The sequence below is a fragment of the Camellia sinensis genome, chromosome 5 (assembly GCF_055761805.1).
Source record: "Camellia sinensis isolate YWXY chromosome 5, ASM5576180v1, whole genome shotgun sequence".
Lineage (NCBI taxonomy): Eukaryota > Viridiplantae > Streptophyta > Magnoliopsida > Ericales > Theaceae > Camellia > Camellia sinensis.
The window spans coordinates 10,605,580-10,749,758 of NC_138965.1; the positions used below are offsets into that span (position 1 = coordinate 10,605,580).

A 144,179-nucleotide genomic window follows, 5' to 3' on the forward strand; every position below is an offset into this window, starting at 1 on the left:
TGCATATTAATTTCATGGTCTCAATTCAACATAATAATAAAGCTTATGATCAAAATGATAATGTAACACTCTTACCTCCATGCATGTAAGAATTATAAGCAAATTCTTCATCCTCTTGACAAACTCATGTGAAATACATGCAAATGATTATGACAACTCCATGAATGCATCTCTACAACACACAATCTTCATGAGTTATGGATTAGATGCTCACCAAAACCTTTCAAATACACAATATTCTTGCCAAACTTGAGCTACTCTAGCAAAATCCTCAACTTCTACCTTGAATCTACACTTTCTCTCTCTAAAATGGAGTCTCTCTCTCTCTCTCTAAAATGTTGATTTAGATTTGGGAGCTCAAAGTGTTGAAGAAATGGTCAAGTGAACTTAACATGTTATATATACAGTTATAATGCCATAATACATTAATTCGAACATAAGGCTTGCCAAACGCAACTTAATTAATCAAACTGAATCAATTTTTAATTAAACTTACCATAACATTCTAAAAATTTTGAATAACATATTGATGTAACCAATTTCAGTTTCGGATATCGATAAGGCTTCTAATTTTCAGATCAAAACAGAATTCCTGATAGATATTACTACAAGTAACAGATAGAAAGCCAAATAACATACAAAACACATAATAACGCATAATTTATTTTAATCCCTTCATTAGCATCCTTAATTACAAATTAGTACTTAATTACGGATCGGGGTTATTACAGGTAGTGGTAGAACTAGCAACAATAGTTGATTCCGCAGTTAGTATAAGAGGGTTTCCACCAGCAAAGCAGCCATTATTTGTATTTCCCTCGTCATCCATTCTCTATTACAAAATAAAAAATTTACATGAATGATCAGTAAATAAATAAAAATTATCAATATGACTTTACATACAAATAAAAATCATCAATGATGATAAGTATATATAAATAAAAATTATCAGTGAGTTACTTATATATATATATATATATATCAATGATATAGGAATCCAAAATAAAATATATCAATGGTGTTATATATATAGAGGCTAACAGTGCGGGAGTAAAGAAAAAAGAGAGTAGAGGGAGTAAAGAACACAGAGAGAGAGATCAGCGAGAGAAAAGAAAAAAGCAGAAAGAGAGAGAGAAAAGAGTAGAGAGCAGCAAGAAAGAATAGAGACAGAGAGCCACGTACCGACGCGACGAGTAGGCGCCGACAAGTAGGCATCGATCAGCAAGGGAATGAGACAGCGGCGGCGGCGGCGGTGAGGAGAGGCTACAACACGGTGACAGAAAACCAATTGGCGAGGTAAAGAATAAGACCAAATGTTTGTGAGACAGCGGCGATGAATCGATATGAATGAATGAGATGAAATGTAGGTGTTAATTAGGTTTAATTGAGGGATTGTTGTGTGTGTGTGTGTGTGATTATATGTGTGATAAATATATGTGCGTGTAATCTATGGCTGGAATTTCTTGCTCTCTGTATGTGTGTAACAGAGGATTTATTTTTTATTTTTTTTGTATCAGGAGGTGGGTCGAGTCGGTTAGAAATGTAGGTTGGCAAAATTCAACTTGATAGTCGCGCTGACCCGCCAAGTCAAGGACCCTAACCCGCCCCGCCAGAGTTAAAAAATTAGGCGGTTCGGAGTGGTTTTGACAGTTTTGGCAGTATTATGCACAACCCTACATAGAATCAATCTTTAAGGCGTACAACCCTGAATCAAAAGATCATAACTGCTCGCAACTGCATTCACCATCATTGTTTTATCTTGCAACAGGCTCTTTTCTGCCAAATGGAGGTAGCACAACCAAGTTAATAGTTGACGAAAAAAGATAGACCGATCAAACAAATGAACAGAACGGTTAAGTTGGAGACGGTTATGACCGAACTTTAGGATAAAGTTGCCTACGTATCCCAATGGCGAGAATCAGGCCTTACATAGTTCGGTTCAGGTTCACTCGAGTATTAACTCTCTCATTTTGCGCTTTAACTTTTGCCAAAGTTGCCCTTTTGGGTTTTTAACCTTACAAGCTCTATTTTTATTCATTTCCAAGTTTTCAGGCTCTAACTTTTCCCTAAGTCGCCCTTTCGGGTTTTTGGCCTAGGGAGCCTCTTAGGGATAGTGTTTCTTTAACTTGTCCATATTGATCGGTTACGAGAACTTCAGGTCATCTAAATCCATAAGGATAATCGCCCTTCCTGACCAGATAGATTTGATGATGTAAGAGCCAGTTCAATTGGGTTTGAACTTGCCCCTAGGGTCATGAATGGGAGTTCGGTTGTCTTTCAGCACCATATCTCTTTCTTTGAGGTTTCTGAATTTGAATTTCTTGTTGAAGGCCCTGGCGATTCTGCGCTAATATTTTTTGGATGTGACATAATGCCTTTAACCTTCTCTCGTTAAACAACATCAATTCTTCGAACCTGTTTTGCTGCCAATCCACCTCTGTTATCTAACACTCGGCCATAATTCTCAACAATGGTACTTCAATCTCAATTGGCAAAACAGTTTCTATCCCATATACCAGAGAATAAGGGGTGGCCCCCGTAGATTTTCGAATTGACGTTCAGTCATTATAGGTCTCTACCATCTTCCGCATGATGTTCTTGATATTTTTGTTTGTGTCTTCAATGGCTCCGTTGGTCTGTGGTCTATGTGTTGATGACTTATGAAAAGCCAGGTTGTATTTCTCTAGCAAATCCACCACCTCTTTCTTTATGTGTGAGCCGTTATCTGAGATGATCTCATTTGGTACCCCATACCTGCAGATGATGTTGTTCCTGATGAACTTAACCACACGTAGCGCCTTTAACACAGAGTATGGCTGAGCTTCCACCCATTTGGTAAAATAGTTGATCGCCCCTAGAATGAACTCATGTCCATTTGAGCCCTTTGGCGAGACTACCCCAATGATGTTGATTCCCTAGACTGAGAAAAGCCATGGCAAAGTCATGTTGTAAAGTTTTGATGGCGAGATGTTCATACAATTGGCATGGATTTGACATTTATGGCATCGCCACACAAAGCTAATACAATCCTCCTCCATAGTTGACCAATAATAACCTTGCTAGAGGATCTTCCTAGCCAACATCACACCATTCATGTGTGCTCCACACTTTCCACCATGAATGGCTTCCATGAGACGCTTTGACTCCTCTTCTTCAATGCAGAGCTTATATATTTTCAGATGGCCTCTCTTGTACAACTTATTTCCGCAGATGATGAACTGGACGGCTAGATGCTATATTTCCCGTTTATCTTTAGTATTTGCCCCTGGTGGATACACATCATTCTCCAAAAAATTCCAAATGTCATAATACCAAGGGTGTTTGTCTTGAACTTCATCTATTGTGGCTATCATCTCATAAGTAGGCATATACTTCTGTTCAATGATGATCAGATGCATCTTAACTCTTAGCAGTATGTCTACCATAGAGGATAGAGTTGCCAGTGCATCAGTGAACCAGTTGTTCTCTCTCAGTAGATGTGTGTATGTCAATTTTTCAAACCTTAGGATCAGAATATCCAGGGTCTGATGATAAACCTTCCAGTCTCTGTTGGCTTGAGAAACAATCAAGTTTAAGTCTCCAATGACATCCAACGTTATTGCTTCTAGTTCCAGGGCACTTCCAATCCAGCGATACACGCCTCGTATTTTGCTTCATTGTTAAACACTTTGAACAGGAGTTTGAAAGTTAGGGGTATATGAGAATCATCAGGTGCTATTAGTAACACGCATATTCGTAAGCATACTAATTAGCTGCTCCATCAAAGTACATTGTCCATGTCTGCTCTTCTACTTGTAGAATTTCCTCATCCAAGAATAGGTACTCTACTGCTTCATCTCTTTCCATAGGGTGGTCTGCAAAAATTTCGCTACTGCTATCCTTTTGACGGACTTGCGAGTGACGTACTTGAGGTCAAACTCAGAGAGAAGAAACAACCAACGAGCTAGCCTACTCGTAAGTGTCGATTTCTCAAAGAGATATTTGATGAAATCTAATCTCAAAACTAGAATTACAGAGTAAGCTAATAGGTAGTGTCTCAACTTCCTAGTTGCCCAAACTAAAGCTGAGCAAGCTTTCTCTAGATGAGTGTAGCGGGTCTCGTAATCTAGCATCTTTTTGCTCAAATAATAGATGGCTTTCTCCACTTTAGCTTCTGATTCTTGAGCTAGCATGCACTCCATGGTTGAATCTATTATAAACAAATACATGATCAGCGGCTTCCCCAGTTCTGGCGGTGACAACACATGTGGAATTTGAAGGTACTGCTTGACCTGTTCGAAAGCGAACTGACATCGATCATTCCATGGGAACTTCTTTCCCTTTTCTAAAAGACCAAACAGTGGTTCACAAGTCAAGGTTAATTTTGAGATAAACCATTTTATGAATTGCGCTTTTCCTAGAAAGTCGCACACCTCCTTTTCAGTGCTTGGTGGTAGTATTTCTAAGTTGGCCTTGATCTTAGACGGATCTACTTCAATTCCCCTCTGTGTGATCAGAAATCCTAGCATTTTCCTTGCAGTCACCCTAAAGGTGCATTTATGTGGGTTTAACCTCAGTCTATACTCCTTGATTCGTTCAAAGAATTTTTTCAGCGCAGTGTAATGGCCTTCTTGCTCTTTGAACTTTACAATCATATCGTCCACATACACCTCAACTTCCTTATGGATTATGTCGTGCAAAATGATGGTTGCAGCCCTTTAATATGTAGCCCTGGTGTTTTTTAACCCGAAAGGCATGACTTTGTAGCAGTACGTACTCCACGGCACGGTGAATAGAGTCTGCTCTCTATCATTAGGCGCCATCAAAATCTGATTATACCAAGAAAACCCATCCATAAATGATAGTAATGCATTGCCAACAGTGAAATCTACCAATTCGTCAATGTGCGGTAGTGGAAAGTCGTCTTTTGGACTAACTCTATTAAGATCCCGGAAGTCGATGCAGACTCTAATTCTACTATCCTTCTTCGGAACCAGAACAATATTGGCCAACCAACATGGATATTCAGATACCAGCAAAAACCTTATATCGATCTTCTTGGTGACCTCTAGATGGATTCTGTGAAGCTTCTGCTTGACAGGTCAGGCCTTGGGGTCAAAAGGTATTTGGTGCTGTACAATCTCAGGATCGATTCCAAACATGTCTTGGTAGGATCATGCGAAAACATCTTTGAAACCTTTTAGTAAAGAGATTAAACGCTCATGTTCCTCTGAAGACAACATGGACCCAATATGAACCAAGCAGGGATCCTTTTCAGTACCCACATTAATTGCAATGATTTCATCTATGCATGGCTTAGCACGCCTCTCATCTTCTTCGTCAATCAAGTTTTTTAAAGCCTGAGGAATTTCTTCCTCTTCGTTTTCATGAAAATTTTGAAAATCTTGGTCAATGCAATAAATCAATGGCACAGAGAAGTAAACAGAATCTGCAGCGTTCTCATTTATAAGTTCTGGCTCTTTGGTTAGAACGGATTTAAAAAAGAAAGCAAAAGAGGACCTAGACTGGACCTTGGCATCTGGGTTACCATCCTCGAAAATTCTAGACTCAGACTCCCCAGACTGACTCGAATCCGATTCTGACTCAACTAACTAGGTAAAATCATATTCTGGCTCATCATCCGATTCAGAATTGGAAATAAGGCCTTTCTACAACTGCCAAGTGAGGCATGACGCCCTTAATGCATCCAGAATGTAATTGGTGGAATCCACAACCGGTTCCTCTCTGGTCATAGAAATAGTAAAGGTATCCCCCAAGTTCTCTATGTTAGTCGTGGGATCTATCAGGCGATCAACCAATACTGCCCTTACTCCAGCCTCACTGTTGTCTGAATCATACTCTTTGCTCTGGCCAGTGTTGATGCTTAGTTTAACCCTTTCTTCATCACTATCTTGTAGCTGATGGTCAAAGAACATCTCAAATCCAGGGAAACGCTTCTTCGTTAAGGAATCCACCCAAGGCCTGTAGACCGGCTCATAGTGCTTCCCGGCTCTTTTGGCTTTGGCTCTGTCTCTCATTTCTTTCCTTTTTCTTCTCCAGTCCTCTTTGGTAGGTACATAGCCTAACCTAAAGACATGTGGATTATGTGGCACCTCAGCTAGTGCCGCCACACCTTTTTGCCCGCTTCTTCCGAGCCTCATTCCTAGAATATGCCACAACTTATTCATGAAATAGATTAACTGAGCACTGACATATATGCCTTCGTTCGCAGCTAAGATTGTCTGCACCACTCAAGCTTCTGTTAGAGTGAATCCCAAGAAAAATACATCCTCATCGCGGTGATTGATTTTGAATAATGGTGTAGTTACCTCTAGCGGTGGATGAATGGATGAGTTTCCAAGAACGGTTGCCACTTCTCCCTCATGAGGGTACTTCAACATTTGATGGAGGATGAAGGACACAACCTTCATGTGATGTAACCAAGGCCTCCCTAGGAGTAGGTTAAAGGTAGTTGGCACATCAAGTACATGGAACTCGATCTCATGCTCGGAAAGGCCCGCTTGGACTTGCACTTTCACTGTGCCTATAACTTCTCTGCTTGTGTTGTCATATGCCCGTATCACTTGGGCTGTGGGGACGAAATCTGTCGATTTAGGCTTATCGCATAGACAGTGCGAGAAGGACAGACGTTGATAACAGAGCTTGTGTCCATTAAAACCACTGGCACTCACTTCTCGCTACACTCAACGGATATGTACAATGGCTTGTTGTGAGCCGATCCTTTCAGCGACAGCTCTTTATTGGAGAAAGTGAGCAGTGGCTTAGTGCTACTTTGGAAGATTAGGCCCACAAGCTGCTCTGGCGTAGTATCAATGCACAATGTAGCCTTATCTATTGCCAACAAAATTGCATGTTAGTGTACCTACGAAGCCACGAGGAGGCCGCAGATGGAGATATCAGCGTGGATCTTTCGAAGTTGTTTCAAAACCAGCTTCTCTTCTAGCTTTTTTTCCTTCTCCTTCTCAACCTCCAAGCCCTTTCTTGATGGTTCCGCCTAATCCAAGTGTGGAGGTTTGAAATACCGTCCACTTCTAGTGAGATGGTCTATTTCTTCAGAATACCATGTACTGTTCAAGATGTGATCTCCTCGGTCTTCGTTGGTATGGGCAAGATGCAGATCGTTATCTTTTTACCACTCACCATCAGTTGCCAACAAATAGTTGTCCGGCGCAACTCGGATCACTCCTACAGGACAAGTAGCCTCTTTCGGGTGACAAAATGTCATGGCTTTCTGGCTATCCTCGATCTTTGCTTGGTCAAACTGCGCCAGCATAGCTTCCTGTTCAGCATCTGTAGTCTCTACAACACCCAAATCTTGGTTTTGTTTTCCCGTATTACTGTTATTTGGCACTTTCTCTTTCCCTTCAACTTTTTCAACTACCACAACTACCTTGACTTGCTTTTCCTCCAGTTTAACTCCGATTTCTTCTTTTTTTCTGATTTCTCACTCAACCACCCCCAGTTGTCAGTTGACGGACTCAGATCAAACCAACCGATCTGTACATTGCCTTGGTCTCATTCTTCAAAGAATTGTAGGTTGTCCAAATCTTCTTTAAGATCCACAAGATCATCTAGCCCTTGGCTTGGTCCGTCTTCCGTAACCACATTAATGTCCACTGAGGTTGGCAGTACTACCTCAGGCCTAGTTTGAGTAGCAGGAACAATGTAACGGCTCGAGTCATAATCCCTCTCAGATGATTTCCCAAGAATTCCCAATGACAAACTGGCACCTCCCTCCGAGGTCAAAACCTCATCTTCTTTAGATGTTGTCACCACAGATTTGTGAGGCTCGGGTTTTGGGTTAGATGTGTTCATCATGCACAAGTTTGAGCCATCAAGGATGAACAATACAAGCTTTGGTAGATGAGAGGAGGTAATATAGACGCTCGGGTCGAAAGTGGGTAGTAGTGTATGGATGACGTGGATATTTCTGGATGGAGAGACTTGGTTGTGGACATGGAGTGGGTTGGTGATCACATTAGGCTTTTAGAGTGGAGCTATGACTTTGTTGTCGATGAGATCTTGAATCTCATGACGTAGGCGAAAGCACCGGTCGGTTTCATGGTCGTGCTATTGATGAAAAGCATAGTATTTTGTGGGATTGTGCTTCGGTAGAAGATGGTTGGGAGGTAGAAGAGGTTTTAGGGGCTTCAAATGCCCCTTTTTGATTAGCACCTACATGGCTCAAGATAGAGTCATGTAGAGCTGGTTGAAAGTTCTACTCAGAGGTCGGGTAGAGTTGGAAGTTTGCAGGCTCATGTTGGCGAAGGGGTCAGCAGTTTTGGTTGTGGTGACAACACTCACTTCTAACGCCTCGTAGATATTCTACCCCCGGCAGCATTGGAACTATGAACAGAAAGCCTCTTGGCTGGTTCTTTTTCATCAGTGATGATCCCTTACTTCATGGCGTCTTCAATTTGAACCCCTATTTCATGAAGTTCCTTGAATGTGAATAAGGCGAGGACGATCATTTTCTGTAGTAGCTTGCTATGTAGGTTCCAGACAACTATTTTCATTTGGCCTTTCTCTGAGGATCGAGTGGTCATTATGGACACCTTGGCCCTCCACCTAGTTACAAACTTAGAGAAGCCCTCATTTGGCTCTTGACGTGTCGCTTCAATATCACGAGTTATGACCTCGATCTACGTGTTGTAGGAGTATTGAGCAATGAAGGACTCGACCAATTCTTCCCAATTCTGTTTTACAGAATCCTCCAACTTAGCGTACCAGATAGCAGCTATACCCGACATAGTTCAGCTGAAGAGCAATAGCTTTTGCAGCCTAGTCAAACCCATTGGTAGTAAGATATCTAAAAATAGCAGTAAATGTGCCATTGGGTCCCCAGCACCATCAAAGCAGTCGATATGTGGCATTTTGAACCGTTCCGATAGAGTAACTACAGATTCAGTGTATCCATCCTCTATATCTAGAATGAAGTTAACCCTCTATGCTTTATTGAACAGTTTCTCCAACTTGTTAACTTTGAGCGCAATCGGGTCAACCTCGAATTCGAATAGTGCCTCAGCTTGGTAAACTAGGGCTCTAGATGTCTGTATTGGAATGGGATCTACTTGGATGGGAGAGCCAGAACACCCTCAGCTTGTGGATCCTAAGCTGTGGCAGCACTGGCAACAGTACCGAGTATGGGGATGGTCACATTAGGTGCATGTGAAGCAGAAGCCACAGCTGGCTACTGTTGTTGTTGTTGCAACCAAGTCATGACTTCAGTTTGACGGGCTACGTCGTATTGAAGTGAGGCAACTGACTGTTGAAGACTAATTAACAAGTCTTCCAAATTTGATAATGGATACTGAGCCATTCCAGGAATAGATGGTTGTACTTAAGGCAAACTGAATGCAGATGAGTTGAGGGGTGATTGTTGAAAAAGCTGAACTGGTGAACTTTGTCTAAATCTTTTTCGCCGTGCAACTGGTGACAATGAAGCAAACACTGGCTGTCCCCGAACAAGATCTCTGACCTTACACAATCTTTCGACACGGGTCCAAAGTACTTAGGGGATATCGAAACTTTCTGAAGCTATGGTTTTAAACTACCTAGCAAAAGAAATAAAGAAAAAGCTACAAAATCAAAAATCGGACAACACGTCAACTAAGATTTCATCAAAACAGATGTCATCAAAGCTACAGAACTGTACTCCCCGCTAAATTCTGCCCCAAAATAGATATCAACTGTGCCACTGATATGAGCATTCCTGTACAGTTTCACTGTAAAGCACATACCAGTTAAAAAGAACCAAAACATCCCTATGAGTGGGGTAGGGTTACCCTATCCTAGTTTTGACATGAACTAAGGCTTCACTATTTCACACAAGTAGTTTGACAACAAACCTACATACGAATGAGCATCCTGCCCTAGTTTGGAACAGTCACTATAACTTTATTATATGCAGTTAGGCCGATTGGTCAAAAGGATACCTCGGCAAGACTACATAATATACCTCTCACACCTAACACCAAGAAGTGAAGGAGGATCGAACGGTACGATGGTAATCCAGATACGAGGGTTGTGTTTCTAACATGGCAGAGCCTACGACCGGTCAGCCTTTTGGCAAGCTTTTTAGGCAAGCCTTCGGCAAACCATCCAGGAATAACAGATGGAAAACACAGTGACTTAAAACACCAATGCAAATGCAATACAAAGAACATATATCTATTCATAAATTTTCATATCATGAAGTCCAAGTTAAGTTCTCTAGTTTTCGCAACAGAGTTGCCAGAAACTATAGCTCGATTTTCGTGCTCCTTAGAGGGGTTAGTTTCTTCGGATATGATAGCCTTACAGTTCGGACTCCTGTGGTTCTGAATCTGGTTTCACAAGTGCAATGTGAAACAAAAAAACACAAACGAGTCCAAATACGACAAATCTTTGGAAAATCAATTTATAAATGCCAAAAGTGGACTGCATTGCCAAATTTCAGAGTTGCCACCTAAATATTTTTTTAGAAAATTTAGGAAACCCGTGACTCGTGCCAAAGGCCACTTGTCCGTCATAACCAAAGTATCTTGGCTCGAGAACTTAAGTATGAGAGGAGAAGGTTATGAATTGAGCACCCCACTCACCTGATCAAAGATCGGCCTCTACTAATCATGATATGATTTTTATGTACATTTTATGCTCTTGTTCCGATTATTATACTAATTTTATTATGTGAAGCACACAAGTATAGACTAAATCACTCACTTTGGAATGCTTTGATTTCATGTTTATTTGAAAATTGTTTTGAATATGCGCCACTTGAAAAAGCAAATTCATATGTACATTAATCAAATCATTCCAATTTTAGCGAAAAAGCCTTCATCTACAGTTATTCAAGAGGTATATCAAATAAGCACTTAGCCTCATGATAAACATGCTTGATATGATAACACCAACACACATGTAATATGCTAAAGTAGAAATGGTCACCTAGTACTCAACAGAGGCAAGCCAAAAGAAATGAAATCGTTAGAAAAATGCAAGCTCTATTATGCAAGTGACTAATGCAACACATACAAAATGCAACTACGAGGTTCGGTCTATTAACATGGCATGCAGCTCAACTCAAAGCATGCAATAGCACACGTATTCAAGTAATTAGGAAATAACAACAACAATAGAATAATGAATCAAACCTAATACATGCAAAAAATGGACACAATACATGGTAATGATATGAAAAAAAAATATGATGTTACCACAATAAACATGTAAATAAAAAGGAGAAAGAAATGGGGGTTGGAAGACATACATAATATTACAATTTTGCCCTCATGCAAGAGGGTCCAAATATATGTCCTAATTAGCTAAATATTACAAATACCAAATGAATGAATAAGCTAAATTTAACCAATTATACAAATTTGAAGGAATTTAATTAACTAGTTAAAACACACTAATTAATCTAAGAGCTACAAGCTAATAAATTCGAATGAGAGTCGAAGAACCACACGTACAACCGAGAACGTCCTCCTAGAAACTCCTCTACTTTGCTGCCAGATTTTGTTCTGTTTGTAGTCAAAAAATAATTCTTTTTTTTTTGTCTCAGCTTCTGCTCTATTTTGTGATGAAAATGACACTGTTTGTCCAAAATAGGGTGGCCGGCCGACCATGAAAAGTGGTCGGCCGGATAGAAGGGTTACCGGCTGGCCACTATTTTTAGGTACTGCCCTGCTGCCACAGAATTAAAATAAAGCAAAAATAGAGGTAGCGTTTGGTAGAGCTTTAGACTTATGATTTGAGAATAGAATTGTATTTTGAGTTTGTGAGTTTTGGAATTATGATTTAAGTGTGAAACATTTGTTTGGTTGTGAGTTTTGAAAAGAGTATGAAATGAATGATGTGACATATGATATTTGATTCAAAAACTTATAACTCATAACCAAACACAAAACCCAAAATTCTATTCAAAGCTCATAAAAAATTTTCAAAAATATTTTTTATTTAAAATTTATATTAAAAAAAAACTAAACACTGTTTCGGTCAACTAGCCGGACAGCCGGTCAGACATCCAGAGGGACATCCGGAAGAATGACTGGGTAGACATGTTTTCAAAAGTGATATGGAATCAATGTTTGAAAATTCTAACCAAACAATGTACTTAAACCAAAGTGTGAAAATAAGTTTCCAAACTCCACCAAACATAGCCAGAATGTTTCCGGGTGATGTTTATACTCTCTGTCTCTCCCTATCATGAAACTGATCAAGGAAGGAGTAGAATCGGTCCACAAATCATCAATTGTCGCAAAATTGTTACGTAACGATCTATAAACCAATGGACAAAAAGATCAATGAAACAAAATGAAAGACGAACAACACCTCTTTCTATCATGCAGTTACCTCAAGGAAAGGGGTGGACACTATTTCTTGAACCATTAAACATCACTAAAGAGTACGCAATGAGTCAAGACGCAATAGGTTCAATATAACGTCTGATTGAACCCGATTTGATTTTATTACATATTTCGCCACTTTTAGTCCCATTTTATTATCCCTTTTATTACCTTTCTATTCTTTATTCATTTTTGTCCAAAAGTGATAGTTACGTCCACTAATGAAGAGAAGTGTCAAACAACAAGTTGTCCTTAGCATGAGAGAGATGTAATGCCCTGGTAATGAACCTCTGAAAAGATTAAACCCTTAAGCATGAAAGGTCTCTTTCTCATGCCTTAAACAACGATCCATTGTTTGAAACAACTCTTAAACAAAAAAAGCCAAGAAATGAGGGAGGTTGCAGAGATGATTATTACAAATGTGAGTATATATATGAAAACTATAGAATAAAAAAAGCTATCAACTCAAATAGATTAGTGTCTAAGGCCAAAACCACCAAATCTATAAAGACCTATGTCACAACCCAAGTTCGCCCCTATAGATTTAGTATCGTAACCGACCAGTAATCATTGGATTACCAAAGGCCTCTTAACAAAATGACATATAATAAGGGGCTGCAAAAGCAATTATAGAAACATACATTGTCCATAGAGCTGTGAAAACGTATATGAGACAGAAATTTTCAAATATATATATATGTCATAACACAATAGTCTTACATCACCCACATACACAGATGTAATCAAAAAGGGAAACTTGTCCTTATATACAGATAAGCAAAACAAACAGCGAGAACATTCTTATCAGGTTTACAAAAGTTGACTAATTCAAAAAAGAACCTCCTCGGGAGGCACAGTGGTTGGCTGACTCAAACACTCTAGGCAGTAGCTTAAGCCTGGTCACGCGCTTGCTTACCTACATACATAAAATAAATAGTGAGCGGGAGCTCGGTGAATAATAATAGAGTAAAGGGTTCAAATGAACGATGTCCACATCAGGTTCATAAATCAGAGTTCATTTCAGATATAGATTTACAATCATGTTCTTGTTCACATTTCATACAGAAATCAGAGTTCATGCTTAATCATACATGGTACATCTACATGGTACATCCATTAGTGTTATCATGCTTGTTAGTTCGTTAAAAGGAACCTCTGGTACCGAAAAACTTGTAACTTGCTTGAACCATGGTATTATTACCCTCGGGCAAGGCCCTTGTGCTAAGGATGCCATGATTACATTTTAGAAACTTGGACCAACATTCATTGTACAGAATATAACATTGCATAAAACAGATCTTAATACATATCATTCAGAAAATAAATAAAGTTAAACATAGCTATACTAAGTTATTACTCATAGATGGCTCCACTTGTAGAACAAACAAATCAGATAACTTCGGGCACGTGACCTGCATACATACAGCAGAAATATATAATGAAACACACAAACACTCGGTCGATACTTAATCTCTTTCGTTTCATTCTTAGTGTGCTTCTAGGTCTTAACTTCTTATTGAGTCTTATTCATGGCCTAAGAATGCCTAGGATGCATTGTGGATGCTAAAATGCACTTTAACACGTTTAACAAAACTTGCTGAAAACAGGGGTCACGCTCAAGCGCAACTTCTCTTGCTCGAGCAGACATGCAAACATGTGAGGGGCCGCTCGAGCGCGACTTCCTTTGCTGAAGCGCTCTGTAAACTTTGCAAAAAGTACTGGTTAGGTGGAATCTTGGCTCGATGGCCGCTCGACTCTCTCTTACTCGAGCGTGAGACTCATGCAATCGCTCGAGCGCGACTCTTGTCGCTCGAGTGGTCTGCAAAACATGTAACTTCTGGGAGCATGCATTTCACGCTCAAGCAGACTTCAGGTAGCTCGAGCGGAAATGCAAGATCACAGAGTGTCCGCTCGAGCGCAGATTCTGATGCTCAAGCGGAAGTGCAGAATCTGGAATTTCTAGATTGCACTCCCAAGCTCCAAACTTAAATTTAAAGCCATTAAACTCATCCTTTGGGCCGCAAAACTTGAGAAAACAAGGCTAAACTTGGAAAACATAAAGAATTAAAGATCATTCCATTAAATCAGGGTCTAAAAGTATACCCATTATCCAAAACGAAACCCAAGTCTTTGAAAACATAACATTATAAATCATGCATGTAAAGGTGTGAGTTTAAAGCCTTCAAAACATGATCAAATGAGACAAATTGATGGAAAATGAGATGAATTCTCAAAACTAAGGTAGAATGATAACATGCATATGAGAATTCTTTGAAAACTTCCTCAAGATGCCATGATATAGACATGCATGCATGGTATGGCCTATGTTCTTTCATTTTAGCTCAATTCTAGTATTACATAACTTAATCCTTTTAATTATGTGCTAAGTACCCTAAGTACACAACTAAAGGCTTGATTTCTTACCTTAGGTTCTCAATTCCTTGAATTCTAGTGAGTTCTTGTTCAAATTCTTTGATTCCCGTAAATTCTCTAGCAAGTTCCTTGTTTGAAGCCTTCTCCCTAGTCTCTCTCTCTCTCTCTCTATACATTTGTTGCCCAAGATGATGGTAGAAAATGTGCCTACTCATCTATTAGTGTCCTAATTATATGTTTGATTAGTTTAGGCTAGTTATTTGTAATTAAGCTAAGCAATTGACTTCAATTATTCTAATTTAATTCGTCCCAAATCGAATTTCAATTGAACCTACCATAATGTTCTAAAAATTCCAAATTACACGTATACCAAGTCAATTTCTGAATCAGATGTCAATAAGGCCTTCAATTTACAGAATAAAACAAAATCAGAGATAGATACTCCTACACACGCGATTTTGGAAACTCATATAACAGAATATATGGAAACTCATATAACATCTAACACACGCGTAATGAATGCAAAATTTCACCTTAATTACTTATTAAGCATTCTTAATTATGAATTTATGTAAATTAGAGGTTAGAGTTGTTACAACCTACAACAATACAAGCATGATATTCAAAGTATAAACTAAGTAAACAATTAAAACTGTCCCAAAAACAGCAAAAACAATGCTGAAGTTACTTTGAAAAAGCTAAAAAAAGTAAGCAAAATGGAATAGAACAAAACCTAGTAAGCAAGCTTAAGGAGGGGTGGCTAACCCCTCCACTTTTTGGACCTTAAAACCACATGTTTTAGTCTCTGAAAACTCTAAAAATCAATAGCTAAAAGTTGAGAAACAAGTGGGAAACACAAGGATAAAAGCTATGTAATGAGGTTTAAGAAAGGGTGGTTAATCCCTCCACCTTGAGTAGCTTTTAAATCACAAGTTTCAGCCCACAAAAATAGTCCAAAACAGAGTATAAATACCAAAAAAAAAGAGGAGTGAAGAGTAGGCAAAAGATGGCAAGAGTTATATATTTAAAGAAAAGGCACTCTTTTGTTCATAAACCACAAGGTGCTCACTATTAAGGGCTGAAATTTTAGCTTAATAATCTTAGCAATAAGCCTCAATATATTGGTTTAGGATGTGTGTGTGTCAATTTCTGACCACACTGCCAATCAAGCACTCAGCTGGAGAACACTGGCATAATAGATTAAGCCTGAACGACCTACAACAGAAAGAAGAGATTCCGGCGGCGGTTCGTCCACCCGAGAGCAGTCCGACGATTAAGTCAGTTATCTCTCAAAGATAGCAAAAATTCTTAACTCACTATTCAAAATATAAATTGCATACCTTAGACCCATTGGGGGTGCCTCTCTTTTATAGCCAACTTAATCCTAGTCCCAATAGAAGCCTAGCTTCAATGGACTTCAGCTCAGTGCTTATCTTGGACTCTCCAATAGATAAAGATAAACTCCTTAAAAGCTTTATCCTTATTCAGGCTGAGGTCCTTCCTCATTCTAGGACTCTTGTCCCTTTTCCGCTTATCCCGGACTCTGATATGTTCAGAGATAACTTCGGCCTAACCGAGATCACCTCGGCGTCATGACCAGGACACGTGGCACCTCGGCTGACACTTCGGCATCACCTTGGCCACGTGTTGGCACTCAGAAAATATGTCCCCACAACTGCCTCCTAGGTTCTGTTACCTCGGCATCCTGAGGTGATGGAACCTATATCGTCATATCATATAGCATGTCGGCTATCTTGCACTATCATCCATTTACCGAGGTCATCATACGTCGGCTTCATACGACCAGGTCCTGTAGTCTGTCTCATCAAGGCTTTTAGAACCAATAACCTAGTTTATTTGTGTTATTTAGCCGAGATCTTCCTACCAGCCGAGGTCATTGCTTCATTAAACCAAGAACTCCAAGAGTTTTATCACGCGTATAAGCTGTCCCGCATAATATTTCAACCGTTTCTACCACGCGTCTGTCCCTCATTGGACCGTGTCCGATACGCGCCATTAAGTCGCCTTGCCCCTACGTGCGCCATCTGACAAATGCGTCGTTCTAGACTCATCAATTTCATTTTGCCGCCTTTTCGCGTTTTTGACAAAACTAGCACCCTCTCTCTTCGTCTTTTCACTTTACATCATTGTCTTCGTGAAAAAACTCTCTCTCTTTACTCTCTTAAATCCTCCATTGCTGTTTTCGCGAAGCTTTCTGCAACCAGTCTAACTATCTCCTCCGGCGAGGCTTCTGCTGCACTTCCTTGCTTCCGGCTACCGTCTGATCTCGGCAAACTTTACTTCGGCTTCATTTTTCTTGGGTGAGTCACTGTTTCTTTTTATTTCAATTCCTTGTTTCTCTTCAAAAAAGCTTTACTTTATTATTCGTTGTCATTGTTGTGTTGCTCAAGTTCTTGATTTATGAATCACGTATCTGAGCACGTTTATTTTACGATTTTGCTTTTGCCCAATTCATGTCTTGAATACACACACACTGCTCACAAATTTGTTCACTTTTGCCACTGTTCTTGGCTTCGCACCCTTGTGCACACTTTGTCACAGTGTTCTTGATAGTTCATCACTATTCTTGATTCTGAAACACGTTCTTGTTTTCTGTTTGCCGTGTTTCTTTTCCAGATTCTTGCCTTCAATCTTCATTTGCCTGAACTTAGGTTTTGGGATTTGTCTATAGAACTTACGAACCCTAGGAAGAACTGACACAAATTCCCCTTAGATCCATACAAATTCCTACCATAGTTTGAACTTTATGTTTTTCGCCGAGTTCTCTTAAACCCTTCCAAAACACTTCTTTTTGAAATCCAACTCCTCCAATTAAGCCGACGCCATGGGTATGTGGAAGCATAGGGTAGACACCCCGACCAAGTTAGAGTACTTTAGGCAGGAGTTTTCTATCCCTACCGACGCCCACCTCAGGTTGGCAGGGGAGGAGGATTCTATTTTGCCCGATGTGGACCTCATGCCTTTTCTAGTAGTGGCCTTTATCGAGTGTGGACTTAGGTTTCCACTTGATCCCCTTTTCCGAGAAGCCCTCCACTACTACAAGTTGAACCCAATACAACTTACCATCAACTCTTACCAAGTTGTCAATGGTATAATCGCCCTACCCAAGAAAGAAAATGCTAGGGTTACCCTTCCCGATATCCAGTACTGCTACACCATATGTCGCCTAAAGTCGGAAAAAGGCCACATCTACTACCTCAAGCCGAGGTCCACTGAGTACAAGCTCATTGCCGACCTCCCAAACTCAAACAAGGGTGCTGGAGACGATCACTTCATCGTCTTGGGTAACTGGGAGTGTCAACCAAACGATGACCTCCACCTTTATCCCCTAAGCCGAACAGTTTTCAGGGAAGGAGATGGTGAGAGCCAAGTGTCACTTTTCCTTGCTCTCTTTTTTAAAGTTTTCAATACTTTGTTCTAATCATCTGTGCTCTTCTTTTTGCAGTTCTTCCCCAGCCACCAAAGGGCTTTCACAAGTCTTTCTTCCCCAGTAAGGACTTAAAGAAGCTATTGGATTTTCCAGTCCATAAGCGGAGAGCCCCTCTGCTACTCAACTTCATTTCTACTTACAAGTCGGTTCTTCCCGACGTTCCAAAGAAGAAGAGTCAGCCTCCTCCGTTCGCCACTACTCCTCCTACAGCTTCATCATCTCGGCCAGATCAAGGGTCAACCTTTGATCCAGTAGAGCAGCCATCTACTTCAGCTCCACAACTGATCCCACCGTCTCAACACCGTCGACGACGCCGAACTATTTTCGCTGGTTAGATGGGCCGCAAGAAAGCAGTCGCTGAAGATCTCTTGGCCGACATCCCATCCACTGTCGACGCCCAACCAGCGCAGTCCCAACCTCCACTAAAGTCAAAGCCAAAAAGATTGAAGAAGGCTCAACCAAAGGCAACGGTGACTCAGATTGATACTAAGGACACCTTGCCAATTTCAAAATTGGCTGTCAGTGAAAAGACCCTTTCCGCCGTAGAGAAGAGGCCCGCCGAGGCCGAACCATCTCAATCCACTCGGTCAAAAAGGCTGGGGTCTAAATCGGCCACAACATCGGGGCCAATGAAATCAGATGCCCCATGGGCTCCCTCAATCACCATCGAAGACAAGCCGATGAGAATGGGCGATAGCACGACTGACCTTGAAGTCGGTGTCACCCTCTCAACGGCTTTGCTCCTTCCAAACAATCTCAACCGAAACGCCGAGATGAGCGAGTTCGAAAACTTCGCTCTGATGCTCCAGCATTCTGTTCAAGTAAGTTTTTCACACTTGGTATTTTTCTTTCCCTATTCCTTCATACTCAGAGAATTTTACTAACTTTTGTTTTGTTCATTTTCTTTCAGGCGATCCAGCACGCCCACTCCTTCTCAATACAAGCTTTTGAGATGTGGAAGGAGTTGGCTGACAAAATCAGGGAGGTCGCCGCTTTATGAAAGTCCTCCAGCAGGGCCAAGGACAAGATGAAGACCTTGGCAGATCAAGCCGAGGCAGCTGTAAAAGCTCAAGACGCGGCTAAGGAGAAAGCTGATGCTGCAGAGGCCATTAAGAATTTCTTCGAAGCCGAGAAGAACGAGGCCTTCATAAAAACTGTTAAGGCTCAAGCTGAGCTCCGGGCTACCCTGGCCACAAAAGATGCCGAGATCAAGGCCGCCAATGGAAAGGCGTACGCTGAGGGGGTGGTCGATGTCACGGCGGACTACAAGAGCCAGGTGAAGTAGGCATGCAACAAGGGTTTCACCCTTGGTTGAATGGCTGCCCTGAAAAAGCTTGATGTCCCCGAGGACTCCCCCCTCAAGAACGCCGATGTCCTCGCCCTGCCATTCCCCCCTACTCCAAGCCAATCCGAAGACGATTCTGAGTCTGAGGAGGAAGCTTTGGTGAGGAAATCGAAAGAAGCTGCTGGGGCCAAGTCACCTACTCCAAATGAGCAAGTCCTGGACTTAACTCAGGATGAGGAGGGTGAAGAGGTCTCCAAAGACGCTACTCCTGAGAAGGCAACATCAGACGCACTTATTGCCGACAAGAGCCTCGACCAAACCCTTCAAGAAATAGATGTCGAGCTCGCGGCTGAGAAGGCCGACGAGATGTCTTCTCAGCAATCTTTCGAACTCCAGACCCAACCAGCCAAAGGTGCCGAAGAGTCTTAGTTTGATGTTTTTCTCCTTTTTTCTGTTCCTTGTACTTTTTTCTTTCTTTGAAACAATGTAAGCTCTCCATGTGGCCGATGTTCCTTCTTTTGAATGTAAATAAAACTTCCTCTTTTAAATGCTTGTATGTTTGTCTTCTTTATATGACTCTATACTTGAAATAATTTTGCATGCTTTCAAGCATACACCTTATCTATGTAATTTCATCGGGGTGATATACCTCGGTTATACAAACCAATGGTTTACCTCGGCAAGTACATAAGTACTTCTTTTGGTACAACTTTGGTCTTAACTTGCAAATTTTTCACAAAATTTCAACGAGTGTTAAACATGACCTCGGTTTAACTTCAACTTGTAAATTTTTTACCAAATTTCAACAAGTGTTAAGCGTGACCACAATTTAACTTCAACTTGTAAATTTTTCACCAAATTTCAACAAGTGTTAAACGTGACCTCAGTTTAACTTTAACTTGTAAACTTAAGTTTCAACAAATGTTAAACATGGCCTCGGTTTAACTTCAACTTGTAAATTTTTCACAAATTTCAACAAGCGTTAAACGTAACCTCAGTTTAACTTCAACTTGTAAATTTTTCACCAAATTTCAACAAGTGTTAAACGTAACCTCGGTTTAGCTTCAACTTGTAAATTTTTCACAAATTTCAACAAGTGTTAAACATGACATCAGTTTAACTTCAACTTGTAAACTTAAAATTTCAACAAGTGTATAACCTCGGTTTAACTTCAACTTGTAAACTTAAGTTTCAACAAGCGTTAAACATAACCTCGGTTTAACTTCAACTTGTAAACTTAAATTTCAACAAGTGTATAACCTTGGTTTAACTCCAACTTGTAAACTTAAGTTTCAACAAGCGTTAAACATGACATCGGTTTAACTTCAACTTATAAACTTAAATTTCAACAAGCGTTAAACCAATTTTAGCTTGTAAATTCTATCTTTCCAGGAACCATTTTCCAACTCTCTGCCCCCTAATGTAGACTTAAGTTCCACTTGGGTTCTCATTATGCATGTATTCCAAAAACATCGTTAAGAATCTTATCAGTCACAAGTGTAAAAAATCAAGCTAAAACTTTATTTATTACTTCGGCTAATAACAAAGAACAAGAAAGTCTAATGATAAAAAAAATTTCAGATTGCAAGTATTCCAGGGCCTTGGCAACTCTTTGCCTTCATTATCTTCAAGCCGATATGCCGCATTGCCCAATACTGAGATGATTCTATAGGGTCCCTCCTAATTCGGGCCAAGCTTGCCCTCTCTGGGATCCTTCTTGTTGCCGACGACTTTTCTCAAGATGAGGTCACCGACTTGAAACTCCCTTAGGTTGACCTCCTTATTATAAGCCCTGGCAAGCTACTACTGGTATGCCGTCAGCTGAATTGCAGCTCTCTCCGTTCTTTCTTATAGCAGATCCAGATTTCGGGCTAATAATACATCATTGGTCCCATTCTCTACTGCCTGGGTTCTGATCCCTGGGATGCCGACCTCCAATGGGATTACTGCATCTGTGCCATAAGCCATGGCAAATGGGGATTCCCCTGTTGATCTTCTCGGCGTAGTCCGATATGCCCAGAGTACACTGGGCAACTCGTTCACCCATTTTCCCTTTGCTGCTTGCAGCCTTTTCTTGATCCCATCCAAGATGACTTTGTTGGATGCTTCTGCTTATCCATTGCTTTAGGGGAAACTCGGGGTTGAAAAATAATTCTTGATTTTGAATTTTGCACAGAAGCTCTTGATTAGCTTACTGTCAAATTGTGTTCCATTGTCTGCAATTATTGCTCTTGGGATCCCAAACCTGGTGATGATGTTCTTCCATATGAAGCTCTTCACATGCACGTCTCGAATCTTGGCAAGGGGTTCAGTTTCTATCTACTTGGTGAAGTAATCCGTTGCTACAAGTAGGTACTTCCTTTGCCCAGTTGCTTGGGGCAGTTTTCCAACAAGATCCATGCCCCATTGGGCAAACGGCCAAGGATTGGATACTGGGTTCAGGTTTGTTGCTGGTTGGTGTATTAGAGGTGCAAACCTTTGGCACTTTTCACACTTCTTGACATAGGGTTCTGCATCTTTTTGTATGTAGGACCACCAATACCCCCGGATAGTGGCCCTATGAGCAAGTGATCTGTCCCTAGCGTGGCTTCCGCGTACTCCTTCATGTATTTCGTACAGAAAATCTTCAACTTGTGAAGGATGTGCGCACCTCAAAAGGGGTCCAGTGAAGGATCTTCTGTAGAGATGTCCCCCTGCTGTCAGGCTGAATCTTGCCGACTTCAGTCTGATCTTGTGTGCCTTTTTGTGATCACCTGACAGTTTTCCTTCTTTCAGGAATGCTATTATTGCATCCATCCAGCTTGGTCCCATGTCCACACACATTGTTTCACGCTCTGTGATCAGTGGTTCGATGCTCGGGCCCGACAAGTGGTCAACCATTATCGTCGTTGCCTTTCTAGGTTGTATTGCACTAGTCAGGTTAGCCAGGGCATCAGCGTGACTATTATCATCTCGGCTAATCTACTGTAGTCGGCAATTTTGAAACAGGGCCACTAATCTGCCGACCTCCTTTACATAGGCTGACATCCTTTCGCCTCGGGCTGCGAACTCGCCTGTTGTTTGGTTGACTATCAGTTGAGAGTCACAGAAGACTATCACCTCATCTGCTTCTACTGCTACACCTAGTTTCAGTCCTGCAATTAGTGCTTCATACTCTGCTTCATTGTTTGAGGCCTTGAACCCCAAACGAATGGATTATTTTAGTATCTATCCATCTGGAGATACCAGTACTGCTCTTGCCCCCGCTCCTTGTCTGTTTGAACTCCCATCAACAAATAGTCGAAACGAGTCGCCGATGTAAATGCTACAGGGTCTGAGTTTTTCTTCCTTCCTTTGTTCCATTGCCTTCAGCTGGGCTCCTCTTTGCTTGCTTGGACATCGTTCACCTCGGGCTACGGAGCCCGATGTACGATGGATCCTAGCGTGAACTCGGCCATGAAGTCGGCCAAAACTTGGCCTTTGATTGCTGTTCTGGGTCTGAATTCCAGGTCATAATAGCCCAAGGCCACTGCTCATTTGGCTATTCTGCTTGTCAGATCTCCCTACTGCAACAAGGACTTCAGAGGATGTTCCGTTAGCACCACAATTTTGTGGGCTTGAAAGTAATGGTTCAGCTTCTTTGAAGCCATTACTAAAGCCAGCGCTAACTTCTCTAAGGGTAAATACCTGGTTTCTGCATCAGCCAGGGTTTTGCTTACATAGTAAACAGCCCTTTATTCCCCTTTTTCTTCTCGGATTACCACTACACTTACCGCATGTTTTGAAACTGCTAAGTACAGGAACAACTCTTCTCCAGGTTCTGGATTTGAGAGAACTAGAGCCGTGGTCAAATACTTCTTCAAGTCGACCAAGGCGACTTCGCATTTTTCTGTTCATAAGAAGTCTGTGGCCTTCTTCACTAAGCTGAAGAAGGGTTTGCATTTGTTAGAATTTCTGCTTATGAACCTATTCAGGGCTGCAGCCCTTCCAGTCAACATCTGTACTTGCTTCACCGATGTTGGGCTTTTCAGTTCTAGGATGGCCTTGATCTGATCTGGGCTGGCCTCAATGCCCCTTCTGGTCACCAAGTATCCCAAGAACTTACCAGATCCAACCCCAAATGCACACTTCGATGCATTGAGTCGGAGCCGATATGTTTTTAGGATGTCAAAGACTGTTTTTAAGTCTTCTAGATGGTCCTTAGGTTCCCTGGTCTTCACGACCATGTCATCGATGTATACCTCCACTGTTCAGCCAATTAAGTGTCTGAACATCTTGGTTACCAATCTCTAGTAAGCTGCTCCTGCATTTTTCAACCCAGAAGGCATCACTCTGTAGCAATACAGCCCCTTTGGGGTGATAAACGTAGTCTTCTTCTCGTCTGGGGGGTACATAGCTATCTGATGGTACCTCCTGTAGACATCCAGGAAGCTCATCCTTCCATGTCCTGAAGTGGCATCCACCAGTTGGTCAATCTTGGGTAAAGGAAAACTGTCATCGGGACAGGTCTTGTTTAGGTTGGTAAAGTCCACGCAGACCCTCCATTTACCATTCTTTTTCTTTACCACCACTGTGTTCGATAGCCATGTCGGGTAATTTACTTCTCGAATAGCTCTGGCCTCCAGGAGTCTGTCTGCTTCCTTTTCCACTGCCTCAACATGCATCAACGTTGGTCTTCTTGCTCGTTGGATTACAGGTTTAGCTGACCTGTCTACGTTCAGTTTATGGCAAGTGACCTCGGGGTCAATGCCAGGCATCTCATAAGGCGTCCTGGCAAACACCTCAATGTTTGCTCTCAAGAAAGCCTCTAGTTCTTTTTCCTCTTCCTCGGCTAAGCCCGAGCCGAGAAGGAAGAAGCGTTCTTCATCCCCTTGCTGGACAAGGATTTTTTTTAGGGCTTCTTCACTCTTCTCGGCTGGCTCTTTGCCGACATCCTCTAGGACTTCCACGTCCTCGTCTTCGATCTCTACTGTCTCTGATTCTCGTATGTTGCAGGTGGATTTCATTGCTGCCATGGAACAGTTTTTTGCCTGTAGTTGGTCCCCTCTGACCTCCTCTATCCCATGCTCTGTTGGGAACCGCAATAACTGATGCAACGTTAAGGGAACAGCCCCCCATTGCATGCAACCATGGCTTTCCCAAGATAGCGTTGTAAGGGGAGGGTGTGTCGAATATGGTGAGCTCTGTCTTTATCTTCTTGGTGCCAACCTGCACCTCCAAGCTTGCTGCTCCCAGTGGCCACATCGGCGTTCCATTGAACCCGACCATTGGGCCATTGGATTGCTCCATATTGTCTAGATGAAGGCCAAGCTCCTTGTAACACCTGACATACATGATGTCACAAGAGCTACCTTGGTCAATTAGGATGCGTTTTACTTAGTACTCCCCAACCTAGAGGGATACTACCAAGGCATCGTTGTGCGGATGTTGTACTATCTCCAGGTCGGCTTCAATAAATGACACTACTGGTCCCTAGCACTCCTCGGCCCGAGGTCTTTTCTGCCAGACCTAGTACACATGCTGCAAGTGCTTTACCTTCTGGGTCTCCCCCTGTATTTCGTTTTCGTTGACCTTCGAGTGAATTACATTAATTACCCGAGATCCCCCTGCCTGCGGTTGCTGTGCTGGGGGAGGTGGAGCCACTGGTGCCTGAGGCAGTCTTGCCTGCTCTTCCCTTGTCCTGTCCTCATCTACAAAGTCCCTCAAATGGCCATGCCTTACCAGGTCTTCCAGGTGTGCCTTCAGGGCTCTGCAACCCTGAGTCAGATGCCCGTTTTCATTGTGGTAAGCACAATTCTTACCAAGGCTTCTTCCCATAAACTCTCCTAGTACCCTTACTAGTGCTCTGAAATAGGGCTAGGTTCGAATTTTATCCAAGACTTTGTGAATCAGGATTCGAAATATAGTTGTGACTGCCTGTGTAGCCCTCAATCCTATCTCTTGTTTGTTGGATCCGTTGTTACCTCGGCCTCGCTTCGGCGAGCTGTTTCCTTTCTCTTGCTTTGTCGCCTTAGTCCCTAGCATGTCTTCCTCAGCTCTGGCATATTTCTCAATTCTGGCCATAAGTTCCTCCATGCTTTTTGGCAATGTCGTTGCCAGTGATTTTTTGAGTAGGCAATCATCTTTCAGGCCATTTTTAAATGATACAACGGCCACTTCTTGGTTGCATTCTAGTATTCGGTTGAATAGCTCATAATACCTCTTAGCGAAGGCCCTCATGCTTTCGTCCTTGTCAATTTTCAGAGCCATCAGGGCGTCTATCCTCAAGGGCTGTAGTTTGTTTGTCACGAACCTGGCCACAAACATCTCAGCCAGGCCTTCCCAGGTTTTCACAATTCCTTTCGGCAACTTGTGAAACCAATCCGATACGATTTTTCCGAAGGATAAGGGGAACACTTTGCAAAGCAATGGCTCGTTCCCAGTGTACACGACCATCGAGTTCAGGTATAAACCGACGTGAAAGTTGGGGTCCGACTTACTGTCGTATATTTGTAACTTCGGCATACTGAATCTTTTCGGAGCCTTAAATTTGTCCAACTCTACCGAGAATGGAGTTCTCGCCTTCACCAGGGAAGTTACCTCGGCATTTTGTTGCTTCCTCTTGAGGTAATCTCTCAAGTCCTCTTTGGTCCACCCAAAAGATCGGCTATTTCCTGATTTCAGTCTTTTTGGTGCACTACTGTCAGTGTCATTGTGAGTTCTCTTGGTCATTTCTCCATTGGTTGCGTCGAAGCACAACTCCTGCCCTTGGACATGTTGTTTGGGGTCGGTTCCCTGGTGCGATGCGTCCTCCTTGATTCTTCCATTCTTGACTCCCCTCGCCCGACCTCCCTTGAAGGCCGGTAAGAGTGTTTCTCAGCCCTAGTGTACTGGGGGACTGTAGGGACTGTTTTTTGCCCCTCTTTTTGGGCATCTTTCTTTGCCGCTGGAATCGGTGTATCTTGCAGTGGATATGGTGGCTGCATAACGTTATTCTACATCATGAAATTGACTACTGTTTGCAGGTCCGCCAATTTGTTTACCATGGCCTTTACCTCATCGTCCCTCCGTAGGCATCTTTCTTTTCATACCTAGAGGTCATCCTCGTTGTAGTACATACTTCAGTCCGTTTTCTTTTGTACATCGCCTTCCTGGCCGACTTCCTTTCCTTCGTGATTCTTATCATGAGTCTCTCTGTTGTAGTTGTCTCCTTCGATGTCAAGGTCTACAGGTTTCCCACTCCTAGTAAGGGTGTTGTTCTCAACCTTCTCTTTCTGTCCGTCGCTAGCCATCTATTTTTCTTTCTTTTCGACAAATGGCGCCAAATTGTGTGTGTCAATTTCTGACCACACTACCAATTAAGTACTCAGCTAGAGAACACTGGCATAATAGATTAAGCCCGAACGACCAGCAACAGAAAGAAGAGCTTCCGACGACGACTCGTCCACCCGGGGGCGCTCCGACGATCAAGTCAGTTATCTCTCAAAGACAGACAAAATGCTTAACTCACTATTCAGAATATAAATTGTGTACCTTAGACCCATTGGGGGTGCCTCTCTTTTATAGCCAACTTAATCCTAGTCCCAATAGAAGCCTAGCTTCAATGGACTTCAGCTTAGTGCTTATCTTGGACCCTCCAATAGATAAAGATAAACTCCCTAAGAGCTTTATCCTTATCCAGGCTGAGGTCCTTCCTCATTCTAGGACTCTTGTCCCTTTTTCGCTTATCCCGGACTCCGATATCTTCGGAGATAACCTCGGCCTAGCCGAAATCACCTCGGCGTCACGACCAGGACACATGGCACCTCGGCTGACACTTCGGCATCACCTTGGCCACGTGTTGGCACTCAGAAAATATGTCCCCACAGGAAGTGTATGTATATTGCAAGATAGAGAGGGAGAGTGTTTAGCAAGGTTTTCGCTTTTGAGAATTTTTTCTAACCTAAAACCGTGAAAGGTGGTCACCTATTTATAGAAAAACAGGTTCCTCAGTCGGAAATATTTGTTTTGAGGCAGCTGGTGTAAGGCATGCACATGGGGGGGACAGTTGGCAACAAATATCTGTCTGCTGGGAAACCTGGTCGGCCGGCCATGTAGGGGGACGGCCGGCTACTAAAAATTGGCATGTTGGCCAGCAGGCCTCAGAGTGGTCAGGCTGAAAAAATTAGGTTTTGGTCCCAAGGGGTTACAAGGTTTTAGGCTCTGAAACTCAAAATCGAAGCTTCTTGCTGAAGAAATTGAATGGTTGTACAGCGTAACTTAAGTGCGGTAAAAAATTGGGTGTCTACAATATCATATACATAGACATGTTTGATAGTTGAAACTGAAAATGAAATCCCACTAATGGTGCTTTTTTTTCTCTGGTCTGTAAAAACGATTTATATAGCAATTGATAACTGTATTATTGATTGATTAGTTTGGTTTTATATTATATAAAATGGAAGAGACAAAAGTATTTCTTGGATTCAATCGCTAATGAATCTGTATGACCTGTCACCTATACTTTCCATCATGGAATAACTTAATCACCATTTTTTTTTTTTTTTAAATATGTTTTTGAGATTTTTAATTTTCATATTTAAAGAAAAAAAAAACTCTTTAGATGTATTTCCTATAATGTAAAATATTTATGAAATTTTTTAAAAAGCATTAATTAAAGACAAAGGGATATCAAAAGCAAAAAAACTACTTTCAAAAACTAAGATAAATTATTTTTTAGCTGTGTTATTCAAGTTGATTCAACTATTCATTAATACATTGGAAATTATGTTTGTTTACTTAATATATATATATATATATATATCTTTAAAAGGTCAGTTACGTTAGATAACAAAGAATTTGAATTGATTTATGGAGAAATTTATAATGTGCACCATTTCAAATGATGTACATTGTAAAAAGTTATAATTTTTTATGATGAATGTTATGCATGTTTGTGATGTGTGTTATGACATTTTGTGGTAAAGTTATAAATAGCGAATTTATGATGTGCACCCTAAAGTTAGGAATAATAATGTTATGACATTTTGTGATTTTTGTTATGGCAATTTGAGATTTTGTTATGACATTTTTCAGTGAAAAAAAGTTATGACTTCTGTAGTGAAAAAGTTATGAAAGGCATATCATTTACATTTTTTTGAGGGTGCACATTGTAACATCTCCCTTGATTTATACACTTTGATTTGAGTTTGGAAATCAGTCATTGTTAAAGATAAATATTAGTTATTTTTGTTCCACTAACATTATTCTTTGTTGTATTGAGTGTTTATGGTCCATTTTTGAATAATTTAGAGGGAAAAAAGTGAAGAAAAAGATGGAGAAATCAATTTTTCTTAGTCGTAATCACGTGTTTAGATTACTAGCAAGAGGAAAAATATGGAGAAAGTGGTTTATTTTAAAACTCATTTTTTGAATCTCTCCAAAAATGTAGAAATCGGAAGAAAAAATTGTTAGAAATGGTTTGAAAATTGGTTTGGGAAAAAAAAAATTCCAAACTTTGGTCTCATTTTTAGGTGGAACCTATGTGCCAAAGTTGGCGGGTTTAAATGGTAACGCATTCTATACCGCGTTGTGATTCACATAGTATATTTGGTTGCTCAAAACCATTATCGGGTGAATAGAAAATTGAAGCCAAAATGAGCTCCATGGAAATGGTGTTCTTGGTGAAATTTCCATAAAGATTGAATTAAAGCCTCTCCCACATTGGTTTGGTGGACAAACTTTGAGTGAGTTTATAAGGTTTGGGTTTGGAACTTGGGTAGGCCCCAAGGGGCACTCAAGTTTTTTAGAGAGGGAGGTTATGCATAAAGTGGGCTAGACCTATTGAACCCAAAATAAACACGCGTGCGCGCGGTCTGTTTGTCCGTCCGTCCGTCCATTCAATCGGTTGCGCAGGCTAGGCTGGGCTGGGCTTGGGTATGGGTGCGTGGTGTGAGGTTAGGTTGGGCTTATCCGACCCAATGCTTATCTTTTTGGGTCAAAAACATTTTGGATTTTTATTTTTCTAAAATTAAATTCTTACCTTTTTTGAATTTAAATTTTGAAATCAATTCCAAATAATGTCCAAATTATTCCTCCACCCAAACAGGTCTATATCTGTCCAATTAAACCAAACAAATTCAGTATCAGTTTAAAATTTAAACCCAACAGGTTTGTAGCTGTTCATTCAAACTGAACAGGTCTTGTACATGTTCAAACAGATTTGCTACCTGTTCATTCAAATCTGAAAAGCCACTTTTGCACCTATAAATAAAAAAGTCCCTCATTTGGATTTTCACTTAATTTTTGTCATCAATTCTGCTGTTGCTCTCTTTGCATTTTGCTATATTATTTTCCTGTGAGAAAGAGTGTAAAAAAAAAGTGTGTTCGTTGTGCGAATAGTTTATAGTACTGCTACTATCCGTTGTTCATCATTTTATCCTGAGAGATAAACGTCCACAATCTGAAAGTGCCATGGAGAGGACGAATCTGTCTTAAAGACACAGTGTTAAACACTAGACTTGATCAAAATTTGTTCCAGAAAATAATAAGGTAAGTAATTAATTTACTTTCTATTTTATTATTTTTTCCTTTTTCAGATTTTGATTTTATTTTATATACTGTTTTGTTTTTTGTAATCAAACTGTCTCTCTCTCTCTCTCTCTCTCTCTCTCTCTCTTTAATCCATTCTTCGAGTACAGTGAAGATTATCTAACAATTTTAAGACAGACTATTTTTTGTCTTCATTGTATTTATTTTTTGTGCTTTTTCAAAGTGATATTCTGGTTAAAAATACAAATAGTAGTCATATACTATTTGATAAATAGTAGTAATATACTGTTTATTTTCTTTAACAAATAGTAGTAATATGCTGTTTGTCATTAACAATTTCAGAATATTAATTTGTGTAATAGTGTTACAGAAAATTATTACATGGTATTTTATTTTTCTGGTTTAGTAACTATAAAAGTAAAATTATTTTGTATTATAACTTATTTTCTGTTTTGAGTAACTAGAAAATTAATTTGTGTTTTGGTTTTGGGTTTTTTCTGATTTTTTGTAATCAAATATTATGGTTGCTAAAAGTAGTACTCTCAATCCGATTGTTACAATGACTCCGGTCCCTATCCAGAACCATGTTCAAGTTCCAATAAATCATGGAGAAAAACGAAAAAAATTAATGGCACCAAGTTTAAGAGATGGCAACAGAAAATACTATTCTATCTTAAAACTCTAAATCTGGCTCGGTTTCTTCGTGAAGAGGTTCGAGTCCTTAAATAGGATAAAAGTGATCGGCAAGTTGTTGTCGTTGTAGACGTCTGGAAACATTCTGTTTTTTTGTGCAAAAACTACATCCTCAATGGCTTAGACAGCATGTTGTATAATGTTTACAGCTCTTTGAAAACAACAAAAGAATTGTGGGATTCTTTGGAGAAAAAATACAAGACAGAGGATGCCGGCACAAAAAAAAAATGTTATCGGTAAATTTCTGGACTTTGTTACGGTAGACTCCCAAATGGTAATTTCTCAAGTTCAAAGTTTTCAATTAATTTTGCATGATATACATGCTAAAGATGTGTCTCTTAGTGAGTCTTTCCAAATCGCTCCTTTAGTGAAAAAATTACTAACGGCTTAAAAAGATTTCAAAAATTATTTAAAATATAAACGCAAAGAGATGACCATGTATGAACTTATTGTAAGACTGGGAATTGAGGAAGATAACCGTAAGGCTGAAAAGAGGAATGGTAAAAATCTCATTGAGTCCAAAGCTAATGTGGTTGAACATGTACCCAAACCACATAACAAGAAGAAGAAGTTTGCTGGAGATGGTCCTAAACAAGGCGACAACAATGGCAGTAAAAAGTTCAAAGGTAAATATTATAACTGTGGCAAGACTGGACATCATGCCTCTAATTGTTGTCGCCCAAAGAAAGATTGCGGAAGTACAAGCAAGAAGACCATTAATCAAGCCAATAGAACAGAGTTAGATTACATCTCTGACAAGGTAAATGACATCAATCTCTCTGTTGTGGTGTCTGAGGCTAATTTGGTTGGAAATCCCAAGAAATAATAGGTTGACACTGGGGCAACTTGACACATTTGCGGGGACAAAAAGATGTTCACTACTTATAATGAGGTTGCAATGCTAAACAACTACTCATAGGAAATTCATCTACTTTCTACTGTGGCTGGACAAGGGAAAGTAATCTTGAAGATGACATAGGAAAAGGAATTGACCCTCAACAACGTGCTGCATGTACCAGACATTCGGAAGAATTTAGTTTCTGGTTATTTGTTAAGTCAGAATGGTTTTAGGCTTGTATTTGAGTATGATAAATTTGCATTAACAAAGAGTGGTATGTACATAGGTAAGGGATACATGAACGATGGTCTCTTTAAGTTAAATGTAACAACTGTTGTACCAAAATATATTGTTAAGAAGAATAACACATCTTTTGCTTATATTCTTGAGTCAAATTTATGGCATAGTAGATTAAGACATGTGAATTTTGATGCTTTGTATTGACTAATTGGTTTACATTATATACCAAAGTTTGAAATAGATCCTAATCACAAATGTGAAATTTGTGTAGAAGCGAAATTAACTAAGGCTCCATTTAAATTGGTTGAAACAAAAATCGAACCTCTAGAATTAATTCATATTGATGTATATGATCATAAATTTGTTCAAACTAAAGGAGGCAAAAATTATTTCATAACATTTATCGACGATTGCACAAGATATTGTTATGTATATTTACTTAGAAGTAAAGATGCAGCCTTGGAAATGTTTAAACTCCACAAAACTGAAGTTGAAAATCAGCTTAGTAAAACCATTAAAATGGTTAGAAGTGATAGGGGCGGTGAATATGATGCACCTTTAAATAAATTTTATGCACAACATGGCATTATTCACCAAACTATAGCACCTTATTCTCCACAACAAAATGGAATTGCTGAAAGGAAGAATAAAACCTTAAATAAATAATGAATGTCATGTTATTAAGTTCAGACTTACCATAGAACTTGTGGGGGGAAACAATATTATTTGCTAATCATGTTCTTAACAGAATACCCCACAAGAAAACTAACAGCACTCCTTATGAGTTGTGGAAAGGTTAACCACCTTCCTATAAATACTTAAAAGTGTGGGGGTGTTTGGCAAAGGTAGAAGTTCTTGTTTCGAAAAAGACTAAAATATGACAAAAAATAGTGGATTGTGTGTTTACTGATTATGCTCAAAATAGTAGTGCATATCGATTTTTGACTTATAAATTAGAAATACATGATATACATATGAACACTATTATAGAATCAATGAATACTGTGTTTTTTGAACATGTTTTTCCTTACAAGAAAGGACAAGAATTAAGTTCATAGCAAAGAACTTATGATTGTATACAAAGTCAATAGACTAATGAAAATTAAACGCAAGAGACTAGTAATGATCTTGACTAACAGGATTTAACTGATGATGAACCAAGACGAAGTAAAAGAGCGAGAACATCAAAATCCTTTTTGTCCAAATTTTCTAACATACCTGTTAGAAAATAAACCTCAAAGCTTTAAGGAAGTAATGAGAGGTCCTGAAGGACCTTTGTGGAAAGAGGCTGTTAATAATGAAATTGAATCCATTATGCAAAATCATACTTAGAAATTGATGGATCTTCCACCTGGTTCTAAACCTCTTGAATATAAATGTATATTCAAGAAAAAAATGAAAGCTGGTGGTTCAATAGACAAGTATAAAGCAAGACTTGTGGTAAAATGTTATAAACAAAAGGAAGGTTTGGACTATTTTGACACATATTCCCCTGTGACAAGAATAACATCCATTCGCATGCTTATTGCTACTGCAGCATTGTATAATTTTGAAAATACATCAAATAGATGTTAAGACAACTTTCTTAAATGGTGATCTAAATGAAGAGATATATATGGAGCAACCCGAAGGGGTTGTAGTACTAGAACAAGAAAAGAAAGTTTGTCTGCTTGTAAAATTCCTCTATGAATTAAAACAAGCTCCTAAGCAATGGTATGAGAAATTTAATCATTCTATCCTATCTAATGGTTTCAAAATAAACAAATGTGACAAGTGTGTCTATGTTAAAAACACTGACAATGGTTATGTCATCGTTTGTCTTTATGTGGATGACATGCTTATCATTGGAAGTAGTCATTAAAACAAATAAGCAAATTGTGAACAAAAGATTTGATATGAAAGATATGGAGGTCACAGATGTTATATAGGAATGAAAATTACTAAAATATCTGATGGATATGCATTATCTCTATCTCATTATATTGAGAAAATTCTTGGTAAATATATCAAGGATGATATGAATATAGCAAGAATATCTATAGACATTAGTCTTTATTTATCAAAAAATAAAGGTGATGCGGTGTCTCAGCTAAAATACTCCCAAATCATTGGAAGCCTAATATACCTAATGAATTGCACTCGTCCTGATATAGCTTATGCTGTCAGTAAATTAAATAAGTACATTAGTAACCTCAGAGAAGGCCATTGGAAGCGATCATTCGGATTCTTAGATATCTAAGATTTACTCGTGATCATGGTTTGAACTTTACTCGATATCCAGCAGTACTCGAAGGCTATTGTAATGTAAATTGGATATTGGATACTTAAGATTCAAAATTCACTTGTGGATATGTCTTTACTTTGGGTGACGCTGTTGTTTCTTGGAAATCCACGAAACAAACATACGTTGCACGATCCACAATGGAATATGAGTTTATTGCTTTAGACAAAGCATGAGAAGAAGCAGGATGGCTTCGCCACTTCTTAGAAGACATTCTAATGTGGCTAAAACTTGTGCTAGCTATTTGCATTCATTGTGATAGTCAATCTGCAATAGGCAAGGCACAGAGTCATATGTATAATGGTAAGTCACGACATATTCGTCGCCGACATAATACTGTAAGGCAATTGCTCTCAAATGGAATAATCTCAATAGATTATATAAAATCTAAAGAGAATATTGCTGATCCGTTAACAAAAGGTTTGATAAAAGAGCAAGTGTATAGTTCATCGAAGGGGATAGGGTTAAAGCCTATTACATAAGAGTCATCATAATGGTAACCCTACTTAGATGATTGGAAATCCCAAGAACTAAGTTCAAAGGGACACCTAAGTTATGTATGGCTCTTTAGAAATCACCAAGGGATTAAAATTTCGTACCCATTCCTATGGTGAGAGTGATATCTACAACATGTGTTGTATGCAGGGGTTTAAGGAAAAACTTTGCTTTTAATGATCACTTATATCTTGATTTAGGCATAAAAATCAAGACAGTATAAGAGATACTCCCAATAAGAATCACCTATATAAGTGTTGAACTGGGGCCGGTTTTATAAGAATAAAAAGGTTAAATTCTCTAGAAGCACTCATAAACAATCAAGAGCGTTCAAGGCCAAAATAAACACAACCATGAGAACCACGATGTGTCAGAAGATATTTTGTGTGAATTCTATTGTCTTAGCTTACACAAACGGCTGAACAATTCAAGGCATCGCGTCCATTGGTTAGCTAGTAAGTCCGATAGGTTATCACTAAGAAAGGTTCAAAGCCGAAAGCTACCTATTCTGATGCAAGATATTTTCGATTTATACTCTTTCAACAAATTCTGCATATTTTTGCATTTCCATTGTCATCAAATTCCATTCATGTAGGGAATTATTAGAAATGGTTTGAAAATTGGTTTGGGAAAAAATAACTTTAATCTAATTTTTAGGTGGGATCCATGCGACAAAGTTGGCGGATCTAAGTGGTAACGCGATTTATGTCGCGTTGTGATTTACGTAGTATATTTGGTTGCTCAAAACCATTATCGGGTAAATGAAAAATTAAAGCCAAAGTGAGCTCTATGGAAATGGTGTTCTTGGTGAAATTTCCATAAAGGTTGAATCAAAGCTTCTCCCACATTGGTTTGATGGGCAAACTTTGAGTGGGTTTATAAGGTTTAGGTTTGGAACTTGGGGTAGGCCCCAAGGGACACTCAAGTTTTGTAGAGAGTGAGGTTATGGATAAAGTGAGCTAAACCCATTGGACCTAAAATGAACACACACATTAACGTCACTGCCGCCCGTCCATTCAGTTTATTAGGCGGGCTGGGCTAGGCTTGGGCGTAGGTGCGTGGTATGAGGTTGGGTTGAACTTGTCCGGCCCAATATTTATCTTTTTGGGCCAAAAACGTATTGGATTTTTATTTTTCTAAAATTAAATTCTTACTTTTTTTTAATTTAAATTTTGAAATCAATTCCAAATAATGTCCAGATTATTCCTCTACCCAAACAGGTCCATATCTGTCCAATTAAACCGAACAGATTCAATATCTGTTCAAAATTTAAACCCAACAGGTTTGTATCTATTCATTCAAACCGAACAGGTCTTGTACCTGTTCAAACAGATTTGCTACATGCTCATTCAAATCCTGTTCATTCAAATCCTGTTCATTCAAATCTGAAAAGCCACATTTGCACCTATAAATAAACAGGACCCTCATTTGGATTTTCACTTAATTTTCGTCATCAATTCTGCTGTTGCTCTCTCTGCATTTTGCTGCATTATTTTCCTGTAAGAAATAGTGTAAACACAGAGTGCGTTCGTTGTGCGAATAGTTTGTAGTGCTGCTACTATTCGTTGTTGATCATTTTATCTTGGGAGATAGACGTCCACAATCTGAAAGCATTGTGGAGATGACGAATTCGTCTTAAGGACACAATGTTAAACACTGGACCTGATCAAAATTTGTTCCAGAAAATAATAAGGTAAGTAATTAATTTAATTTTTGTTTTATTATTTTTTCTTTTTTCATATTTTGATTTTGTTTTTGCAACAAAATAAGAATCTACTGTTTTATTTTATTTTATATATTGTTTTGATTTTTGTAATCAAATAGTCTCGCTCTCTCTCTCTTTAATCTATTCTTCAAATACAATGAAGATTGTCCAACAAAAATAAATAAAGTAATTATAAAAATTTTATAATACAAAAAGTGTCTATTCAGATGCTACATAAATAAAAACAAAAAATGCTATTTAGTAATATAACCCATAATAAAAGGAAGAATGACAAATATATATATATATATATAGTCTATATATATATATATATTCCTATCTTAACAAATCATCATAGTTTTATTTTTTGGATAAATTACAAATACACTCACTGAGATTTGCTTAAAATATGAATTATTCCCTGTGGTTTGGAAAATCACAAATACCTCCCTGTCAGAATTTTTTATTTGACAAGATTAATTGAAAAAGTAAAATTTCTAACTGTTCACCTATATAATAATAAAATCATCTGAATTATTAATTGAAATAAAATTTTAACATTATTAAAAACTATTAATTAACTTGATGATTTATTAATAAAATGACCTATTTGTTATGAAATTATAAACCTTAGAGGGCATAATGTAATTTCTAGAACCAAAGGAGGTGATTTGCAATTTAAGTAAACCTCAAGAGGTGTGTTTGTAATTTACCCTTATTTTTTTGTCCTACAATCCCAAGCATAATGTTAGTTCTCCCTTATGTATTGTTGCATTATATTATAAGAGTAGTACTACATTTTCTAATATATTACTCTTATTTTAATCTTTAATGAGGTGGAAGAGAGAGAGAATAGCGAGAAGAAGGATGAGGAGTGATGAGTGGGGTCTATTTCACATCATTAAGGGTGAATTAAGGGTGCTTAATTAGAGCTCTCAAGTATTTTTCATATTATAATTGTCTAGTTTGATATAGGTTTCTCATATTTGCAATTAATCTCCAAACTTGAAGAGAAAAAAAAAATCAAGGAAAATAAAGGTTAGAAGATATTGTACGGGGAGCAAATATTCTGGCAAGCCCGTACTCCTTTCTTTCGAGCTCCTTCTCTGTCCGATTACCTGCGTACACAACGGCGGTGAGCTACCCGGCGGTGTGTGGCCGGAAAACCCCTCCGACGATCGAGTTAGCACACACCTTGGGATAGAGAGAGAGGAGAGAGTTGAGTGTCAGTATTTTTCTTACCAAATGTTCATCTGCCTCCGTATGAGGGGGTGCAGACGTGCTTATATACCTTCTGCGCCCCAAATCTACTCCTAGTGACCTCTCAACACGTGGCACTGCTATCCCATCTGTCAGCATAAACCTTGCTGAGCACCACCTAACCCAACTGCCTGTCCATTCTCCTGGGAGCTCGGCAGCCGGGCAGTACCATCTCGGCCATCGTCTGCCATGCTGTGCTTCATGCCCAAGTACTCCAACAGCTAAGCTCAGATGAGGACCGGACTCGGCTGCATCTCGGCAAACCCGAGCTCGGGACAACTCACGCTTGTTTGCGGTCGACCTACCTGCCGAGCAAACAGGTACCTCGGTCCAACCTTGCCTTTCCTGGCGCTGGACTTTTCACCTGACCGACTTCATAACCACGGATCCTTGCAACTCGGTCAATCCACGCGCTGCCTTAACCGAGCAGCTTCCTTCAAGGCCGGGCCACACAACTTGGCCCAACACCTGTTCGGCCCAAATCTATCTGGCATAACTCTGTCCGGCCCAATTCCATATCATTAATCTCCCTCTCAATTGCCCCTTAATTCCGTCCGCTGAAGCGTGACTGGGATTACCTATCCTGACCGGGGTAATACTTCATCGGTCCTTAGTATGCAAAATGGCGACCGAGCTAGTTGACATTCCTGTCTTCAAAACTTGCCCGGTTCAACTCCTTGGTTGACATTCCTGTCTCCAAAAATTGCCCGGTTGACCCCTCGACTCTTCATCCTGTCTCTTCAGTTCTGATGTTGTCATAAATGGGGACACGTGTCAATCCTCTATTGGTTCTCGAGCAGCCAACCCAGTCATCCCCTCAATTTTGAATTTGGGCGGCCTCACCACCCCTATAAACATGCATCTTCCTTCTTCCTTTGATTCTTACTGACTCTCTGGCATTCCAAGCACTTCGAAGCTGTTGTGCCCTCGCCAAGCTTCTATTCTCGTTCTTGCTCTGTGTTTGCGTTGGAAGGAACTGCATTTGCACCAAATCTTGGTAAGTCTCTTCGAGCTTTTGCTATTACATTTGTTATTCTACACTTTAGGGCACCTATTCTTTAGGTTTTAGGATTTAGGCATACAGAATCGTCCCAAACCCTTTACTGTTCATGGTGTTCTTCATTTTCCTTGATGAACTTTGAAGATCTGGAGACGACCGGGCTCCAGGTCCTCCTTAGATCCAAAAAACCGCTTAGACCAAGCAAAGAACCTATTCGCCCCAACCTTAGTAAAAACCGGGATAGCCAAAGGACTTGGTCGCTCGACCGGGCTAACATCTGGTCCGCTTGGGCGACCAAGCTCCTTGGTTAGCCTTTACAACCGAGGTGGTTTGGCACTCTTCATGACCGAGCTAAAGTCAAGCTCGCTTTGCGCGACCGCGCTTCCTCTTACACTTGCCATCCTTTTCCTGCAGAGTCCAAGTGGACCACTGACCATTACCAAGGTTAACAAAGCCGAGGGGAATCTCTCCAAGTGGACTTAATGGTATTTAAGTAACTTACTAGGATTAATGTGGGCCGGGGCTAGTGGAATTTGGCATTATCCTCTAAAGTTGTGTTTAGTTGAGAGGTTTGGAAAATGAGTTAAAAAGAAAAAGAGTAAAGGTAGGTGAAATGTAAATAAAATATACTTATATTTTATTTCATTTCACACACTTTTTCTTTTTCTTTTTTTTCAAAATTCTTTCATAAATCTCCCAACTAAACACAGCTTGAGAGGATGCCAGAGTCACCTTTGGGAGGAATTTGGCATTATATTTTTGTCTTTTTTTTTGTATTTATTAAATATTATTTAAATTCCTTAACAAAATATTTTAAATTTTAAAAAGATTTAGATTAGGTCCATTGAAAATTATAAAAACATTGACTAAAATATAATTAAAAAAAAATAACAAAAGGCGACTAAGCATGAAAGACAAAAAAATTTAAAAATTGTTTTTAAAAACTCAAAACTAAACAAAGTGATTGATTTTTGGATAAATTACAAATAAACTTATGAGATTTACTTAAAATACGGATTGCCCCTACAATGTAAAAAATTACAACTATCTTATTGTCAAAAAATTTTATTTAACAGAATTAACTAAAAAATTGAAATTTTCAACTGCTCTCTTATATAATAATAAAATTACTTAAATTATATTTTTGACATTATTAAAAACTATTAATTGACTTGATGATTTATTAATAAAAGAGGCTATTTTTTTATAAAATTAGAAACCTTATGAGTTGTGTAATTTTCAGAATCATAAGGGTCATTCGTATTTTAACAAATCTCAGAAGGTGTATTTATAATTTATCCTTAATTTTTTCTATCTCATATTTTAATTTAAAAAAAAAATCAAAAAGCACTTAAAAAGTAATTTCCCAAATAGATAATGAATGTTCAAACAAAAAAAACAAAAACCCTTTAGTGCTGCTTTTAGGGGTTGTTTGTGATGTTCTAAATAAGTGCACTTTTTGACTTTTTAGACGAAAAAGTTGAGGAAGAAAATATGGTTATTTGGGTTAACTTTTTGACTTTTTATGGAAAAATGTGTATTAAAAAATTGTATAAATTAGTGTATAGGAAAAAATTAGGATTGAAAGTTGTGCAGCCATATTTTTTGACTTTTGATGAATAGTGATAACTTTTAAAATTTTTGAGTAACTTTTTGAATTTTTGACTTTTTAGCCACATACCAAACTTGACCTTAATATGCAGTTGGTAAAAAATCCCCCCCTTAATTAAATTTAGAACAAATTACAAAATAAAAAATAAATAAGGATTTGACCTAAGAATGGCCAAATACATCGATTTATCGAATATTCAACCCTAACCCTAATGAAATGGGTTTGGGGGTGGTTGAATAAGGTATGATCAAATTTAGAGGAACTTTTGAACAACTAGATTGGATTTAGATTGGAATAAAATATTTTTTTATCCGTACTTGTGGGGATGTATTTTCTGAGTACCGACACGTGGCAAGGTGACGCCGACGTGTCAACCGAGGTGCCACGTGTCCAGATTGTTACGCCGAGGTTATCTCGGCAAGGCCGAGGTTATCTCCGAAGATATCGGAATCCGCGATAAATGAATAAAAGATAAGGGACAGGAGTCCTAGAGTAAAGAGAAGACTTTGTTAAGATAAGGATAAAACTCTTAGGGAGTTTATCTTTATCTCTTCAGGAGTCCAAAGTAAGCACTGAATTGGAGTCCATAGAAGTCAGGCTTCTAGTGGGACTTGGATTGAGTAAACTATAAAAGAGAGGCAACCTCGTGGGTCTAAGGGACACAGTTTTATGCTTAAGCTTGTGAGTTTAGCACTTGATTATCTTTGAGAGATATACTGACTTGATTGTCGGAGTGCCCCCGGGTGGAAGAGCCACCGCCGGAGCCTTTTCTTTCTGTTACAGGTTTGCTGAAGCCATCTATTCTGCCGGTGCTCTCCAGCTGATTACTAGGCGGGCAGTGTGGTCAAAAAATTACCCACACAATTTGGCGCCATCTGTGGGAATCTTAGAAGAATAGATGGCCAGTAACGGACAGAGGGAAAACATTGGGGGCGACACTCCTACTGGGAGTGGCAGACCAATTGACCTTGACGTTGAAGGAGACAACCACAGTACAGAAAATCATGACCAGGGCCACGGAGAGAAAGACATCGGCCAGGAGGGCGACGCTTCGAAGAGGACAGACCAAAGCAATTATTAAAATGAAGATAACCTTCAGGTATGGAGGGATAGGTGCCTACGGAGGGATGAGGAAGTAAAAGACTTGGCAAACAAGTTAGCAGACCTACAGTCAGTGGTCAACTTTATGATGCAAAACAATGTTATGCAGCCCCCATACCCGCTGCAAGATACGCCAATGCCAGCAATTAATACCCAGAAGGGAGGAAGGAAAGCAATCCCCGAAGCCCCTCAGCACACCAGGAGTGGAAGGCACTCTCACCGACCTTCCAGGGAAGTCGGACGAGAGGAGCCGAGGCAAGAAGAGTCCCGAAGGACACATCACATGAAGGATCCTGGGCCCAAAGAACATCGGCATGTTCAAGGGTAAGCACTCTGCTTTGACACAACCCATGGAGAAAGATCAAAACGGGCCCATCACGAGGCCGAAAGTAGTGTGCCAAAAAAATTGAAGTCCAGAGATAGCCGAGCTCCAGGTAGGAGTAAAGAAGACTTGAGGGATTACCTCAAAAGGAGGCAGCAAAATGTTGAAGCCGATGTGACTTCCCCAGTTAAGCCGAGAACTCCATTCTCGGTGGAACTGGACAAATTCGAAGCACCAAAGAGATTCAATATGCCGAGGTTCTAAATTTATGATGGTAAGTCAGATCCCAACTTTCATGTTGGACTATACCTGAATTCAATGGCATTATATAGTGGGAACGAGCCGTTGCTCTGTAAAGTATTCCCCTCATCCTTCAGGGAGATCGCATCCAATTGGTTCCATAAACTACCGAAGGGAAGCGTAAAGACGTGGGAAGGCCTGGCCAAAATGTTTGTGGCCAGGTTTGTGACGAACAAACTACAGCCCTTGAGGGTCGACGCCCTGATGGCTTTAAGAATCACCAAGGAAGAAGGCCTTAGGGCCTACGTGAAGAGGTACTACGAGGTATTCAATCGAATGCCCGAATGCAACCAAGAAGTGGCGGTCGTGTCTTTTAAGAACGGCCTGAAAGATGACTGTCCACTGCGGAAGTCTTTGGCAAAAACACTGCCAAAAAGCATGGAAGAACTCATGGCAAGAATCGAGAAGTACGTCAGAGCCGAGGAAGATACATCGGGAAACAAAAAAATAAAGCAGGAGAAATGAAACGGCTTGCCGAAGCGAGGCCGAGGTAACAATGGGCCAACCAAACAAGAAACGGAATTGAAGGGTAAACAAGCAGTGACGACGGTGTTCCGAATCCCTATCCACAAAGTCCTAGATCAAATACGAAACCAACCCTATTTCAGGACACCAGCAAGAGCACCAGGGGATTTTATGGGAAGAAACGTTAGTAGGCGCTATGCTTACCACAATGAAGAAGGACACCCAACTCAGGGCTGCAGAGCCTTAAAAGCACACTTAGAAGATCTGGTAAGGCAAGGCCATCTGAGGGACCTTGTTGATGAGGCCAGGACAAGAGAAGAACAGGCAAGATTGCCTCAAGCACCTGCAGCTCCGCCTCCCCCAGCACAACAACCACAGGCAGGAGGACCACGGGTGGTTAATGTCATTCACTCAAGAGTAAGCGAAAACGACATTTGGGGAGAAACCCAAAGAGTAAAACACCTGTAGCACGTGAACCAGGTCGGACACAAAAGACCTCGGCCTGAAGAATGCCAAGGACCGATGATAACCTTCACTGAAGCCGACCTAGAGATGGTCCAGCATCCGCATAATGATGCCTTGGTAGTATCCCTCCAGGTTGGGGAGTGCCAAGTAAAACGCATCCTAATAGATCAAGGCAGCTCTTGTGACATCATGTACGTCAGATGTTACAAGGAGCTGGGCCTTTATCCTGACGACCTGGAACAATCCAGCAACCCTATGGTCGGCTTCAATGGAATGCCGACATGGCCACTGGACGCAACAAGCGTGGAAGTACAAGCAGGTACTAAGAAGATTAAGACAGAATTTATGGTGATTGACAAACCCTCGCCATATAACATCATCTTGGGAAGACCATGGTTGCATGCAATGGGGGCAGTTCCCTCAACATTGGATCAACTACTATGGTTCCCAACAAAGCATGGGATCGAAGAAGTCAGAGGAGATCAACTGCAGGCAAAAAATTGCTCCATGGCAGCAATGAAGTCTACTTGCTGCGTATGAGAGCCAAAGAAGGCAGAAATTGAAGATGAGGACGTGGAAGTCCTAGAAGATGTCGGCAAAGAACCAGCCGAGAAGAGCGAAGAGGCGCTAAAGAAAATCCTCGTCCAGGATGGAGATGAAGAACGCTTCTTTCTTCTCGGTTCAGGCTTAACCAAAGAAGAGGAGAAAGAGTTGGAAACTTTTCTAAGAGCCAGCATTGAGGTGTTCGCCTGGACACCTTACGAAATGCCTGGCATTGACCCCGAGGTCACTTGCCACAGACTGAATGTCGACAGGTCGGCAAAACCTGTGATTCAACGAGCCAGAAGACCGACGTTGATGCACGTCGAAGCAGTAGAAGAAGAAGTAGACAGACTTCTAGAGGCCAGGGCCATCCGAGAAGTTCACTACCCGACATGGCTATCCAACACAGTAGTGGTGAAGAAGAAGAATGGCAAATGGAGGGTCTGTGTAGACTTTACCAGCCTCAATAAAGCCTGCCCCAAAGACAGCTTTCCTCTGCCCAAGATTGACCAGCTAGTAGATGCTACTTCAGGGCATGAAAGAATGAGTTTTCTGGTTGCATACAGGGGATACCACCAGATTGCCATGTACCCTCCAGACGAAGAGACGACCGCGTTCATCACCCCTAAAGGCATGTACTATTACAAGGTAATGCCTTTTGAGTTGAAAAACACAGGAGCAACTTACCAAAGGTTAGTAACAAAGATGTTCAAGCACCTGATTAGCAAAATGGTAGAAGTCTACATCGATGATATGGTCGTGAAGACCAAGGAATCTAAGGGTCATCTTGCCGACCTAAAAGAGGTCTTTAATATACTCAAAACATACCGGCTCCGACTCAACGCATCAAAGTGCGCGTTTGGAGTTGGATCAGGTAAGTTTTAGGGTATCTGGTAACAAGAAAGGGCATTAAAGCCAGCCCAGACCAAATCAAGGCCATCCTAGAGCTGAAGAGCCCGACGTCGGCAAAACAAGTTCAGATGCTTACTGGAAGGGCCGCAGCCCTAAACAGATTCATCAGCAGAAGCTTAGATAAATGTAGACCCTTCTTCAACTTGGTGAAAAAAGCCACAGACTTTCTGTGGACAGAAGAATGCGAAGCCGCTTTAACCAACCTGAAGAAGTACTTGACCACAACTTCGGTTCTTTCCAATCCAGAATCAGGGGAAGAACTGTTTTTGAACTTGGCAGTTTTAGAACACGCAGTCAGTGCAGTACTAATCCGAGAAGAAAAATGGGAGCAAAAGGCTGTTTACTATGTAAGCAAAACCTTGGCCGACACAGAAACAAGGTATCTACCACTGGAGAAATTAATGCTAGCCTTAGTAATGGCTTCAAAGAAGTTGAACCATTACTTTCAGGCGCATAAAATTGTGGTCCTAACAGAGCACCCACTGAAGTCCTTGTTGCAACAAGGAGACTTAACAGGAAGGATAACAAGATGGACAGTAGCCCTGGGCCAGTATGACCTGGAGTTCAGGCCGAGAACAGCAATAAAAGGCCAGGTTTTAGCCGATTTCGTGGCAAAATTCATGCCTGACACCATCGAACATCGAGCTCCATTGAGCCAGGATGAGCATTGTCCCAGCAAGCAAGGAAAATCCCAGCCTAGGGCAAAAGAGCAAAGGAAGGAAAAACTTAGACCTTGCAGCATCTACATCGGCGACTCATTCAGACTGTTCGTCGATGGAAGTTCAAACCGACAAGGAGCGGGGGCAGGAGTACTACTAATATCTCCAGATGGAGAAATAATAGAACAGTCCATCAGTTTGGGGTTCAAGGCCTCAAACAATGAAGCGGAATACGAAGCATTAATTGCAGGGCTAAAACTGGTAGCAGCAACAGAAGCAGATGAGGTAACTGTTTTTTGTGATTCACAACTTATTGTTAACCAGTCAACAGGAGAATTTGCAGCCAGAGACGAAAGGATGTCGGCATACGCAAAAGAGGTCATCAGATTAGCAGCCCTATTTTAGAACTGCCGACTACTCCAAGTTAGCCAAGATGACAACACCCACGTCGACGCGTTGGCTAACCTGGCAAGTTCAATGCAGACTGGAAAAACAAGAACAATTATGATCGACTATATGTCGGGTCTGAGCATAGAACCAGAGAGCACAGAGCAGGAAGCAATGTGTGTGGACATGGGGCCAAGCTGGATGGATGCAATTGTTGCATTCCTGAAAGAAGAAAAGCTGCCAGAAGATCATAATGAGGCACACAAAGTCAGATTGAAATCGGCAAGATTCTGTCTGACAGCAGATGGACACCTCTACAGAAGGTCCTTCACTAGACCCCTTTTAAGGTGCGTACACCCTTTGCAGGTTGAAGATTTCCTATATGAAATTCATGAAGGAGTTTGTGGAAGCCATGCTGGGGGCAAATCATTAGCTCACAGGGCCATTACCTAGGGGTATTGGTGGCCTTACATACAAAGGGATGCTGAAGCCTACGTGAAGAAGTGTGAACAATGCCAAAAGTTTGCACCTTTGATACATTAGCCAGCTGCTGACCTAAACCCAGTGTCCAGCCCTTGGCCGTTTGCCCAATGGGGCATGGATCTTGTTGGGCAACTTCCCCAGGCAACTGGGCAGAGAAAATACTTGCTGGTGGCAACAGATTACTTTACGAAGTGGATAGAGGCAGAAGCTCTTGCCAAAATCCGAGATGTGAACGTCAAGAACTTTATATGGAAAAATATCATCACCAGATTTGGCATTCCAAGAGCAATAGTTGCCGACAACAGAACACAGTTTGACAGCAAACTCATTAAGAACTTTTGTGCGAAATTCAAGATTAAGAATTACTTTTCAACACCAAGTTTTTCCCAAAGCAATGGGCAAGCAGAAGCATCAAACAAAGTAATTTTGGATGGAATAAAGAAGAGGCTGCAGGCAGCAAAGGAAAAGTGGGTAGACGAGTTGCCCAACGTACTTTGGGCATATCGGACTACGCCGAGAAGATCAACAGGGGAATCCCTCTTTGCTATGACTTATGGCACAGAAGCAGTCATCCCATTGGAGATCGGCATCCCAGGGATCAGAACCCAGAGGGTAGAGAATGGCACCAATGACATACTCTTAGCCCGAGATCTGGATCTTTTAGAAGAACGAAGAGAGAAAGCTGCAATTCAGCTCGCAGTATACCAGCAACAGCTTGCCAGAGCTTACAACAAGAAATTCAATCCAAGAGATTTTCAAGTCGGCGACCTAGTCTTGAGAAAAGTCGTCGGCAACAAGAAGGATCCCAGAGAGGGCAAGCTTGGCCTAAACTGGGAAGGACCCTACAGAATTACTTCGGTATTAGGCAATGGAGCTTATCGGCTTGAAGATAACGAGGGCAAAGCACTGCCAAGACCTTGGAACACTTGTAATTTGAAATTCTTCTATCATTAGATGTGCAGTATTTTTGGCCGATGTCATCAATAAAATCTTTCCCTTTTTCTTTAAAACACATATAATTGATAAAGTTACATATTGGTGTTTTTGACATGAATAATGAGAACCCAAGTAGAACTCAGGTTCACATTGGGGGCAGAGAGAAGACAGAGACACTTAATTCACTTGTTGAAATTTGTAGCAATTTACAAGTCGAAGTTAAGCTGAGATGATTCTTTATCTTCACTTGTTGAAATTTGTAGCAATTTACAAGTCGAAGTTAAGCCGAGATTATTCCTTAATTCACTTGTTGAAATTTGTAGCAATTTACAAGTTGAAGTTAAGCCGAGATTATTCCTTATCTTCACTTGTTGAAATTTGTAACAATTTACAAGTCGAAGTTAAGCCGAGATTATTCCTTAATTCACTTGTTGAAATTTGTAGCAATTTGCAAGTTGGAGTTAAGCTGATTCCTTATCTTCACTTGTTGAAATTTGTAGAAATTTACAAGTTGGAGTTAAGCTGATTCCTTATCTTCACTTGTTGAAATTTGTAGCAATTTACAAGTCGAAGTTAAGCCAAGATTATTCCTTAATTCACTTGTTGAAATTTGTAGCAATTTACAAGTTGGAGTTAAGCTGATTCCTTATCTTCACTTGTTGAAATTCGTAGCAATTTACAAGTTGAAGTTAAGCCGAGATTATTCCTTATCTTCACTTGTTGAAATTTGTAGCAATTTACAAGTCGAAGTGAAGCCGAGGTTATAGTTTGCACACTTTTAGCAATCTACAGGTTGGTCCAACCAAAGAAGATGCTTAACACTTGTTGAAATTTGTAGCAATTTACAAGATAATGTTAAGCCGACATGTGATCATCTGTTGAAATTTGCAGCAATTTACAGGTTGAGGTAAAAGCTAAGTATGTTGTTTAAACACTTGTTGAAATTTGTAGCAATTTACAAGTAGATCATTGCTTAAACACTTGTTATAACTTGAGTAAAGTTTACAGTATATGATAACACTTGTTAAAATTGGTAGCAATTTACAAGTAGGATAGACTAGGATCACTGTCTAAACACTTGATTGAAACATTAAGAAACATTCGCAAAGTTGACATTGAATAAGTATATGTTTTACACTTGTTGAAATTTATGAAAAGTTTGCAGGTCAGTATCTTGCCGAAGTAAAACTTGTAGTTATTATGCCCGAGATATGTGACCCCGAGAAGATTGCACAAAGGTAGCAAGATATGAGAGGCATACAAAATATTCTAAGTATAGAACCATGCAGAAGCCAATCAAGAGAAATTAAAAGATTGAAGCATCCATAGAAAAACAGTTGCAGTTGTATACAAAAGAAGGCACTGCGGCCCACCAGAAGTAAATTGTTTCGAAGTAACAAAGAAAGGCACATCGGCCATAAAAGGAAGATTACATTGTCCAGAAAACAAAACAAAGTACAAGGGTGCAAAAGAAAAGACATGAAAGTTAAGACTTTTTAACATCAGCATCTGGCTGGATCTGAACCTCAGAAGTCTCCTGAAGAGATACCTCGGCTTCCTCATCTGCAGCAATCTCGGCGTCGATCTCGGTAAGGGTTTCATCAACGCTCTTGCCGATTTGAGGAACATCAGATGATGCTTGCTCAGGGGTGGTCTCCTTGATAACCTCCTCATCCTCCTCATGAGTCAAGTCTAGGACTTGATCATCCTGAGGAGGGGACTTGGTCTCACTAGTATCCTTGGGCTTCCTTACCAAAGCTTCATCGTCATCCTTATCCTCATCCTCAGATTCAGACTCAGATTCGTCTTTAGCTTGGCTTGGACGTGGAGGTGGAGGAAATGACAGAGGAATATCATCAGCCTTGCGCAATGGCGAGTCATCTGGGATGTTGAGCTTTTTGGCACGGGCCATCCAACCAAGGGAGAAGCCCCTGTTGCATGCCTGCCTAACTTGCAGTTTGTACTCCTCAGTGACGTCGGCTATTCCTTGAGCATAAGCCTTTTCGTCAGCCTCCTTAATCTCAGCATCTTTGGTAATTAAGGCCTGCTGAAGCTCTTTTTCCGCTTGGGCCTTTTTTACCTCGACCTCTCTCTTCTCGACCTTAGCAACCTTCTTAATGGCCTCGGCAAACTCCGTTTTTTCTTCGGCCATCTGTTGGGCCTTGGTGGCGGCCTCAGCTTGGTCCTCCAGTTTTTTCATCTTTGATTCGAGAGTTTTGTTCTCCTTTTTCAGGGCAGAAACCTCCCTCTTCATGTCGGCCAATCTTTGCCGATTTTCAAAAGACTGCATTGAAAACGAATGGGCATGCTGGATGGCCTGAAAGAAAACAGAAGTGTTAGAAAATATTTTAAGTATGAAATAGAAAGAAAGTAGAAAATTCCAAGGAGGAACACTTACTTGAACGGAGTGCTGGAGCATTAGAGCGTAATTCTCGCACTCACTATACTCAGCATTTCGCTCGAGGTCGCCCGGAAGAAGCAACGCCGTGCTGAGGGCAACGCTGACATTTATGTCGTCTGCGCTTTCACTGGACATAATTGGCCTGTCTTCCAAAGTAATTTTGGGAGCCCAAGGGACATCCGGTTTCTTGGACCCCGAGGTAGTAGCTGAGGCCGACCTTGGCTTCTTTGACTGTGTGGACTCAGAGTGTGGGGTTTCAGCAGACCTTTTTGCAGGAGCAGAAGAAGTCTTCTTACTCTTAGCCAGTTTGGAAATAGGCAAAGTGTCCTCAGATTCAACCTGAGTCACTTTGGCCTTTGGCTGAGCCCTTTTTGTTCTTTTTGGCTTTGGTGGGGGTATGGATTGAGTCGGAACAACATCAACGTCGGCAGGTAGGTCGGCTAAGAGATCTACAGCAACAAGCTTCGGGAGACCCATCTCAGCAGTTTTGACAAGACGTCGCCGACGTTTTCTTTCTGGTATTAGGATTAAGTATGGGGCAGAAGTTGATGGTTGATCGGCTGGATCAGTGGTTGACCCTTAGTCAGCCCGAGATGTTGATGCGGTTTGTAGAGTGGTAGCAGAGGGAGGAGATAAGCTCTTCTTTTTTCGTTTCGGGACGTCGGGCAGTGTAGACTTGTACTTCGGAATAAAATTCAGTACCAGTGGAGCCTTGCGCTTTTGGATTGGCAGATCTAGGAGCCTCTTTAAGTTTTTGCTGGGGACGTAGGACTGGCGAAAATCCTTTGGTGGCTTGCGAACATCTGCAAGAAGGACAAAACATTAGAAACAGACAAAGTTTTGAAGACTCGAACAGAAACAACTAAGTATTGACACTGGGCTCTTACCCTTACCCTCTTTAACTGATCGGGGAAGAGGGTAAAGATGGACGTCCTCGTCTGCGCCAAACTCCTAGTTTCCCGAAGCGATAACATAGTCATCTCCAGCTCCCTTGTTGGAGTCTGGGAGGTCGGCTACGATTTTGAATTCAGTGGACCTCGGTTTAAGATAATAGACGAAGCTTTTTTCCTTCAGGTTAAGGGGGCACATGGTATAACAGTACTGGATGTCGGCAAAAGTGATCTTGTCATTCTCCTGTCTAGCTAAAACTATGATGCCATTGATCACTCGATAAGAGTTTATGGCAAGTTACATAGGGTTCAACTTGTAAAAGTGAAGAATTTCACAAAAGAGAATGTTAAGTGGGAGCTAGAGTCCACACTCGGTAAAAGCTACTATGGGAAAAGGCATTGAATCATCTGTGGGCATAATAGAGTCATCATCCCCAGCAAGTCTCAGGTGGACATCAGTAGGAATAGAGAACTCCCGCCTAAAGTACTCAAGTTTGGTCGGGGTGTCTACCCTGTGCCTCCACATACCCATAACGTCGGCCTAAAGACAGAGGGCTTGGTTTCGGAAAGAAGATGCTTTTAAGGGTTTATCGGGACCTCGGCGAAACCCTAGGTATATGTTGGTAAGGATTGTTTCAGCTTTTTCCTAAGAATTGATAGGTTCTATAGGCAAATCCCAAACCTAAATCTATGAAGGCAAAAATTGAAGGAAGAGATCTGGCAAAGACACAAAAAACAGAAAACAAAGGCGAAATTTCAGAAACAAGAACAGGGATAGGCTATCAAGAAAATGAAGAATACGAGAAATAGAGGACCATGATCAATGGCAAAAATATAGTAAAGTGGTGCAACGGTGCGTGTGTTCAAGGTATGGGCAAGGGCTAAATCAAAGAATAAACACATTCAGATGAATGATTCACAAGATAGATATTTGAGTAAGACAGTAATAACAGAAGATTCCAAAAAAGGTCAAGAATTGAAATCGGAAGAAAAAGTTGCGTACCAGAAGAAAATGAAGCCGATGTGAGGACTGCCGAAGTTAGTTGGTAGATACGGATGTGGCAGAACGACGAAAGATCCACCAGGAAGACGAATACAGAGCTTGGAAGCTTCAGCAATGGCAGATTCGACAAAACGAGTTTAGAAAGAGAAATAGCAAAAGCAATAGTGAAAAAATGAAAGAAGAAGGAAGTGTTTTTGTCAAAAACCAAAAACGGCGGCAAAAGATAATTAATGCGCCTGGAGCAGCGCATACGTCAGGCGGCGTATGCAGGAAAAACGTGGCTTACAGGCGCGTTACAAACACGGACCACTAAAGAAAAGACGCGTAAGAGAAATGGTTGAGTAAAAGATGCGTGACAGCTCACACATATGAAAATGATCACTGGAATTCTTGTTCTCTGAAGGGAACATGTCGGCTTGACATGAATGATCTCGGTCAAAGAGTTCTTACGCTGAGGTACTAGAAGACAATACAGAGATTGGTTCCATCACCTCAGAATGCCGAGGTAATAGAACCTAGGGGGCAGTTGTGGGGATGTATTTTCTGAGTACCGACACGTGGCAAGGTGACGCCGACGTGTCAGCCGAGGTGCCATGTGTCCAGATTGTTACGCCGAGGTTATCTCGGCAAGGCCGATGTTATCTCCGAAGATATCGGAATCCGCGATAAATGGATAAAAGATAAGGGACAAGAGTCCTAGAGTAAAGAGAAGACTTTGCTAAGATAATGATAAAGCTCTTAGAGAGTTTATCTTTATCTCTTCAGGAGTCCAAAGTAAGCACTGAATTGGAGTCCATAGAAGTCAGGCTTCTAGTGGGACTTGGATTGAGTAAACTATAAAAGAGAGGCACCCCCGTGGGTCTAAGGGACACAATTTTATGCTTAAGCTTGTGAGTTTAGCACTTGATTATCTTTGAGAGATATACTGACTTGATCGTCGGAATGCCCCCGGGTGGAAGAGCCACCGCCGGAGCCTTTTCTTTTTGTTACAGGTTTGCTGAAGCCATCTATTCTGCCGGTGCTCTCCAGCTGATTACTAAGCGGGCAGTGTGGTCAGAAAATTACCCACACAGTACCCTACCCAAGTTGCATATAAAGTAATTAAAAAATAATATTATGGGGTGTTTTGAAAACACAATTATAAGCTATTTTTTTACTTTTAACCTATTTTTGGTCATATCAACTCTCACATTTTTTATAGTTTTTTTTTGTCAAAAAAAAAATAAATTAAAAAGACAGTTTTTAACCATTTTCCCAAAACATTCCTATACATAATATGTGCATAAGATGTTGCCGAATTTTTATAGAATATATAATTTTTATACAATGTATTGTTGAATTTTTATTATGTTAATATATAATATAATTTTAATATATGTACAATATATAATATATTTTTTAATTATAAATATTATTCTATAGTTTTAATTATTGAGTTTTAATATTATTATTAAATTTCTTATTGTATTGCTAATCGAATAGGGTCTGAGTGGGGATTATGTTTGCGAGTTTGAGGTGCAAACGGAGAGAGTTTCATGAGGGTCGGGCGTTGGGGTTGGGGTTGGGGTTGAGGACCTGACCAATACCCTGCCATTGTGATCCTTAGTTTGACTCTTGTAACAAAACAAATGTTTTTAATTTTGTTAATTTAAATACTAATCTTTTGATTTATTTTCAATATAAATTATCTGTCTATTTTCGTTAGATAAAAATAATAGAAAAAGGATATTTTGAAATCATCAAACTCAACAAAAAAGATTATTTTAAAAATTTGATGTACACCTACATAATGATTAAAATATTATTTTTGTTCATTAATTTTACTTAATAAAAATAAATAATAATTTAAATTTAAAATTTTAAAAAGTTAAATTTTAAATTGATAAAATTAAAATTTTACTTTATTATAAAACTCAAAATCTCAAATTTGTTTTGCAATTTAACATTAAATTTATTTAAATTATTAAAAAAGATAAATTATAAATACACTCTTTGAAATTTACTTAACTCTGGTTTGGCAATTGTTTCCAGGCTACAAAATCACAAACTGCCAAAAATGATAAACGTGAGTTGTGAAGCACGTGAGATGGATGGACAATTACTAAACTACCCCATATATACCAATACACATCTTTGCGTGGATATATGGATTTGACCGCGTGAGGGTAATTTTGTCATTTCACTTTTGGAAACATTATTTCCAATGCCAAAAAGCCAAAAAATCAAATAAGAAAATCAAACAAACAAAAAAGTTCAGGTTAAAAAAATTAAAAAGCCAACTAAAAAAGTCATTGCCAAACGAAGCCGTAAAATACTAATTCTCCCTTGTAATTTGAAAAATTACAAGTACTTCTTGGTCATAATTTTTTATTTAACAAAATTAATTAAAAAAATAAAATTCTCAACAACTCCCATATAAAATAACAAAATTACTCAAATTATTAATTGAAATAATTACTCAATTAAAAAAAATTAATTATCAAATTAAAAAATAAAACAAATTAATTATTACTCAAATTATTGATTGAAATAAATTTACAACATTATTAAAAATAATTAATTAATTTAATAATTTACTAATAAAAAGATTATTTGTTATAAAATTACATGATAATTTACTAATAAAAAGATTATTTGTTATAAAATTTCAGCAAACGAGGGATGTATTTGTAATTAAAAACAAAAAAAAAAACAAAAAACCAAACACATGGGCTGCCCCAAACGGGCAAACTAACCTACACAGAGTTCACTCGACAGGTTCGGAGACGCACTCTTCTTCGTAGTTTGCCCGTTTGACGCTTTTCTTCTCTTTCTGTGTCGCTGTTAAACCCTTAGAGGTAAATCTCATAGACTCTTTTCATTGGTTTTTTTTCAATCTCATCTTCCAAAGTTTTCCATGTAAATCTCCCAAATTTTGGGATGCTTTTGGTCGGTTGTTGAAATTAGGGTTTGCAAAAAACCCAAACTATTGATTCCTTCATTGTTGCAGGAGCAATATTGTCTCGTTGTTTGTAAATTACTGTTCTTTATACATTTTTGTCAGTGCTGTTAGTTTGATATTTCCATTGAAGTTGGTTCTGTTTACTCTACGGACTCAAATTCAAATTCTTTCCTTGTGAACTTTGTTGGCTACAAAATATTGGTTTATTAACATGTTATTGTGTATGTATCCATGTGAATTTGTGCCTAACATATGGGACACGATAAGGTTTTGCCTGGATTCCAGGACCATTTGAATCAATATTTGATTATACTGATGAAAGGCTTCCCTGGAATTGTTTCAAGTGAAAAGGGTGCATCAGGGTTTCAAATATGCGTGTCTATAACTTATTTATTATTGAATTTCGTCTGTCTATTTCAATGTTTTACTTGTTGGTATTTGTTTTCAGATCCCATTGGCAATAAGTGTCGTTTCAGAATCCATCCGAGTTGTTTGATTTAGAGATTGTTCAATGGAGTTTGATGAATATGATTATTTAGAGAAGATGGTGGAAAATACGGACCCTCAGAAATTGAAGGAAGCAGCAAATGGTGGGGAAGAAACACTTAAATCCGAAAAGAAAGAACGGACCCGTAGTTCAAAGCACAAAATTGATGAGAACGATAATGATTTGGATCACCGGGCAAAGCGATCGAAGTCCAGAGGTGAGTCTCGTGACCGTGACCTAGAGAGGGCCTCGTCACGACATCGATCGTCTCCAAGAGATGGAGAAAAGATTGACAGGGACCGACATAGAAGTCGTCGAGATCATAGAGACAAGGACAGGGATAGGGACCGGGAAGAGAGGAATGGAAAGGACAAAGACCGAGAGCGGGATCGGGAAGAGAGGAATGTAAAGGATAGAACCCGAGAGAGGGATCGGGAAGAGAGGAATGGAAAGGACAGAACCCGAGAGCGAGACCGGGAAGAGAGGAATGGAAAGGACAAAGACCGAGAGCGGGATAGAGCTAGAGACAAAGACAAAGGAAAGGACCAGGATCGAGACATAGATAGAGACAAAGAGAGGGACTGTGATAGGGATAAGAGAGAGCATAAACCTGACAATGAAAGGGAGAAGGATAAAGAGCAAGAGCGGTCACGTAGAAGTATAAGCCGTCCAGAAATGCATCGGGATGAGCAAGTTAGAGAGAAGAGTTGGGACGGGGAGTTCAAAGAAAGGGAAAGGGAGAAGGAATTTAGAGAACGGGATCGAGAAAACAGGTAATTTTGCAAACTTCAAACTGAACTATTGACTTATATTGCATGCTGTACGTGTGAAACTAGTATAAAATTTCGTGTCTTTCATATAGATTTTATTCTGGATAAAATTCTCTGGTTAATTATTAGTTGAATGAGGCACTCATTCCATAATTTTATGTTTGTTATGTCACAAATTACGACATGAGTTAGTTGTTGCTTACAAGCTTATTTTTGAGTTTCATAATTAGTTTACAGTAGCCCTAGAATAACTATATTAGAAGCAAATTGGGCAAAAGTTTTCTATTGTATGGAATATCTTATGTAATTTGTTCATACGACCTCCTGGAATTATGGTAGGCCCGACAGTTGTCAAATTGAGAATATATCGCTAATCAAAAGCCTAATATTGTAAATCATGAATCAAATTGAGAATCTTTAAGATTTAGCATAAAATGATTTTAAATAATCATATATATGAAATAAATTGACTTTGATTTGTGTTATAAAATAATTCTTAAATAAGGACGTAATTACATTGTCTAATTTGGAGAATGTTGCCTTCGTAGCAAGAGATGTGTATCCAAATCCCACCAACTGTAAAATTATTCAAAAATCATATAATATGATCTCTCGAGTCTTGACATTAAAAAAATAGGCTTAGAAACCCTTCATAGAATATAATATTTAGGATAGAATTAAGTAGAATCCTTTAATTTATAACTTAGAACATTTCAAAGAGTGTGTATGTTTATTGTTTAAAAAATGAGAAAAAAAAAATGTTATAGAACCATGGTCCATGTAATATTGAATTATATTTATTTCATTAAAACAACAAAAGACAATTCATGGTGCAAGTTTCTTTAACCTTAAACATTCTTAGAAGATGTAATATATATATATAATACTTTTTTGAGGAAAAAAATAAGGAAAAAAGTTAAGAATATGTCAAGTCTGACTGGATCTGATTGGACCCTATTAAGACCTTATAATCATCAAAATAATAATAAATCATACATAGCTATTGGTTATTTTCGTACTCAACACTCTTAAAAGTTGTATTATGTCATTTTCAGTAAAAAAATAGAAAAAAGGGTTGGATTAGTCAGACACAATAGTTTCAAGAGTTGTATGAATCATGAAAAGTGAATCGAATTGTGAATCGTGTGATTTACCATAGATTCTATCCCATAATAAATTCACCCATAGATTTATATTGATTTATGAATGAATTGCGAATCATAAGATTCTGATAATAGAGGTAGGCACTTAGATGGCACAGGACCGCCGGAGATGGATGGGAAGAGCATTGAGGTAGCCTTAGAGTAGAGAGGGAGAATGACTAAGAGAGAGAAGCCTATGAGCTTGCTGTAAGTGGAGGCTTCCATTTATAGGAGGTGGGTCATTGGGGTAAGCTTGCCCTCCTCTCCCAAAAGTAACATGTTTTAAAGTTGTGAGGCCCTAGCCCAAAGCATATAATATTATTAAGGTTTGGGATGGGATGTCAAACAATTGGGGATAATATTAAAGTGATCCCCAACTTTAGCCCCCATTTCACAAGGACCTGGTGATCCTGCACAGGGTCATAGATTCCTCGAGCATCCCATGATTGAGACACCAACCTGAGGGGGTTCATAGGCCCTACTCTTGACCTAGATTGGCTTGGCAACATGGCGCCCTTCTAATCATAGCTTGCAATGGTAGGCGAGGCAATGAGGTAGGCTAGCGAGTGGAGTTGAGTGATTCGAGTGGAGCGAGGTGTGCGAAATTGGTTGAGCAAAGCACTAAGCCAAGATTAAAATCATGCCTTATCATGTAAAGGAGCGGTTTGAGGCCACTACCTAGCGATGACGTGGCTTGCCACGTATGAAACTCAAATACATGTACTACACAAATTAATGATTCTATATTGGCAGATGAAAGCATATTGTTAATAACCTTACATACATTGTAAGTTTGTAACTAAATATATCTAAGATATTTATGCATGAATACATATACAAGGTCCATGCAGGCATATTCCAAAACATCCCTGGACCCTCCTTGGTCTTCTACTACCATTGTCCTTCTTTATTGGGAACAGTATGGTTACTTAGGGAGTATATCATCTTACAACATATACATATCTCATTCACTATAGCTTTACGTTTGCTACTAATCTAGTGGTCTATATAATTGGTTCCTACTTGCATGAGTATCTCATAGATATGGGATATCCATGTCAAGGAATGTTGTCTGAATGTCTCACCAATATGGGATATCCATGTCGTGGTATGTTGTCTGTGGCATTTTGTTAATAAGCAGCATAATAAGGGAGCAAGAATAACAGGAGTAGTTTGCACCAATAACTCAAGGAACAACTTTCTTATGCATTGATAGATTATTGTTCCAACTCCCAGACACTTAATTGTAGTTATACTTGAACATCTAAAGGCATGGGGCTTCCATATAAGTTTTTCTCTAGCAACATAGTTGTGCTGCATTTGCCACTACCACCACCCATCGAATTTTTTTCCATGCCCATTGCTAAAATATAAGTTAATTGAAGTTTAACTGGTTTTCAGGTTTAGTAGCCTTATCCTCTCTTTTACTTTCCTATGTGGAAGTAATCATTGGATATTTATCAGTTGAGCTTTTTAATTGAAAATCTATTTTTGTTTCCAATAATTGTTTTGGACTTTTGGTAAGTGTGGCCCCTAACAAGACTTCTAGAATAATTTTTGCAAGTGTACGGCTATGTTTGGTTTGGTTTTTAAAATCGATTTTTTGAACTAATACTTTTATATGGTTTTATCTTTTTTGGGGCTGAAATAATTTTTAAAAATTTAAAATATTTTTTTGCTGTTTATTTTTGTCAAACTAGTTTTGATTTTAAAAAAAAAATTCAGGCAAAAAATTTGGAAAATGAACCCAAACAGAGCCGTCTTTGGAATTGTAGATGGATTTGACAGTACATGTATGATTCTGTGGAGTAAACTTTTTTGGTTTTTGTTTTTGACTAGTATTTTATGAAGTAAAACTTCACTTCTCTTTGTCTGCTTTGACTTCTCTGGACAAATTACTTGCATTTTTCCTTTGGTGAATTGCTTAATAGATGTTAAAAAATTTCTCACTTAGAGTCCATTTGACCTAAATTGCTTTGTTTAGTTTGATTGACACGGATCTTCCATTTCTACATGGAAGGACATTTGGTTTAGGAAGATGATATTCACCTTGCCTCATGCCGAAGTTTTTTTTTTTTTTTTAGGTTCACTTCTTTTCCAGGTGTTTTGGTTAAGATTTCTATTAATGCCACTGCCAAATATGCCAGAGCAATTCTCTAGAAAGGGTAAAGCAAATTACCGCATAAAAACCCACTTACTAAAAAATAATATTTGCGATGAAACTCTATTACAGAGAATTGTGAGCAAAATTACTTGCCGAATGGCACACCACCTTATTTTTTTCATGTCCACGCCATATTTTAATTTGTCGGGAGCGTGTGAATAACCTCCTTCATAGCATAATGCAGCCAGGTTAGCGTCCCAAGTAACACCAAAATATGTCCTCATAGGAGAGTATCTTAATGTGAAATGTATTTTATTGCTAAAATTCAGGTTGAAAACACAATTTGAAAACTATGTTACATGCACTCGGGTATATATGTCGGGTATATATGTCTAAGGTCCGATTCTTCTAATTCTCATAGCTTGTTTAACAGGTTTTTGCACTATTTTCCAAGTGATTTTCTCACTGGTAGTTTTCAAGCTCTACATAGTAACTCGTACTATTTAAGTTTTAAAATTCTGGATATTGAACGTTAGATTTTTTGGAGACTAGCAGATATGCTAGAGCAATCTTCGAATGGTCATTCTGGTAACTGAGCCAGACTCAGAAACTCTGATCATGGGTTTAAATGTTCTTTCTAGACACTGGAATCGTTAGAAGCTTACATTGCAAGATTGGGGGTTTCTATCTTGGAGATCTTAACTCAAGTGGTGATATCATTTTATAATTTTCGTTATCCTCCACCTCTGAACTTAGTTTCTTAATTATACTTATTCTGTTGCAGAAATGCTGGTGAGGGAGTGATGGGCTTTGCTTAACAGAAGCACTTCATCTTCCGATGCTTGTGGAAAATCATTGTTCAGTTGCCAGATTGGCCATAATTCTTTTGCAGGATATGTAAAAATATCATAAATATGTTCTCTGATTGCATGTCATGAAGTTACAGGTTTCTTTGATACAAATAGTTGCCTGCAAGGAAGGTCTTGTTGCACTGTTCAAGTTGCACCACTTCGATGGTTCTTTTTTATTCTGCAGCGCAAATCTTTTGAGTTGTGCTGCAATTAAGTACAAATCTTTTCAAGAATCTTTTTGGGCTTTTTTTCTTCTTCTTTCACAGCCCAGAATTCATGGCATTTTCGTTCTCCATAGAAATCTTTGTTTGCCTGGTGTAACCTTCTTCCTTCAATAGGTATCTCTGAGAAGAAATTTGTATAGTTTGCCTGATGTCTGACTTTTAAACAAAACGTCTTTGATTTCTAACTATTTATCTACATCTCATACTCTAATTGCTATATGACCCTAGAGTTCTAAAGTTGAATGAATTTGTTTTGATCATCAATTACTTTGGAAAATGTTGTTTCTTTTGTTAATTTCTTGATTTAATATTAAATCATACATTACAAAGTCAATTTTTATACATCTGTCTGAATTTTTAGTGGTTGCATTTGTGATAGTTTCTTTAGATGATTTTTTTTTTTTTAATTACTGCAGTCCTTTTGCGATCCTTAAATCTTTATCACAATTTTTTTGCTACTCAACACCAATTCTAGCTTGTGCTAAGTATCTTATTGCATTTTGTGATCGTCAATCATGTCAGTGGATGTTTGTCATTTTAGTTTTATTTATATATGTACAATTTTAAGCCTTTTTATCGCTTGCTGAGAATGTAACTCTTTTTATAGAATATAAACTTTTAGCAGGTTCCACACTGATGTACATGTTCTTTCAAATAATAACATCCTCCAACACTGCCTTTTGTTTGACCCCATGATATTGTTTCTGATGAAGATTAGGTTGTTTGTAGAAGGGGACAAAATCTGTTATTAATTCATTGCTTGATGTTGGATTACATAGTTCACTACTTGGTCCTACTGTCCCTATTTCTTTTAGTTGCTACTTCATTCCCAGGTTGGTTCTCATTAAATTTTAAAAATAAATTTTTTTTTTTTTTGCAATTTTGCAACCGTTACATTGGTCCCATCATTTTAATTTGGTGCACGTCACTGCAGGGTGTGTTAGATGGGTTCAGCCACATACTGGAGAAAATTTGCTGCCCTTTTGGGATTGTTCTTTTCTTGCTTTCTCTTCACATTATTGCTTACATTTTTCCTAGTAGCAAGCGCATTTTCCATAGTTATGTGTTCACTCGTTTGACTCACCCTTCATTAACTACAGCGGAATTGTTGTTACTTATAAATTGACCAAGTAACGATAATATTTGAAAATTTTATTCTCTTTCAGGCGATATAAAGAGAAAAAGGAAGAAGTGGCAGAGCCAGAGGTTGATCCTGAACGGGATCAGCGAACTGTTTTTGCTTATCAGGTAAATGGTAATTGAAATGCTACAGAATGGCTTTTGTGGTGTTTTGTTTGGTTTGTTACTTGCACTTTGCTGACATATATTTTCTCTACAATTCTGTCAGATATCTTTGAAGGCAGATGAAAGAGATGTGTATGATTTCTTCTCACGGGCTGGCAAGGTTATTGCTTGCTCTTTCTTAGTCGTATATAAGTCATATGGCCTGTTGTTTGAGATGAAGTCTGCTATCAGAGTTATTATTGTTTGTAAATAGTTCCATGTTCATTTTATATAGCATGTTCTGCCTCTTGAGGTGCAGTAACAGAATGATGGTATGTACCTTTGAAGGAGAATTTGATTGTTTTGTCTCTAGTTTTTCTAATACCTTTGAAATTTGAATTGCCATTCCAGGTGCGAGATGTACGCCTTATAATGGACCGCAATTCAAGACGTTCCAGGGGAGTTGGGTAAATTGCGTTCTTCCTGCCGTGTATCTACCTAAGAATTAGCTTGATTGAATTTTCTTCTACTCTACTATTTGTAATTTTAATCATCAAGTGGAGGATTGTCATCTTGCAAATTCATTCCAAGATTAGACCTCTACACCTCTTTTTCAAACTAAAGCTGTTTCATTAAAGAGGGAAAATCAAAACCTACATTAATCACATGGGGTCTATATGCTAAGCCAAAAACTAATCATGGGATTTGGCTTGAAAAAAGTTGCCGCTAGGCCAAGCCCAAAGCTTTGCAAGATAGATAATGACCCTTATCATTGTTATCACCCTCCACCCATCACCTGACTTGAAGGCCCATTTTATTATTTTATTTTATGACAAGGGTTAGGTATGTACCCAATCTAACCCCTCACAAACACTCATTAATGGGTATTAATTGGGCATTGTTTGTTTGTTGTTGTTGTTATTATTATTATTATTATTTTTGTATGCTTGTGATTTTGAATTCTGGAGTGTTTACAGAGGATGGGATTTATTTACTTCAATATCCTCAATAATATTTCTCTTTTGAAAGTGGAGGTTGTTCCCATATGTTTATTGATATTTCAGCAATGCCAACTAGATTTGATTGTTGCCTTTGGCTTCATGAAGCTATAATACCAGTATGCTTTGAAGTGACAGTGGGCCATTCTGCTTATTGCTTCTTGTATCCCATGCAAGTTAGTGAATTCAAGGTCATAGTTATATTATAGTCAATAAAAAAAGAGGAAAAAACATGAAAAAAAGAAAAAATTATGTGTGGACTGGGCAGTAAATTTGCTAGATTATGGTTTATCTTCACTTTCTCCAATTTTTATCTTTTTACCCTTATTGGTACAATCCAGACTAATGCAGCTTCTTTGCAGGTATATTGAATTTTTTGATTCAATGTCAGTCCCCATGGCAATAGCACTCTCTGGTCAGCTACTTGTTGGTCAGCCAGTGATGGTTAAACCATCAGAAGCTGAAAAGAATCTGGTTCAGTCTACTACATCTGCAGCAGGTGTAGCAGGTGGGCTTATAGGCCCCTATTCAGGGGGAGCTAGAAGGCTTTATGTTGGCAATCTGCATTTCAACATAAAAGAAGATCAACTTCGTCAGGTAGAAATATTTTCTAGTTGGGGATTTTCTGTTTTTTGTTAAAAAAAAAATAATTTGCATTATTTTCTTCATAGAAAAATAGCTGGGGTTATTATTGATGCTCTTTGTGCAGATCTAGTTTAGGTTGTCAAATGTTGTTTGGGTTTGAATTTTTCCAGGCAAGGGGCTGATGGGGTCAGTTTGGGGCACTCTAAACTTAATCCCAGTTCCTCTATTTTATTGTTTCACATTGCTTATGTATCTCATATTCTTGTTATTTGATATTCCTTTTGTATCTTCAATTTATAAGATACACATGAAACAACTATTTGTAAACATGATATGCTTTGATGTCACATCATAGGTTCTCATGAATTTCTTTGTTACTATTGTTATGCACTAAGGCCTCGTTTGGGAACAGGCTATTTTAGTAACTTTTTGACTTTTTATGAAAAGATGTGCAGAAAAGTAGAGAGGTGATGTGACTAGTTTTAGTTGGCTTTTTGACTTTTTGGCTAAACTAGCCACTCCCCAAACGAGGCCTTAATAAGGTTTCTGGGAAGCCTGTAGATGCATGCATTTTCTCCTCATAAGATGGTATAGGCAAGGTTCTGAAAAGCGGTTGCGGTCGCTGTAACGGTGGTGGTGGCGCGGTTGCGTTTGCGGTTGCGGTTGCGGTTGCGGGGTGTAAAGGCCGTAGCGTAACGGTTGCGGTAACCGGAATCGTGAATTTTTTTATTTTTCGCACAATTTGAAAAAAACTTACCGATACGCATATTTTTTTTCCATGATCGTATTTATTGGGTTTTAAAATAAATATTGATCAATTTTTATAAATTTTAAAGTTTGATCCAATATATTTCATATTTTTAAATCACTAAAAACTGAGTTTTTTACATTTTATTTTAATAATTAATGACTTTATATTATACAAAAAATCAATCACTAACTATTATATATAAGATAAACAATGACAAAAGTAAGAGAATAAATAAAACCTAAATATATATATATATATATTAATCAAACCAAATAGATAATGACCACACTTATTATTATTATTATTATTATTTTCAAACAATATATAGGTAGGCACACACAAACAAAATGGTTGAGTGATAGCAGCTGAATAGAATAACATAGGTCTTACAACTTCAACATATCAGTAACATGTTCTTCATCTTCCCTATTCTCTCTCTATCTGTTGTTCCTCCATCTTCCCTCTTCTCTCTCTATCTCTCTTCCCCCATTTTCAACTTTTTTTTTTTTTGTGTTTTTTCGAAAGAAGCAATTCGGAACCGTTACGTAACGGTGCGTAACAGGTCGTCACGGCACCGTTACGACCGCTATAGCAGCCGCTACGGCCGATACACCTGTGAATCTCAATCACACTGTAAAAGCGGTCGTAACGGGTGGCGGTAACTATCACAACCGTTACGTAACGGCGTTACGTAACGGTTGCGGCCGCTTTTTAAAACCTTATATTGGTCATTTAGTTTTGTGCTCTTTTGTTTATCCGACCCTGAGAAAATAATTTGTCTTGTGCTCATTGGCCAGGTGTTTGAATCATTTGGTAATGTGGAGCTGGTGCAGTTGCCTACTGACCCGGAGACAGGGAATTCCAAAGGTTTTGGCTTTGTTCAGGTGAAACTTACTGGACCAATTTGCAAGAGTTGTAATTTTGCTGATCAAATGGGAATGTAAAACATCATTTGGATATTAACGTTGGGAAGGAAACTCCAAGGTCGTAATTAAAGCTGACGGCTGTGGGGACATCAGAGATGGAATAATTTGCAGTGATGAAAATAGCTTCTAAAATTTGTAGTAGTGACCTGCTAAGATGCTCTGCTAGATTTCCAATTTAGGTTGCAGACTGATAATAAGTTATGTGGTTTTGTTGCAGTTTGCACGTCTTGAAGATGCTAGAGCTGCACAGAGTTTAAATGGACAGCTGGAGATTGCTGGTCAAATAATCAAGGTGACTTCACTTACCTCTCTCTCTCTCTCTCTCTCTCTCAATTTTTTTTGAGGTAATTACCTAAAAGTCCTATTTACAAATGTTATGGTAGCTTAGGTCCTATTTTAGGAGTTGTTTGGGATGATCTAAATAAGAGCATTTTTTGACTTTTTATGAAAGATGGGTTGGGTTTGAAGTGATATGATAGAGAGGTGATGTGACTTAAATAAGATGATGTGATTTAAATAGGACAGTGATTTTTTGGCTTTTTAACTTTTTTAGATTATGACAAACAAGGCCTTAGATTTTTCAAACCAACAAATCTTATTTAGTAAAACTGAGAATATTATCAGTTTTTTTTTCAATTTTTAAAACTAAGAATACTATTGGCTATGTTTGGTTTCATTTTTCTAAAAACAGTTTTCAGAAAATTCTACTTTCTTATTTTCCGTATTTTTTTGTTTTTACTGAATTTTTTTAATATTTTATGCAATTTTTTTACTTTTTAGACACACTTAACATAAAAACACCTAAAAAGTAAAAAAATTGTAAAAAAAATCTTTTAAAAATTCACTAAGTACCAAAAATACAAAAAAAATACAAGAATTCAGTATATTTTTTTGTATTTTTATGTATTTCTTAATTTTTTAAAATATTTTTTCACATTTTTTTTACTTTTTAGATACATCTAAGTAAGGTACATCTAAAAAAGTAAAAAAAAAAATGTTTAAAATTTTAAAAATATTCACTAAAAACAAAAAAATACAAAAATAAAAGAACTCAGTTTTCAAAAAACTTAATCCAGAAAACTCATACCAAACACACTGATTAATTTTGCATAGTAATGGTCCATATAATTGTTTCACTAACTGATGAAAAAAAAACAGAGCATGAGATTAAACGTTTTTGCGCTTCTTCATACTGGTTTGATTCAACTATCCAACAAAATTGAAAACGTTAGTTTTTTTTTTTAGTTTTAAAATTGAGAATATTATTAGTTTTTTCATTTTTAAAGGTTTTCTCTCTCTCTCTCTCTCTCTCTCTCTCTCTCTCTCTTTTCAGTTTTGCACATCATTTTTCTAAAAACAATTTTCAGAAAATTCTACTTTCTTATTTTCCGTGTTTTTTTGTTTTTACTGAATTTTTTTAATATTTTATGCAAATTTTTTACTTTTTAGACACACTTAACATAAAAACACCTAAAAAGTAAAAAAATTGTAAAAAAAATCTTTTAAAAATTCACTAAGTACCAAAAATACAAAAAAAAATACAAGAATTCAGTATATTTTTTTGTATTTTTATGTATTTCTTAATTTTTTAAAATATTTTTTACATTTTTTTTACTTTTTAGATACATCTAAGTAAGGTACATCTAAAAAATTAAAAAAAAATGTTTAAAATTTTAAAAATATTCACTAAAAATAAAAAAATAAAAAAATAAAAAAACTCAGTTTTCAAAAAATTTAATCCAGAAAACTCAAACCAAACATACTGATTAATTTTGCATAGTAATGGTCCATATAATTGTTTCACTAACTGATGAAAAAAAAACAAAGCATGAGATTAAACGTTTTTGCGCTTCTTCATACTGGTTTGATTCAACTATCCAACAAAATTGAAAACGTTAGTTTTTTTTTTTAGTTTTAAAATTGAAAATATTATTAGTTTTTTCATTTTTAAAGGTTTTCTCTCTCTCTCTCTCTCTCTCTTTCAGTTTTGCACATCAATATTCTATCATTATGCTCCTTCATAGACACAATTTTCAGTTTTGCACAAAAAAATAATTTAGTTTTTTCAATTTTTTCTAAAAAACACTTTTTTTTTTTAGTTTTTTCAATTTGAAAGTTGATATTTTAAAGTTTTGAAAATTAAAATAAATGTCAAATCATCATGTTTTTTTATAGATAATCATAAATGATGAACAATTATTGTTTGAAGGGCAATTCTGATTATTAAAATTTTACTGGAACTTAAAGGTTCAAAAAATCTTAGTTAGGACTTAAATAGAGTATAAGTTCATAAATTAGGATTTGTGTGTAAATGTTCAGTTTTTTTATTTTTTTGGCCTACACCTGAGTGTGTGCAGACATTCGGGGTCTGAAGTATCACTCAAACTCAATGGGTGTTAAATAATCAAGGATTGGCTTACGTTCATTAAGAGCATGCTTTTGAGTCTCCCAACATATTTCACGTTCTTGCATACGATATTTGCCTGTATGAACCTCACCATCTCATCCACATCTGCCTTTCCCTAGGAAGAGACTTCACCTTTTCAACAAGGAACCCCTCTCTTTCCCAATTGTAATTAATGGAACACCCCCAAGTTGCATATTTCTCTTTCTGACCTTCTACGCTCCCCACTCTTTTGTGAGCTCTTATGTGGCCCACCCACTCTCCTTTCTGCTTCAATAGCTTCAAACAGACTCATAGCTATCTTCAAAACCGTCGCAAGAAACTCCCATGAATCTTCTAAAATCTTTTATACGCTATTACACTAGAAAACTCAGTCGGATATTTTCTTTGGTTTCACCTTCCCATTAGTCAAAAATTTATCCCACCACAAATCAACCTCTGTCCAGCCACTGCCACTGGTGAGCAGTGCAGTGGGGTATTAACCTCCCCTTGCCATGGCATCCTCCAACATCCCTTCCTATCCCTCCCTACTAGGTTCATACAAAGGCCATTTACTGGCCTCATCCTGCCCCATCACCTCAAAACCTTGACTGCTAACCTCCTCCTCAGAGCTACTGTTTGAATCTTCTATACCCTCTCTCTGTTTTATCACATCATCTGCTTCCCCAAAGCATGACAACATATTAGCAGCATCACTGTCTGCTTGCCTTTCAGGACCCAGCAACAACCCAGACCCATCCCGCCTGAATCTGTTTGAAAATCAAACCTGCACTGTGTTGGCACAGGAACCTCTGCTGGCATGATGCACATCTGAGGAAGATGGCACCAGACCCTTAGCACCATTGTCGAACAAGGAAAGGTCTTTCCTGAACTCTAGACATGATCGCAGCAAGCTTAAAACCTGCTCTGAGAGCGAGATTTGAGCCCCATTCAAAAAAAGTAAGCATAAACCTTCACAGTAACTATCTTCACCTCCTGTCCTCCCCCTCTTACTATGAATGACTGAGAGCCTTACTTCGAAGCTCCATCCTGTGAATCCACTTCTTCGCTTGAACCTTCATTCAACAGCAGAGCAAGGTGAGAATCACCCTTCGCCTATTCTAATTATGAAGTAGCGCCATGTCTTCCTTCCCCATCCTGCACTGCCAGTATGTTTAGTCTCCGTGCCCATCTCCCTCTCTGATAACCCAGCGAATCTGTTAGAGGTAGATGGGCCAAGATCCTCATCCAAACAGACTTCAAGACCTAATAGGGCTGCAAATGAGTGTCCAATACCTGAAAATTTAAGCTTCTGTTAATGGCCACCAATTTTTTTGAAGTGGGCTGCCCCACTTACTTTGGCTGGGCCCTAATTTTATTTTGAGGCCTCTGGACTTGTGTTACCAGAAAACACTAATACCCAAACAAATTACGTATTGGTACACATGTTCCGAAACATGGTACACTTACATTCCGAAATGGTAAATTTAGTGATCGAAAGCAATCCCAAAAGTTTTTTTTCTTTTCAATATATGTCCTTAAATGTTACTTTAGGACGAAAAAAAAATCAAATATAATAAACTAAAATCAAAGGTGAGTTCAGTTTTGGCTAGACAAAAACATTAAAAAATGGGTCATAATGCTCATAAAAACATTACATTTTATTGGATGCCTAACAGTTAAAAAAAATTTACTCTAGAAATACCTTAAATTCCTAAGTATAATATATACAAGTCTACCTCTATCGTACCACATTTTAGAGTATGTGGTGTACCCCGTTCCCGTTCCCGTTCCCATTCCCATTCCCGTTCCCGTTCCCATTACATGTTCCGGAATGATCCACGTTCTAGGTAACATAGCTTTCAACATAACAAGCAACACAAAGCACTGTCACCGACTCTCAGCCCAGTCCATGTGATCCTGTCCCCCATCAGTATGAAGTCCACTTCTAGCTGCTGACGGCCCATCACCAAGCCGACCTCATCTGCCCCCTAGGTGCAACCTCGCTAAAAACTGGAAAGCATAATTGTACCAAAAACCCTTCTCTGGATTTCTCATTTTGGATAGTCTCTTTTATCTGCTCTCTTTCATTGTGTAGGTGTCAGCTATTACTGATCAAGTTGGAATGCAAGATGTCGGGGTAAATGCTGGTGACTTTGATGATGATGATGAAGGCAGTGGTTTGGTTAGTCATTTATCTGAAATTTGGATGATTTATGGAAACTCATATTGATTTTTGTTGTTGTGGTCCTTGAACTGTTTTAATCTGTGTAACTCAGTATGCACATGGTTATTTTGTTTTCGACTGATGAACAATTGTCTGGAAAGCTAAAGCCATGAATGCATGCCATCACATGGTTTCATTTTTTTTCCTGTGCACATTGCTAAGTTGTCATTTAATTCAATTCTCCAAATGTATTTGCACGCATTGAACCACACTTCTGCTTCCTTGTTTACATTTGGAACCTAAGTTATCTTTCCTCTTTGTTAAAAGTTATTCCAGCACACTATTTAAATATGGAAGCTCTAGATAAGTAGTTTCAATGTTACATGGACACATTGAATTTTTTTTTTTTTTTTAGCCCTGGTGTAGAAGGTAGTTTGCTTACCTTTGATGAAATTGATCAAAACTGAGCATCTGTAATAGACTTCCGTAGGCTAGATGAGGTTTGTTGCTAGTGGATAACTATGATCTTTTGAGTTGACTGGAAATGAATCACTACGTTCAAACCACTTTGCGTCACAAGAGGTGGCATGGGATAGGCATGAAATACATTAACTAGAGAAGGCTTGGTGATCGAGAAAACTTGTGCTTTTTTGAACTGGCAGTCCTATATCAGAGTCATTCATTTCTTTGCCTGGCTTTGTTTCCTTCTATGTAAAGACACTGGTGCATATATTCCAATCATAATTGATGTTTCATGCTATACATGGTTTAATCTTGTTTCTTTTCTATATCCTTTTTTATTATTATTATTTTTTGGTTAAAATTTTGTTTGTAATGAGTTTTTGTCAATTTGCATATACTTGTAATTATGACTTAGGATTTAGTATACTTATCTTGAGTCCTGGTACTGGTTTTTAAATAATTTTCAGGCTCTAAATGCACGCTCTCGAGCACTTCTTATGCAGAAGTTGGATCGTAGTGGCACTGCTTCAAGGTTTGGGTTTGTCAAATTTCTAATTGCCTCATGAATTGATCTGGTTAATCTTACATCTTCTGTTGTCTGCAGCATTGCTGGTTCACCTAGCACCACTGTTGCTAATAGCCCTGGGTTTGCACTTCCAACAGCATCAATTCTTGGTGCCACACCTGCAGTTCCTCCTCTCATTAGTCCTCTTGTACAGGCTTCTGTTCCTGTTCTTGCAGGATTACCAAGTTCAGGTCTTTCAGTTCCCACTGTTACTGTTCCTTCTTTTGATACAATTGGTGTTCCGAGTGAGTGTTTATTGTTGAAGAACATGTTTGATCCAACGTTAGAGGTTAGTACACAAACTTTATTACAGGTTTTATTTTTCTCGCTTCTGTTGCTGGCTATACTTTAACCATAATATATTTTGCAGGTGGAACCAGACTTCGATCTGGATATTAAAGAAGATGTTGGAGATGAATGCTCAAAGTTTGGAACACTAAAACACATATATGTGGACAAGTAAGCATCCACACGGTTTATTTTCTCATATCCATCTTCTTTACATGTGATGAGAATCTTCTAGGATTTTGAAAATTTGACAATGTGTTGATTGGAAGCCCTTGCATCTCAGTTGGGCAGCCAATTTGGGAAATATGCCAAATTACTCTTTGGCATCATGTTGTCTTATTTGGCTAAATTTGGATGCTCGCAGATGTGGATTTTGATTGTCCTTTTAACTTTTTTCAGCCTATCAAAAAAGCAAGTTTGGCACACCCTTAATTAGGTGGTGTCAGTTTTTTTGAAGCTTAAAAGTTAGTTGGTCCTACCACGACAGTTTCACTGGTTTTGATGAGAGAAGAAAGGAAAAACACTAGATTTGGTCATATTTGTCCTACTATGACACATTAAGTTAGTAAAAACACAAGAAATGGTCATAGTGTCAATGGACCTTAATATAACTTGGTGTTGGTAATGCAAGTTGTTAATACATACATGCATGAAAATAATGCAATAATGCGTCAAAATATATTTGCATGTACAATAAAATCAGTAGGAAAATTTTATTTTTAAAACATTTTCCAATGATTAGAAAGTTTATGACATATGGTCAATGAGTTTTCTCTGAGTGATTAATTAGTCTTAGCATTGTCCCTTCAGATTCAGATACTTAATATTGATTAATATATTTGAAGCCTTCATACCTAGAAGGCTAGAATAGAAAACCTAAAATACTCTCTTTTTCTCTACTTCCATGAATTTATTTTTTTACTTTTTATTTTTTATTTATTTATTTTTTGTGTGAATTATTCATTCTACACTTCTCATGAAGCTTCGAGGTTTCGGGGAAAGAACAATAAACAACATATTGCCAATCCTCACTCCATTTTTATGTTTTTAGGTATATAGTATTGCTAAATTTTAGTAAGAAATATTATGGTCTCGACAAATTTCTTCTGTTATGCAGTAGTTCTGACATGTGTTACGATAAATCATAATCACCTTGCTTGTTTCCACTTTTCAAAAAACACTTTTCAGAAAATTTTACTTTCTTATTTTCCGTATTTTTTTGTTTTTACTGAATTTTTTAAATATTTTAAGCAATTTTTATACTTTTTAGACACACCTAACATAAATACACCTAAAAAGTAAAAAAATTGTAAAAAAAATACAAGAATTCAATACATTTTTTTTGTATTTTTATGTATTTATTAATTTTTTAAAATATTTTTTCACAAATTTTTTACTTTTTAGATACATCTAAGTAAGGTGCATCTAAAGAAGTAAACAAAAAATGTTTAAAATTTAAAAAATATTCACTAAAAACAAAATAGCACGAAAACCAAGAAAGTCAATTTTCAAAAAACTTAATCTAGAAAACTCAAACCAAACACACTGAATGTTATTTGATACTTGAAACTTTTTGTTGGAGAAATTGCTTGTTGATTTAATGTACACAGACTAGAGAAATAAAGTCGTTACATCAGAAGTAACCATACCGAAAGTTCTGTTGTGGTCTTGTCATACCCTCAAATTAACCTTGCTTTGGTTTAAAGCTCTTAAGCCCAATCTTTGAAGTTTTTCATCCTTTGATCCAGCTGACCCCCAGTATAGTTTTGTTATAAACTGTTTTTTGAACATATTAGTCAGTTTTGGGGCTGAATGAAATCACCTGATGCCTCAACCATACTTAACCTTGGCTTGCTCTTTCTTCAATCCATAACAATTTCAACAAGGGGAGGGAAAAATAAGCCCTAATTTGCAGTTCGAATTGGTTCATGTGGCCTCTTTGACATTAGTAACAGTGGTAGCATATCAAAACCTATTTTATTGTAATTTTTGTGAAGATGGTAAGGATGCTACTTTGTCCCTTATTTGCACATAAGATCATAATTTGTTTAAATAATTGACTTTCCCAAGATGTGATTTTTGTGTTGTCAATATTTTGACATGACATCTAGAATTTAATTTAACTAATCTTTCATCAAAGATAAATGAGATCAACATGAGATGCTGAACCCCTAAAAGTCCAGTGGAAGCTGAACTATGCTTGTTAAATGAACTACTATTTGAAGAGGAAAATATCCACACCTAACCATGAAAATTGGGTAGAATGACTCTTTTCTTTTTCTGGTGTATGCTTTCTTTGACCAGGTCTGAGAATGTTTATGACGCCTTTAGTCCCAAAATCATATGCAATTTTCTTATAAAGTAAATCCATCATTTCTTCATACAGAGTTGAACTTCCCTAGATAAAGTATTTTGAGGAAATTTAACTGTCTAATTATCCGTCCACAAGGGGCACTGGGAATGCATTAGTGAATTGCAGATATAACATATTACTTGGTTTGTATGAATTTTGCAATGTAAAGCATATGTATTCAGGGTTGAAAATTTGATATATGTATGCACGGTTATTATCCATTCACATGTTTAATTACCAAACAGCTGTGGATGTATTGTATTTTAGCATTAAATTCACCACTTTATTTGTCCAACAGGAATAGTGCTGGGTTTGTATATTTGCGATTTGAAAATACACAAGCTGCAATAAATGCACAGCGTGCCCTCCATGGGAGATGGTTTGCTGGGAAGATGATCACAGCTACATTCATGGTAAATTTTATTTATTATATATGAGATTATTTATTTTTATTTTCAAATTTCATGATAAACATTCATGGTAAACGTTTGATCTTTGTTTCCTTTTCCTCATTATTTCTCAAAAACATGTCTAAAATGATGACAGCAACATTCACTATAAATGATTTATTTTTTATTTCATGGTAAAACATGTGTAAATGAATATCATTGACGGTTATGCAGGTGCCCCAGAACTATGAGGCCAAATTTCCTGACAGCAGATAGGATGGTGGGATAGTGGATGCAATAGGAATCTGAAACGACTGTAGTCCAGCCAATGCCTGCATGCTGATGTGGCGGCTTCGCCACGTTCATCCAGTTTTGGCTGGCTTAGAATGGCTCGTGTACCTGAACCAAAGTAGTCATCCTCCGTTGCAGCAACAGATATGACTGCTGTCGAGGACACGCACAGTTTCCAAAGGTTTTCATAGAATCGTTTGATGCACAAAGGATATGGAATATCAAAAAGTACTGATCACTGATCAGGATCAAATTTCATAAACTTACTATTCTGTACGTGAAAATTTGTGGAGTGATTGATTGTTAAATGGTATTAATGGTTGGCAGATAGAACTTGCTGGTTTTGATAGTTGCAAAGCTCATGATTTCTTCACTCAAATCACTTGCTTGTGTTGTGTTTTTCGACAACTTTGACATTTAGATGGAGCATCATTATTCACCATGGAGCTCAAATGGTAATTAGACTTATTTGACAAAAAGGGTGGGGGTTTAAAACACCCTGCATCATATCTTCCCATCTCCCTGTTGCAAGGGATAAGCTATTCAGGTGTTAATGAGACCAAAAAAAAAAAATGTCATCTTTTCATGGAGTATCTTGATGAGTTAAATTTTGGTCGAGTCAGGTTGCTTTGTGCCATATGCTATTTTTTGTTAGAAAATCACAACAGTCATTGGCCTTAATTTTAGACCAAATTATAATATAATGGTGGAAGGAGCAAAGAAAGGATTAAAATGTGAAAATAATAAGGGGTGAATGTGCAAAGAAAGCATTAAATTGTAATAAAAAAGTCATTATAAAAATAATTAATTATTCTTTTTATTTTTAATTTTTTTTTATTATAAAAAGTGAAAAAATTACTTAAAAAATTAATTTCCAAAATAATCCTAAACTGCCTGCTTTAACCAATGGCAATAAGATATTTAAATTTCAAAAAAAAAAAAAAAAAAAAATTGTAATAAGTCACTTAGGACATGATTGTTAACATTTACATTTGTACTTTTAAAATATTTATTAAAAATTAAAAGTTATAAATAAAATTTTATTCTATATCTATTTTTATATTAAAAAATTTATAGAAAATTTACAAAATTAATTAAAATTTTATAATCACAAAAAAAAAAAAAAAAAAAAATCATTCCTTACTCTTTTGCTAACCATTTCGGTTGCCATTCACTCATCGCTGTCATTGCCCACGGTCACTGCATCCACCCATCTCCGCTTTGATCACGTTTAATAGTTATTTCTTTTGACAAGACCTGGTTTGAGGATTTAAAAAAAAGTTAAAAAGTCAAAAAATTATTAAAAAAATTAAAAAATTATCATTATTTATTAAAAAAGTTAATATACATAATATTAAAATACAAATCAATTTTATGTCATTCTAAGTACTGACGTGAAAGCAAAAGTAGTGAAAGGGAAAAAAAAATTACTTGTGTATATTCACTAAGTTGGATGGTAAAGTTGAATTCGTGGGAGCCCACCATGGATCCCGTTTTCATAATTCGAACCATTCAATTTGTAGAACTCGTCTATGACTATATATCTATAAAAAATCACGTCTATCGGATATCACTAATTACATGATCAAATCAGTTTTGTATAAAAAATGGATGGTGTTATAGTTAACAGTTGACAAAAAAAACTAATACGATCAGATAACTATCGATATCAAATCAACGTGATTTTTTACAAACATATAGTACTCGACGGGTTTTACGCATTCAACGGTTCCGATTAGAAAAACGGGACCCGTGGTGGGCCCCAATGGGCCGAATAACACTGTCCAATTAAAGCCTAAGAAGGAGGTAATCTTTTCCTATCTCCTACCCAGCCGACTACACTGTCCAACCTGTACGGCCTATTTCACTAACTTCTCCTACACACTTATTTATACAATTTTTTAATACACATTTTTTCATAACAAGTCAAAAAGTTAACCCAAACATTCATATTTTTTTTTCTCAATTTTTTAGTCCAAAAAGACAAAAAAATACACTTATTTGACACTCCAAACAACCTACTATCGATTTCCACCTCTCACTAAGAATGGGCCAATTTGAAAATATGGTTAAAAGTCAAATTTTTTTTAATCTAATTTGTGTCACATCACCTTTCTATTATATATATATATATATACTACATATGCCCGTGTCTAAAGGCACGGTGTAAATAATATTAAGATTAAAATACAGTTATAAAATATATTTAACAGACTGTACTCTACAATTCCAAACAAATCAAATATAAAAAAAATTAAATATCAAATAATGCACACCAGCCAATGCTCTGCAATTTAAAAGAAATTAAAACTAAAATGCACACCAGTTAGTGCTACTGCTGCCAATCAAATTATAACTATATAAGAAAAACAAATATTGTATTGTCATACACCAAAACAGTAGGTTAAAACTTTATTAAAAAAAGTGGGTTAAAACTTTCCAGAATATGTATGCTTTACAAAAGATGTGTCAATAACATGTCTTTAAACATGTGTTTGTCCAAACTTCCTCTTCATTACTTTCGAAAAAGTCTTTGTATCAACTTGAATGTATTCCCAATGAGGAACACACAACATAGAAGTACCAAAGTAATGAAACCTAAGGATCTCAAACCTCAAAAATAGGTTCTAAATGCTTCTTTGGAGTCCTTTGCTGTTGTTGAAATGCATAAAAATTTGTAGAGTATTATTGTAATAATAACAACAAAAGAGTAATTCCAATTTCAAGTGTAAACATAACAAATTGATTAGACCAACTCCCCAAAGCTATATGAAATGAAAAATGTTACATGAATCATCCTAAAGCACACAACATAGAATAAACAAAGTATTGGGAACCACTTTTGTCAAAAATAAAAAGAAAAAATATGAAGAAAAATAAAAGAAAATTTAGCTCCTCTAGTGAATTAAATGTGAAATAAAATGCTTATTACACAAAGTCATAAAGCAACCTGCAAATAAATTAATAGTACTTTAAAAAAAACAATAAACTCACAATTATGGTTGCTAAGCCTACCCACCATCTGTGAATTAACAATCGTAATTTTTTGTCACGCCCCAAACTTACCCCTAAAAGTTCGGGCATGACCCATTCAGAAACAGACATATAACCTGGTATCTATAACATATGGGGCCTTATCGGAAGCACAAAATATTAAAAGAATACTGAACCAAACAATCTCCATTGAGCTATTTCTAATATGCCAGGATCTCATACATCACATACACCATAATAGGCAGATAAAGTCCAAAAATATTCCTTAGCAGTACTTATACACAAACACATATGCAGACCCAGCCCTATAATCGGGCATGTACAAAACTATTGAAGTTATATACATTCAACCTTGGAAGGCTAGTCAAAAAGTAAGCCAATTATCTTAATAAACTTCACAAAATAAGTGGCCTCGTATAGTGCCTGGATACACGAAGGTTGACAAAAGAAACCGGGCGTCATGGGTTAGGACTGACCACCTGGTTGGTTACCTACAGAAACAGACATAACAGAGAGTGAGCCGGGCTCAGTGAATAGTAATACATAATGAAACAATGCTTAACTTGAAACATGACATATATCAATACATATGGAAGTGCAAAGATCACATAGTTAGCTTGATTCTGTGTTCATCTCATAACGGCCTTAGGCCCAGTCTTGAACATAACAGCTTGAAATATCACATCTTAAATCATAATGGCTTGAAGCCCTTGAACATGGTGGCATAATGCCCTTGAACATGGCGGCACAAAGCCCTTAAACATGGCGGCATAAAGCCCTTAAATAGAGTGTCATTACGCCCTTGGATAATTTGGCATTAAGCCCTTGAATATACTTATACGAACTCAAGAGGTGTCTCACACGGATTCTAGAGGTGGCTCACGTTGTAGCACTTAGTTCTGTGTAGCACTTTGTTTCATATCATAACAACTTATATTGAATGGCCGTAGGCCCAGAGTCTTATAGAATGAAGGTATTTCATCTTTCCCATTTCTTTTTTTACATACTCGAAACATTAACATAGTTGCATACTTGAAACATTAACATAGTTCGTAAACAAAATGCTAATGAGAATCATTAGCCATATGTAAAGCGGATAATGATACTACTACTCACAGTGTTGAGATGATGTGTTACTTCCTCCCGGAGTGTGTCCTGCACACATTTAAAACTTACACATTAGTTCATTTTTCTTATCCATTTACCTTCTGTTTCACTCCACTTCGAAGGAGTGTATCAATATCAAAAAAATCTCAAATACATATTCCAACAATATTAGAGGATTCTACACGCAAAACGGAGTAAACAGTGTTTTTCAGCATGAGCCGCACGTGCGGCTGTGAGCCCCGCACGTGCGGCCCTGAGGTCCCGCACGTGCCTTTTAGGCAGAACCAAACCACAAAATTTCAACATTTGCTGCACGTGCGGTAGTGACTCCCGCACGTGCGGCGATTGCCTAGTTTTGGTTCAAAATTTGCAACAAAATCTCATCTTTTGGGGAATGTTTCCAAGGCTCAAGGATGAATCTTTTCAATGCTAAATCATGGTTCAAAAACATGTAATTCAAGGTATCACATACACAATCTAACTTGCATTAATCATGAACACAACTCAATTTGATCAACCAAGAATTGAAACTCATAAACATAATTCCATTTCTTGAAATTTTTAACTTCACTTGCATCTAACATAACCTAGAGACCCAAAATCATGATCATAAGAATGAATACCAATTGGATGAGGAATGAGACACATAAATGATAGAATTATCATACCAAAACTTCAACACACACATCCAAGACTTTCATCACACTCTAAAGCATACCAAATCAAAAACTTTCTCTTCCAAATTGAGGAAGAGGATTGGACTAGGGAAATTAAACTTACCTTAGCTTCAATCCCTCTAAATTCTTCCTTGTTCTTATCCTTTCTTCATTTTTCTCCCAGAGAATGTTTTATGAGAAGGTTCCTAAGTCTTGAGCTCAAGAGAAGCTCATAGACATACATATATGAAGAGTGAATAAAGACGAAAATCAATCGTTTAAACATCCGAAATTGAAATTTTCAAAAAATGCTTAATATTATCTAAAAATTATGCTGATTACATATATAAAATCAATTTCAGATAATTAAGCCCCTAAGGCTTCCAATTTCTGATTCAAGCATTCTAATGTAACAGATGCTTTTCTTGTTTAAACAGATAGACACCCTTAAACATGGAGTTCACTTACTTAATCTTAATGTCTCATAAAATTTCACAATAAACATTCAAAAACACAAAATAGGGTCTGAAAATATATCAAAAAAACATGTACGAGGGTCGGGTTGTTACATTTTTACTACTCAAACAGCACCTAATTAACATATCCTCTCGGATCACAACATATAATTATTAACTCCACACCTAGGCCAAAAAAAAAATTGAATAGGAGAAAAAAAAAAAAAAAGGTAAAAAAATACCAAACAGAGAAAACTACATAATCATTCTGCTCTGGAGAGGTTGTTTTCGAATTGGGTAAGAGAGAGAGAGAGCAGTAGAATCTCAGATAAGCTCATCATCTAATTTTTTATTTTCTAGAGAAGCAAAAAAAGAGAGTAGTTTTTGGATGTAGAAATGGTAGAGACTATTAAGAAAAAAAATTTATGCTCTATACTAAATAATTTTGTCAACCATACATACATTGTATGGAAATAAAATCTGTAGATATTGAATCAAATCTGTCGAGCATACATAAATTATGAAAACAAAATAATTTTGTTCTAGATGATGAAAACAATTTTGTTCAATGATAAAAATATAAAAATTTCTGAGTTAAGCTCTCAATTTGGGCCTACGAAAGTGGTGGCCCTTTAAACATTATGCAAGCAAGCCATATGATATAATTGTATGTACATAACAACCAATTATTTGAGATGTTCTTTCAAGGTAACAACACAAAATTACACCCATAGCAGCTCACTTCATTCATGGTATTAACTGGAAAGGTGTAATTTGATTTGTAGGGTTTACCACTGGTTTCAATTTGATAAAATATGACATAATTGTATATGCATAATAATCAATTATTTGAGATGTTCTTTCAAGGTAACAACACGAAATTACACCCATAGCAGCTCACTTCAGTCTTGGTATTAACTGGAAAGGCGTAATTTGATTCGTAGGGTTTACCACTGGTTTGAATTTGATGAAACAAGTTAATTAATTTCATCATGTTTATCGTTAAGAAATGAACAGTCTATTATAAAATTATGCTTATCATTTATTTTTTTAAAATCAAATATGATAAAAATCATATAATTACAATTTTTATATAAATTATTATTTTTTCAATAGATAATATATCCAAAAAAATCCTACAAAATGGAAGACTCGCGTCATTAAAGTGAGACACGTAATGAATTTCACAAACCAGACTACAAAATTAGATGATGAGCTTAACTCATAATTTTTTTTATATGAGCTAATTATATGTTTTCATCATCTACATACCATGTAAAGAAAATTAAGAAAATATAACGCACACACATCTATTCTATCATTGAACAAAATTGTTTTCATCTCTGTTACTCTGGATATGTGATCAAGGTTTAGAAAAAACTCTTCTGGATATATGATCAAAGCCACAAAACAATATTGAAATCGAAAAGCCAAATTAGATGTTTTGTGTTCCATTGAGAAAGAAGGCCAAGAAAAAGTTTGGGTTGTTTGTTCTGTGGTGGGATCCATCAAAAAGTGGTTGTACTTGGACTTATAATTTTGGGTTCTGATGATATGTTACAACCTGTTACATTGAAATTGAGATCTCCATTTCTTGCCACAAATGGAGAGAAGCCAAACCAGAGTAGCTAAATAAGCTTATCTATCAATAGGTTTAAGTTAAGAATTGCAAAACTCACAATACTTTTCTCATATATGATAATATGAGCACAAATGAGCTTTTCTGTCACATATCCAATGAGATATATATGTAATGCATACATGCATGTGCATGTGTGTTTTGCCCACGAAAGTAGGCAAATGAAAACTATGCAAGCTTTGTCCATTAAATTTTTAAGGCCAATCGTAATATCTGAAAGAATATAATGCATACACATGTATTTTAGCACCTAAGGCTAAGGCATTGTTCCTTTGAAGAATCAATAACTCAACCTGACTAAAAAGATTAGCAATCAAATGGAACAAACTGATTTATTATAACCATTATAGATCTCAATTCCACTAACAAACAACACACCCAAATGTATATAATTTCTCTTACCAATCCTGAATTCACCTCCAAATTCAAACCTAGCTCACCAAATCACCTCCAAACGTAGAAGCACTCCAATGTATATAATTCCTCTTATGATCAAAGGTTTATATAGATATATATACAAATCCAATGACAGCAACCCACCAACAAAACTACTTCTATTAAGTCTTAAAACTCAAAACCCAATAAAAATTCTATTTTTTCTGGCAATAACAAACACAATTGGGTACAAACAAATCAACATAATTTGAAACACATCAACTATACATAAACACAATTACAAACTAATCGAAACCCACAATGGAATTGAAGTTGCTATCAAAAAATAAAAAACAAAAACACTCACAGATCAATGCGAAGCGATGTATACAGAGAGCTTGGAAACCGAAATAGTGTTTTTCGGAGAATTGTTTTAGAGCAATCCAAATACCCAAAAATGATATCCAGGTTAAGGTTTAGAAAAACAAAAATCAAATCAAAATGAGTACTATGTTACTCTGGATATATGATCAAAGGTTAATCAAAATGAGTACTCTAGATATATGATCAAGGTTTAGAAAAATCAAAATCAAAACCAAAGCCCCAACTCTTCTGGATATATGATTAAAGCCACAAAACAATATTGAAATAAAAAAGGGTTGTAAGGGAATCTTACCTTGCGATGTCGATGAAGAGAATTGAAATCGAACGGTGGATGAAGAGGAGCGTAACAAAGGAGGAGGAAGAGGAGCGTCGGTTGTGACAGAGAGGGTGGGCTTCTGTTCAAGAAGAAGAACAGACAGTGAAAGAGAAAGAGCGAGAGCGATAGAGATAGAGATAGAGAGGGCAGGTGGGGGGGTTGAGACGTGGAGGAGCGTCGGGTGGGTTTTTTTGCTTCTGTTGAAGAAGAAGAACAGAGAGTAAGAGAGATAGAGAGAGGAAAGGTGGGGGGATGGGGTCAGACGTGGGTGTATTTAGGCAGCAATCACTATTCATCTGAATCAATCTGAACCAGCGATATAAACTTAAGTTCATCTTAACCGTTAATATCAAATATATCTCTAATACATTTTATATATTTTCAAAAACCCTTCTCCATTATTATATGAATTTTTTTTTAAAAAAAAGTAAAAAAAAATAAAAATAAATAAATAAATAGAAAGCCAACTTTAACTTTTCAAAACAACCCAATAATTACCTCCACTTACCCACTCTCTTAAAAAATCATCTTCGATTACCCATTCCTATGGCCGGGCAGGCCACCCCATTTACTTATTTAATATTTTTTAAGTATGTGTGCTTCTATTCTTTTAGTTTTCATAAAAAATAAACATAATTAATGTTTCTATTTTTGTAAATGGCACTTTAAAAAATAGAAAAGTTATAAAAAAATTATTACAAATTCATAAAAAAAATTGTAATTTTAAATATTAATATTTATAAAACTTATCAGTTATATATAATTATTTTTAAAATTTACACTGGGGCTAAAATTTTTCCAACAAAATAAAAATAAAGACAAAAACAGTGATTGGTCTATGGCTAATCATATGAATATTCTAAAATTTCAATTTTTGACTTGCAGTGAAAGAAAGGGAGTGAGTGAAAGTGAAACCCTTTTTATATTTCCATCGCCGATCTCTCTTCAGATCACAACACTAGTTCATTTGCTTCTTCTCCGATAATCTCAGGTCCGTTGATCTCAAATTTGCATTCATTTTCAAGTATATATATATATATATTAGTCATCTATGTTTTTTCCCCTGAAAACCTCGCAATTTTCATCGTTTATTTGGGTATAATTTTTGTGGGTTTTGTAGATTTTCAGCAAAGATGACTCAAGATGTGGAGATGAAAGAGCAAGCAGCTCCTTCTAATTCTGTTTCGTCAACTGGTCCTTCTGCTTTGCAGCGTAAGCAACTATATATGATTTTACATGAGAACACATACATATAAAAATTCAAGAATTTTGATATATGAGTATTGGGTTTTTCTCAGAATTGAAGGAGATTGCATCGTTAATTGAGACTGGTGCGTATGCCCGGGAGGTTCGTCGGATTGTGCGTGCGATTCGCCTAACCATTGCATTGAGGCAGAAGCTGAAAGCTTCTGTGCTCTCTGCATTCTTGAATTTTGTCCTTGTGCCAGGATCTGAGGTGCACAGTCGGTTATCGTCTTATCTCCCCAAGGTAGTCTATTGAGTGGTGTGAATTTGGCTTATTTGGACTCTCTCATGCTCTTGTGATTGGTTTTTGTGTTCAATTTTGTATGCTGTTTTCAGAATTTATGTTGGTTGACTTATACAACTCTGTTTTGACACATTGGGGTTGGATTAGTTTGCTTGGAGGACTAGAACGGTTGGGGATCAAGTTGTTTGAGTTTGCTTATTTTTCATGAATTAGGCACTTTTTGTGTGAAACTTAAAATCATTTTAGGAAATGAGTTAGAATCGATGGTTTATTGATGTTGGAAGCATAAAAAAAGGAGTGAATATTGTACCCTGAGGTTCTCTTAGAAGAAGTTTTGGTGTCTGCCTGCCTTATTTACAAGAGAACCCATACATTTGTTTTGTGCAGTAATTGTGATACAGTCAAGTTGATACAAGATCGACATATTGGTTGTTGATTGAGTTATTAAACCCCATTAGGAATCTTTTTCTAATTATTTTGCTCTGGTTTATTTTGTCAAATATCTTTAGGGATATAATGGTGAAAGTTTGGGTTTAATTTGTTGCCATATTAGGTAGGGTATGGAAATTATTTGTTATTAGGGTGTGTAAGGTCTATAAAATAGCCTTTGGGGGGAAAATGAATTCGGCATTGGAGAATAAATAAAAAAATGAAATATTTGGAGGAGTTTTATAATTTGCTCTCTCCCTCATGGATGAGAGGCTTGGAAAATGCAACTTGCCCTCCCTATCATGTCTACTTTGTTCTTTCTATCTCATCTTTATCTCTATCATCCACTATACCAAACCAAACCAAGCCAAGACTTAAGTCCCATCAAATGGGGTCGGTTACATGAATCTTTCTTTTCCACGCAGCTCTATCAAAGGCTATTTCATTAGTCAAATTAAGTAGATTCATATCTCTATTTATAACGCTAGCCAATGTTAATCTAGGCCTACCCCGTCCCCTAACACTTCCATCTACCGTTACTGTATCGCATCTCTTCACTTCTGCCTTTGTTGGTCTCCGTTGAATATGACCAAACCATCGCAATCGATTCTCTCTCAACTTATCTTCTATCGGTGCTATTCCTACCCATTCTCGAATACACTCATTCTTAACTCTGTCTTGTCTTGTCTAGTCTTACCACACATTCACCTTAGCATCCTTATCTCAGCCACACTCATCTTATCTACATGTTGTTTCTTGGTTGCCCAACACTCCGTCCCATACAACATAACCGGTCTAATAACCGTTCTATAAAACTTACCGTTTAGTCTAGTGGGTATTCGTTTATCGCACAATACCCCAGACGCACTTCTCCACTTACACCATCCCGCCTTAATCTTATGGACCACATCTGCATCAATTTCTCCCGTTGTTGTGATAATCGACCATAAATAACGAAAATATTCACTCTTAGGCAGTTATTGGTTCTCAATCTTCACTTCTCCTCTACTTTCATTGTTACTGTTACTAAATTTACACTCCATGCACTCTATCTTAGTTCTGCTTATCCGGAATCCCTTAGATTCAAGAGCTTTTCTCCAAATCTCCAACTTTGTGCTAACTCCTTCTCTAGTCTCATCCACTAGTACAATATCATTTGCAAAAAGCATACACCATGGCACGTCATTTTGAATATTTCTCGTCAATTTGTCCATAACTAAAGTAAAAAGATAAGGACTTAAGGTAGATTTTTGGTGTAACCCTACAGTGATAGGAAATTCATTTGCCTCTTCAGCTGGCGATCTAATAGGGGTCACCACTCCTTTATACATGTCCCTAATCACGTCAATGTAACATTTTGTCACCCCTTTCTTCTCTAACACCCACCATATTATATCCCGAGGCACTCTGTCATATGCTTTCTCAAGGTCAATAAATACCATATGAATGTCTCTTTTCTTTTCTTTATACTTTTCTATTACTTTCCTCAAAAGATAGATCGCTTCCATTGTTGACCTACCAGGCATAAACCCAAATTGATTCTCTGACACCTTTATTATATTTTGCAATCGGTGTTCCATCATCCTCTCCCACACTTTCATTATGTGACACATTAGCTTGATTCCTCTATAGTTGTTGCAATTCTGAACATCACCTTTATTCTTATAGATTGGCACTAAAATACTCTTCCTTCACTCACCTGGCATGTTTCTAGTCAACAAAATTTTGCTAAACAACCTAGTCAACCAAGCAACTCCCTTTTTACCCAAATACTTCCAAGCTTCAATAGGGATATCATCGGGTCCTAAAGCCTTATTTGATTTCATCTTCTTAAGTGCAATCTCCACTTCAAAGTTCCTAATCCTATGATAGAACCTATAGTCTTGGTTTATCGTATTACTGGCTATTTCTTCCCCTATTGTCGTACCTCCATGTTCTTCATTTAATAGTTTCTCAAAATAATTCTTCCATCTTTCTTTAATTTCTTCATTCTTCACCAATACTTTAGAATCCTCACTCTTGATGCACTTACTTGATTAAAATCTCTATCATCCACTATATATGAAAAAAAACAAGACACTATATTTATTTCACTAATAATATGTATCTTGGTGTCATTTTTTGGGGTATATCGGATGCCATTTAGCTGTTTGATTATTCCCATTGATGCCTAAGGGAGGGGGGAATCTTTCTTGTGGCAAGACTTGAGCTCTTGAACTCCTGGTGAGATGCAGGGGATCTGAGCTTTAGTATTTTGACCTATTTAGCTGTTTGATTATTCCCATTGATGTTCTGAAGTTTTGTCCAAGCTTATTAAAGTATAAGCTCCTAGAGTTATAGAAATGGTTGTGTAACAGTTAGATATGCCAAATTCAGCTCAAGGCAGCAGAACCTTATATATATTGGTTGTCGGCTGTATTCTTTTCTACGGTTCTACAAAGAGTGGTCCTGTTAATGCTGGTATATTTTAAGAATATTGGAAAAGCTGGCAAATTATGTTTTATAAATGGTCGTTACTTATTTCTAATAAGATGCTAATGGGGTTAGTGATTACTAATGTTTTTATATGTTTCCTACTCTAGTTAACAGATTTTGAAATTTGATCCGAAGCCATTAAGGAAAGTGACAACTTCATACAAATTCAGAAAATGGATCTAAACATTGTGACTGGATATATCACTTCCTAAGAGTAGCAGCTAGCCATGTTTACTTTCTTTGTTGTCTCTGTTAGTTTAGTTGACATATCTGCCAATATCTGTGTATATTATTACTGAATATCAGATTTATTTGTTCTTTCCCCCCCCCCCCCCAAAAAAAAATAAAAATAAAAAATAAATAAATAAATAAAATACATTACTGAATATCAGATTTGAATATTTATGTGTTTATTATTGATCCTAGTTTTACAAGTTTAGATATTGTCTGTAGGAGGATGAACATGACATGGAAGTTGATACTGCAACATCTGCAACCCAAGCTCCTGTGAAGCACTCCTTGCCTGAACTTGAGATTTATTGCTACTTGCTTGTGCTAATATTTTTAATTGATCAGAAGCGATACAATGAGGTACAAGAATGATATATGTTCACGTCAAGTGCTGTCTTATTCTTTACTCAACTGATAATGTTTGTTAAATCACATTATTGCTTACTGCTGCTGCTTTCCAGGCTAAAGTGTGTTCCTCAGCAAGTATTGCCCGTTTGAAAAACTTGAATAGGCGAACTATTGATGTTCTGGCTGCGAGACTTTACTTCTATTACTCTCTTAGTTATGAGCTCACTGGTGATCTTGCTGAAATTCGGGGGTGAGTACTCTCCATTAATATCAATTCCTTACTTTTATTTGAAATCATGTGTATTTCCTTGCATCTGAGAGTAATGCACAGGTACATATTTTAACAAAAGAAATAGGAAGAAGGACCAAGATTAGAGAGTAATAATTTATCCTGATGTACATTTTCTATGCAACCTTGTCTAATCTACATCTCTGTATTGATAGTAATCTCCTTGCTTTGCATCGAATGGCTACATTGCGACATGATGAGTTGGGTCAGGTTTGTTTTCGACTGAGTCAGAAATTAGTTGATGGCATGATAGTGGTCTCTTATCTTTTTGATATAATGTTGTTATGCAGGAAACACTTCTCAACCTGCTACTTCGAAATTACCTCCATTTCAACTTGTATGATCAGGCAGAGAAGCTGAGGTCGAAGGCACCTCGTTTTGAAGCTCATTCAAATCAGCAGGCAACTCCTATTTTCATTTAAATCAGCTTGAAAAAATCTACCTTTTTGATCTTATTGCTAAAAAAAGCAAATAAGCTCATACTAACCAAACGCACAATCTTTTTTAAGTGCAACTGTGTAAGTATGTGATTTCAAATTTTAAGTTAAATAAGCTGCAAATAAGTGGAAACAAATGGGGCCACCTTGAGGATCAAAGAGGATAATAGTAAAAATTTTACAAAATTGAAAGCCTATGCGTATGTGCGGCAAACATTCTGAAAAAATAAAATTATGAATTTTGACTATATATGAGATTTTTTATGAATTTAAGTAAGGGAATCAAGAAAGATAAAAATTTCAGAGTTTAAAAAAACAATGTCAAAGTTAGTTAATAAAAAGTGGTGAACTCGCAAACTCCTTGAAAGTGCGCTACTAGCTCAGGGCCTCTGTGCTAGTTGGTAACTGGATCCTTGTCCACTATGCTAGTCTTTCTTAGAATGTTGAATCTGTTATTTGGCTTTCCTCCTTTTATCAATTATGATTCTTGATGAAATCATTGTTGTTCTCTTTACTACATTTCCAAAGCATTTCAAATCATCAATCCAATATGCTTTTTACCAATTTATATATGAACTCTAAGGTCGATTTTTGGAGACATCTTGAATAAAGGTGGTTTAAATAGTCTAACTACTCTCTGTAAGAGATTGAGGCTGAGTGTGACTGTGGTTCCCTTGATTGGTATTCTTTGCCACGTGGTTCTTGTCATAATTTATCACTCTGGTAATTCCAAGGCCTTGTCACTGCAAATCAAAATGTTTTTCACTCTCCAACCTCCTTGTCTGACGCTAACTATTTTCTCTTTCAGTTCTGCCGGTATCTCTTTTATCTAGGAAAGATTAGGACAATACAGTTGGAATATACAGATGCAAAAGAGTCACTTCTGCAAGCTGCTCGCAAAGCCCCTGTTGCAGCTCTTGGTTTTCGGGTGCAATGCAATAAATGGGCTGTGATAGTCCGCCTTTTGCTCGGAGAAATACCTGAGAGGACAGTGTTTATGCAGAAGGGCATGGAGCAGGCTTTGAGGCCATACTTCGAGCTTACAAATGTGAGTATTGATTTATCAAAAAAATATTCTCCTTGGCCGCAAGTTCTCTTAGGAACCAGGATTGGAAAGATTCAGCTTGTACTGTTTGATTCTAGTAAGGATAAATTACACTGACCTCCCTTAAGATTTAGAGAAAATACAAGAAGCTCCACAGTTTTGGCATAACACTTGACCACTTTTTCATCTATAATTCGTTAGTCATATGGATAGAAAAATGATGTCATCTCTTTTGCACTGAAATGTATGTTTTTCTTTGTCTGTTCTTTGTTTTTACACACCATTTGCATTCGTTTTGGTCCCTTTAGCATTACTAAAAGGGAGGTTAGCGTAATTATGTCAAAATTGTAGGACTTTTTGTTATTTTTTTTTCCAAATTTTAAGGGTAAATTACACTGACCTCCCTTAACGGGTATATTATATCCACACACACAACAACAACAACAACAACAACAATTCTTAAACCACAAACTGGTGGTTGATCTCATTAGGTCTGAATAATGGCCTTTTATGGTGAAGTCACTTGCTAATTCCAAAGATTTTGCCACTGATTAGCTTGATGTGTGAGATTTTCAGGCTGTTCGAATTGGAGATTTGGAGCTGTTTAAATCCATTGCTGACAAGTTCTCCAGTACTTTCAGTTCGGACCGGACCCACAATTTAATTGTTAGGCTGCGTCATAACGTTATAAGGACTGGGTTACGCAACATCAGTATCTCTTATTCCCGAATATCGTTAGTTGATGTAGCCAAAAAACTCAGATTGGACTCCCCAAATCCTGTTGCTGATGCTGAGAGCATCGTATCCAAGGCAATCCGGGACGGTGCAATTGATGCCACACTAGATCATGCAAATGGGTGGATGGTATCGAAAGAGACTGGGGACATTTACTCTACAAACGAGCCTCAAATTGCATTCAACTCGAGGATTGCTTTTTGCCTCAATATGCATAATGAAGCAGTGCGTGCTCTTCGGTTCCCTCCGAATTCCCACAAAGAAAAAGAAAGTGCTGAGAAGAGGAGAGAGAGGCAACAACAGGAACAAGAGCTCGCAAAGCATATTGCTGAAGAGGATGATGATGAGTTTTGATGGGCTGATGTTCTCATCTGGTTGCACTTCGCAACGCTTTTAGTGGCACAGCAGCTTCCCTTCATATTCCCCGGGGAGGATGCTTTGATTTATCTTGGACCGAATGACTATCACCTACTGCAGCTTCTGCTTTCCGTTTTGAATTATGCAACTTTCTCCTGTTTTTGGTGTTTAAAAGTTACTGTTTCATTGTTTTCCCCTTCATATTCTCCTAAGTTGAACTTTTTTCTATTTAAATTAAAATCCCATTAATTATTCCAAGATAACAATGGATTAAAATAGGTAGTTTTTTTTTTCTCCTTTTTTCGCATTAATTACTTAAACATAGTCTATTTGTACATAGATTGATCATGTAAGCTTCACATGACTAGAATGGAAATACAATAAAAGTGAAATAAAAGTAAAAAATAAATTTAGAAATGAGATAATAGATGTGATTAATTTCAAAAGAAAATAAATTAGGTATTTTTTTCCAAAAAAAAAAAAAAGAGAAAAATTTAAATTAAATGGCAAGTTACATAATTGTATTAAAAATTTAAAAGTTAATTACACTTTTCACCCTTGTAATTTTACATAAATTTCACCTTAATCTCTATAGTTTTAAATTGAACAATTTATTCCTTACACTTTAACTATAGTTTCAATATGATCATTCTATCTAAATTGAAGGTTAAAATTAACAATTTTAAAATATTTGTCAATTTTTTAAGGTGTACAAAATTAATATAAAATTTAAATAGAATAATCAAATTGAAATTGAATTTTAAAGTGTAATGAGGGGTGGAAAGTGAAGCTGTTGTGTTCACATTTTATTCCTCTTCCACTTTGGGGTTGAGGGGAGGGATAGGAATGAAGAATCAATTTTGTTTGAGGGCCCTTTGTTATGGCATTTTTATTGTATGTTTCCTAAGATTGTCATAGGAATTTAACCCTTAATAACTACACTGCTTGCATTTCTGTTGCAATTGGGACATTCCAAGAATGAAGCAACATTCCAAAATATTCCCAGCAACAATAAGAGGTCATGTGAAAAAATTGCAAGATTTCAACTTTTCACAAAACAGAACATGAAATATATACATATACATTTTCTCATAAACTGGGTAACAATCCACAGATCGAAACAAATACAATAGTTTCAGTTTATCTATATATACAGCAGTTTTTTTTTGCCGGAAGTCCAGAGAAAAATTATTGCTAATTTAAATGGACAAAAAGGAAAGCCATGGAAATTGATAGAGGCTTTGGAATTCAAGAAGGGAACATAATTCAAGTGAGTACAATCATACAGGCATTAAGCACACATTCATGATCCTTATTGGCAAGAAATTCATATCTGCATCATTTCATTGCAAACCAAGCTTGAAGTGATCTCAATCAATGATTTCATGCATCTCCATAGCTCCATCCTCAAACACATATGATCAATTAACAAGATCCTCTGTTCCCAATTTTTTTTTCCGCCATCAAAATAAAAAAAAAACACTTATAACTATTGAATCATTAACAATCTTGAGTTGGGTAATAATGGATGTAAATATTTTGGAATAAAGGAACAGAGAAATTTGAAGACGTCCATGCACATAAGATCAAACGTTTGAGGCTCGTCTAACATAATAAAGGTATGAAAAGATCAATAAAGATTAATTCTTGGGCAACCATTAAGCCACTTAGACCATCGCCTAAGACCTCCAACAAAATTTTAAAAAATTCTTATTGTCGAAGGGGCTAATATTTCAATGGCTCAATAAAATGAGGCCATATTTTCATAACTAGCTTAAGGCCTTCAAAAATTTTGAGCGGCTACTCTTCAATTATGATGTGAGTTGTTCAATTTCTTGTTACAATTACCATCTTCAATAATGTTTGCATATGAAATGAATATCCATATGAAATTGAGAATTTTACCCAAATGGATTGGATTCGAAACAAACGCAGAGAAGGAACAAAGAAATTTCATACTTGTCTCAATTATTTCAACCAATTCACATATAGAAAACAAACACTATGAAAATTAAGATCATACACTACTGACTGTTCTTGATGATTCGCCGCCTGGCCAAGAACCTGGCGATCGGCGGCGTAAGCGCGATGGTGATCGGAACCCTAATCGGAAACAGAACCTTGTTAACGAGAATGGCCAAAGCAAGTGCTCCGCCGCTCGAAGCAGCCAACTCAGCCGTCCGATTCCTCTTCTTCTTCACCTGATCTTCGATGACGAACCCATCGGTGGTCATTTCGGGGCTGGATTGGGGAATTTCTGGTTCGTCTTTGGCTGTGGTGGGGAGGCCTCGCAAACCGACTTTCTCAAGCATTGATTCGACATCAACGTTGTTCTTGATGGCGATGTAGAGACCGGTGACTGAAGCCGCCGAGACTGAGCAATGTACCCCTATTGCTACTTTGCCGTACTTCTTCAAAAATTCTTTGAATCGAGCCCCTGCCATTGATTATATATACTTATATATATATATATATGTATGTATGTGTGTGTGTGTATATATATAGAGAGAGAGAGAGAGAGAGTGGTGACGTGATTAGGGTTTCTAGGGCTTTAGGTTCTGTGTTTTTAGGGTTTTGGATTTGGACATTCGGACATAAAAGATGAAATGGCAAATGCGGTGAAATTTGGAATGTTCTAGAGGGAGTTACAAAACGACATAGTTTTGTGCTAAAAATCCCAAAAATTGCAGACTGGTTTGATTTATACTCAAATTCCGTCTTAATTTTTAAAATAAGTGAAGGGTATTTTATGATTTGGTCAATAATTTAATAATTATGTTTTAATTTAAAATTAAATTGAATCCAACTGTTATTTACAGCATCCAAATATCTTATTGATTTCTTATATATCTATACTATATATTAAGTAAAAAGGTGTTTTAACTCTTAGGGCCTGTGGAAGCTCCAATATGCCAATGCTAATTTCCTGATTTTTTATTTTTTATTTTAAAAAAAATTTGACTTGGTGATTGATTCAAAGATTATAATAATTACATTGACACCATGATTACATGGGTATCTTTGGGAAGCAAAATAGCCTCTCTCTCTCTCTTCATTTATTGTTTTATTTCTCCACCCTCTATCTCCTTCATTTATCAATAGTGTAATTATAAAACAATAAACCAATCACCAAGCAATCCCAATCTATCTATACTATATATTAAGCAAAAGGGGATTTTTAACCCCAAGCCTTGTGGGAGCTCCAATCTCCCAATCTAATTTTTTTGATTTTTTGATTTAAAAAAAAAAATCTTAACATTTATTAACTTCTCTCAACTCCCAAGTCCTACTATTATAATAACACTTTAATGTATTAAAAACAAACATAAAAAAATTCTTTGAAATCTAACACATATGAATTTCTTGAAAAGTCCCAACACATATAATTATTATCCCTCATAATAACATTTTAATGTATTAAGAACAAGCATAAAAAAAAATTCTTGAAAAGTCCAACACATATGATTATTATCAAAATATTAAACTTTAATATAATATAATAAAAAAAAAAGACATTTAATTCCCTAAAAAGTCTAACACATATGATTATTATCAAAATATTAAATTTTAATATAATATAAAAAAGGAAAAAAAGAAGGCATTTAAAAAAAAAGACATTTAAAAATCGCAATTCACGTATATAGATAATTGTAAACACAATTCGTGCATAGCGCGGGTCATATGTTAGTACGATATATTAAGTAAAAGGGGGTTTTTAAATTCCAAGACCTGTGGGAGTTTCAATATCTCAATCTGACTTTTTTAAATTTTTTATTTAAAAAAAAATTCAGCATCTATTAATTTGGTCAAAATTCCGTGATCAGTATTTATTAACTTTTTTCAATTCACATGTCTTTTCACATGCCTGCATTTATTAATTTGGTCAAAAACTCCTGATCAGCATTTAAAATCACCTCATATAAATAATTATAGATACAATCCGTGTATAATTACTACAGTACCCTTTTCAACTTCTCCCATACACTATGGTTAGTGATAAGATTGTTAAATTATTTTTATAAAAAGTCTTAAAAAACATAATTTATATATTAAAAAAAATCTAAAACAAATACAAATATCTAAAATTATCTCGTGCATAGCACGGGTGATAGGCTAGTATTTATAAGTTGGAAAATGAGTGAGAGCACTAATTAGTGCTATCACTAATGATGTGGCAGGGTCTCATCAGGAATGATTTGATGTTTTCGATATATTTTTTTCTTTTTTTATTAAGTGCCATGTCATTAGTGGTCTTTTTAGAGTTCAAAAATTAGTGGTCTCTATTATTATTGTTATAAGTTATTATATTACTTAATTTTTAAATAATAATTTTGTGAATAATGGCAAGTTCATAAAAAAATTATCACTTTAAATTAAACCGAACAACATTTTCATAGTTGAGTTTGATTTGATTCTAAAATTTTTTACTTGAAAACCAAACCTTATCACTCCTATTTTGTTATAATCTCATTCTTCTGGAGTGACAGGCGTTAGTGATGCGCCAGCGGTTGAGTGGGTGGGCTGCTAAGAGAGAAAATTGTTAATTTTAGCTTAACTCAAAATTTTGTCAGGCTTGGAGAATATATTTTTGAATTCATGTCTATTGGGGAAAAAATTTGGAAGTTTAAATTAAATTTAGATTGGATGTTGGAAAAGAGTGACATTTAATAACTTAATTCAACATTTTAAACTGCATGTATTAAGTGAAAATCTATTAAATTTATTTGAAAATTATAATTAGTATTACTTAAAAATTTAAGTGACTCGTAAAATATATGTTAAAAATTATAAAAAAGTTAAGTAGTAAAAAACTTATTTAATGGTAATTGAATTTATGAATACCTATGTACAAACGTCAATGCACACTACTATTATCAGAAATTTTATATTACAATAGTAGAGGCTACATGATTGGATTAACAAGCAATAAGAGATGTCTACCTAACACTATTTGTGATATTTTATTAATCTGTAAGACTATGTAGAATAATGTTATCACTACACTTAGATGTCGTTTGGAATAATCTAAATAAGTATATTTTTTAATTTTTTATAAAAAAATGTATAAAAAAATAAAGATGTAATATAACTAAAAACAAAGATAAAAAAGTACATTTTCGTAGGAGATACCAACTAGTGCCTCAATTAATATTTATTCCTACTCTATATGCTCTCTAAGATTAGTTTGAAATTAATTTTGACCCCATCCATTCACAGTTTAGTTTACAAACTCAAACACTTCCAAGCAACCGCATGTCAAGTGAGATGTAATACTAATTAAAACAAAGCAAGTATGAACTTGAAGAAGCCTCATATTATTGCATAAGATGTCTATGATCTCATACACGAGCTTGTACAAGGCAAAAGAGCACTTAAAGAAGTTAAAAAATGACACATTCATTGAAATCCTTGCCTGTGGTTTATGGTTGGTTATGAAGGTGGTTATGGTGGTGGTGAGAGCTGATTTGGTTGCTGTGGAGGTGGTGGTGAGGGTGGCGGCGGTGATCATGATGATGATGATAGTCGATGCCGTTGTCATTGTCATTGCCATTGTCATTGTCATTGATATTCTGATCAGGCCACATTTCAGATGGATTTCTTGTTATCTTCAATAAAGAGTTCCTTACATAATCAACTTGTACCATTTCACTATCCCTCTTCTGAGATTATCACAAAAAACAAAAAACTCAACTCTTTCATATATAACAAATTACTAGAAAATAAATTTAGTTGTATTTGCAAAAATAAAACTTTGAGTGCCATGACATGAGTGTTCAATTTTTGTATGTACTTGAAATGAAAATATTTATTCATACATAATTAATCATCAAAATGATATGATAATAACATTTCTCTAATTAAACATCATTTAGACAAGTATTTTGTTTTAAAGAAGTTCTATTACAGTCATAGGCTCCGTTTGGCAAGGGTTTTTGTGGCTATTTTAATCACAAAAGACAAAATATGTTATTTTAGCCACAACAAACAAAACATCACATCCAATCCATAATCATTACACTCTTCTCTCACAAAAAAAGTCAAAAAATTCTTCCCAAACCAAACTTTTTAGCCCAGGCTAAAATAGTCAAAAAATTCAAAAAGTCAAAAAGCCAACCCACTTCCCAAACGGAGGTTATATATAAATTTATATGTATATATACATATTTTCAAGAGTAATTATATACAAACAAAAAATACATACAAAAAATTTAGAATAAATTACACCCATCTCCCTTGAAGTTTGGAGAAAATATCACTAGTCCCACACTTTTGACATAATTATAATTATCTCCCTTGAGGTTTTAATTCATTTAACAGTTAGAAACTTTTTCATAATTAATTCATTAGTCATGTGAATGAAAAAAATAATGTTGTTATCCCTATTCTACTAAAATATATATTTATTTTTGTTTATTTTATTGTCTACATACCATCTGTATTAGTTTCCATTATTTTATCCTTACTAAAAGTGTGGTCGACATAATTATGTAAAAATTATGAAATCGACTGTATTTTCTCCAAAATTCAAAAAAGGTGGGTGTAATTTACCCTAAAATTTATACAAAATGTAGTAGAGTTTCAATAACACTTAAAAAAATAAAAATAAAAAATCATTAAGATGTTTCTTAAGAAAACAAAAATGTTTTGGAACTCTAATTTGTGAGCTCTAATAACTCTAATGTGTATGTAGGGCCTATCTGATGTGATGTTTTGACTTTTTTTTTTGTTAACTTTTCACTTCATTAGAACTCAATTAGAGCTCTAATTTTAGAGGGATATATCATTGTTGTGAAAAAAAATGCTATTCAAACATAATTACAATGACATGACAGTGGTATTTTTTGTAATTAAATAGATTCTTTTATTTTAAAATAATAAGTTTCAAAGCAATGCAGCCACATCATATTGGAGGCGTTTGGAAAGAGGGTTGGGTTAAAATAACTCACAAATAGCTAATAAAATAAAATATCATATTTAACTCATAATCATTTTATTTTTTTCTCTCACAATCATCAAATTATCTACAAAAAAAAGTCAACCAACTTCCAAAACACAACTATTTTAGCTAAGCTAAATAGCCAAAAAAAAAAAAAAAAAAAAAAAAAATCAAATAACCAATTAAAATAATCAATTTTTCAAACAAGGCCTCTATATTTAATTTTGTTTATTGGTATAGCACTATTCGTTTCTTTAACATAAAAAATATCACTACCATAACATTGTGATAAATAATCATGTAAGAAAATTCTAGAAGATTTCTTTTCTTGAAATATGAAATGGTAGGCTGTTTAATAAGGATGATATATATACCTCAACTTTGAAAACGTTGGAAACAAGAGTTCTGAAGCTAGCAACATTGACATTTGTGACTTCCAAGCCAAGAGAATTGAGAGCCTCGATCAACCTCACAAAGCCACCATGCTTGTGCTCACAAAATACCTTTATAAAGAACTCATTCACATCTAATTGAGCCACTTCTACTTGAGGCTACAAATTCCCAACAAAACCATTATCAGACAAAGAACTCATTCACATCAATGTTTTCAAAGCAAGGAAAACACAAACCAAAACTCGTTAAATTTGCTACTTGCGGCTACAAATTCACAACAAAAACATTATCATGCAAAGAACTCATTCACATTAATGTTTTCAAAGCAAGGAAAACACAAGCCAAAACTAGTAAAATTTGAAGTAGCAGTGGCCTGTTTGATTGTGTTTTTGTTTTTTAAATACACAAAAAGGAAAGAAAAAAAAATATTGTTCAAACGGTTTCTAAAGAGAACCCATTTTTAAAAAGGAAGTGAGCTTCCCTCCTATCTATGATTTGGATTAGAGGGTGTTTTCCAGCTTCATAGGCTTACCACGGGTCTTGTTTTGATAGGCTTACCACGGGTCTTGTTTTGATAATCCTAATAATTTATTTCGTAAGGTTTTTCTTGTATGTCATCCAAACAAAAAATAGATTGATATGATAATCATAACTTATTTAATTTATCGTGTTTATCACAAAAAAAAAAAAAAAATCGTCTATTTTTAAAAGTACACTTATTGTCTATTTTTTTGAAAAGGCAATTCTAATAAATTGAATGAGCTACAATTATAAACTCAACGAATTATTTTTGTGAATGATATATATATATATATATATATATATATGAAAGGCACAACAAAATGAACATTTTAAAATTATCGAAATGGAACTTAGGCATTATATGTCCGAACAACATTCTCATGTCTCAAGCGGACTATAGAGAAGTCAGCTCCTTCACGAAGGGATTGACCTTTCTTGAGTTGGAGAGAAGTGCAACTATCTCCAATTGGGTCCGTGAGGCTCAGTATGAGCATATTTCAGTATACATTTATTTTAGAGGCATCTCTATGTGTGGCTATTAATGAAAAAAAAAATGACATTGATATGATAATTTCATTAGTTTCATCTTTAAGAAATAAATAATCTATAATAAAATCATATTCATCATCTATTTTTTAAAAAATAAATTTGATAAAATTATAGATTAGTTTTTGTTTAAAAATAACCTACACATGGGAAATTTATAAAATAAATGGTTCAAATAACCAAAATAAGACTCATGGTGAGTCTCATGAGCTAACTGGACGTGACTGCATTTCTCTTTCACATGGTTCTTTCTAAAAAAATATTAGGACAAATTACACTAGTAGTCCCTATACTTTAATCTTTGTGTTATTTTGGTCCCTATAATTCTAATTGGCTCGATTTTGACATCAAATTTATAATTTTGTCTCAATTTAATTGATTATAATTGTTAGCATTTCCTTTAAAAAAAACATAAATAAGCGGCATGTGTCATGTTTTTAGGAGTAAAATTATAAAGTTGCTTAACGCTGTGAGTTAACTTCATCAACTCAATGATTATTTTTTGTCAAAAACCCTAATGGTTTTATCAATTGGATCAAATTGATATAAAATCTAAAATAAAAGGTTAAAATTGGCTCTATTGATAATATAGGGATCAAAATAACACAAGAGACAACATGTAGGGACTATTAATGTAATTTATTCAAAATATTAAAAAACTGTTGTGGAATTTTAGAAAACTCACTTTTCTAAAAATTGTGTAAAAATTATTTTTAAAATATACAACCAAACAAGTTTTTAAAGTTCGTTAACTCTTTTAAAAAAACTATCTTTCAAAATTGATTGTCAAAACTAAACCAAACAGTGAGTTCTTTTTTTTTTTTGGTGAATTTTTTTAATATTTTACACAAATTTTTTATTTATTAGATACAACTAATCTAGATACATTTAAAAAGTATAATATTTTTAAATTTTTTCTAAAAAAAATTACCAAATACAAAAATTACAAAAAAATTAGTATCTTTTCATATTTTGTACAAAATTTATACTTTTTAAATGTATCAAGATTAAAAAAAAAAAATTTGATTAAAATATTTTTAAAAATCACTAAAAATACAAAAATACGAATTAAAAATTGAGAAAACTATTTTTGAAAATTCAAACCAAACAAGGTGATTTTTGCTCCAAAATGAAAATTCAAAAACACCAAAAACAAAAAACAAAAATAAAAGCACAACCAATTAATATGAGGTACCTACCTCCATTTGGCGCTGCTTGTCACAACTATCAGATTCATGTTTTGGTTTGGGGGGTTCTGCAACACCACCAACATCACCATTGCTTGCTGCTGCTGCAGCTCCACCCATGTGAAACCCATTTGAAGGAGCGTTTTCAAGTTGATCAGGTTTCAATCCAACAACATTATTAATTCCATTTTGGTTCAAAATCTCTGATCTTCCATAATTGTTGTTGTTGTTGGTACCTTCGTCGTCGGACTGATCTTCAAGTTCACGTTGGAGATCTTTTACTTGCTTCTGCAACTCCTTCACAAAGTTGATTGCATCCCCAAGTATTGAAGCTCTATCCAACTATATGACAAACCAAAATACCCATTAGATTTCATTAACAAATACTAACATGAGTTATCAAGCTGGTTTGGACACCTGAGTTATAAAGAAAAAAAAGAAAAAAAAAAAAGAAAGTACTTAACATGGTTTATTTTCGAAAAATGTCTCACACTATAATTTTTTAAAAAAAAAACAATTTAACGTATAATAATGTGATATGATAGGTATTATATTTTAATTTATTACATACTTAAATATATAGAGTTAATGATTTGGCTATATTACACGCAAAAATGCTATTAACACATAAATCAATCGGATATAGACACTCATATAGTTGTGGTCCTCACAAAATTTGGGACTCATAGACATGCAAGTGTCAGTATTTCATTTTGTAATTTGTTTGTATTATTAGTACTATTGTATTCTATGAAACACTAACACAAAATATGAATACAATACGATATCAATATAACAATCAATTTACACCACAAAAGGGTTTTACTTGTGGAGATGTGATGATCAACATTCAACATTGGCTAAGCAAGATCGAATCCAGTAACCAAAGGAGCTCTGCATAAGCAAATTGATTAAAGGCAGTTTCAGATAGGGGGCAAACCAATACGAATGGGAATAGAGGATGGCAACCTGTGATTCGTAGGCATGAGGGTCACGTTGATGGGGCTTTAAGGAGGAATAACATTTATTTTGTATTTGTGGACAATATACCAGCATCGATGGGGGCAAAAGGGTTATTTCAATTCTTCTCAAACTTTGGTGTGGTGAGGGATGTGTATATCCCGAACAAGAGGAGAAAATCTACAGGATCCAGATTTGGGTTTATCAGGTATGATTGCTCGGTAGCAGTAGGTATGACTTTGCAGTAAGCAAATGGACTTTGGTTCGACGACATAGCACTCAAGGTCAAAATGGCTGAGTTCGGAAAGGGCAATGATCAACACCAAAGAAGCCCCCAACCAGTACATCAGTGCAGGGAAAATGAAGGAAATCACACTATAAGTGTTCCTTAACAGGGGAAAAAGTCATATGCTGATGTAGCTAGAGGTAGGGTCCTTCAACCCAACTTAGTTTGAACTATTAAGGTAAAAAAAAGAGGTAATGGATGGTTGTATAAAAGTGCAATGGTAAGATTAAAACCACAACTCTCGGTTGCAGAGTTTCAGGATGAACTTCAGAGACGTGACTATAGAGAGTTGGAGGTGGAAGACAGTTAGTTCTCTCATTTCAATCAGTGTGTGCTATGAGGGAGAAGTTATTGTTAATGAAGGACTGACTCATAGACTGGTGCGACTCGATTGAGGAAGGAGATGAAAGCATGGTTCTTGAATAAGTGAGACAGGTGTGGTTAAGCTACTATGGTGTACCACTGGTATTATGGAACAACAATACTTTTTGTACAATAGGTATAGACTGGGGAGAAGTGATTGAAATGGATGAAGGCACACTAAATATGGAGTGTCTCCACTGTGAAAAAATCAAGATTGAGACAAGATGCATGAACACCATTAATTATCTAATTAACCTGGACTGCCAAGGTGTATTATACCCAGTTAGGATCTTAGAGGAACAAATCATAGTCTCAACAATTGTGAAAGAGCAATGTATCTGCCAGTCATTTCTGAGGAACAATGAAGCCAGTTTCAGCTTTGACGAAGAAGTTGAGACTATTGCAGATAGAGGCAGCAGACAAGGGGAAGAAGATGATGAGGTGGCAGACCATGTTGGTGAAAAGGTGGATAATGAGGGTGAGGTGGCTGTAGGGGAGAGGGGGGTGGCTCATGTCAATACAAATGATATGGAGGGGGAAACAAGCTTGAGGGAGGTTTCGGTAGTAGATGAGACAGACCTGATGATGAGAGTGTCAGATGAAGGTGTCGCATATGGGGAGGGCTCTGCAAGGAGGCTTTGTATAGGGGTATCAGAGGAGGGTGGCGTACGTAAGAGAGGTAGCCGTAGAGATGATGATGAGGTGGTCACCCCTGGGTTTATAAGAAGTATGAGTGGGTCTGTAGGGCAGAAACAAGGCATTAACTTGGAGGTGGACTTAAATAGCGCCCAAGTGGATACAAATAGCGATGAGTCGGCCCAAAGGGCTACAAAATTTGATTTTCAGGCTGAGTCCAACAATCATCATATTGGAGTCTCTACTATTGGGGTAGGGCAACCCAATTCTATGCCAAGTTAGCTGGGCACAACCCTTATTCATAAGCAATGTTTGCAGGAGAAAGGAGAGGAAAACCAACGCCACAAACTGCGGAAGAAGGGGAAGTTTGAAGTGGGGAAGAAATCTATGAAGAAAGAACTCAATCTGAGGAAAATAGCTATTTTTAGGTCTGCCGTAGTTGCTATTTCATTATCTATGGCAAGTAAATCTAGTGGAGGAGGTTTACATTTATTAGAGGCAGAAGCAGCCATCCAAATTGGTAAAGTGCTGGGGGTAGCTTGTAATGGCAAGGAGGAGGAGGTGATTAGCAAGTTAGGGGAATTGGAGGCCACAGACAAAGGAAAAGAGGTAAGAAGGGGATGTGATATGCATTGAGCACTAAGCTCAGGGAGTTCTTGAGTGAAACAACTTTTATAATGAAGGTACAATCTTGGAATGTTAGAGGTCTTGGCAGACCAGAGAAAAGGAGAAAAATTAAACAAAGTTTGGCAGGAAGGAAAATCAATTTTGTGATGCTTCAAGAAACAAAGAGATCATCAATTACGCCCGAAATAGTAAAGTCTCTCTAGTATAAAGATAATTTTGAGTATCTGGCAGTGGACGCGGAAGGAAGAGCTGGTGGGTTATTATGTATTTGGAATACAGGGGTGCTTCAATTGGATGTTTGCTGCGAAAACCATTATTTTATCCTACTGTCAGGTAAATTATTTTCCTCTTTTAAGTGTTTGATTGTCAATGTATATGGTCCATCAGATGTGGTTAAAAGGAAAGAATTATGGGTCACTTTAGCTCTGTTGAAGAGTTTGTTCTTGGGGCCATGGTGTATGGGGGGTGATTTCAACGAAATAAGGAATATTGCTAAACGTATTGGGTGCTCTAGAAGAGACAGAAGAATGAGGGATCTTAATGACTTGGTAGAACAACTGGAATTGATTGATTTGCTTATGTTTGTGAGGAAATTTACTTGGCGTAACTCACAAACAAGAGAGAAATGGAACAGAATAGACAGATTTTTACTCAATTATGAGTGGATACAAAATTTCAACCTCAAGTTATGGAGACTTCCTAGATTGATATCTGACCATTGTCCTACAATTTTGATGGAGGATGAAAGAGATTGGGGCCCTAGACCTTTTCGATTTCTGAATGCTTGGGTTCTTCATCCAAAATTTGTAGATTTAGTAGAGAAATTTTGGTCAGATTTCCAGGTGGAAGGTTTGGCTAGCTACAGATGTCTTATGAAGTTTAAAGCCTTGAAACACAAGTTAAAAGTGTGGAACATTGAAGAGTTTGGGAAGCTTGAGTCTAAGCTTAAGGCTGTTGAAGAGGAAGCCCATGCTATAGAGATAATTGCTAAAGAAAGGTCACTTCAGGGGGTTGAACAAGCTGGAAGAAAGGAAGTAATGAATGACATTTGGAGGTTAAACAAAATGTTGGAATGGACTTGGCTCCAAAAATCCAGAATTAATTAGGATTCAAAAGGAGATAGAAGTACGAGGTACTTTCACATTATGGCGTCTAAGAGAAATTGCAGGAATTCCTTGTGTTCAGTTATGGTGAATGGCTCAATGGTGGAAGAACCTTTAGAGGTTAGGCATGAGGTGAAGTCTCATTTCATGAATCAATTTTCTGAATCTTGGGTGACTAGGACTAAACTGTTTGGCCAGTTCAAAAATATTGGAGGTCGTCAAGCAACGGATCTGTTGGAAGCAGATTTTACAGAGGAGAAAGTTAGAAATGTTATCAAGAGCACCCATTTGTTTCCTTTTCTGATGTAATGTTTTATCGTTCATTAATAAATATTTTTTTTGCCGATTAAAAAAAAAATATATATAACAATCAATTTAATAAAATTTAAAAAATAGGATATAGGTATGGTTAAGATGCAAAGTTAAATATATATATATATATATATAAATATAATATTTAATAGTATTATACCTAAGTTCAAAGAATATTGAAAATTTATTTTTAGAAATCAAGTACTAATTTAGAGCTAGTAGGAAATTTATTTATTTATTCTTATGTAGATTTCATAAGCTAATATTCAATATCAAGTTTTAACTATTTATATCACCTTTACTTTTTTCTTTCACATTTAAAAATTATTATATTATATATAAAAGTGTTGGATACAAATTTAATTACTCGTTTAATTGTTAAAATTCAATTTTAGTATCATTTTATTTATTTTTTCTTCTCTTAGAAATAAGCAAACCTCTAACTGATTCCTATACAACCTATACATATATATATTCTTCTAACTATACATACACGTGGGAGTTGTGATTATGTGGTAAAGTAAGAGAGTTGTATTCTGTCTAACTGAATTAGTTAGAAGAATATATATGTATGGGTTGTATAAGAATTAGTTAGAGATTTGTTTAGATTGTAATCAAGCTACTATTTTTTTATTTATTTTTTATCACTAAAAGAAATTTTATTGATGAAAATTAGATGTATAGGATATAAAAATGAATATCAATAAAGGAAGGTGAGTGCCAAAGTGTCAAAGCAAACTAGACTATTCCAACTAAGTTGAGACAGAAAACAAGCCAATCATCTACTAACACTATACCATGGTTGGAGAAACCAACCGAACAAACAATAAAACAAAGGAAAAAAACCATCCCCAACACTTAAAACACCGATCTTAATAGTCCATCTACATCTCATACCAAACAAATTCCCTTCCAATTTGGACCCTCATAACAAACAACCACCTCAGATTTAACCTATATCTCATCTCTTGAATTTTGGAAGTACCATTGATACTTTCAATAACGTCTTTTTCATTTCTTTATTCCTTTGACTGGTATTGTTAGGCTTTGAGGCCTTACCAACACCTCCACCCTCATGAAATCAAGCTACTATAAATACCGGTATAATATTTCATATTGAATAAGGTTGGAATAATTCAGTTTTGTATCAATTTATAGTATTTGAAAAGTATACTTCCCAAAATTAAACAAAATTATTTCTAGTATGGGATATACAATTTCAAGTATCGGACATTTATTAACAAATGTAATACATATGATACGTATATGACTCCTTAAAAAAAAAAAATCCTATTATATGAAAATATAAATACATGTAAATATATCCTATTATATGAAAATAATGGAATCACACAAGATGATGGCTATACCTTGGTTATTATGGGGACCAAAGATCTAAGAGTATAGAGCCTTTCACTAAGTTTCTTCCTTCTCTTCCTTTCAGCAACAAGATTCTTCGACTGAGGCCCTTTACCTGTCCTCCTCCTATACTTTGCATCATCTTCATCCTCATTCAAATCACTGCAATCCGAGATTGATTCTGATCTCCCGGTCTCGTGCTTAATCGAATCCTTGTCAGTCCCTTGTTGTTGATCCTTGCTTTGCAGTCCTTCCATCTCTTGAAATCCATTCTCTCCCGAAGAGTTAAAGGTGTTGATCGGCTTGTCAGCGAGGAACGAGTCATTTGATCCATCAAAGAAGCTGTCATTCTTGAAGGGTTGCAAGAAATTCATCGGGGAATTGCATAGCTGGATTCGATCAACAGTGATGTCGTATGGCAGGTTCGAGTTTTCCAATGATGTTGCAGGATGAAATGGATTGTTGTGATCTTTTTCACTGTTTTTATCGGATAGAAATGGGTTTGATTGGATTTCATTGACATTCACTGAGAAGTTTGGATCCATATTGTTTGAATGGACCTTGACTTGTTGTTCTAGTATGTTGCTACACTGGGCAGTGATGTAATCTATGATTTGCTGATCGTCAGGGACCTTTAAGGAGGGGAAAAAAAAAAAAAACACATAACAATTATCAGTTGAGCAAACAAATAATTAATATGAAAAATTAGCATGAAAAGATCATGTTCATCACTAGATTATTTATTAAGTGTTTTTAATTTTAATTGAACTAATAAATTATAAGAGGAAGTGTTGTACTTGTTTGGCAACAAACAACTCAACTAGTCCAATTGGCACTGGAATTAAAACCCTAGTCCCAACTGTTTCCTGCAAAAGTAAGATGGCAATGTATTAACTTAAGATATAAAGGGCTATATATATGATTTCTGTTTTGGAAAAAGGGTTTGGGGCATTCTCACTTCCAAAGCATTCGAATCCGAGTTATTAGAGAAGTTCAACCATCTTGCTTGGTTTGACATTAATGTTTGTGTGTAAATCCTGTAAATTTACGAGTACAGTTAGATAAACTAATTCAAAAACGCTGCTACTAACACAGAATAAGACACAATCACTCATTTGTGTCTATATCCTTTGAGAATGAGTTTGAACGAGTCTATGTCCCGTTATGTGATTTGTTTCTGTGTTAGTAAACATTGTTGTCTCATTCAAATTCATTCTTGTGTGTATATATAGTTGTTTGTGTGTGAGAAAGAAGGAGGACCCGGAATCGAGGGGAATGGATGAAGGCAATTCGGCAAGAAGATCGCAAGGTTTGGTCCTGGGGTGCTGAAACATGAGGTCTCTGCAAGGAGGAACTGAAGAAGTAGGAAAAAGAAGCTCCTCCCCACCATTTTGGATGTTCTCAGATCCAGCACAACAACAATCCATCCATTCAAGAAACCTACAACATGTACATCAAAAGATGAGAGAGAGAGAGAGAGAGAGAGAGAGAGATTAGATTTAGCTTGTATGTTTACCTTTGATCATCCCCCAAGTTCCAAAGAACACAGTAATCCCAGCTTCTGAAATTTACAATGGGTCTTAGCCTCTCCAAGAGATGTTGCATGAGGTTCATATTTCCTGCAACAACAATCTACTTAGAGAGAGAGAGAGGGAGAGGTGGCCATATGTAGGATTGACAAAATCAGAACTAGTGGATTTTGGCATCAAAACAAAGTGGATTCTATATTCGGTGCAGTATTCTTTTTCCAAAATTTCTCCCTTATCCTATTTTAAAAGTCTCATGACACTTGTATGATCTAATGAATGTAAGTATTTTACAAGGATAAATGATTTAGGGATAAAGAAATTTGGCCTCATTTCTACGACTAATCGAGAGTTTGTTAGTGAATCAAAAGATTTAAAACATAAAACATAAAGTGTTCCTCAAATAGAGATCTTATATTTGTCATATGATTCTCTATCCTAAATCTCTCAATATTTCTATTACAAAACACTTTCATAATATTTTTTTTTTCTGTTTACGTTGCCAATGTTTTAAAATAGAAGAGAAATTTAAACATAGTAAGAAATCATGTTCCTACCAAAAATGGAGAGTTTTGTCAGCGAATCAAAAACTATTAAAGCATAAAGTGTTTTTCAAAATATGCTTACGTAATCTACTACCTCTTATCATAGGACAATCACGAGCATAAAGACAATGATAGTATAACAAAAAGTAATACCTGCCCAGAAAAAGGTTCTTTCTCTTGCTTGATGTTACTTGTTTTGACTGGACAAAGCAATGAAAACAAAAGAAAAATCGAGCAAGAAACAAAACTAAAGCAGAAAAAACAAAAGTAGAGATCCATACAAAAACTTCATTTGATAGCAATGGTTAACTGCACCATCTTCCCTAGAGACAATATCTACCTCATCCCATAGACCCCAATTCATCTATAATCCAAGAAAAGTTGAGTTTTTTTTTTTTGTGATTTTTGGATTTATTGAAGGAGGTACAAGAAACAAAGGAAACAACAATATATCTCACAATTTTTTTTATTTTTATTTTTTATGCGGAGAGTTTGATTGTTATGTTGGTAGGTGAACTGCAGAGTATGCATGAGAGAGAGATTATATGGTGAGTACTTATTTACTACCTTCATATTACCAACTCAACATCCACATGTGGCTAGTCCTTGCCCATCATGTGACATTATTTATGTATACTTCTCACAAACGACATAAATGAAAATATTTTATTAGTGAAGTAATAATTTTTGTTAAGTAGTTGAGAAATAAAGATGATTCACTTAGTATGTTTTGTAATTTATCAGTTATTGTGAATAGATAATTATTTAGTAGTTTTAGAGCAAATGCAACATTATGTACGTGGGTTGTATTTTAGTTGGTTGCTCACCTAACTTGGTATAGTGCTAACACGTAATCGGACTTGTATTTTGGTGCCAACGTAATTAGAATGACTTTGTTTGCTGTAATGCTTTTGTACTTACCCTTCTTTATTAATGCTTATCCTTGTACTATGTATTTTGATTTTTATCAATAAAGATTATATTTTGTTGTTGATCAAAAAAACATTACTTATGTGATGCTCCAAACCAATTATGTGGTGAATTTTTTTACGAATAATGAGACATGTTAAGTCACCTTTATTAGGTATTTAATAAATTTTCATGAGAATAGCAGGTAGACAATTACAAATTGTACTCTGGAATTATCTAACAATTTTCTCTAATAATGGAATGGGTGAAACCGGTCCAACTCTGATTGATTGAGTAAGAAACAAATTTGTCCCATCGGTCTTCTCTCACGTGATTTTATTGGTCTAAATTATTGCATATACATGATACGGTGATATTGTAGAAGTATTGAATAATTTTCCAAAAGGTTATGGTTTGTTAAGAAGAGAAGTGAATATGGTGGGAAAAAAAAGGGAAAAAAAAAGAGAGATATAACGTCAAAAAATATATGAGTGATATTTTATATATTTGTAATGATAGGAGGAGCATATTGCATGAGCTATGATGGCGCGGAGAACCCTAACTACCTACTAAAGTTTTTCATACGTTTTCGTTATTTATTCTTTCATGTCTCAACTACTCTCTCTTGTATATACACATTCAATCAAATTTCAACACAAAATTCTGGACTTGGTTATCACTGTAGAAAGTGCTTACATCTTTTTACAAATTTTTTATTTAAAAAAAATAAAATAAAATCACACAAATTTTTTTTATATGTTAATTAATGTGTATAAACAAGATGAACAAAAAACCAAAAGAAATGAACATTATTGTATTATGTTTGTTTAGAGCATTTCCAACGTTTACTCTTCTTTTATTTATTTAATCAAATTTGAGTAAATATTTGGGTTAAAAATTTCATTTGATACCAAACATTCTAATGCTAAATTTTCAATTTTCATCAAATAATCGGTCGACCAGGAGGACGATCGGGAGGATGTCTGGGCGGTCGATCGGCAATAGGCAACTTTGCAAGTAACTGGTTGTCTCTAGGAGGACAATTGGCCGGTTGTCCGGTGTACGGTGACTGCAACGACTCTCTCCAAAAATTTGATGAACATTGAAACCTTTCTCGATTTGATGAAACGTTTGCTTTTTCCCTAATTTGATATAGGTTTGATGCCAAGGTTGGAGGAGAGAAAGTAGGCTTGTTTCATCAATTTTAAATTTGATTCTAAATTTGAATAAGTATTGGAGATGCTCTTAGAATAGAAAAATATGCTAGTACTTTTGCTGTTTGAAGAAGGAAAACAATGAACAATAATATTACAAACTCAGACTTAACTATTCAGAAATTATCCCAAATTATCATTTAGTGATTTAGATTTATTCTACACATAAATCCCACACTACACAAATTCAATCTCAACCACATAATCACCATACCATTCTGGGTCAATTCAAGATCATAAGTCTAGGTCCCCAGACTTATTTATTTATTTATTTTTTTTTTTGATCGAGGAAAAAAGGGCTCTGTGGTGTCATCACGGCCCCGTAGGCCCTGACCCTGGGATAACCGGTTGCCAATAAGGAATTAACCCTCACCAAGTGAGGGATCCACCACCAGGGCACCAATGGAGTGCAACCACATGCCCCAGCAGAGGACAGGTTGTCGAGGGGAGTACAGAGCGTGTTTTCTGAAGAAATTTCAAACATCCCCTCCCAGGAATCAGCCCTGGCTTAGTGCTGGGGAATGCACTGCATTCTTCACCAGGCCACCAACCCTGGTGGTGGTCCCCAGACTTACTCAACAATGAAAATAGACCTAAGAGCTCTCCAACAAAGAAAACAAGTCAAAAATAAAATAAAATAGGCACTCCTCTAAAAAAGAAAGTACATATTATATGCACACTCTACTTAGTTTTTATATCTTTAAAAGAAAAAAAAAATGATTTAGTAATCATAATTATATGGGTAAATTATTCATGCATTTTTTAAAATTTATTTAAAATATGGATTGTTTGTTATGATTTTAGAAATTACAAATATTTTATTGTCAAAAATTTTATTTAACAGAATTAATAGAAAAAATAAAATTTCTAACTATTCTCCTATATAATAATAAAATTATCAGAATTATTAATTAAAATATATTTTTGACATCATTAAAACTATTAATTGACTTAATCATTAATAAAAGAGATCATTTGTCATGTGGTTAGCAATTTGAAGAAATATGATATAATTTTTAAAATCGCAAGATATAATTTGTATAATTAGAAACAAGAGGAAGTGTATTCAATTTACCCTAATTATATTTGATAGTAGATAACATCACTTTATGACCATAAATGAAAATCAAGTGGTAACGAATAGCAACTAAATAGGAAATTTCGACAAAATGAATTAAAACCAGAGAAGATATGTATTTGTTTTATAAGTGGTGCTACATTTTCTTAATTTTGTTCTTTCAATTTCACTTTTAATGACGTGGTCGACCCCATGTGAAGCGGTCCCATACTTCTCTCTCTCATATGTAGTCTTCCTAATTCTATATCATTAGGGGTGGAATTGGGGAAGCAAAATTAGGAGATGATCATTACTCTTGTTTTATTCACTCTAAAAATACACTAATATTCATTTATTTTATTTTATGTATACTATCTATATTATAATATAAAGTAAAAGTTGAACTGAAGTCTTTAACTCTTTTCATGGCATTTTTTATTTTTTATTAAAAAAAATTATAAGAGTGCATCCGATTCATTATGGAATGGATTCCAAGCGAGGAGGATGGATTCCGGTGGTGAAGCAAAGAGGAAAGCAAGAAATAGGGAGGGCAGTGGACAGTGCAGTAGTCTTCACGGTGTTTGTGGATAATCTACCTAGCTCAATGGATCCCAAAGGCTTGTTTAATCTTTTCGGGAAGTTTGGAGTTGTAAAAGATATCTTCATTCCGCAAAAGCGTAAAAGAAACACAACACAAGATTTGGATTCGTAAGATATAGTTGTGAAATAGCAGCAAATGTAGTTGTGCAAAAAGCTCATGGTCTATGGATGGATGATAAAAAGTTATTCGTGAAATTTGCAGCATTCGAAAGAAACAGAGAGCAGGGGAAGTTCTATTCTCAAAAACCACAACAATCACATCCCAGGGAGGAGGTTCGGAGAGGCTCATACCATTTCACCAACAAGAAGACATTTGCAGATGTGGTAAGAGGCATTTAGGTAATGGACAGAGACCCTGTTATAGTTAAGGCAGAGGAGTATGGTAATGGGTGGCTCTACGACAGTGTTTTAGTTCGTCTAAAAGTCAGTTATGTTAACATTTGTCTGAAGTTAAAACTTAATGAAAGAGGAATAAATGGGTTTGAAGCCAGAAAAGGAGGAGGACGTGATGTGGTGTTATCTTTCAAGTCCAAAGAGGAGATGGAATCAAAAATGAAGGCCATCAAAGATATTATTGAAGATTGGTGTGAAGACATCATCCAATGGAGGCCAGAGCTAGCTCTGGCACATGAGAGACTAGTATGGATTAGCTGTTATGCCATTCCATTACATTTATGGAATATGTGCAATCTAATTAAGATTCGTAGCATATGGGGTGAAGTTATTGAAGGTGCTGAATGCATGCCTCAGTCTTTCGATTGTGGTAAACTTAGGATAATCACCAAGTGTATGGAACCTATTAACAAGGTTATCAACCTGGAGACTAATTCCTGTCATCTTGTGAGAGTCTTGGAAGACCAGGTTGTAGTAGCAAAAACAATCAATCAGTGTTGCAGGTGTATGAAACATCTAGATGAAATGAAGAAACATAGCCCAGATGAGGAAGAAGAGGATCATGACTCTAACAGAGTTGGTAAGCCACTACAGAACCTCATCGATGAGTCAACTCAACCCATAGGAGGTGGGTCAGCTCGGGGTCTTGAGCAATACAAAATTGAGGCTAGAAAAATGTCGACACGTGGGGATGGTAGTGTATTAGGGGTGGACAATGGGTCACAATGGAAGAGTGATACGGAAGTGGCAGAGTCATGCAGCATAGTAGGCAAGGAGCTCAAGGCAGAAGCATGTAAGGATCTGGAGACAGGTAGTAGTGCATTTAATGCCTCACAGCCAGCTGATCAAGGTAATGATGGGCAAGTCTTCACGCCTGGTTTTATAAGGAGTTTGAGTGGCTCAAGTCCAAATAAGCCTGGGCTGAACTTGGAAGTGGTCTTGGGCCACAATAATTTGAATCATGAGTTAGGTGGGCTGACTGAAGTTCAGCGTGGGCCTTTGCTGTGTGATGCTCATGTAAATAAAGGAGTTGTTGGTGCTGGGCTTGGGATTAGAGAGTCTAGTCTTTCTCAGTCACAGGATGACCACTCAAAGATCAGATCCGTAGCATTGAAAAGCAAAGGTAAGGCAAAAGCAAAAGGGAAAGAAAAGATCAGCTATCTTAGGCCAAAAAAAGGTTTTTTTGGTTTGGAAAAAGAGTGGGTTCGAAGGGTGCATCTTCTAGCAAATCAGTCCCAAAAAGATCTTTGCTTAGAGTAGCTGCAGCTGAAGCCTCACTGTTAGCGTCCATTGGCAGTAGAGGGGATGGTGACAGAAGAATCTTGGATGAGGCACAAGCTTGTTTGCAGATGGGAAAATTGTTGGGTGTGGAAATGAATGGTCAGGAAGCTGAAGTTCTAAAAAAGATTGTGGAACTTGAAGTTAAAGATATAGGTCGGATGGACAGGGGTGAGGGTGCAGTAGCCTAATATGTATCCATTGTAGGAGGCTCATAGGTGTTTCTTTAAGTACCATGAAGATCTTATCTTGGAACATTAGAGGGATAGGTAGACAGGAAAAGAGAGGGAAGATAAGGAAAATTCTGAAGGATAGAAATGTTACTGTAGCTTTACTTCAGGAAACCAAAAAATCTACAGTAGTAGAAAAGGAAGTGCGAGCAATGTGGGCAAGAAACAATATGGAATTTTTGGCTGTGGATTCTGAAGGCCTAGCTAGGGGGCTTCTCTGCAAATGGGATCCAGAGGTATTTCATATTAAGGAATGTTGTGGCAATAGAAGATTCATTTTGCTCTCAGGTACTCAATTTTCTTCTTTTAATTGTGTTATTCTTAATATTTATGCACCAAATCAAGTGGGTAATAAGGGAAAGCTGTGAGATCATTTGATAAAGCTTAAGAGGGAGTTTCCCAACCCATGGTGTTTATGTGGAGATTTTAATGAAATAAAAAGCATAGGTGAAAGAAAAGGCTGCATTAGAAGAGATAAAGGAATGAGGGAGTTCATTGATTTTATTGACAAATATGAAGTGCAGGATTTGCCTTTACTTGGCAGAAAATATACCTGGTGTAACTTATTAGCAGGGGAAAAGTTGAGTAGAATAGATAGGGTGTTAGTGGATCCTAAATGGTTGGAGCTGTTCAATTTAAAACTTTGGGGTCTCCTAAGGCTCATTTCTGATCATTGCTCTCTATTGCTAATGGAAGATGATCGAGACTGGGGTCCTAAGCCATTTAGAATCATTAATGCTTGGAGTCTACACCCAAGTTTTCCAGTTTTTGTGGAAAGGATATGGAAAGAGACTAAAGTTGAAGGCTGGGCTGGGTTTGTACTTCAAAAGAAGCTTAAAATATTAAAGGTAGAATTAAAGAAGTGGCATAAAGAGGTATTTGGGTATGTAAATGTGCAGTTAAAGGAAGCAGAAGAGGAATTGCATTGTTTGGATTTATCTGCGGAGTCTAGAGGCCTAGATAATTCAGAGAAAGCCAGAAGAGGAGCAATCAGAGATCAAGTATGGAGGTTAAGTAGAATGATTGAGTAGTTGTGGTTGCAAAAATCAAGACTTAATTGGAACTTGAAAGGGTATAGAAATACCAGATTCTTTCATGTGGTGGCCAAGAGTAGGCAAAGCAGAAATGAGATCTCTTCAATCTCTGTGGGGAATGTGCTATATGAAGACCCTGCTCAGGTTAGGCAAGTAGTCTTTGATCACTTCAGTAAACAATACACAGAGGATTGGAGATGTAGACCCAAGCTAGGTGGTCAATTTAAATCAGTTCTTGACTGCCTTGGATTTGAAAGATTGGAAGCAGTATTTTCAGAGGAAGAAATCAAGGTTGTTGTGAAGGAATGTGATGGCAATAAGGCCCCTGGGCCAGATGGCTTTAACTTGTCTTATTTTCAAAAATTTTGGAAAATATTGAAACCTGGCTTATTGAAGTTCTTTAAGGACTTTCATAGGAATGGTAAGTTGGTTTTGGGACTCAATAGCTCTTTTATTTCACTAATTCCTAAGGTTGAAAATCCTGTTGGGCTTGGTGACTATAGACCTATAAGCCTTGTTGGTTCGGTTTATAAAATCTTAGCAAAAGTTCTGTCAAGCAAACTAAAAGAAGTGCTTTCTCACATCATCAGTGATGCACAATCAACTTTCATTGGAGGTAGAAACATCTTGGATGGTATTTTAATTGCTAATGAAATAGTGGATGGTTGGAGAAAAACCAAAATGAGGGGAGTCATTATCAAGCTTGATTTTGAAAAGGCCTTTGATTCTGTAAATTGGTGCTACTTATCATCTATGCTTTTGAATTTTGGATTTGGAGCAAAATGGATTAGTTGGATTAAAGAATGTGTCACCTCTGCCAAACTTTCTATGTTAGTTAATGGTTCACCAACGGAGGAGTTTTCCCCTCAAAATGGTTTAAGGCAAGGTGACCCTCTATCTCCATTTTTGTTCAACATAGCAGCTGAGGGCCTCAATATACTTATGTTAAGAGCACAACAGCATGGCCTGATTAAAGGGGTGAAGGTGGGTTTGAGTGGAGTGTTGCTAACACATCTACAATTTGCGGATGATTCCATTTTGTTCTGTGAAGCTGGGGAAATGGAGGTGTGCAATATTAAGAGGGTCTTCAGGTGTTTTGAATTGATCTCTGGTCTGAAAATAAACTATCATAAGAGTCAGGTGTGTGGGGTTAATGTTCCTAAGGAATCTTTATCTAGATTTGCAGCAAAACTACATTGTAAATCCAAGACATTCCTTTTGAAGTATTTGGGGTTGCCTTTTAGAGCTAACCCAAATAAGAAGGCCACCTGGAAGCCTGTTCTTGATAAAGTCAGAAGCAGACTTGCAGGATGGAAAAGGAAGCTGCTATCATTCTCAGGCTAGCTCACTTTTCTAAAATCGGTGTCCTCTACGCTGCCTCTATTCTATCTATCTATTTTTAAAATGTCTGTAGGGGTAGCTAGAGAATTTGAGAAGCTACAGGCTACTTTCCTTTGGGGAGGTTTAGAGTCAAGAAAACCAATTCACCTGGTTAAATGGGATAAATTAACAAAGATTGTGAAGCATGGGGGGTTTAGGCATTAGAAGAGTTAGGTTGGTTAATGATTGTATGTTATTAAAATGGTGGTGGAGATTTGACACAGAGAAAGATGCTTTGTGGAGAAAGATTATCTGCAGCAAGTATAATCTAGATGAAAAAAGCTGGTCTCCCTCTTCTATCCTTAGCAGCAGGTTCTCTTGTGTTTGGAAAGATATCATCTCCATATCGGAGAGGAGGAATAGTCTGATGGTGTTCTATTATAATAATGTTCAAATCAAGGTAGGGGATGGTAAAAGAACCAATTTCTAGAAGGACAAATGGTGCATTATCGCTTGAAAGATGAATTTCCAATTCTCTATAGATTGGTGATGGAGAAGGAGGTAACCCTGAGATCAATGTATGTAAGGAGGGTAGATTCAGGGGATTGGAACTTTCAATTCAGAAGAAGGTTGTATGAGTGGGAAAAGAGGGAAGTATGTAGGCTCAAAGTGCTCCTGGCCTCTGCAACTGATCCATGTAATGACTAGAGGACAATATAGTCAAGGATCTGGTATGTATTCTGTCTCCTCTATCTATAAAAATGAAATTGACTCCCTTAGCCCCTCTCTTATTACTTGTAAGTTCGTCTGGAACACATTTGCCCCTCAAAAGGTTCAATTTTTCTGTTGGCTAGCATGGAAAAACAGAGTCAAGTCAGCTGAGTTTCTGTAGAAAATTGGGGTGATTCAAGCTAATGCTCCTGCCCTCTGTGTTTTCTGTAAAGCTGAGGCTGAATCTTCCAGTCATGTCTTGCTGCATTGCGATTTTGCATGGAAGGTTTGGGCTGCTATGATGGATTGGTGGGAGTTGCAGGGGGCTCTTCCAGGTTTAGTTGAAGCTGTACTTCATTGGTGGGATTGTGTGAATTTGAGCATAAAAGAAAGATTGATATGAAAGGTCATTCCCTTGGCTGTCCTATGGTCTCTGTGGAAGCTTAGAAATGAGTGCATTTTCGAATCTGCTATGCTGCAGTTGGTGGACTTGTGTGAGTTGATTAAAATCAGAGTTGCACTGTGGCTGAAACAAAGATTCAAGGATTTTCATTTCATTGTACAAGACTTCTTGACCAATCTCAGGCAAATAAGATGGAGTTTGGGGAGTAGATCTGCTCTGGGCTGCTGACATTGATCTGCTTTGTTCTGGGTTGCTGATCTGGCTTTGTTATGGGATGTTATTGTTCTTTATTAATAAAATTTGTTCTGGGCTGCTGCTGGTATGGAGTTTGGTGTGTTATGGGCTGCTTGTATCTGTTATGGGATGGTTTTGTTCTGATATGGAGTCTGCTGCTGGTATGGTGTTTGGGGAGTACAACTGTATTATGCTTTCTTCTGGGTTGGTGTCTTACCAACTGTGACTGTTGTTAGCCTGTGCTCTCTGTCTTTTTATTGATAATTGTCAATGTTTTTGCTTGATCTTTATCAATAAAATTCCTCTTTGGCTGTTTCAAAAAAAAAAAAAAAAAACAGAGTAACTCCGATTCAAAATTAAGACCTTGAGCCCAAAAATTAATTTCTTTATCAATTATTTTTATTTTACTTATTTAACCCCAATTTTTTTCCTTTTATTTGTTATTATTTTATTTTTTTGGTTACAATGTGAAGAAATAATAATTATGATAAACATTCCATCAAGGTTACAAATTGTAATTTGCTCACAACACACGTCCTTGTTTTGAAAAATTATAAATAAAAAAGGATAAATTAAGAAAACATCCCATGAGGTTGGTTTAAAATATGAATTGTCTTATGTGATTTTAAAAATTACATTTCGCCCCTTTAAAGTTCCCAATTTCATAACAAATGGGTCCCTTTATCAATAAATTATTAATTCAATTAACAATTGTTAATAATGTCAGAAATTTATTTCAATTAATAATTTAAATGATTATATTATTGTATAGGAGAATAATTAAAAATTTTATTTTTTTAATTCATTCTATTAAATACAAGATTCTAACCAAAAAACTTTTGTAATTTTTCAAATATTTAGAAAATATATTTGTAATTTACCCAAAAAAAATCCTTGTCACAGAACATACATTTTTTCTCTTCATTATATTCACAAACTATTTTGCAAATTGAAAATCCAATTTGCAAAAAAAAAAAAAAAAAAAAAAAATCTAGCTTGGAGGTTGTGCTAAAGGGCAATGTTTTTGAAACCGGACTGGTTGACTCATCGATCAGTCTAGATTCTAATCTAGATAAACCCTTAGATCCGTTTCAAGCTCAAAACTGCCTTATTTTCGAACAACCAGCAAGAACCATGGTTAAATTGGTGGTTTATTTGAACTGGTAATGATTTGCCTGAATCGGAGCGGGTTCAAACCATGCCTATTTTGCACACCAATTTCAAAAAGTTGAGGTTGCAAGGAGTTGAACTTGAAACATATAGGTCGTTTGAAGCATTCAATCACCTGAACTAGACTCCTTGTTCTAAAATATTGCATGATGTATTAAATTTATTTATTTATTTATTTTATTAGGAAAAAAAACTTTATTGATGACAAAACCATACATTTCATATGAGATTACATTAATAAAGCGATGGAAGTGCAAAGAGCATCAAAGCAAACAACTTCAATTTCAACTATGTCGGCACCAAGAAGAACGCCCAATCATCTACTAGCACAACCACAAAGAGTTGGTGAGAAACTAACACAATACCAAAGAGAAGAACAAAAAGAAAAAAGTCACACAATAGCCTAAAACCAAAACCACATCATTCTACAACATACACTACTTCAATCTGCAAACCAAATTAGCCCTTGATGCAGAACTTCACTTGCTGCAGGTTATACACAATATCATTCACAAAGCAATTCAATGAGGGGCAAGAAGATTTGGTCCACAATGTAATCCTAATCTTGATAACATCACACAACTCTTCAAAGACAACCTGTGAGCCATTAAGATATTGTCATTTCTCTGCCTCCAAATGGACCAGAGTATTGCCAAAGGGATAATTTTCCAGATCACCATCTCCTGTTTTTGAGTTTAGTACCAGCCTACCAAATAAAAAGGCGATCTATAGACCCAGGCATTGCCTATTTTACTTCCCACCAATCTATAATTTTGTACCAAATCCTCTAGGTAAAAAGGCAAAACAGTAGCACATGATTGATAATCCCAAATCATCATTATATTTATTACTTTTTCTAAGCAACTAAAGCATAAAAAAACTAAAATTGTTAAATTAAAAAATAAATTCTTAATAGGAAAATTTACCCATAAATCTCATATGGAAGAATGTTGATCTATTTAGTCCTAAGAGTTTTTTTATGAACCAATTAATTCCTTTTATTTTGGAAACTTGTATTTATTTGTTTTGATGCCATTTTTGGGATGAGAATGGAAACGTGATGTGTGGAAGATTCTTTTTGGGGGGATTGGTAGTTGTAGTGTTGGTTCTCGAGTGTGGAAAACTACATTTCTGTTAGTGTAGTTTTTTAGTGTTATATTGGAGTGTTACATTAGAGTGTTATATTTGAAAAAAAAAATTCACTAAGGAGTTCTTATGTTTAGAAAAAAATACACTAAGGAGTTTTTTTTGAAATGTTATGTGTTACGTTTGAGAAAAATACACCAATGAGTTTTTTAGTATGTTTTGTTAAAATGTTACATTTGGGAAAAGTACATTAGGAGTTTTTTTGGAATGTTATGTTGTTACGTTTGAAAAGTACATTAAATAGTTTTTTAGTGTGTTACATTGGAGTGTTATGTTTGGAAAAAGTATACTAAATAGCTTTTTAGTATGTTATATTGGAGTGTTATGTTTGAGAAAAATACATTAAGGAGTTTTTTTGAAATGTTACGTTGTTATGTTCGAGAAAAATATACTAAGAAGTTTTTAGTGTGTTATATTAGAGTGTTTTGTTTTTTTAGTGTTACATTGAAGTGTTGCGTTTGAAAAAAGTATACTAAGAAGTTTTTTTTGAAGTGTTACGTTTAGTAATTTCAACATTATGAGAAAACCTATATTTGTCTCTCAACACATAACAAACGTGCGTTTATACTTGATCGTTTATGGAATTCACACTAGAATGGGACTTTTAGGTCCATAAGAAAAAAAGGAAGGATCAAACAACATAAGATTACTACTTGAGATTTGTTAGTACTTTACCCTTCTTAATATTGGTGTGCGTGTGTGTGTGTATATATATATATATATATATATAACATTAAAATATATTTTCAAAAAGGATTAATTTGTTGATAAATTCAATCTAAGGAGAATATAAGGCATTAGGTCTAAAAGATATTTTTTGTTGATGAGAGGTCCATAGTTTGTGAAATAATTTAGTGAGAAGTCCTAGAAAACATTTTGTTTCCAATATTATTCCTTGACTTTTTTTATCTGTTTGAGTTTTCGTTGACTATCTGTTCAAATTTATATCTATCTATTTAATTTTTTTTTCTATCTGTTCAATTTTTTCCTCCTATCTGTTCAAATATCTATCCAAAATTTATTATCTATTCAATCTTTTTCCCCTTATCTGTTTAAATCTATATATTGATTTTTTTAACAAACAATATTTACTCAAACTCTATATGTTCAAAATTTCTATCTATAAAAATTATCTGTTCAAAATTTCTATCTGTTGAAATCATTTTTTCTATCTATTGAAGGCATAATCTGTTATTTTTTAATCTATTCAACACATATCTGTTCAAATTCACACACAGATCTTATCTGTTCATCAACAACAATAACAATCATCATTAACAATTGCAAAAATAAATAAATAAATAAAGAACTACATATCTACCAAAAAAAATAAAATAAAAGTAGATCTGAAATGAAAAAAAATCTAATTCTCATAAAATGAATATTAAGAAAAAAATTGACAAATGTGAAACAATTTTGATTATACTCTTTGAGTATCTATGCATGATGAATGTTGATGTAAAGAATATGATTGAGGCTTATAGTTTCTATGATATCAGGCTAAGAACTATGATTCGCCATGGCTGCACTTACAGTTGCAAAATTCGTAAGCGTTGACGATGGAGGAAGAACAGAGTTTAGCGGCGGAAGTAAGTGGTGGTCTTCCCGGTTTAGATCTTTGCCATTGACCACCGCAACCAGATCAAGCTTTGAAGTTTCAATAGCCTTGAAAAATACAAACACTTCATCAATGTTCAGATCTGTAAAAGAAAAGAGAGAGAGAGGGAGGGAGAGAGAGAGAGCCACAGACCGTGATGGTGGTCAAATTTGAATTTAGAGGAGGAAGAGCTCGATCGCCCAGAATTCAAATCTACTGTGACGCCATCGGAGCTAGGGTTTCAACAGCGGCGATAGAAGAGGAGAGACAACTAAGTCGATCAAAGGCAGTGCGGTACTAGTACTGTCGGAGCACCACCGTGACGTCGGAGCATTGGTCCAACTGGCAGCGTTTTGAAAGGAGAATCTGAGTTAGATCAGTAAAGTCAATCTATGTAGATCCTCTCTGCCTTCGATGATGGATACCAGTGGATCTGACAGACGTGGAGTTGGCGTTGCTGGATCATCTCGGGATTTGTTCAGTTCGGCGACAGATCAAAGTGAAAGAAGTGAGGAGGGAGAGGGGTTTGGATTTGAGAGTGTAAAAATAAGGTTTTTCCACTATATAGATGTGGATAGTTTAGTTATTTTATAGAAACTTGTCTTTATGAGTGTAGACACCCCATTTTTGACCGCCTTTAAGACTTGGACGCGACTGATGGTTTTGGAAGTTGTGCAGTGCAAAGGGTCGATTTCTTCGGCAAGAGAAGAGTCAAATCTCAACTTCGTACCCCTTTTTGGATCAAAATAATCTTGATCAAAAGATTTTAGACCTTAAAACCCTCTCTTTCAAAACGTTTTTGAAATAAAGTTTTTACGATATTCCGAGGCTCGCATTTTGTCAAATGTTGCGCTTTTCGGTAAACCGAGCAAGGACAAAGTGGAAATGAATGAAAGAGAGATGAAATCTTTGAAAAATCTTTCGAAACACCTTGTCTAGGGGTTTGGAGTTGAAGAAAAGAGGAGAAGAGAAAGGAAAACTAGTTTGGGAGAAGTTCGGCATGAATCCGGATAGGACCAAATCTGCGCGGCTTCACCGAAACGGGCATAACTCTTTGCACAGGAGGAATTTTGATGTGAGGTTGGCGCCATTGGAAAGATAAATTTTGGGGCTTCAATGTGGCTACATGGAAAACCATAAAATCAGATGGCCGACCAGCTTTTTTGGTCAAAAGTGGTTCAGCATGAATCCGGGAAGGAGAGAAAACATCTGTGCGGCTTCACCGAAACGGGCATAACTCTTTGCACAGGAGGAATTAAGATATGAGGCCACCACCCTTGGAAAGCTTACTTCTGGGGCTTCATTTTTCACTCAAGAATCTCCTAAGGACAAGTCCGGGTGGGGGAGATATGGTTGGTTGAAGTCCGTTTGGACTGAATCTGCGCGGCTTCACCAAAACTGGCATAACGTTTTGCACGGGAGTAATTTTAATGCAAGGTTTGCGGCATTGGAAAGATAAATTCAAGGGCTTCATGGATGACCAGATTTGGGGCTTGAACCTTTTGACCCCTGGTCGGCCGACCAGGGGGAGTGGTCGGCCGGCCTGCTTCTTGTTTTTTGCCCTCTCTGAATACTTTACAACTGTGCCAGCTGGGGGGCATTTGGGGCATCCTCCATACACGTGTATGGAGGATCTTTGAAGCTTCCAAGAGAAGCTTTGACCTCTCTTCTCTATAAGAGAGGCCCTCCTCTTCATATCTAATGGTTGAACATTTTGCTTAAGGCATACACCCTCCATCCTCTATTTTCACTATTCCAAGCTCCAAAACCCTAATTTTCTTAGCCCATTTGCACTACAACCCTTAGCACCACACCTCCATCATACATTACAGCACTTTGGGACTGATTTGCAAGGGTTGAAGGTCCACCAACTTGGTCCAAAAGCTCCAGCTTTGCTGCTCTTCAAGGGTAAGTGCCTATTTCCCTTAAACTTGTATTTTGTTGCTCCATTGATTAGCCGTACTTGAAAGTATTTTTGGGTTTTGACATAAACTGAAAAAGTTCTTATTTTGAGCCCCTCTTCAACTTTGTTTGAGGACACTTTTCTATTTGAGGTCATCTACTTCCCCTTACCCTCTATCTCTCTTTTAGGGCTATTTTTGCATCATATTTTAGCCCTACTTGTGAATATTTTTGAGAGTTGTCATAAACTGAAAAAGTTCTTATTTTGAGCCCTTCTTCAAGTTTTATTAAGGGAATTTTTCTGTTTGGGGTCATCCTCCCCTATGCATGCTTCATTCCTTCATGATTAGGGCCATGCATTAGAGCACTTGCATTGGCCATGGTTTGGCCTCTTAGACACTAAAATCCAGTGGATTTTCAGTGGCTTAGATGCATTTTTGAGGGCCAAAATTAGAGGGGGGTGACCCCCTCTCTCCTTGTCTTGTTTGGGGGTCTTTTGGGCCTTCCAAAGGGACCCTATTTTGCATGTATCGAAGTCTTGTTTCAGGCCTCATTCTGTGAGTTTTGGGGTCTGCCTTGGCTCTGTACAAGGCCTTTTTGGTCATATTTTATACCTACAATGCATGTGTAGAGCAATCCCATCCAAGGCTCTTCAAAGGAGCCTTTCTTTGCATGTTTCCTAGACTGATTTCAGGGCCTATTTGGTGAGTTTTAGGGCTGTCATAATCCATTTCCAGAGTTGGTTTTTCCATGCTAAGTGTCTATCTTGTATGTGCTTAACAACCCCTTACAAGGCCCTCCAAAGAAGCCCCTCATTTTTACATGCATTGGCTGCATTTCAGTGATTATTTGGGCATATTTTGGTATGTTTTATTCACTGTTTTCGGCTGGTTTGATGAGTTCTCATTTGTTTCATATACATGCCATGTAAACCATGCTTGCTAGCCAATGTTGCATGCTATTTTAGTCCATCATGTTAGCATCTTTTGGCCATGCTCTAAACTAGAAATATGCATGTTTTGGGACTGCCTTGGCTTTGTCTTTAGACTTCATGATCAAATAATGCTTGCTTTGTATACTTGTGGTTCAATGCATGTCCCTAGTTTTGAGTTTCGGGGCTTATTCCATGCATCGGGTGCCATATTTCCATGTTTCGGGACCATTTAGCATTATGTTTCAGTGCTGAAAATTACATGTTTGAATGCCATGCTTCATCCTTGCCATGTTTTGGTAGAGTGGCATTTGATGCCTTAGGTTCGGTCCTCGGTATGCGTGCATGTGTGCACGCATTTCGGTTGTCTCATTTTCATCTAATGGCCACTGATGTGAGTGTGGCTGAGGTCCACTCATGTTGGTGTAAGTCCATTATGCATTGTGTATGCCTTTTCAATTCATAGCATTGCGTATGCTAGGTTGCGTGTTAGAACATTGTGTATGCCATGTTACATCGAGCATTGTGTATGCCATTTCATAGCATTGCGTATGCTAGGTTGTATGTTAGTCGCATTGTGTATGCCATCTCATTTGCATTGTGTTTGGGATAGGAGTTAGCCCAAGCACGGGAAACGAGGGACGTTTCGTACTCTGAGTGACGGAACATGTCTCAATTCCCTGTCGCCGACACTCCGGATTACCCATGATGGAGTTTAGGTCTTGTTGTGTTTTCATGTGCATTCATTTCATATTGAGTCGTGCAATTCGACTCCTCGGTCATCATGCATCAATATGCGTGATTGGTGGCACGAGGATCGAGGACTACACTCCCTGAAGAGTAGTCATGCATACATATGTGAAATACTTTGCCGTGCCCCTTTGTTGCTCTATGTTGCAGTAAATCAAAAATCAGTGGCCTTCTGGAGCATTGCGCAATATTCCGAAAACAATTGCAAACAGAGGCAAACCGGGGCATCGTAATGGATTTCTACGCAAGGCAACTCGAGCATGCATCATTTATCATTTGGAACAGAGCTGAGGCAGTCCATAGGCTTGCATGCTAATTTACTCACTTTCCTAGATTAATTTGTTAATTAATTAGGGTTTTGTAATATTTAATTATTCATTTCGATCTGTATTATCATTCGGACTGTATTATTCTTTCGGACCCTCCGAGCGAGGGCACAACTGTAATAAGTGTGCGTGAGTGTGATGTATGTTTTCCAACCCCATGTCTTTCTCCCTTTTATTTACCAGCTTATGATGGTTAGATCAGGGCATGTTTCAATTAGCATACAGTATGATAGCATGTTTGCATCATTCATCTGTCTTGCATGCACCGGGCTCGGCGCATCATACTAACTGCATTTGTATTTCAAATTCCAAATTGAATATGTGCTAGCTGTAGCATCATCATATGCCATGTTTAGAATAGCCGAGCCTATCTTAGTTGCATTTTGCATGTGTTGCATTAGGCATTTCTGTATAGTTAGGATCATGCATGGATTTCTAACATAGCTTCTGTTTTGGCTTGGAGTACTCGGTAAGTTTTATGTTTTAGCATCCTTGCATGCGTGTGAGTGACTGCCATGATAGCATGCTTACCATGAGGCTAAGTGCTTATATGATATAACTGCCTGAATGCCTGTGGGTGAAGGTTGGGTTATTTGAATTGGAACAATTCATTAATTGTGGGTTTTAAGCCCACTAGATAGTGGCAAAATCATGTTTTCTAAGCTCACCCGAGGGTGGCAAATCCACGTCTTAGCCTACTTGCGGGTAGCACCATCAAACCATTTTCAAAATAAATAAACATGAAATATTTTGTTCCAATTCAGGCGATCCAATCTATACTTGTATGCTGTGCGCATCACGTAGTAAATCTAGGCTAATAACCGGAATAAGAACACATAATGTTTTCAAAATTAGATATCATGGTTAGTAGAGGCCGATCTTTGATCGGGCGAGCGGGGGTGCTCACGAAGTGACCTTCCCCAATCGTACCCAAGTTCCCGAGCAAAGACAACTTTGGTGATGACGGACATGTGGCCTTAGGCAACGAGTCAGGGTTTCCTAAATTTTCCAAAATAAAATATTTAGGTGGCGACTCTGTATCTAGCAAAGCAGTCCATGTTTGGTACTTCTTTCAAAAAATCTGTTTTCAAAAACGATTTGCCGGATTTGAACTCTTTGATGATTTCATCGGTCTTGCATTGCACTCTACGAGATTAGATACAGGACCGTGACATTGAGTCCTGAACTGTAGTGAGCCCAATGAACAAAACGAGGGGGATTTCCTCCCGGGACGTTCGGGGACGTCTACAATGAGTAAAGAAAATCAACTCTTGATCTATAAACAAAGAAAATCTAATTTTAGACGTTTAGGCCGAGTGCCTTTTAGTCCTATTTCTCATATTCTCTCTCTCTCTCTCTCTCTCTCTCTCTCTCTCTTTAGGTTCTTCTAACTGTTCGACGACGGTGATGATCGGCAGTAAGAGTGGCGGCGAGATTGGTTCAGTGGCAGCGACGATCAAGCGACTATTTTCTAAATCTATTGTTTCTGATATCAGATCTAATTATTCTCTCATTGATTTGGGGTTTTTGCAAAACAAGGTAATACTTATTCGATTTTAGTGTCCATTTTATTGTTTTATGATGATGATGATGGCGATGATGAGATGTTGTTTGTGTTAAATTGTGAATAAAAAATTCTTAAAATACCATACAGATGCAATCGGCCTTTATTTTGTTTTAAATATATTTATAATCACAGCTTGATTTGATGAGAGTGTAGAGACATAACGGTACAGATAAGATCTAAGTAAACTTTTTTTGATATTGATGCAATCAATTCTTGATTTGATGAGAGAGAGTGCAGAAAAATCATGATGAAGATAAAATATAATATTATATATGCAACAAAACCTTGCCATCTGTATGGAAAAGACTTGTGTAACTATTAAAATTCGATCGGCTCGGGTCAAACGGGTGAATTTCTCACAGACCCAGTAACCGACCGACCACTTGAAAATTTTATAAATTTGCACCCGCAATCGACTTGCTGGTACTATGAAACAGTCGGTTCCATTAATTTTCAGATCGATTTGGTCGGGTTGAGCAAGTGATTTGGGTTTTAAACACCCCTACTTTTATGTTTAAATGTGATTGAGTAATGCTAGAGATCTAAAAAATTCTACTAATAGTTCTATCAAATGTTTCACATGAGTGTGAAACCCACACAATATGGGTCTTGTGGGGGTCTTACACCCCTATGAGACGTTTGGTAGAACTTTTAGTATATTTTTCAGATTTTCTAGCATTTTTGAATGTTATTTGCACTATTTTGTGTTGCTAACTCAATACATTTATTGTGTGTTGTTATATTTCTCTACATGCTTGGTATTGGAAACTAGGAAAAATAGTTTTTTTTTTTTTTTTTTTTTTTTTTTTTTTTGTGATAAAGGTTAGTTTGCATTTCCTGGTACAAAACTTTTGTTGGTGAAATTAAGTTGGAAACTTTAAGACTTTAAATTTTATTCTTCCTCAAACATTTTATGATCTTTAAAACTTTAAAATTCAGTTATAAAATCAAACAAACAGTTTTAGATGACTAAAAGAGTAAGTTGTGGTTATATACAGCACACTAACTAGGGATAGGGAGAGAGGGGACAGGGGTTGGTCAACAGTGTGAGAGGATTCTTAGTTTTGATTAAGGTTAGATTGTGTTGGAAGTGGTTTTAGGCACCGATAATTCGCTAGTTTTTGTATAATTAGGGCTCAAAAAGTATTGGGTTGCAATGTATGTTTAAGGGTTTAATCCCTTGTAACAAAATTTAAGCAAAAAAGAAAAAAAGAAAAAAAAAGATATTAAGTGAAATCAAGGGTAGTTATTGTAATAAACAAACATTTTAAAAGAAGCGCACAAGTTGTGCGCCTTAAGCCTAAGTCCAAAGGGCATGTTTCATGCACTTTTATGGCGCCTATTTTACATCGCCTAGCTTGAGATGTTCTGAAGTGTACTGACTACGCCTTGATGAGCGTTGGGCCTAGGCGCACACCTAGGTACACACCTAATAACATTGAGTAGTATGGAGATATAGTGAAATCCCATGAAAGCAATAATAGGGTAACTTTTCATCCATCATGATATTTTAAAGGGTTTAATTTGATGGGTCTGTTAAGAATTAATTAGGGTTAATTACATTTTACCTCCATGTAGTTTAACCCCAAAACACATTAACTCCTTATGGTATAAAATATACACTTAACACCCTTTGTAATATTGGGTGAAGAAAACGAAGGAAAGTTGGAGATTATAATTGTAGTGGCATACAAAAGAAAATTAAACACAAAAATAAGGGTAATATTGACATTTTGTAAAAAACTGTTAACTGAGTTAGAATTTACACTTCACCTGATCCTACAACAGGGTTATGTATAGATTTCTAAACCTTGAGGAACTTTTGTGGTTTTAGGCTAAAGTAGAGGTTGGGGGGGAGGAGGGTGGTAAAGTGTAATTAATTATATGTGTGTATGCATATATAATAAGTGTTTGGGAAATTGTTATTTTAGTTGGCTATTTTAGCAGGCTAAAATATTTGTGTTTGGAAAGATGGTTAGATTTTTTTATAGTTTGATGTGATATTTGTAAGAGAAAGTGAAATGATTATGGATTTTATGTGATATTTTGTCTTATTGACTATTTTAGCATATTTTGTATTTTTGTGAATTTTAGCCTAAAAAGAAAAAAAATAACCTTTGCCAAACAAGGCCATAGTACACACCCTAGGGGGTTGGGGGGGGGGTGTGCTATAAAATTTCCCCTTGAAAAATATGAGTGTAATTTAAACTACTTATTAGTAATAGTTAAGGATTCTAAACCTAATAATAAAAAGGGTTTAGTACACTTTCTATTGTTAAACTATCATTAAATTGTCTACATAGTCATTGAATTATTGATTGAATCTATTCAATCATTAAAGTATATAAATCAAAATCTATTTAGTTCCTAAACTATCAATTGAATCTGATAGGTCGTTTCACACACCAAAAATTAATACTAAACTATACCAAATTCCTTAGAATAACGGTAAGTCTAGGTATCGATCCACATTGACGAATGAGAAATTAAACTAATTTAATTGTTAAATCCCTAAATTAATTTTGATAAAAAGATTGAGGGATATCATAACTAAACGAGAATTAAATGAAATTGAGAAATTGAATTGACAATTAAAAGTAGGGTTTAAGATACTGATTTTTGGGAAAATTCTAGAGCAAAGAATTCACTACTAACCGTATAAATAAGACTAAACATCGGCCATCAATTACAATCCGGTTTGAACTACCTAATATTTCACAACTACAAGTTTGAAACATTGATCAAGAGGATTGTTGCATTTAACGTACAGGCACAAATCATCCTAAGTAGCATGAGTCGTTTGCTCTTAACTATAGTAGTAACATGACTCGTCTCTCGTAGCATGACTCGTCTCATATTTTGAACATAAACACAAAAAAAACTAATGTATGGAAAGCATTAAACAATCACAGACAATAAAAAACTTGAAGCGATGAATTGGAAAATTATTATAAACTTCTAAAACATCCATACATTTATTCAAACCGTTTCACAATCAAAGCTTAAGAAAAATTTCTTTACTTGGCTAGGGTTTCATCAAAACCCTAAAACTGGAAGACTAGCCACTCATGGAGGAGTGGGAAGAGATGGAAGAGGAAGAAGCCCCTATGAAAGTTGCCCTTAAAGCTTGAGAAATCCTTATCTTCAAAACCTAGCCTCCCTTTTCCTTAGAATATTTTTGAACCTGGTTACAACCTCTTTTTTTCCTTTTTATTCCCAGTGAAAAAACATTAAATTTTCATGCATGAAACCCTAGGTGGGCCGCTCGAGCGGTGGTGGGCTGCACGTGCGGTAGAGCTTGGCCGCACATGCAGTGAGGTAGCAGGCCGGGACTTTTCACTACTCACACGAAAAACATGCTTTTGCGCCACTTTTTGATTGAATTTGCGTGTTTCCTGCCAAATCTATTCAAGTGCACAAAACACATCATCTCCACCAAATAAACAAAATTCAAAGACTATAAATGTAACTTAAACGGCCTTAATGTGGTACCCTTCGGCCTACATCACATCTCCCAACTTATATTTTGCTAGTCCTCGAGCAAAACAATAGAAATAAGAAAAAGAAAATACTCTAAGCCACTTTCGTAGGGATCATGATTGCATTTAGCATATGCAACAAGCCTTTAAACCATAAAGTTACCCCAAGTGGACTAGTATAGTCCCGTGAGGGTTTTCAGAAATGATACCCACAAACATCAATATATTCACATCTGTCCAACAACAATAATTAATCACACTACTTCAACTATCAATTAATTTATATGCCAACTACAATGTGATATTAAGACATAATGAGTCATTGAAGGCACAATAAATAAGGATGAAGGAATCTATTAAGTAAGAACCACAATTCAGTTAATACAAATTTTAAGTCCCCTGTACTTGTGAATGCAAGTAAACACATTATCAGTGCCCTTGGTGTAAAGTGCTTTCCCCATAACTAGTTAACTGTCCACTATAATAGCCCAGTGTAACTCACAATAACACCCAACATATACAGAAAAACTAAACTTTTGCAACCAAGATTTTTATTTTTTTAATTTTAATTTTTAATACTACCCTAAATTAACTTACAGTAAGTTAGCATGAAAAAAATAGACAAACGAAAATATGGAATACAAGGAATAAATAAATAAGTTAGTAGAGGAAAAGAGAAGAAAATAAAATAAAATAAAAAATACAGAAAATAAAAACAAAAATAAAACCAAACCACTAACCAATGAAACTAACAATTAAATCAATAAATAAAAATAAAACTAAATCACTAACTAACAACTAAACTAAACAACTACATTAAACACAAATAGGCAACCACAAACTATATTACTATTAGTAACAAGCTATATTACCATTATTATTATTGTTGTTGTTGTTGTTGTTTTTATTTATTTATTTATTTATATATATTTATTTTTTTTGGACCGCATATGCGTTGGAGATGGCCGCACGTGCGGTGGTTGGTTTCTAGTAGCAATTTTTATTTTATTTTTAATATGAGGATGAAGATCATGAACAATGATGATGCACAAGGCTCCAAAAATCACCATTAAATTATCAATGTACGAATATTACAAGTGAAAACTAAGAAATCTAATAAAAAAGAGGGTGATTAACTTGAAAAGGTAGGAAGAAAAGAAATTAAGAGGAGAAGATGTAGATTCACTAGAAAAAATGCATGCTGAAAGGTGGCCGGTTGGAGGAGATGATGATGCTCTGGTGGTGGAAGGTGGTGGTGAGAAAATGTGGGGTGAAGGTTGAAGGAAGAAGGGTTGGTGATGGTGGGGTTTGATGGATTTGTGAGTTAGTGAGTTAGAGAGAGAGAGAGAGAGCAAAGAAGATAGAAAATAGGAGAGGTAGAGAGAGAATGTGTTGGGAAGAGATAAGAGTGGGTCTAGGGTTTGGCTTCAAGAAAAGGACATCTCTTCTTCTTCTTTTTTATTTACTTATTTATTTTTATAAGTAAAAAGATAAAATAAAATACAATAAGTAAATATAAATAAATAAAATAAATAAATAAACATATAAAAATTGCACGAATTTTTTTTTGAAGAAATATAAAACAAGTAAATAAAAATAAATAACTAAATAAATAAATGAACGTTTTTTTTGAAGAAATATAAAATAAGTAAATAAAAATAAATAAATAAATAAAATTGTATGATTTTTTTTGTTTTGTTTTTGGAACAGGTTGCTCGTGCGCCCATATAGGCCACACGTACGATGAATTATGTGCCGCACCTGCAGTGAAATTCGACCGCTCCATCGGCAGCGAAGTAGTATGCTTTTGGCCTAGGCCGCTTGTACGGCCTGGGCCTCCGCTCGTGCGCCCCATATATATATATATATATATATATTTTTGGATGGGCCGCTTGTGAATATTGGCCACTCCAGCAGCGCTTGAGCAGTGTGCTCTTGGGCTTGGGCCACACGTGCAGTCTGCTTTTTTATTTTTTATTTTTTTTACAAACCCAATTACAACCCAAATAAACATTTAAACCATTTCTACCTTCAATGCACATCTGAAATAAAAATAGCACTTCGAAAACATCTAAATGCTCAACAAAGGTATAATCTTTACGAGGAAACCACGGGTATTACTTTTCTCCCTAACAATGTTTGTAACTTCCCCCATTCTCCAACAGAGCGACAGACTAGGTTGATTCGGTATACAGAGTTGAGGCGCATAAAGCAAACTCGACCTATGGGGCTACCATACAGAGTTCAAGCTGTGGTGGTTTTGAAGCAATCTCCATACCCCGGGGTATTTAAACCAGACTTTAGTCTCAGAAATTCCAAACCTCTGCGTTCTAGGCTTTGCCATTCGAACTCTAGTTTTCACCGTCTCAGTTGATCTCCTGCAAACACCGTTAGGTGGCTATACCAGACCGTTAGATGCTGTTCGGGCACGATTAACACCAAAAGAGTTACATTTTTAGAGGATTTAAAGTCTTTTAGACTCAAAACAATTACGATAGAAGATATATTGGGTCTGTTAAGTGGACAACCTCAATCATCTCCTCTCTTTCAATACCATCCATAGAATGTTTCAATCTTTGGCTATTGACCTTGAAGGTTGTACCATCTTGTGGATTTTTAATCATAATCGCCCCATGCGAAAAGACTTCGATAACCTCATATGGGCCATCCCACCGAGACTGGAGTTTACCAGAGAATAAACGCAATTTGACATTAAACAGCCACACTTTTTGGTGAGGCTCGAAGGACTTACGAGAGATGTGTTTAACATGAAATGCCTTAGTCTTAGCCTTGTAAATTTTGGAGCTCTCATATGCATCATTGCGGAGCTCCTCTAACTTACGAGAGATGTGGTCACCGGCTTTGGCCATATCAAAATTGAACTTCTTAATGGCCCACAAAACCAAATGTTCTAACTCAACAGGGAGATGGTACGGTTTCCCGAACACAGTCCTATATGGAGACACCCCGATAGGTGTCTTATATGCAGTGCGATAGGCCCAAAGTCCATCAACCAACCTAGTGGACCAATCTTTCCTATCGGGCCACACAGTTTTCTCAAGGACGTGTTTAATCTCTCTATTAGAAACCTCTACTTGACCACTAGTCTGCCTCAAAGAATTAGTTGCAAAAATGTTTGCCACCGTCACTAATTATGGCACGTGGGAACTCAAAAAGACAGAAAATGGTCTCAGGGAGGAATTTAACCACAACTTTGTGGTCATTTGTTTTGGTGGTCACTGCCTCCACCCACTTGGAGACATAGTCCACGACTACCAAAATGTATCCAAATCCAAAAGATGGTGGAAAGGGACCCATAAAGTCGATGCCCCAAACATAAAAAATCTCAACAATCAAAATAGGGGTCATCGACATCATATCTCGTTGTGACATAGAGCCCATTCGTTGACAACGCTCACAAGCTCTACAAAAGTTATGAGCATCTTTGAAGATAGAGGGCCAATAGAACCCATATTGTAAAACCTTGACAGCCGTTTTTTGCCCACTGAAATGGCCGCCACATGCATGAGAGTGACAAAAGGTAAAAATGCTATGGGTTTCACTCTCAGGCACACAGCACCAGATTACTTGATCTAGACAATACTTGAACAATTCCGGGTTTTTCTAGAAATAGTGCTTGACTTGTGAGAAAAATCTGTCTTTGTCTTGCTTAGACTAAGTTTTAGGAATTTGACCAACCACCAAATAATTCACTACGTGAGCAAACCACGGGAGGGTTACTTGTGACACCGCAAAAAGTTACTTGTCCAGAAATGAGTCATGCAAGGCTAAGGGATCACTCGTGTGCTCAATAAGGATTTGGGATAAATGATCCACAGTGACATTCTCGGATCCCTTCTTGTCTCGGATTTTTAGGTCAAACTCCTAAAGGTGTAGAATCCACCTAATCAACCTAGGTTTGGTCTATTTTTTGGACAATAAGTACCGCAAAGCAGCGTGGTCATTTGTAGCTTGATTTTCGTGCTCCTTTCGGATACGACTAGCCTTATAGTTCAAACTCCCGTGGTTCTGAATCTGATTTCATAAGTGCAATGTGAAATAGACAAACACAAATGAGTCCAAATCTGACAAATCTTTTGAAAAATCGATGTTTGAATCAAATGCCAAAAATTGACTGTTTTGCCAGATTATAGAGTCGCGACCTAAATGTTTTTGGAAAATTTAGGAAACCCATGACTCGTGCCAAAGGCCACGTGTCCGTCATCACCAAGATTGTCTCGGCTCAAGAACTTAGGTATGAAAGGGGAAGGTCATGAATTGAGCACCCCACTCGCCCGATCAAAGATCGGCCTCTACTAATCATGATGTGATTTTTATTTACATTATATGCTCTTGTTCCGATTATTAGACCAACTTTACTATGTGTTACACACACGTATAAACTAATTTGCAAAAATTAGAACATTTGATTTCAAGTTTATTTTTGAAAATTGTTTCGAATATGTACCATTTGAAAAAGTGATCTCATATGCACATTATTCAAATTATTCCAATTCAAGCAATTAGCCTTCATCCACTGGCATTCTAGAGTTATATCATTTAAGCATTTAGGCTCATAGAAAACATGCTTGATATGGTAACATAGACATACAATGCGATATGCTAAAACACAAAATGCTTACTTAGTACTCCAAGCCAAAACAAAGCAAAATATTTAGAAAACATGCATGTCTCTAACTAATGCAAAACAACTAATGCGACACATACAAGATGCAATTAATGGGCTCGGCTACTAACATGGTATTTGAATCAATTTGATAGCATGCGGTCTAAGCACGTATTCAAAGAATTTAAGCAATGATGAACCGAGCTTTTATGTATGCAAGACGAGTGGATGCTTTGGACATGGAAAATGCTAAGGAAACATGACACTCTATTCTACCATCATAAGTGGAGAAATAAAAGGGAGAAAGAAATGGGGTTGAAAGACATACAAACTTATTACAATTTTGCCCTCATTCAAGAGGGTCCAAATAAATGTCTGAATTTAAGCTAGCTATTATAACACCAAATGAATAATGAATAACTAACTATTACAACAATGATTTTATAATAATTACAATAATTACAAGAATTCACAATTCACAAAGATCGCATGCGCACTGATGAAGACAATGTTCAGAAACTACTCTGTCTGCCCAGACTACTCTATTCCACCCTCAGCCACTGCCCCTTGTTTCTGCCAAAAATGCATTGTTTACCAAACATTGGAGGCCGGCTGGCCTCTAATAAAGCCCGGTCGAGCCTAAATAGAGCCGGCCATGCCCTAATTTCATGTAAAATTTTGTTTTTGTGCTCTGAGGTGAAAACAGTGCAGACAGAGTTTTCTGAGCTTTGTTTGTCCCTTCTGCTCTACTCTGTCATAGAGAGGCTCAAGAGAAGAACGAAGTTGGTTCCAAAACCATCAATTAGCAAGTTGATCGCTTGATGATTTCGGAGACAATTGGACAAAAATCAATAAATAATGAACAACCACTACTCCTTCCTATCATGAAGTGAGGTCAAAGAAGTAGATAGAGACGTTTCAAGTTTCATCAACACATCATGAATTGGTACGTGACGACTCTTGACACTATGGATTTGGCATAGCGTTCGGTCGAATCCAAGCAATCTTACTCATTTTCTTTATGTTGGTTGAGTTGCTTTTAAACCAATTTTATTAATTATTTTTTGACTTACCTTTCCATTACTTAATCATTTTGTCCAAAGTGATAGTTAAGTCCACTAAATGAGAAAAAATGCCAAACAAGAAATGATCCTTAACATGAAAGAGAGGCTATGCCTTGATGATGAACCTCCAAAGAGATTAAGCCATTGAGTATAAGGTGTCTTTCTCATGCCTCGAATAACAATCAATCGCTTGAAACAACTCTCAAACAAAGAAAAACAAGAAAGAGGGGAGGGCGCATAAATGATTATGCGAAGTTGATTATTAAAATGAAACTTTTCGCATGAAAACTAAATAAATAAAGCTATCAACTCAAATGACTCAGTGTCTAAGGCCTAAACAACCGAAGCCATGAGGACTTACAACATAACAAGTATGGCATTCAAATCATAAACTATTTAAATGAATTAAACAGCCCATAACAGCCCCTAAAATGTAAAAAATAGTAGCTAAAAGCAAGAGAAAGTAAGTAAAAAGGGTAAAGAAAAAGCTATGGAACAAAGCTTAAGGAGGGGTGGCTAACCCCTCCACTTTTTCCAATTTTAAATCACATGTTTCAGCCCCCAAAACAGTCTAAGAACAGTTCCAAAACAGCCCAAAAACAGTGGCTAAAAGTGTGTTTAAAGAGCACAAAATGGTAGACAAAAGCAAGAGATATAAAGCTAGTAAGCAAAATCAAGGAGAGGTGGCTAACCCTTCCACTTTTAAAACTTTTAAACCATGTTTTTTAGCTTTTTTCAACTCTGAAAATCAGTGTAAAAATCAAAGAAAAGAGTGCAAAAACAAAGTGTATAAGCTATGGGATAAGGTGCAAGAAAGGGTGTTAAGCCTCTCTACTTTTGGTAGCTCTTCAACTCCAAGTTCCAACACTTGGAGTGGATCCAAAACAGTAGGAAAACACTAGAAAAAGATTAAAATGAAAGCAAGAAAAAAGGTGATAAGCTTATATCTCTTGAAGAGAGCAAGCTTTGGTTGTTAATCAAACATGATTCCAAACACCCTTAAGTTTATGAAATATGGTTTGAAACTCTAGCAAAAAGCTTCAATAATAAGCTCTAATGGTGTATATATTGTGTATGCATTGTTCAAAAATGTTTGAAGATCAAGGGAAGTAAGGAGGATGGTTTTAGCTCTCAATATCCCTCAAAGCCCTTAGGAAAATCTTCAAAATCTAAATGCAAGGGGTCTATTTGTAGAATTTGAGCCAATTTGGTCAAAAATATCTTCAAAAAACAACAGCAGGCGAGAATTCGCCAGTTGTCCTGTTTCTCGCCATTGAGACCTGGTCGGGCCAAAATGATCCACGGCTGGGTCTAAAAATCTGCATTTTAGATGCAATTTCAAACAGACATATCTCCTTCATTAGAACTCGATTTTAGGTGATTCTTGAGTCTCAATTGAAGCCCCAGAAGTCTACTTTCCAATGGTGGTGGCCTCACATCTAAATCCTAAGTGGTCAGAGAGATATTCCTAATTTAGTGAAGGCTTTTCATTCTTTCTTAATGGTTTATTGCTTAACCTCTTCCCTAACTAGATTTCTTGCATCCCCTCCTATTTCCTTCAACTTCAAACCTATAAATAAGATGTTTTTATTTATTTTTCAAAGAGTTCACCTCCCTTCCATGTATCTCCATTTTGTCCTTACTCGATTTATTGCAAAGTGCAATGTTTTAAACGAAACGTGAGCCTCGGAACATCGTAGAAACATTTAGAAAAATATTTTGAAAAATAGAGTTTTAAGGTTTAAAATAGTTTGGCCAAAATGGTGTGCAAGGTTAGGATTAGAGTTTGAATCCAAATTTCTTCGCTGAGAATTCAAAAGATTACACAGTGTAACTTTCATTATCGGGTATTTGAAATAAAGTGCCCAAGTCTTAAGGGTGATCAAAAATGGGGTGTCTACATCAGTGAACACAATGACTTTAGACTCAAGGAGGTAGGACCAAAACTTATTAAGTACAAAGACAACAGCTAGTAACTCTTTCTTAGTGGTAGTATAGTTTAATTGAGCATCAGAAAGAGTACGACTAGCATAGTATATAACATGGGGCACTTTATTCAACCTTTGGCCCAAGATGGTGCCAAGGGCATAATCAGATACATCACACATAATCTTGAAATGAAGGGACCACTCAAGAGATTGCATGATAGGGGCAGTAGACAGAGCTGCTCGAAGTGTTTCGAAAGCTTTCAAACAAGCATCATCAAAGATAAAGGCGCGTCTTTAACAAGTAAACTACACAAAAGACGGGGATATTTTTGCTAAAATCTTTGATGAATCGATAGTAAAAACGTGCATGCCTTAGGAAAGACCTAACTTAACGCACCGAAGTGGGTGGAGGAAGGCTGCAATGAGGTCAACCTTAGCTTTATCTACCTCTATACCTTGAAAGGACACAATGTGTCCCAACACTATATCCACGCGAATCATAAAATGACTCTTCTCCCAACTCAAAATCAGGTTTACCTTAGTACATTGTTCTAACACTTTAGTCAAATTTCTAAGGCATTCCTCAAAAGATGGTCCAAATACTGAGAAATCATCCATGAAAACCTCTAAAAATTTCTCCACCATGTCAGAGAAAATGGCCATCATACACCATTGAAAAGTCGCCAGTGCATTGCATAGCCCAAAGAGAATGCGTCTATAAGCAAAAGTGCCAAAAGGGCAAGTGAATGTGGTATTTTCTTGGCCAGCGGGGTACACCAGAACTTGATTGTACCCCGAGTAACCATCAAGAAAATAATAAAAATCCTGCCCCGCTAACCTCTCAAGAATTTGATCGATAAATGGCAATGGAAAATGGTCATTTCTAATCATGGAATTCAGTCTCCTATAATCAATGCACACTTGCCACCCAATAGTGGTTCATGTAAGGACTAACTCTCCTTGCTCATTCTCCACAAAAGTGATGCCCGATTTCTTGGGCACCACTTGTGTGGGAGTCACCCACTTGTTATCTGAGATCGGGTATATAATACTCGCATCTAACAATTTCAACACCTTTTTCTTTACTACCTCTTTCATATTAAGTTAAGCCTCTGTTGCATTTCACGAGAGGAATCTATCCCTCGCAAATCAGCCACCGACCATCCTATAGCACTCCAATGTGCGACGAGAACACTCATTAATTTACTCTTCTGCTCTACAGTCAAGTCAGATGTAATGATGATGAGTAAAGTATCCTGAGGCCCTAAAAATACATACTTGAGTGTGGTCGGGAGTGGCTTCAACTTAAGCGCAGGTGGTGTGACTAGAGATGGTATGGCAGGCTCCCTAGATAGAAGAGGAAGGGGCTCAAACCGGGCTTTCCACGGAAGAAAATCTAGTGTAGGAGAAGAATCAAGTAATGCATTCACTTCCTTAACTGACCTGTCAATATTAAAATTCTCAAACCTAAAATGAACGAAACAAGCCTCTAAAAGGTCTTTTACAAGAATGGAGGGTAAAGCCTCTTCTATTATCTTGCTCATAACATCCAAAAATAAGTACTTCTCTCTCTCATGGGGTTGTTGGGATGCTTAGTAAACATTGAGTTTCACTTGCATATTCCCAAATGAAACATCCATAACCTCGGTAAGACAATTAATACATGCATTAGCCGTAGCCAAGAAAGGTCATCCTAAGATTACCGAGATTTGTTTCCTAGAGTTGGTTATCGGTTCCATATCTAAAACCAAAAACTTAATAGGAAAATAAAACCTATCGACCTTTCCTAGCACATCCTCAAACATGCCATGTGGTAATTTGAGGGACTGGTCAGCCAATTGGAGTGTGACAATAGTGGGCTTTAACTCGCCAAGCCCGAATTCCTCGTACATAGAGTACGACAACAAATTGATACTAGCCCCTAAATCTAACAAGGCCCTATTTATGAAATGGTCCTTTATAATGCACGCAATGGTTGGGGCACCAGGGTCTTTCAGCTTAAGGGGTGTGTCACTCAATAAGATGGAGCTTACTTGCTCCGTGAGTACAACCTTTTGGGATGCATGTGTCCTAAATTTACGCTTTTGCGTACAAAGGTCCTTCAAAAATTTAGCATTGGATGGTACTTGCTTAATCGCTTCTAACAGGGGGAGGTTGATTTTAACTTGTTTAAAAACCTCCATCATTTCTTCCATGGATGTCGCATTCTTATTAAAATGAGAAGGTGTATCAAGGCATTGGGGAAAGGGTGCCTTAGGCACATATGGTGCTTTAGACTCATGTGAAGTGCTAGGGACTAAGTCATCCCCTTTAGGTGTTTCTTCCTCACCCTTGCCCTCATTGGGTTTACCACCGTGGTCACCCTTTTTATCCCTAGTTGCATCAGACGCAACTGGCCGAGACCCTAACTCCCTTCCACTTCTCAAAGTGATCACCGCTTATACCTGTTCATGGTGCTTTCTATTCTCACTTGATCCCTTTGCCCCTTATTAACCCCTAAGGTTGGCCACAGTTTGACTCGGTAATTTTTCTTCATTTCTCCTATTCATGTTGTTAGCCATTTGACCTAATTGGGCGTCTGGTTGGCAATGGAGTGAGTATGGGAGTGAACTACTGGTGCTAACCCCTTAAGTTCTGAGAGAACTTCTAACACCTAAGTCTCAAAGGCCGAGTTGCATTGAGGAACTGGCGGGGGTTGTGGTTGCCGGTAAGGTTGTGGTGGTTAGTAAGAAGATTGGTTGGTAAAATTATTAAAATTCTGCCTTGGTGGTGGAGGATTGTAAGAAGTGTCTTGTGAAAGAGGTCTCCATAAAAAATTAGGGTGATTTCTCCATTTCGGGTTATATGTGTTGGAATATAGGTCATTACCCGGGTTGGAGAATCCTTGAGCTGCGTTCATATGCTCTTGGACTAATTCCAGAAATTGTGATGTCGAAGGGCACTCACTTAAGTTATGAGCAAGGCTCGCACAAATAGCACATGTCTCGTGAAATTGAGGCTGATCTTGTTGTGTAAGGGCATGTCCTGACGCTAATAATTGGTCTATTTCGTGGGACAATGCCTCTACTTGTTGGGCTAACTCTAGGTTTTGCCCTACCTCATAAATGCCCCTGGTTTTCGGGGCTCCAACTATCGGTAGGCGGACTTGTCAGGCTGTGGAGGCATAGTGAAAGGAATTATCACTTAGGTTCTTAAATAATTGTCATGCCTCGACGTCATTTTTGGACATGAATGTCCCACCACAAGAAGAATCCATCATTTGGCGGTGAGGCTCAGTTAAGCCATAGTAAAAGGTTTGAACAAGTTGCCAATCAGGCACTTGGTGGTAGGGACATTGTTGGAGAAGGTCACGAAGTCTTTTCCACATTTCATGAAATTGCTTGCCATTATTTTGAGCAAAATTGGTGATGGCTTGCCTGAGTTGGTTGGTCTTACCAATGGGAAAGTACTTCTCCAAAGAATTCTGTTGTAATTGGTCCCATGTTGTGATAGAATTAGTGGGTAAGGAGTTCAACTAATGTTTGGCTTTGTTCTTCAGTGAAAATGGGAACAATTGCAACATTAGGGCCTTATTAGTGAAATTCTAGACCCTCACTGTAGAGCAAATTTCTAGAAATTCATGTAGATGTTTGTAAGGGTCATCATGAGCTAGTCCATAGAATGATGGGAGTGTTGGGATGGTGCTGGACTGAATCTCATAATGCGCAGCGGTGGTGTCGGCTAACTGAATGCATGATGGTGATATATATGCAGTGCATGTGAAGTAATCCTTAAGGGTCTGGGTAGGCCCATTCAGGTTCGCCATCTCTAATGGTTCGACGTATGGATATAGATATTGAAGCCTAGGAACACGGGAAGAGGCTCTAAGGTTCCTAAGAGTCCTTTTTAGTTCAAGGTCCAAACTCCACAATTCACGACAAGAACGACGCTCATGCATACACCACTCACTCACACACATACATGCACACAAAGTTCTGACTCTGGTGCACTAAGTTATGAAAGCAAAATACCAAAGCAGAAAATACTCACAACGGTTTAACAAAAACGCTTTATTCGTCTTGCGGGTGCTTGACGTGTATACTGCTGTCTCCAACCTCCACTTGAGCTCTTTCTTTCTTTTTAGCCCTTTGGTGCTTTGCTTGCGAGTATTTGCTTCTTTTTTATTTTTTAAAAGCACTTTAGTGCTGCGGTTTGTTTTTAAAGCTCGGTTGTGCTCTGCTTGCACTTCGGTGATAGCTCTACTTGCAAACTCTTACTCTGCACACTTAGCAACACTACAAAATCCTAAACTAAAAATTAAAATAAGAATGTAACTTTAAATTAATTAGTTTTGCCAGAAGTACCCGGCAAGATGGGTCGTTTCACACACCAAAAATAAACACTAAACTATACCAAATTCCTTATAATAATGGCAAGTCCAGGTATTGATCCACAAGGAAAAATGAGAAATTAAACTAATTTAATTGTTAAATTCCTAAATTAATTTTGATAAAAAGATTGAGGGATATCATAACTAAATGAGAATTAAATGAAATTGAAAAATTAAATGGACAATTAAAAGTAGGGTTTGAGATACTGATTTTTAGAAAATCCTAGGCCAAAAAATTCACCACAAACCGCATAAATAAGACTTAACATCGGCCATCAATTGTAATCCGGTTTGAACTACCCAATATTTCACAACTACAAGTCTGAAACATTGATCAAGAGGATTGTTGCATTTAATGTACATGCACGAATCATCCCAAGTAGCATGAGTCGTTTGCTCTAAACTATAGTAGTAACACGACCCGTATCTTGTAGCATGACTCGTCTTATACTTTGAACATAAACACAAAGAAAACTAATGTATGAAAAGTATTAAACAATCACAGGTAATAAAATACTTGAAGAGATGAAAAGGAAAATTATTATAAAATTCTAAAATATCCATACATTTATTCAAGCCATTTCACAATCAAAGTCTAAGAAAAATCTCTTTACATGGCTAGAGTTTTATCAAAACCCTAAAACTGGAAGACTAGCCACTCATGGAGGAGTGAGAAAATGTGGAAGAGAAAGAAACCCCCATGAAAATTGCCCTTGAAGCTTGAGAAATCCTTCTCTTCAAACCCTAGCCTCCCTTTTCCTTAGAATATTTTCGAACCTAGTTACAGCCTCTTTTTTCCTGTTTATTCTTAACAAAAGAGCCTTAAATTTTTACGCACGCAACCCTAGGTGGCCCGCTTGAGCGATGGTGGGCCGCATGTATGGTGGAGCTTGGCCGCATATGTGGTGAGGTGGCAGGCCAGGACTTTTCACTACTCTCATGAAAAATCTGCTTTTGCGCCACTTTTTGCTTGAATTTGTGTGTTGCTTGCGAAATCTGTACAAGTGCACAAAACACATCATCTCCACCAAATAAACAAAATTCAAAGACTATAAATGTTACTTAAGCAGTCTCAATGTGGTTCCTTTTGGCCTATATCATAATCTATTAAGTCCGTAAAGCATTTAATTCAAACATATTTAGTCCTTTAAAAAATTACAAAAATAAAATATACGCCCATAAGTATTATAAATTAATAAAAAAATCCCGCATCATTAAGATTTTATTACAAAAAAATCTTAAATTTTTATTGTCTCTAAAATGTATTTTATTTCGTTGTGTGTTTAAATTAATATTAGAGTCTGATTTCTCAGTCTTGCCAATAAAATTATATGACTATTAGATATACTGAAGAAGTAGAATTAGATAATTCAAATAATAACACTTTGCTATAAATAATAATAGAAAAAAATAATATATTAATAAAGTTATAAAAAGAATTTAGTGAAAGACTTAAAAATAATAAATTAAAATGTATAGATGAAATCTGACATATAATACTAACTAAAAGTAACCACGTGGTCATTGTTGAAGATAAGTAAAAAAATACTATAGATGATTGCCTTTACCCTTATAAAGGAAATTTACCATAAAAATTGAAGCCCACGTTCTAAAACAGAATTGATGATAGTTAAAGGGTAGAAAGTGAAATAAATCCTATAAAAATAATAATAGTTTAAGTAGGGATAGCCATTGGCCGCCCAACCCGCCCAGTCCAGTTTTTAAGGTTTAAAAAAAATATTTAGCCTATAAGATTGGGTTGGAACTTTTTTAGCGCATTTAATTTTTGAACTAAGCTTTTAGCCCATCCCACTCTGCCAATTTAGAAAATATTAATTTTCATTTTATAATTATTTAGTTACGAAATAATTTAAAAAATAATAAAAGATAAAGAAATATACATATATACATATATATGTATATATACACTTCTTTCTATATCTTAAACAAAAGAATTTTTTAAAAGATTATATTTATTTTATACTTGAGTTTTATTAATATTTAAATTTTAAATAATTATTAAAAGAATTTAAATAACTTAATAGCCTTTGAAAAAAAAAATAATAGTTGATATCTATTGGGTTAAGTAGGTGGACTTAGAATTTAAACACTCTTTTAGGGTCGGGCTTGGAATGGCTAAGTTAGATCCAATGTCAGGCTGGATCGAGTTCAAAATAAGGGTTTGGCTTTTCTCAAGTTGTCATCTCAACTTGAGAGAGCATTTGGGTTTGGTAAGCCCATTTTGGAACCGATTTCGGTGATCCTAATCATTAACTTTTAGGACTCATTGAGTATAATATTCATACAAAAAATTAAAATAATTAGATATCAATAGTTATAGGTTTGAATCATATTTGTTTTAAAATAATCGACGATAAATATAAATTTAAGAACATGGATACGGACACGGGACACGGTGATTTCAAAAAAGTAAGGGCACAGACACAAACACATGGACATGGGACACGGTGATTTAAAAAAAATAGGGACACCGACACGGTAGGGGACACGATATATTATTATCATTTTTGCTATATATATTTGCTATGTAGATTAATATTACGTTACTAAATAATCAAAATTAATAAAAACTAACATTAATTCAATATATATAAACCACTGCATTTAAATAAATTAATTGATTATCCATATTTGAACACGCATGTTCCTGCCGTATCTCCTGCAAAAAATAAAATAAAATTTAAAGGGACACTCTTTGGTGTGTCCTTATCGTGTCCCTGCAAAAAAAAAAATAAAAATAAAAATAAACGGACACATCATTTGGCGTGGCTCATATGTGTCTCCATATCTGACACCGCGGTGTCCATTTTGAAGTGTTTGTACTTCATAGGCTATCAATGTGCCATTGTCTTGATTCTTTACATGAATATTTTACTGAACGTATCTTAAAGAGTGAATAGTTTAAATCACCAAAATCGATCTCAAAATAAGTTTACCAAACTTAAATGTTCTCTCAAGTTAAAATGATTCATTTGGGAGAAATCAAATCCTAAAATAACACACATACTCCTGCTGTATAGTATCGGCCCGACCTAAATATTTAAGGTATTACAAACTTCTGATTTGGGAAGTACACTTAAATCATTCAATCTTTACTCTTCCTTCCCCAGGTTTCTACTCTCTCTCTCTCTCGGTTATGTGTAATATAGTTGTATACAATTTTGATATTGTATCGATGATCTTAGCTTTGTGTCTAATTTTCTATTTGATCATTCTGCTCTAGCATCTCTCTCTCTCTCTCTCTCTCTCTCTCTCTCTCTCTCTCTTCAATTTCCAGGATGGGTTTAGGTTTTTAGTAAAATTTGTTGTGTTTAAGAATTAGCGTTTGTTGCTTCCTTGTGATTTGTAGCTTGAGAAACATTGAAGTAGAAAGTAGTTTGGCTTAATGTGATCACTGTTTAAGTGTTGAGTTCCAGTATCTAGAGTTATGCTTGTCCTGTTTTTATGGATTCCTTGTGATTTGTAGTTTGAGAAACACTAAAGTATTTGGTTTAATGTGTTTACTATTTAAGTGTTGAGTTAGAGTTGTGCTTTTCCGGTTTTTTTATGGATCTTGTGCTTTATTTTTTGGTTATGTATGAACAAATTTACGAACTTTAGTGGGCTGATCAAAGATAAGTTTTCAAGGAAAGGGAAAAAAGCGAGGGTAAAAAAAAAACTTTTGGTTATGTTTTATTTATATAATTTTTATTGAATTTTTTTTTTTATTTTTTATAATTATATTCATGATATGGTTGTATGCTTGTGATGTTGGGGGATTGACCAATAAATCATATATTCAGGAACTCTGATCCACATAATTCCATATTTTTTTAATGACCCATAAAGTCATTTTGAATATAGAACGACTCATTTTTCATTATTTGAAGATATGAATCAATGTATAAAATCTCCTTAATTGTTATTGCTTGTTCTAGATGTAGACAATATCACATTAAAACTTCCCCCAAACGTGTCAAACCCATATATGGTAAAAAAATTCCCTAATTTCAAACGTCAAAAATGGGGAGGATTGGGAATACCCTAGAATCTCGCGTG

At 36.7% G+C, this 144,179-nt stretch overlaps 4 protein-coding genes and 1 long non-coding RNA gene across 7 annotated transcripts; 2 read left to right on the forward strand and 3 right to left on the reverse strand.

Annotated features, from left to right (window-relative positions):
- Positions 1-53,504: 53,504 nt before the first annotated feature.
- Positions 53,505-73,197, forward strand: LOC114258082 (uncharacterized). Of its 2 annotated transcripts, none has more exons than XM_082868248.1 (14): positions 53,505-53,754; positions 54,307-55,118; positions 60,603-60,684; positions 60,785-60,841; positions 61,072-61,127; positions 62,021-62,255; positions 63,792-63,878; positions 64,138-64,212; positions 68,402-68,488; positions 69,400-69,464; positions 69,537-69,786; positions 69,868-69,956; positions 72,437-72,551; positions 72,762-73,197. In XM_082868248.1, exons 2-14 carry the CDS (start codon positions 54,370-54,372, stop codon positions 72,801-72,803), a joined length of 1,989 nt encoding a protein of 662 aa, XP_082724374.1. In that variant the 5' UTR covers positions 53,505-53,754; positions 54,307-54,369; the 3' UTR covers positions 72,804-73,197. The 2 variants fall into 2 exon arrangements, with proteins under 2 accessions (XP_082724374.1, XP_082724375.1); XM_082868249.1 differs by lacking the exon at positions 53,505-53,754 and adding an exon at positions 53,757-54,079.
- A 2,786-nt stretch (positions 73,198-75,983) lies between these two features.
- Positions 75,984-80,990, reverse strand: LOC114321085 (uncharacterized). The gene is made up of 3 exons (XR_003650152.2): positions 80,721-80,990; positions 76,929-76,967; positions 75,984-76,303 (listed from the first exon to the last, which is right to left on the reverse strand). It is a non-coding gene; the product is annotated as an uncharacterized LOC114321085 (long non-coding RNA).
- A 583-nt stretch (positions 80,991-81,573) lies between these two features.
- Positions 81,574-88,842, forward strand: LOC114258081 (putative 26S proteasome non-ATPase regulatory subunit 3). The gene is made up of 9 exons (XM_082868250.1): positions 81,574-81,735; positions 81,865-81,956; positions 82,043-82,233; positions 85,591-85,728; positions 85,830-85,966; positions 86,161-86,215; positions 86,296-86,406; positions 87,251-87,490; positions 88,064-88,842. The coding sequence occupies exons 2-9, from the start codon at positions 81,878-81,880 to the stop codon at positions 88,574-88,576; spliced, it is 1,464 nt and encodes a 487-aa protein (XP_082724376.1). The 5' UTR covers positions 81,574-81,735; positions 81,865-81,877; the 3' UTR covers positions 88,577-88,842.
- A 1,677-nt stretch (positions 88,843-90,519) lies between these two features.
- On the reverse strand, positions 90,520-91,163 carry LOC114258068 (uncharacterized). The gene has a single exon (XM_028197923.2). The coding sequence runs from the start codon at positions 91,021-91,023 to the stop codon at positions 90,604-90,606; it is 420 nt and encodes a 139-aa protein (XP_028053724.1). The 5' UTR covers positions 91,024-91,163; the 3' UTR covers positions 90,520-90,603.
- A 2,713-nt stretch (positions 91,164-93,876) lies between these two features.
- LOC114258067 (transcription factor ABORTED MICROSPORES) lies at positions 93,877-106,171 on the reverse strand. 2 transcript variants are annotated; one of them, XM_028197922.2, is made up of 9 exons: positions 106,035-106,171; positions 105,327-105,429; positions 105,071-105,250; positions 104,769-104,847; positions 104,608-104,676; positions 103,822-104,442; positions 98,177-98,506; positions 95,891-96,067; positions 93,932-94,239 (listed from the first exon to the last, which is right to left on the reverse strand). In XM_028197922.2, the coding sequence occupies exons 2-9, from the start codon at positions 105,422-105,424 to the stop codon at positions 94,000-94,002; spliced, it is 1,794 nt and encodes a 597-aa protein (XP_028053723.2). In that variant the 5' UTR covers positions 105,425-105,429; positions 106,035-106,171; the 3' UTR covers positions 93,932-93,999. The 2 variants fall into 2 exon arrangements, with proteins under 2 accessions (XP_028053722.2, XP_028053723.2); XM_028197921.2 differs by lacking the exon at positions 106,035-106,171 and having other exon boundaries at positions 93,877-94,239; positions 105,327-105,837.
- Positions 106,172-144,179: the final 38,008 nt, after the last annotated feature.

What these genes read in the sequence shown, in the direction of transcription:
- LOC114258081 (XM_082868250.1), top strand. Translation starts at nt 81,878, where the DNA reads ATGACTCAAGATGTGGAGATGAAAGAGCAAGCAGCTCCTTCTAATTCT. An exon ending in GATCTTGCTGAAATTCGGGG is followed by an intron (nt 85,967 to 86,160) that starts GTGAGTACTCTC and finishes CTGTATTGATAG; the next exon opens with TAATCTCCTTGCTTTGCATC. An exon ending in AAGCTCATTCAAATCAGCAG is followed by an intron (nt 86,407 to 87,250) that starts GCAACTCCTATT and finishes TTTCTCTTTCAG; the next exon opens with TTCTGCCGGTATCTCTTTTA.
- LOC114258082 (XM_082868248.1), top strand. Translation starts at nt 54,370, where the DNA reads ATGGAGTTTGATGAATATGATTATTTAGAGAAGATGGTGGAAAATACG. An exon ending in AAGAAGATCAACTTCGTCAG is followed by an intron (nt 62,256 to 63,791) that starts GTAGAAATATTT and finishes CTCATTGGCCAG; the next exon opens with GTGTTTGAATCATTTGGTAA. An exon ending in ATGATGAAGGCAGTGGTTTG is followed by an intron (nt 68,489 to 69,399) that starts GTTAGTCATTTA and finishes AATAATTTTCAG; the next exon opens with GCTCTAAATGCACGCTCTCG.
- LOC114258067 (XM_028197921.2), bottom strand. Translation starts at nt 105,424, where the DNA reads ATGAACCTCATGCAACATCTCTTGGAGAGGCTAAGACCCATTGTAAAT. An exon ending in CGGATTCGAATGCTTTGGAA is followed by an intron (nt 104,677 to 104,768) that starts GTGAGAATGCCC and finishes TTACTTTTGCAG; the next exon opens with GAAACAGTTGGGACTAGGGT. An exon ending in ACAAGCAGCGCCAAATGGAG is followed by an intron (nt 96,068 to 98,176) that starts GTAGGTACCTCA and finishes GGGAATTTGTAG; the next exon opens with CCTCAAGTAGAAGTGGCTCA.
- LOC114258068 (XM_028197923.2), bottom strand. Translation starts at nt 91,023, where the DNA reads ATGGCAGGGGCTCGATTCAAAGAATTTTTGAAGAAGTACGGCAAAGTA.